General features: G+C 46.7%; 1 protein-coding gene across 2 annotated transcripts; it reads left to right on the top strand.

The window, feature by feature from the left end:
* Positions 1-17,918: 17,918 nt before the first annotated feature.
* On the top strand, positions 17,919-95,447 carry GABRQ (gamma-aminobutyric acid type A receptor subunit theta). Of its 2 annotated transcripts, none has more exons than XM_054839325.1 (9): positions 17,919-18,863; positions 22,918-23,006; positions 45,780-45,847; positions 69,328-69,548; positions 84,701-84,783; positions 88,911-89,048; positions 90,683-90,835; positions 93,577-93,821; positions 94,328-95,447. In XM_054839325.1, the coding sequence occupies exons 1-9, from the start codon at positions 18,784-18,786 to the stop codon at positions 94,703-94,705; spliced, it is 1,455 nt and encodes a 484-aa protein (XP_054695300.1). In that variant the 5' UTR covers positions 17,919-18,783; the 3' UTR covers positions 94,706-95,447. The 2 variants fall into 2 exon arrangements, with proteins under 2 accessions (XP_054695300.1, XP_054695299.1); XM_054839324.1 differs by having other exon boundaries at positions 17,920-18,863; positions 93,577-93,833.
* The last annotated feature ends 48,149 nt before the right edge of the window (positions 95,448-143,596 follow it).

Below are 143,596 nucleotides of genomic sequence, written 5' to 3' on the forward strand. Positions count from 1 at the left end.
TGCTTAGGAGCAGGAACTGGCTCCTGCTCTGCCCAGTTTGGAAGCATTGCAAGAGAAATTGCAGTGTAGGGGGCTCAACTGATACCTTTTTTGGAGCGAGTCCAGAGGAAGGCCATGAAGATGATCAGAAGGCTGGAGCATCTCTCATATGAAGACAGGCCTGGACCAATCTGCAGTCCTGGCCAGGGAGAAACCAGAAGCAGATTGAAACATCCCCTTGGCATGCCTAGACAAAAAGCGGCAGAATATTTAGCCTGACATTCGCCAAAACTGTGTGAAACTGTGTGGTGTGTCACGCTGTCCCAAATTACGTCCATGAGGCTAACACATGCCTGCCTGCTGCAAGTGCATGGACAAACCCCTTTGGGTTGGGAGATCACCTCCAGGGTGGGAACAGAGACTGTTGCAGTTGCCATTTGCACGGGGAGTCCTGGTGTCTTCTCCACCATCTCAGAGATCCTGTGTGGGAGCAGTGAAGGTTTTGGCCGTGCAGACAGACCTTCATTTTTAACCCCTCTACCTCTTCACTTCTCTTTGTTCCTTAGGGAACACTCTGCATGATTTCTAATAGTGAATAAGAATTACCTAATGCTTGAAAAGCCCAGGATCTTGAGCCGTTTTTAAAAAAATGTAATTCAGAGTCATCCTCTCCATCCTGTAATGGGGAGTGTAAAGCAAGCAGTCCAGAGTAGTGATGAGATTCATGGGATGTCATGGCACAAACAGAGCCTGGGTCTCCTGCTTGCATGGCAGATCCTGGTCCACTGCCCGGCTTTGCTTCCCCAGGGAGAGATGTTGGGAAGAAAATGGGGGGATATCAAGAAGAAAAGTGGTTAAACCCTCTCTCTCCCCTCTCCCTGACAGCCAGGGTACAAATGATGCCGTTTTCCTCCCACCACAATAACATCGTTATTCAACTTGGCAGCACAAGGTGGAGTGAGTGAGTGAGAGAGGGAGAGTGCATGCCGTTGGTATTTTTTAAATCTATCAAACATTTCTCCGTTATCTCAATTGCAAACTCCTGCCCGGCCATCCCTGCTGCAGCATCCCACGTTGCCATGCCAACAGAGGCTGTCATCCCCTGTGTTGTGAGGGAATGCACGGCTTTCTTGGGGGCCGCAGGCTGGAGACAGAGGGATGTGCAAGTGCCAGACTGATGCTTACCCCCAGCCAGGGCATCTTTTGGCAATTTTTCCCCAGAGCTTCCACTGCTGGGAGATGATTTACCCTGCATCAGCCCCTTTAGAGGTCATCGTCAGTGCTTGACTTAATCAGGACATCTTGGCATGAAAAACAGCCTTCTCCTGACCCCTGCGCTTCCACTGTGAATTAAATATAAAAAAGCAAACAGTTCTTCCACTCCCCGCGATGCCTCGGTGCCTTCCAGCCATTGCTGCAACTGCAGGGGAGCATTGCAGGGCTGGAGGGAGCTTATGGGTCAGGCCAGGCTGCAGGGCCTCTCCCTGCTTATTTCTGTACTCTCCTCTGTGGGAGCAGAAGCACCACAGAGCCAGGCTGCCCAGCCTTGTGCCAGCATGGTTTCTTTTAGAGCATGTTTAAGCCACCAGCTTCCCAGGGAGATGTCCTGCAGGGCTAGTCAAGAAACAAAGTTTGATGAGCTTTGCTTCTTTCCGCTGGGGTGAAGATGCTTGTGGAAGAGTTGTGGATGTAAATGTGAGTGCCACCACCAGGAGATAACGGCTTTCCCCCAAGATGTTGGTTGACTCCAAGGACAGGGAAGGAATGGATCTGCTTGCTGGTCCCAAGCTCACACAAGGCCGTCCTCCCTTCTGTCCCTGGTGGGGGGGAAATTGTCAGCATGGCGATGTGGGGAAGGGCCACAAGGCTTGTGCTGGAAAAGAAAGCAATGCCACACCAACTAGCACTTACTTGAGACTGGGAAAACAAGAATCCCCTTGGACCACGAGTGTCCCTTGCTTTGCCTGCTGGTTACAAGGTGTGGATAGCTTGCAGTGTGAGGGGAGGTTGGACTAGATGATCTCCAGAGCTCCCTTGCAACCAGTGTTTCTATGATTAAATCTCTGGGCATCACCAATTTGTTGGTTCAGTTTTCTCTGCAGAACTGGGCAGCTGTTGCTGGGACAACTGTAATGTTGGTGGTCTGAAAAACACATTCACAGCCAGAAGCTGGGACAGTGTGCTGGGAAGCAGGCTGGGAAGCTGCTGCTTCTCCTGGGAGGCTGCTGGCTGAGGCACCCTGGGTGCAGGTTCCCTGCGGACACTGGCATCCAGCTCTTTGCTCCAGAGCTTGCTTCTGGAGGCTGTCCCCTATGGTTATGTCTAGAAAGTGCTTTGTCCTCTCCAACTGTGGAAGAAAAGTGGCCCCTGCTCTGGGTAACAGAGACTGGAAGAAGGGGATAGCAGAAATATAGGTCACCTCACTTCACTGTGGGTAGTGCCATGCTGTGTCCTCCTTTGAAGTGGACCCAAGAAGATGTGAAGTTCTGGATTTAGCTTGAGCTGTGGGTTATTTGGGCTTTGCAGTACACTTCCACTGGGGCCCCCAGGAAAGGCAACAGTGGAATTTGCTTTTATTCAATTAAAGAAGCGAAATAAAATGCATCACTGATATCTGTGAGTCCAATATGGCTAGCTGCTGGCTTTGAAAAATCATGACCAGCCAAATGTGAGACCACACTATGCCTATTTTTTAACCAGGCCTCAGGTCAACTCCTATAGCCTTTTTAGGGCAAGAAACTCCAAAGAAAGCAAAGAGAAAGATTAAGTTTCCAGGAACTGGGTGTTCAGGGTCAAATGGCAGCCTGTGGGAGTGTGGCAGAGGCCAGCAAGACCCCATTGTCAGCACCTACCACTGACCCAGCCAGAGTTTGCTGGGTCCCAGGACAGCACAGCCCAGAGGTCCTGCTTGCCTGGGCTGCTGCCCCTTCCTGCAAGCCTCTGCATGCACATCCTACAAGAAGGCCAAGCACTGTGGCCATTCCTATTTCCCATTCATAAAGGAAATGGCTTTTCCCTCCTGGAGGAGGTTTGTACCGAGCAGCATTGTAGGAATGCTTTATACTTTCCCTTCCAGTTGCTTTGTTCTCTTGCCTCCCTGCCATTTCCTTGGAAAAGTTAATTTTCCCTGTGGACTTTCTTTAGATGGAAACATTTCCCCTCAATGGATTTGGTGAGGACAGAAAACATAATTTTGGAACCTGAATGGAAATAATTTGAAGAATTATTTCTTCTTCATGAAGAAAAAATGGGCATGCACTGAGAAATCTTGCACCCCTATACCCATACCTTGGTTCACAGTACATATGAGATATGGCCTAAATTTATGTCAATAGCTTTCCTAAAGCTCCAGCGCTAGCTTCAACTCACTATCTACTTCCTTCTGCAGCAACTGGCACCAGCATAAAGCAAATGTAACATGCTACTAAAGTGTTATGTCTTTGCACCTGCTTTAGGCTGGTGCTAACTGCAGCAGGAGGTGTTGGCTGGTGGCAAATCAGATGTTTCACCTATTGCTTCAATTATAGATAGCTCTGCCTGAGAAAAAGGCAGTGGAGTGAGAGGGACAGCAGCCCAGCACGTGGATGGCTGAGAAAGGATTCATAGCTCCTCTTCACCCTGCACAGGGAACATGCTGTAACCCTCCTCTCTGTCAAGTTTTCCGGGTATCACTCTTAAAAAAAAGTTCTTTTCCTTTCAAAGGTCAGGCTATGGCAAGGACAGATGAGGTTAGCAACACAGCTGACACATGCAAACTCAGTGTGACCAGTGCATGTCCTGGTCTCGCAGCTGCTTCACTCTGTGAGCACCAGCCCCAAGGAATGGTGCCTCCCTTTATGCTCTCAGGTGCTGTGCTGAACATTAATTTTTAAAGAGAAAGCAATAGATTAATTTTCTCAGAAAATATGGTACAAAATGGAAATGTTCTGCTGAGAGAGATTGATTTTTTTTCCTCAATACTCATGATAAAAGATTGTAATAGACTTTGTTCTGGTAAGTGTTGCAGTCCTTATCAGTTTATATTTAGTATTGCTTCATATTAGAAATGACAAGAAAGGTACAGCTAAGCCAAAAATTTATCCTGAATATCTGAGAAGCAGCTGTACTTAGAAAAAGTGTTTTTGCTCATCTTTCCAAACTGGGATAAATCACCTGCTGGATTTGGGATTTCCTGCCAGGTCGAAGTCCTGTTACAACACTGTTTTCAGTCAGGCTGGATTGAAAAGCAGCAAGATTGAAAGAACTAAGCTAAAAGGTTTATCTTAATTATTAAGACTCTAGAGCTGAGCATGGAGAAACCACAGCCTATTGCAACCCTACTACTTCCTCACTGTGTGAGCGTGAGCAAGATACCTTGTTTTATGTGTCCAGGGGCAATGTGAATGAATGCCTCCTCCTGAGGACACTGCGAGATAGCATGGTTACTCTATAAAATCAAAAGGAAAAGTCCGAGGGTGGCCAAAGGGATGGCTGATGTCCTTTTTTGCAACATGTTCTGTGCAGGGGCAGTCTTGTGTGGTGTCAGGGGGACTGATGCAGAGGGCTGAGCTCTCAGTCTTGTGCCTGATTAAGTGCTGAAAACGGGCTGAAATGCAAACAGAGGGAGGTGGGGAAACCTCATGTGTGGGATAAAACAGCACTCCAGAAAATTCCTTTGGGATGTCTGTGGCAGAAGTCTGCAGGCAGGACTCATGGTGCCATGTGCTAGGTAAGGGGGATTACAGACATCAGTTGGGGAGGGATCAGCAGTGGTGAATGAGCAACCCACCAACAGACCTAGAATTTCTTAGTGGGAAAGGACCCAGTGTCACTTCTGTCAGCATGGAGGCCTTTCCCACGGATCTTCTCCAAGGGCTGGCTGTACCCCCTCCCTGCCATTCCTCCCTGCCCCACAGCTCAGCTGCAGGCAGGGTCCCCTCTGGTCTGCATGTTGATGTGGGGAAAGGGATCCCCAAAAATTATTGTGGATGCAAATGGAAGGGCAGAGGTGCAGGGAGACCTGTGGCTTTGAGAGGCATTATCAAGACCAAAAGCATTTAGCATGAATGGAAACAAATTGCTTTCCTTGTCCATCTATCCCCTTCCTTCCTTCCTTCCTTCCTTCCTTCCTTCCTTCCTTCCTTCCTTCCTTGTTTTGTTTTGTTTTGTTTTGTTTTGTTTTGTTTTGTTTTGTTTTGTTTTGTTTTGTTTTGTTTTTTCCAAGCAGTTAAAGGCCAAGGAAATGAAGATTAGACTCACATCCTCTGTGCTGACCACACCTGACCCCTTAGCCCAAGTGTGGTCCCATTGGGACAGTTGAACTGGGAGTGGGATCCTTTCAGGGATTTGTCTGAAAGGTGGTGTTATTCCCAGTGTAGCCTTGTGTGGATTCTCATTGCTCAGAAAAATTCCCTTAGCCCAAATCAGTGCAATCAGCTGCAAAACTTGTCTGAAGTCTCCAGGGGTTGTGAGGGCAGCAGGGCTATGTGAATCCCTTACAGGTGAAGAAATGCTACTGGTGCTCAGAGGAAAACTGCATTTCTCTGCAGTTCTTTGGATCAAAGCTAGGACACATCTGAAGAGGGACAGCAGCTGTACCTGGGAGGTGACAGCCCTTGCAGCTCAGTGAGTGCCCAGATGTCTTCCCTGGGCTCCCCTTCCCTCTCTTCCTCTCTGACTTCTCTCTTTTCCCCTACCCTCAGTTAGAGTTTCATCTTCCTCTTGCTTATTCTTATGTTTTTCTGTCTGTACTTTTGCTCCAATACATGTCTCTCTCTGCTGGAGTATGCCTCCCTTCCCTCTGTTACGTGCACACACACAGGCACCGTGACTGGAGATGCTCCTCTCCAGCAAAGCCCTGAAGAAGACTTGCCCTGTGCTCCATCATTCCCAGCCTGTTGCCAGGCAACACAGCATCACATGGATTTCACTCCCAAGCTCCAAAATAAACTGTATATACAGGAGATTTTCCTCCTGTTCCTCTGTATTGGGTTTGCGTGGCAAGGTTTTGGTAGCGGGGGGGGGCTACAGGGGTGGCTTCTGTGAGAAGCTGCTAGAAGCTTCCCCTGTGTCTGATAGAGCCAATGCCAGCCGGCTCCAAGATGGACCCGCTGCTGGCCAAGGCCAAGCCAATCAGTGCCTCTGTGATAACATATTTAAGAAGGCAAACGAAACAGTTAGAGCTTTTGCAGCTGGAGAGAGGAGTGAGAAGATGTAAGAAACTCTGCAGACACCAAGGGCAGTGAAGAAGGAGGGGGAGGAGGAGCTCCAGGTGCCAGAGCAGAGATCCCCCTGCAGCCCGTGGTGAAGACCATGGTGAGGCAGGCTGTCCCCCTGCAGCCCATGGAGGAAGGATGAGGGGGTGTAGAGATTCCACCTGTAGCCCGTGGAGGACCCCACGCTGGAGCAGGTGGAGGCACCTGAAGGAGGCTGTGATCCCGTGGGAAGCCCACCCTGGAGCAAGTTCCTGGTAGGACCTGTGGATCCATGAAGAGAGGAGCCCACGCCAGGGCAGGTTTGCTGGCAGGACTTGTGACCCTGTGGGGGACCCCACACTGGAGCAGTTTGCTCCTGAAGGTCTGCACCCCATGGAAGAGACCACACTGGAGCAGTTCGTGAAGGACTGTAGCCCGTGGCAGGGACTCGCGTTGGAGCAGTTCGTGAAGAACTGTTTCCTGTGAGAGGGACTCCATGCTGGATCAGGGGAACGATGAGAGGAGTCCTCCCCCTGAGGATGAAGAAGCAGCAGAAACAACATGTGATGAACTGACCGTAACCCCCATTCCCCGACCCCTGTCCCGCTGAGGGGGGAGGAGGTTGAAGCTGGGAGTGAAGTTGAGCCCGGGAAGATGGGAGGGGTGGGGGGAGGTGTTTTGAGTTGATTTTATTTCTCATTCCTCTACTCTGTTTTGCTTGGTAATAAATTAGATGAATTCCCTCTCTAAGTTCGGTCTGTTTTGTTCGTGACGATAATTAGTGAATGATCTCTCCCTGTCCTTATTTCGACCCACAAGCTTTTCGTTACACTTTTTCTCCCCTGTCTAGTGAAGGAGGGGAGTGATAGAGCGGCTCTGGTGGGCACCTGACCCCCAGCCAGGGTCAACCCACCACATCCTCCAAAGAGGGACCTTGTGGACGTGGGACTGGCAGGTCTGAGGGAGTGAGGGGTCTCCAGCAGTAACTGGCTTTGCTGGGCTGCTGCTCTGCCTGGAGCAGGAAAGCTGGGACAGTGGGGTGGTAAAGGCAGAGAGGAGACATGTGTAACTCCTTCTGGGACCAGCCCTGGTTTCCTTGTCCCACCCTGTGCGGCTTGCTCATACTTGACGTCTATCTCCCACGCTAGAGTCACAAGGGATGGACAGCAAGACTTCTGCCAACCTGCAGGACCAGTGCTGTGTTTTCTTTTACACTGGTTCAGATCAAGGCAGTTTATTACCAGTGTAAAAGGGAACACAGAGCCCATCTCAGTTGTTTTCTCTTCCAAGGCAGAGGCATACTTAACACACAACTCCTCCCTTTACCTTCCCATCTGCCAGTTTTGCACCTGGGAAGCCCCACACTGAGTTTTGTTTGAAGGCAGCAGTTCCCTGCAGGCACAGCCGCACGGGCGGCTGGAAGCCAGACACTTGGGAGTGATAGGAAACACTGGCATGATCCTTGTCTCCAACAGGGATTTGTGTAACAGGTGCCCCACCCACAGTCTGCACAGGACTGGCAGTCTGCAGGCTTTAATTTGGTAATCTGCATACTTACACGCGAGTTTTGTTTTCACATCTGCAAAGTGAATGCTAAAATGACTCCAGAAGTGGAGGCATGACCCGAGCTTACTTGTTGTCAGCAGGCTGATGGACTGTCAGACCTATTTCAGGAGCAAGACACGTCTCACTGTCTTCCATCCTATAATGTACAAATTGCATTTCATGACAGACGTATAACACTGCTGAGAGCAAATTTTGGCAAAATTATCACCCTTCTCAGGTTGTAAAAGTCACTCAGCTCTCAGCCACCTGTTTGAGAGCTGTCAGCCAAAGCCCCTTGCAACCACTGCAGTGGTTAAACACCATGGGAAAGCACACATGAATATTATCTCATGTAAAATGCTGAGTTAACGAGGAGTACACATCATGTTCCCAGTGAGAATGTATTGCAAATACCTTGTCCCAAGCAGGAGGAATCCTAGAGGAAGCACACCTTTCCCAAATCAGCATATGCCTTCAGAAAGTACATTTCAGATGTGTCCTCCTGCATTTGCACACTAAAAACTGCACTCAGTATACTGTCTCCATCACAGAAACAAGCCTGTTAGTTGTCTTAGGTGTCCGGTCAAAACTAAGAGAGACCAAATCTGGGAAGTCAGACACCTCCCAACTGGGAAAGGGGCACTTGCACTACCAGTGGGGACCTCTTGATCCCGCACATAATTAAGGTGGTTGTGTTCTGCTCCAGGGAAGCAACTGAGCAGAGTGACTTCCTGGCATGGTGTGACACTGGAAAGCTGTACTCAAGGAAGGCAACAGTGGTGCAAATCTCTTTGGAGGGAACAGTCATTGGGATTGGTGCCACCTGACACCAAGGGAGTTTTTCCACCCAGTTTTGCACTCTCCACATGAATAATAACCCCTTCCCAGTCTCTGTAGCCCAGAACAAAATCGAAGCCTTCCCCAGGACACAGACCTGGCACCTGTCTGTCCTCCCTTACTGAAGTATTTTGTACATCTGATCGCCAGAAGTGTCAACTTTTCATTCTGAGTCAGAACTATGTATTAAAAACCTCTCTGAAATTATCAGTGAGCTGAAATATCCCAGTGACTGAAAGAACCAAAGAGCTAACCTTTGCCCTTTTGACTGCACAAGTCTATCATGTTTGGGGCTGCGAAGCTCTTGCAATGTAGCGTTGCTCTGGCTGCACTTTCCTGTGTTCTTGGTCCCTCACAGAGCTGCCTCCTGGCTCTTGATTTAAACCATCAGCTCGAGGAAAACTTCCCTTTCTTACTGTCTTTTTTCCCCCGTTAATCTCAAATGTCATCTTACAAAGGTCCAGGATTTTTTAATCTTCTGCAAAGAGAATATTCTAATAGTTAAAAAGGAGGCAGGAGTTTTAGAGAACTGAAATTGTGCATTGTAGGCAGGTAATTAAGCTAGTATCTTCCTCAATTTCCCACCTGAAAAATAAAAACAGGAATTTGTGATGAACAAAGGAGTAGGGTCTTGGAAACTCTGAATGCAATTTTATGTTGTCTCTTCCAGCTCAGCTCAGAGTAGAAAGCCCAGACGGGCACCTTGATGTGTGTGACATCAGTGCCCTTTACTGGTGTCGCAGCCTAAGGACTTCATGCATTTGCCTGTCTCTGCAGCTCACACGTCTTTGGATGCTGCCTTCAGCAATGTGCTTACTCAGGCACCTTCTATGTGCTCCCCCATGATGTCATCACTTGACATTGCTCTCCACCCATGACATCACTGGCCATCTTTCCCTGCCATTGTCCAGAATGTGACTCTGCCTGGGTGACCCCTACAAACCCCTCTGCATGGCCTCTCCTGTGCAAGGGGCTCTAGTTGCAAGCAAGCCCCGAGCTGGTGACGCAACCAGCTCCTGCTGAGCAGGAAACGGCGAGAGCCCTAGCTATCTCCAACCACCAGGGCATTGCCTGTGGAGGACACCACCATGAGCTTTGTCATGGGATAAAACACAGATGAGGACTCACTCTCCTATGTGCCTGGGACATGGGAGACCTGGGCTTGACCTCCCTGAGGCTAATGGGGGAATTGCACACACGTGCCCCATGGTATGCAGGACCGATCTCTTTTATCACATTTGCTGTGACCCCTCAGTGCAGGTAGCAGATGCTGCAGGGCTTTGGGAGGAGACAGCTCTAGGTGGCACCTGCTCTGGGAACACATTGTCCCCATGGCCAACAGGGACCAGCAACAGGATTTCTCAGCAACTCCTCCCTCCTGGGTGATGGCATTGAGCCCTGGCCCTCCTCAGAGCAAGGGAGCTGCGGGGACAGAGAGAGAAAGAGGAGCTGAAACCATCCACACCTCCATGTGGTGGTCAGGAGTGGAATTTTTTACCTAGATCCTTGCAGTCCATTTCACTGCTCCTTCCAGCACTTTTGGTTGGATCTCCATGACTCAAACCAGGTGCCTGAGGACTGGAGGAAAGCCAATGTCACTCCAGTCTGCAAAAAGGGCAGGAAGGAGGACTCAGGAAACTACAGGCCGGTCAGCCTCACCTCCATTCCTGGAAAGGTGCTGGAACAGCTCATTCTGGGCAGTCATCTCTAAGCATGTGGAGAAAAGAAGGTTGTCAGGAGTGGTCAGCATGGATTCATCAAGGGGAAAGCATGCCTGACCAATCTGATAGCCTTCTATGATGGCATGACTGGCTGAGTGGATGAGGGGAGAGCAGTAGATGTTTTCTACCTCAACTTCAGCAAGGCTTTTGACACCGTCTCCCATAGCATCCCCATAGGTAAGCTTAGGAAGTGTGGGTTAGATGAGTGGGCAGTGAGGTGGATTGAGAACTGGCTGAATGGTAGGGCTCAGAGGGTTGTGATAAGCGGCGCAGAGTCTAGTTGGAGGCCTGTAGCTAGTGGTGTGCCCCAGGGGTCAGCCCTGGGTCCGGTCTTGTTCAACATATTCATCAATGACCTGGACGAGGGGACAGAGTGTACCCTCAGCAAGTTTGCTGACGATACAAAACTGGGAGGAGTGGCTGCACGCCAGAAGGCTGCGCTGCCATTCAGCGAGACCTGGACAGGCTGGAGAGTTGGGTGGAGAAGAACCAAACGAAATTCAACAACAAAGGCAAGTGTCAGGTCCTGCACCTAGGGAGGAATAAGCCCATGCACCAGTGCAGGTTAGGGGCTGACCTGCTGGGAAGCAGCTCTGCAGAGAAGGTCCTGGGAGTCCTGGTGGGCAAGTTATCCATGAGCCGGCAATGTGCCAAGAAGGCCAATGGTATCCTGGGGTGCATTAAGAAGAGTGTGGCCGGCAGGTTGAGGGAGGTTATCCTCCCCGCCTTCTCTGCCCTGGTGAAGCCACATCTGGAGTACTGTGTCCAGTTCTGGGCTCCCCAGGTCAAGACAGACAGGGAACTACTGGAGAGAGTCCAGCAAAGGGCTACAAGGATGATCAGGGGACTGGAGCATCTCTCGTATGAGGGAAGGCTGAGAGATCTGGGTCTGTTTAGCCTGGAGAAGACTGAGACACGATACTGTCCAACCTGCTCTAGGTGATCCTGTTTTAGCTGGGGAGTTGGACTAGATAATCTCCAGAGGTGTCTTGCAACCTCTACCATTCTGTGATTCTGTGTGAGAAGGGATCTCATCAATGCTTATAAATATCTAAATGGTGGATGCCAAGAGGATGGGGCCAGACTCTTTTCAGTGGTGCCCAGCGACAGAACAAGGGGCAGTGGGCACAAACTGGAACACAGGATGTTCCATCTGAACATGAGGAAAAACTTCTTTACTTTGAGGATGACCGAGCACTGGAACAGGCTGCCCAGAGAGGTTGTGGAATCTCCATCTCTGGAGATACTCAAAACCCGCCTGGATGCGATCCTGTGCAACCTGCTCTAGGTGATTCTGCTTTAGCAGGCGGGTTGGACTCGATGATCTCCAGAGGTTCCTTCCAACCCCTACCATTCTGTGATTATGTGATTCTGTGATTCTTTGATTCAGAAGGAGGCTTCTCTTGTCGTGTAAATGGGAAGGAGCATCCCTAGGAGCAGGAGGTGCTACACCCTCTGAAATGGGGATGTCTCATGAGAGACATGGGCCCAACAGACACACTCTGTGTCAGAGCAGATCTCCATCGTTAACAATAATGAGCAGGGAGGCATTTTTTGGCACTTCTTAACTGTCTGCAGGGGCTGAAGGGCCTTTTCCTTGCCTTGGGCCCTTCACGCTGCCAGTCATAATATGATCGGAAATGCCAGTCCCAAAGGGCATTGCTGCCGCTCCTAACCACCATCGTGAAAATGTGAAGAGAAAATAAACTTGAGGCATTTTATGTGCTAAACCTGAGCAGGCCTTTGCCACAAATCAGGAGTTTGTTTTTAGAGCCCCGAGGTGAGATTTGCGAGCGGGATAAGTCGATGACATGCCACTGCAGTAAGCAGGGCCAGGCAGGCTGACACCACAGAGGGAGCTGGCCGTGATCTTCGTGGCAGTCAGTAGCCAGGGGACATACAGCCATACGTGCATTCATGAGATGACTAAGGCCCTACATCCCTCAACACGCATGCAGCAATGAATTCACGCCTCCTGGGATACCACAGCTCTGCTGTGTGTCAGCCCTAAGGCTGCCCTGCAGACCTGACTCACCTGCCTTCTCCATCACAAGCCTTCTGGTATGGCTGGAGCAGATTGTCCCTGTGCCACAGGCTCAGCATGGTGTCGACTGTTGCCCTGCAGGTTGTCTGTGCATGGCATAAGAAGGTTGTGGCATGGGGAGACTGGCATGCATAGGACTGTTCTTTCATTGTAGATGTGTGTCCTGGTTTCGGCTGGGATCAAGTTAATTTTCTTTCTAGTAGCAGGTATAGTGCTATGTTTTGGGTTTAATATGAGAATAATGTTGATGTTTTTAGTTGTTGCTGGGTAGTTCTTGTGTCTACACTAAGTCAAGGACCTTTCAGCTTCTCACACCCTGCCGGGTGCACAAGAAGCTGGGAGAGCACAGCCAGGACAGCTGACCCAGGCTGGCCAAAGGGATATTGCCTACCATATAACGTCATGCTCTGTATACAACTGGGGAAGCTAGCTGGGAGGCAGAATCGCAGATTGGGAACAGACTGGGCATTGGGTTTTTTTTTTCCACAGGTGGTGAGCAATTGCATTTGTACATCACTTTATTACTATTACTATTACTATGATCTTCCTTTATTATCCTATTAAACTGTCTTTATCTCAACCCATGAGGTTTTTTTCATTCTCCTCCCACTCCCACTGGGGAAGGGGAGGAGTGAGCGAGCAGCTGCATGGTGCTTAGTTACCAGCTTGGGTTAAACCACGACAATGTGGGAGCTAAACCTTCTTAACAACCACAGTTATCACAGCACTTCTGCACTCTTATAATCAAAGGACCTTCACTTGGCTGTACCATTTTTCAAGTGAAGGAAAGCCCAAACTAGACTGTGTCTGCAGCCTCATAAGCTAAAAGACAGGCTGGAATGGAAGCTGATGCATGAACCCATCTCCACTGACAATCTTTTCTCCCTTCCCTCCACACTTTCCGTGATACAGTTAGAGATTTGAGCACAGAGGAGATACACGACTGCATGCAAAACTCTGCTCACCAGTTCAACCATTCACAGTTCCTAAAAATGGTCAACTTCTTACCACTTACTCTGGAGAAGTCTGCACTATCTTGCAAAGTGATGAAGGATCTTTAGCTCAGCAGAGATGAGGAACCCTGTATATACACTGTGTCTTTGGGTTATTTCCTCAGGAATTTATAACATCTAGCATATGGTATGTCCAAGCAGGGGGGCTCCTGGGTTTATACATTGGGAGTGATTTGTGAGTTAGAGGACACAGAGTTGCTGAAATGACAGTCCCAGCTGTCCAAGCAGTTGCTGGTAGCTGTCAGCCCCACCAGTACATGGGGATGGTGACTTGTGCTCTTCTCTTGCCAATGCCTGAGGGTGATTAGGTGGCCCCGTAATTGCTGATGGAGCATTTGTCCTGCACGATAGCTTGAGGGAAAAACCTTTCCTCCTGGAACCTAGAGCTGGAATTGCAAAGGCTTTCTGGCTTGGTGAGTTCAGTTCTGGACATAGCTGCAGCAGGAGACAGAAGCTGTGTGCTACACCAGATGGGAAAGCTTCCCTTGCCTCTGCCCTTCTCTATTGCCACCTCATGAGGTACACTTCACTTACGTTCAGGGTGTTTTCCACCTTCCACACAGGAATGCTGGCTTTAAGCCTGAATATTTTCTCCCTTCCAGTAGGACATTTTATTAAACTTCTGGTTTAGTGCCTGGTTTGTTTTACTCTCTTTCTTCTCTCTTTCTCTTTCTCCTCTCCTGTCCTTTTTCTGCTTTAGAAGAACAACCATTTTCTGCTGGGAGTTGTTGGCTTGACAGAAGAGCCAGACATCCTGCCAGTGGGAAGAGAGGACAAGGAAGAGTTTCCACCTTGATGGCAAGCCCTTGGCAGCAATTATGTGATAATAGTGATGGCACAGGAAAGAGCTCCTTGTTCCCTCCTGCTGCAAGAGGGACACATGACACCTCCTCAGGGCAGGAGGTGACGCAGCTAAGTGGTACTAGTGGACCTGTATTTTGGATGCTCTCTAGTGCTAGTTCTAATTATGGTATTTTCTAATGTTGGATTCATTCCATTGAAATATCTACCCAGAATCCATTGCTGAATGAATCTGCATGCTTGTAGAGGAGGTCTTAAGCGTACTTTGGTGCTGACAAAGCCCAGCCTCCCTCTCTTTCCCTGTTTTTGCTAAAAGGTAGAGACAATATGATTCACTGCTTTACTCATGCAAACCCCTCAGGACAGCACTGATCCTTCTTTCCCATGCTATGAACCCAAAGATGGAGGTAGCACATAGATGAAGACCCAGCAAATGCTCAGCTGTTAGACATTGTGGAGAAAAAAAAAAAGGAAAAAAGGGAAAAACAAAAAAAAAGGAAAAAAAGGAAAAAAGGAAAAAAGGCTTAAGGTGGCTGTAGACCATAAGCCATGATATGTAGAGGCTTTTGGCACAACACTGTCACACTGACTGCAACTTAGAGTCAGTGGTGGCCACAGGATAAGAAGGGAGGTCAGGGTGTGGAGTTTGCAGCAGAGCAACAGGTAAGAGAGGAGTGAAAATAAATGATTTAATACTGGAGGACAGCAAATGGCCACAAACGCAATCCTTCGTGGCCTCTTCAGGGTGATTACAGCCATGGCATGTCATCTCCAGCAGCCTCTCACAGCTCTTTTCAGACTCAGAATATGAACTTTAGAAAAACCCATTGCTAGGCTTACAGTGGAGAGCAGACAGCCACCCAGCAGGGGATGGAGACCCAGCATTTGGGATTCTGGGAGGGGTTCAAGGATGCCCATCTTCCAGAGGGCAAGAAACAAACACCTCAGTGAGCATCATCACGTATCAATGTGCATCAGCCTTAATGAAACTCAGCAGAAATGGGTGACTAATTCCAAAGCAGTCCTTTATTCATAAACATGGCTTCGGGTAGATTATTCAAGAGCACACAACAGCTTCTTTGAATGCATTCACTGCTAAGCAATCGGCTTTCCACAGTTTCCCGTTGTGGCTGAGTGGCCAGATAATTCATGTGACACGGTTTCTGCTCCCAACTGGGTGAACTTGCAAGCACAAATGTCACCATTTGTGAGCATAATTTTCCCTCTTCATGTATACCTCTGACATTTGCTTTCCACTTACCTTTTTGCCAGTAACATGCAATCATAGCTGGTGAGAGAGAGCAATGCTAAGGGGCCAGAAAAGGGAGGAGAGAAAGGGCCCAGGAAGGGCCCAGAGCCTTGGCAGAGACAAATGGTTCTCATGTCCCCAAGAGCTCCTCCCTGGTACCCAGCAGCTTAATTCAGAACAAGTGCTTGAGAAACACACTGCTGTCGGGAGACCTGTGCGCTGGCAGCAGTGGATGAGGTAAATACCGAACCTGTACAATAGCTGGCGCCAGAGAGGTACTGGGGCAGCTCATCCCAGGCTTAGGGCTTCCAGTGATATATGCGCATATGGGGAGATCTCACAGGACCCTGGCATATCTGTGCCATGGCTGGCTGTGCCCTGCACTGTGGAGCCAGGCACACCAGGTGAGGCACAAGTGACCACACAGGAGACAAACTGCCTTGTGGAAATGGTGGGACCAGCCGCTTTTCAAGTTGGGAAAAAGCACAGCCCAGATCTGCTGGGCTGGTTTCTCTTCTTCAGCAGGCACACAGGGAGACCCTGTTGCTTTGGCCCATCTCCCCATAGCCCTTTAGCAAAGGTGAACCTCTCAGCCACAGGAATCAGGGAACCACAAGCTTCTGGGGGAGTTGACAAAGCGTGTATTGCTCATGACACCAGGGCATGTTGAAGCTAGGGCACATCCTGAGGGCATACACCCTCGGCACCGCAGTCAGCCCAGTGCTGAGAGCCTAGGCGGACAGGCAGCAGTTGCTTTGGGCTACGATGCAGCTGAATAGCACCAGCTACAGCTGGATGTCATGGTCGAGTCCCTGCATCTGTGGGAGGCCACAGTGAATGGTCTGCAGTGAAAGCCTGTGGGTAGCGTGCTGCATCCCAGCCCCTGGCTCTGTATGCAAAGACATATTTGCGGGCATGTGACAAGTGCCACTTATCTGCTTTGGCCTGAGAGAAAACACAGTGGCAAATCACTGCTCTGAGCTTAACTCATGGAGGTCTGGAGGAGCAGGGGTGGTGTGGGCTCTAAACCAAGCAGAGATCATTTTCCACCAACCTCAGCAGCAGCAGATTTTTCCCCTCCTGTTCTAGCACAGCCTCATCGTAGATGCAAAACCTTCCTGGAGCCCTCCTTTTCTCCACAAGCCTCGCATGCTGGCTAGCCCCAGGACCTCCCTGCTGTGACAGGAGCTTCAGGGGAGATGGACTGAGCTGTGACACTAGGACAGTGCATCACACAACCCAGCTTTTCCTTGTTTTAATGTCTCTGCATCACCACAGCTCAGCCTGGCCTGCATCAGGGAAGCTCTTCAAAATGGTCACTCTCCATCTCCCTTTTTGGGAAAAGGAGATGCAGAGTACATGATCTGTGGTGTGCCTCTGATGAGGAAACCACAAAGAGCCATGCCAAGTGCGAGGGAAAGAAGCATTATGAACCCCAGAGCCAAGGATTTGCCCAGTTGGGGCTGGGGCAGATCTCCCTGTAGGGAAGGGCAGGACGAGGGTGCTGCCTGGCGGCCACTGTGCATTGCCCCATGCCTCTTCAGAGGCATTTTGGACCTCGTCCTGTCCAGCTGCAGTGACACATCTGCTCTGCCCTCTTGGCCCAGAGGGCTTTGGAGACCATCTACGCACAGGTGTCAGCCAGCACCAGGGGAGGGGAGACTTACCTGCTCAGAGGATCTGCTCTGAGCTGCCAGGCAGCTACAGAGGAGACAAGATCCGTGATGGTCCTGGTGTGAGAGGTAGGACATTTCCTCCTTGAGCCATGGCTTCTGCTCTGCATTCAAAGTGCTGCTGGATCTCTTCTTTTTCCTAGGAAAAATCCTCCATGGAAATACATTACTGCATGCCTGATGCAGGGATGTAGAGCTCCTTAATTATATTACTTTTTTAAGATAAAAATCAGAAACTGATGCAAAGGAGATTGTGGCTGTGAAGATTTCAATGGCTGTTATGATTTCAGCAGGCAAAGCCACAGTACCAGAAGCTGATCCTCAGCAGTATTTCTGGAAGTTCAGGCCCCCTTTTCCCACAAACTGTATTGTACCCATAACACAGCACCATCCAGGGAAAGCTGAGCTTCCCAGCTGAGCTGGGATTCCCTGGCCTGGGGAAGTCTCCAGTCTCACCAGAGGCTTCAGATCTTCCACAGTGCACCAGGAGGAGGCCACCAGGCCACTCTGCCCCATAGCATGGAGAGAGTCTCAGGAAATCACCTTCTTTTTTATCTCTGTGGCTGAAGGAAACAACTCAGCCTTTGCTGATCACACTATTTCAGGAAACCACAGCACCCATCAGAGTTTGCAGCTGAGCCACTCTTGTCTAGGCGCATCCCCCCACTTGCCAAAATGCCATCACCTTTCCCATCCTCTCCCCTGCTCCCATCTCACTGGGAAAAAAAGGGAAAAAATCCCCTCTGCAAGCCAGCAGGGGTTAATGTTTTCAGCCATGACGTCAGGATCCCAATTCGTCTGGAGAGTCCCCCTCCCCATCCACAGACTCCCTCTCTCCTCCCCTCCTCTTGTGACTTTGCAATGAGCAGCAAAACTCCACAGGAGCTGCGGCAACAGCACTAGGGAGACATCCAGTCCTCCCTCGGAGAGCAGCTCTTTCCACAGACAGGGATTTATTTATTTCTACACATGCATATATGTATTTATTTATTTACTGGGTTGCATTTGTTTTTCCTTTTTTTAACCCTTTTAGAAAAGCCCCAAACCTTTTAAGTGATGAGCCTGAGATTTTCCTAAAATAAAATAACTGCACAGTGGGGTTGGATTGCTTCCTCTTCCCCCTTGGAAAATAAAGAGGGAAGGGGGAGCAAGTAGGTAAAATCCAGAATAAAATCATATTGCTAGATAACTCACACCTCCCCCCTCTCACACACACACACACACACACACACACACTCTCTTTCTCCTCCTCCTCTTCTCTGAAGGTGGGTAGCAGGAGCCATGCAACATCTGCAGAACCGGATGGCAGAAGAGCAGGAGGAAAAATAATCCAAGTGGAGTGCTCAGGGGACACTGAGTTCTTTTTTTCTTTTTCTTTTTTTATTTTTTCTGCTTCTCCTTCTTCTGCATACCTGTGAGATTCAATCTCACATTTTGCTGAGCCCATTTTGGGGCATTTTATTTTTCTTTCTCTTGGGATTTTCTCCATTGCCAGAGGATGTCTCTTGTTGAGAGGATGCTGAAAGGAAGAAGAAACGAATTCTTTGACTGGCACTGAAGGGGGGGGGGGATATTTTTCCCCCACATTTTTTAGGTTTTTCGTTATTCTTTTTCTCTAGAAAATCATTAACTGGGGGGGGTTGGTTTCTTTTTCCCTCCCCCCCTTTTTTTGGAGAGGGATTTCAGAAGATCCATCCTTCTTTCCCCTCCCCTCCAAAGATTTTTTTTCATCCTTCGTCTTTGTGGAAATGTGGACATTTCAGGCAGACAGATTGAGTGGAATTGTCTCTGCTTTAGCAGCTCTTTGTCTCGCCTGCTGTGCGCAAAGGTAAGGATTGCCATCCCAGGCTGCAGGGACAGGGGGGCTGATACAGGATTTGTTTGTTTTGTTGGGGTTTTCTCCATTGATCTGTATGTGGGAAAGGGGAGGGGGTTCTTTCCCCAAATTGCTTCCCCTGCTGCCTGCTGTTGTTATTTCCCAGTCAGTGTCATTTTAGGGGGAGGAGGGATGCTCATACATGAGATGTGGAGCAGGCTCTGCAGACGGAGCCCACCTCGCAGCCCACTTGCAGCGAGTCGTTCGTGTCGTGTGTCCCTCCCCCCCTTCTCCCCCCCGTACACGACCTGGGGGAAAATGACAAAATGAAGCGTTTTTCTGGGAAACATGGTGTCCGTAGGAGCCGATGGAGTGCATGGCACCGAGCTGTGTGCATATGCACCCCGGCACAGGGCTGCCTTGGCCATGCCTGTGTCTGCACACACACAGTACACATGCAGCCACATTCACATCCAAGTGTGCTGTGCCTGTACCAAAGCCCTGGCTCTGCGGTGTACGGGAGGCAATGCCTCTGTCTGTGCCTCCATGCAGATTTATGGCATGCAACATAATCATCTGTGGTTGCGATCCGTTCAGATACATCCCTGCATGTGCGCATTCATCCATGCCCGTTTGGGTGCACATACATGTGTATCACAACACACCTACAGAGCACAGCACGCTTTACCTGCTCTGCATGGAGCCATGTAAATGTTTGCACGAATACCCTGCATACTCAAGCTGCAGCTACTCCTGGTATATACGTTGAGCACTCTGAGTGATTTAAACAACCAGAAATGCAGGCACCCATCCAGCCTGGACAAGGTGTACAGAGCACACCTGTTTGCTCCAACACAGGTGTTTATCCACTGCCTTCACACACAGGAGTAGCACTGCCTACTCCTCCTCATCCTCCCTTGTCACTTATGTGGGCAGGTGGGTTTGTACCTCTGCGCTGACGGTGTCCATGAAGTCTGCTGGGGAGGGAGCTGTGGCATTTCCTTGCTCAGCCATGCACACTGAGCAGTGCATTTCCAACGCACACATTCAGGTCCCTGCACAGGCTTGCAGATCAGTATATACAAAGATTTATCTTCCCATAGTTATACACATGCACATGCGCAGATTCATGCCCACCTTACCCACACCATTCATGCATGGTTCCACTGTGTATGGACACATACACAGGCTTGCTTAGAGGCAATGTCCAAGCACATGTGTAAAGAGCAATGCCCGTATCAAAAGCCTTTGCTCCAATGTGTCCTTGCGTGTGTGTTTATATCTGCTTATGTCCAGGACTGATATTCACCTATAGTCTGCATGTATATCTGTGCACACCTTGGAGACAAAACACTCTCCCATGTGCACATGCTTTCAGCTACTCCCACACATACCAGCCAGCAGCACAGTGCACATATATGTAGATGTTTGGTTGCAAGTGTACGCATATGTGCAAAGCACATGCACGCCCACACAGAGGCAGGGACACAGTATTCAAAAATTCAGTTCACAAGCTAGATGTATGTGCTCCCTAAATGGATGGAGACCCACATTTGCCAGGAATAGCACTTACATGCAGCTGCTCGCGCACAGCTGGGCAAATGCACAACTTGCCTGTTCAGCAGGAGGGACGTCACTTTTGGGATCAAAAGGAGCACTAAGATGCAAAAGACCTTGTCCTTGATCATCATGCCAGTTTATGCCCTCACTGGGTCAACTTGTAGCTGATGAGGAGGAAAGAACCCTTGTATCCCTCTTCCCACTCTGCCCCTTTCTGCAGGGCCCCTGACACATTGGTTACTGTCTCTGCCTCAATTTCCTTGGCTATATTATGGAGGTAACACTGCCTTCTGAGTTTATGTCCTGCATGAAGCTAAACAGAAGTGTCTAAATCCCTTGAAAAATACATAGTGTCTCTATTATGAATATGGAAATCTATGTACCTAGGAATGACTGTCTAGAGATGAAAAAACGCTGGTGCACACTGTCAATCCCCAGTGAGCATATACACATAAGCACGTTGCAAAATGTCACACACTTGCATAGAAATCCACAGGTGTAAGCGGACCTTGCAAGCCTAGACACAGTGTTGTGAAAATGTCCACCTGTACGCACCTCTCTGACCTTTTTCCAGCTATTAAAGCAATGCAATGGAGAGCTGTACCCCTCTAAGGTGCATGCTCAGGCATGCAGCTCAGACACTTACCCCCCCTGCCCCCAGCACAAGTGCTGAACGGGTTGTCCATGTACCAAAGCTGTGCCTGGGAAGTGTGCTGTCTCACATTTGCACATCCCTATTCAGTTAAGAAATCCCTGCACACACACAGCCTGTGTATCCAGAGCCTTAACATGTGCCCAGACTCCCCAGTGGTCCCACATGCTTCCACCCACACCTGTATGGAGAGGCTGGGCATCTGGGAACCTAGTCTTAGGCACCACAAATACCTGTTTCTGTGCTCCTGCACAAATTGTGTCAACAGTCCAGTGTTTTGTCATTACCTGATGGAGCAAGATCTGTACCCACAGTCACCTCCACACAGACTTGGATGTGGTCACACACATGCACACACATTTGTGCACTTTTCACAGCTGTACCCTTGAGCTCCAGCGCTTTCATGTATCTGTGTGTCTGCACAGTCAGGGAGTCTGTACATCCTCCATACAGTCAGGAGGGAGTGTGCATGTGTGTGTGTGCGTAGACACACGGACATTTCAGTGCAAACCCAGGTGCCTAGTGAGGCACAGGGCAGGATGGCAGAGGTAGTGCTATGGTGCAGCTTTGCAGCTTGACTTGAATGGATGTGGGAGGTGGTGTTGACAGGAAGACATGCTGTTGTGGTGGGTGACTGCAAAGAGCAGCAGTTGTCACCGACAGGGTCTCTATTCTCATGCAAAGCAAGGGATGAGGGTGGCACAGAGGCTGGGTATTCAGGCAGAAAACCTATATACCCTGTAGCACTGAATAGGTTCAATATTTTTAGCATCTTCTGCTTTCTGGTTTCCCACCTTCAGTTTTTCTTTGGCTTTTGGTCTGTTTTTAGAGGGAGCTCCCTTCTTGCTGAAATGGCTGGAGGAGCTGGATCAGTGTTAGGGAGGACAGCTGCCCCTGCTGTGTGCAAGTCAGAGGGTCAGGAGGGAAAGGATCACTGCTCTGGCACACAGAGGGAAAGATGGACTCTCCTTCCCTGTCTCTGTCTCTTGATTTGCTTTGCTAAGAAGTCATGGTGATGCTGAGTGACAGAAAATGAATTTTTACATGCCAAAGATCAGCCATATGTTGAGGCCATAGGACAAAAGGAACATTGTTTTCTCCTTTACTTCAATAGTATGAAGAAATACCTGGGTGCACAGAGAAGCAGAGGTTGCACTGGGGTGTGTGACAGTGCAGGGTGCCTGCTGGGGGGGAACTTGTGTAGTGGGGACCTCAGGGCACAATAAGTCCGTGCTGTGCGGTGTGAGACCAGAAGCAAGTGCCCAGCGTGGCAAGGGAAGGGGAGTGACCCATGCAAGAGAGAGGCTGCAGCCACCCCATGCAAGACTTGGTGGAATAGAAAGGACAATTTCTGCCTCTGTGTGTGTGTGTGCACCCATCTATGGGCAGGGCACAGTGAGGCACCCCAAATGTGCAGGTTGGTGGCCAGGGAGAGAGTGGAGAGTGCGTGTAGTGAGTGGTGCCCACGTTGAAGGGTGCGCCAGCCTGGTGGGACTGCTGGGATGCAGGCACACACCAGGTGGGAGTGTGGGGGGGATGGAGGTTGGGGTACCCAGGAGTCAGGGTGAACCGCAGAAAAGGAGCCAAAATACCTGCTGAGACTCCCGTCCCACCCCCAGGACGGCTTAGGAGCCCTGGCAGCCCTGTGGCACTTGTGTGCAGGTCGGGGGCCAAGACCTGTAACAGGGGCAGCAAATACGAGTGAGAAAGGAAACAGGGAGGCTGTGCCTGCAGTCAGGGTGTCTGTAGCACACACAGGTGCCGTGGGGCACGAGGGACGCTGCAGCAGTGCTGTCTGGCCAGGACCCCTCCCGGCACATGGGATGACAAGGACTCTCTTCTTTTGTCTTTCAGCCCATCCACTGGGAATATTTCTGTGGTGAAAGAGATTGTGGACAAACTGCTGAAGGGCTATGATGTCCGCCTCAGGCCTGACTTTGGAGGTATGGTGATGGCTGGTCACGGGGAGCAGAGCACGGGGGCTGTTGTGTGTCTGTGCTGCCAGCCTTGCCGCTTGTGGCATGCACTGGCCTCGTGAAACACTCCCATCTGACGTCTCCTATCCTTGGCTGTTTGCTAGCCCTCTTCTCCTTGCCTTCTCCCTCACATTTCTTTCTTGCCTCCTGGCTTCCATCCTCCTCTCACCGGCTCCTCTCCTTCTGCTGTCACCTATTTCTGCAGACAGTTGGGTTGTCCATGGTGTGATATTTCTGGGGATGTTTTGCTGGGACAGAGACACTCTGCTTTTCCTCTACTCCAAACTTTCCTCCATCACAGACAACAGGTCACCTCTCCTCCACTTCTGTTTCCAATGCCAGATATTTTAGCTCTTTTCCCTGCAGAGGGTTGGGGTGATCATTGGCAGGGCTGTTGTTTGGTCTGCCAGGCTGCCCCTTCAGAAACAATATGGGATAAAATATTCCCTGGGAAGGTGGTGGCCTGGCTGCTGTTCAGTAGGAGATGCAAGGATATGCAATTCTTCTCTTGTGTCCTGTGAGTAAAAAGGAGAATGGGAAGGACCTTCTCTTTGTTGTCCTGGTGGAGATGAAATATCAAATAATCCTTGGGTACTGTCATACTCCAGGGTACAGTTGAGGTCCATTTGTTGGGGAGGAGCAGGCGGTGGAGAACCACAGCCGACTACACAGGGAGAGGGATTTGGTGGCCTTCTGCCTTCAGCCTGCTGAACTTGGCTGTTTTCAGTCTTTTCTGGGCAATGCTATTTCCTCCTCAAGAGGAGATGTGTGGGATTGGGGGATCTTCAGCCTGCAGGAAGACAGGAACCACAACATGATGTCCTTCTCCAGATGACTGCTGGGAAGCAGATTCACACTTGTGCTCTTGAGAGGGAGACATGCTAGGGCCAATTCCGTGGTGATACAAGGGAGGAGTTTTTTTTCCCAAAAGGTCTGATCCAGAGTTCCTTGAAGCTGGGGGTGGAGGAATATCCCCACTCATTTCATCAGGTTTTTGAAGTCACCCCAGTGTATTCCAGTTTCCCATGACCCCATGAACAAACCTGTCTCTCCTTGAAACCTCTGTTTTCCCTGCACCTCACCCAAACCTGCCCCCATCCACTCTTACCCTTCAGCAGAGACTGCCTTCCCTCCCTCCCCACGCATACCGTCCCCACCTCCCTCACAACCATGCTCTACCCCAGGGTGGAGCAGGGGCTTTCAGGTGGCAGCACCAAGTGCTGCTGGACTCGGGCCTCAGGGAGAGCTGTGGGGTGGGGAAGATAGTGCTCAGGGGCATCTGGGACGTCACTTCAGTGCTGTGGGGAAGCACTTCAGAGGGACTTGCATCAATCTGCAAGGAAACAGGTTCCCCCTCTCCCTTCTGTCCTTTGAACATGGGATATGGTTGGATCTGATTTAAAGGCTCTGTCTGGGAAACATTAAATGTCCCTATTAGCTGACCAGCCCCAATCACAGCAATTGGTGCAGTCACATTTTATGAGGGGGAGAACTGCAGAGATGACATAAAAACTGCAAGAAAACCATCTTGTAAGCCATTGAGATGATTATGATACAGTAAAACAGTAGGTGATCTGGCTCCGCAAAGGCACAGAGCAGAGGGGTGCAATGGGGAGCCGTGGGGGTGGAGGTCCAGCAGCTCAGGTCCATTTCACAACCTGCGTCCTCTGACGCCAGATCCCCAGGGCATCCAGCTGCCCCCCCAGGACACAGACCACCCCTTCCTTCAACCTGAGCAAGGCAGGACAGGGCTCAGTGCAGGCAGTGCTGCTGACCCTGCCAGGTCTGTGCGGTGCATGGGCTGGGCTCAGCAGGCGCTGCGTCCTTCCTGACTGTAAAATGGATGGTTTTGGGCAACCGTTGCATTTTATTTATTTTTTACTCTGAATTCCCAAAGTACAAACTGCATTTTCCCTCACTCAAGCAGAGAAATAGAGAGACAAGGATAACCCTGTTTCCTGCACTCATCTTACTGTTGCCTTTCACCCTTTCTTGTTCTTTCCTTTGCTAGTGAGTGCAAAGTCCTGGCTGGCAGCACCAGTGACTGCGCCTTCAGTGCTTGGTGTGCAGGGATGCCCTAACTCTCAGCATGTCTGGGCCCCTCCTCCTGAGGATAAGCTTATCTGGACAAAATTGCCCCTGCAGCATTTACAATTGAGGGAAGGGTGGGCTGAGAGGTGAGTCTGAAAGCTGGAGATCATTAGCATTACAAGCCCAGGGGAAAGGGGTGGAAGATTCCTTGCTCCACTGCTGTCTCCAGAGCTCACCAGTTCTCTGAGATTTTGGGCCAAATCCATTGCTGGGAGAAATCCAGTGGGATCATGCCAGGATGTGTTTAACCCTTTGTGGCTTCTAGTTCATTCACAGCCCTGCTGTGGAGAGGGTGAAGTTTACCCCAGTAAATTGCGTGCAGCTGGAAAAGGCACACTTTGGACAAAGCTCTGGAAGCTCTGTGTATGCAGACCTGCTATCTCTAAGGGACACATGGGACTGGACTGAACCCCAGTCCCAGCACCCTGAAGACTGGTCTGTTCTCCAGGACACTCCCCTCCTTGTGCTCCACCTGGACCATCCTGCCACCCCTCGGCTGCCTTTCAGCTGGGGGTAAGCCATCTTTGCTAGGGGAGGCGATCACTCTTCACCCACTTATTCTCTTGCCCTGGGAAGACCAGTCAGGGTGAGCTGTGAATGGCCAAGACAGCATCTCAGAGGAGTGACAGGACCTGCTTGAAGCTGTGTGCCCTGGAGGAATGGCATGGGGCTGTCTCAGGGCTGGGCCAGAAGTGACCGATGGGTCTGGCTGGACAGGCAGCTGCCTGCAGGAGGAGTGGAGAGAACTGGAGCAAAGCAGCTACCACTTAGATGCCTGTGAGCCAGGCTGAACTGCTCCAGAGAGCACCTCTACAAGCCAGAGCCCTCGGCCCTCTGCAGCTCAAGGGTAGGGGCACTGGGGGCAGGAAGGTGAGAGTAGCTGGTGCTGGGCACCCCAGAGGTGTGGGCAGGGAAAGGTCCTTCTCAGACAGATTTCCATGTGAGAAATACAACCCACAAAAGCAGTGAACCAGGCTGCCCTCCCTTCTTCCCTTCTCTGCTCTTTCCCTGCTTGCTTTCCCCGTATTTTCCTTTTTTTTCAGGAGTGTTGTTTCCTTCTTCTATCCTCAGTGCCTGGTGGCAATCACCCCTGCACTGTCCCCACCTGCTCAGCCCTGCAGGCAGGGTGCCACCTCCACATCCTGGGGCATCTCCTCCATGCACCTATGGTTGCTGCCTGCAGATCAGGAGGGATCTGGGAAGCTTTGAATGTAGAGGTACTGGAAGAGCCTGTTCCTGTGTATCATTTATGCTCCTTGCCATGGCAAGGCAGATCTTGCATCTCACAACCTTTCTAACAGAGCCAGTGCTTCCACAACACAGCAGCCCTAGGCTGCTGAACCTCATTCCAGCACACCTACCATCCCGGGAACGTGGTGCTTCAATGGCTCCAAATGCAACTTACTGGTGCCCAGTCCTCTTTTTTTTTTGAGAGAGAAAGAGAACTCCGACTAATGCCAAAAGGAGGACAGGCCTGCTGGGGATTGCAGTTCACTTTTTAATTTTGAGATGCCTCGTTAGCTCTGGGCCGAGCTGAGTGGCTGAGAAACGTCAGACACTCGCTCTCCTCCCCTCTCCCCCACCCCCTTGGAAACCCATTAGGCCGATGAGCAGGTCGGCTCTCAGGGGTGATGCTGTGGCAATGAGTATGACATGCTCATCTGGGGAGCCAGACTGAATGGGGGGACACACAGGAGAAAGGGGGAAGGTTAGAGCCATGTGGAGGGGATAGAAAAATCTGGGATCAAGTCCTCCAGAAATCCATTCTGGCTCAGTGGGGGTAGCCCAAGGGGGTCAAGCACCAGGTGAGGTGGAGGGGCTGACATTGAAGGGCCAGCAGGTTCATCAGTCCTTGGGGTAGAGGTGATAAACCCTTCCAGCCTGGGAAGCTCTGGACAGTCCCCTCTTACTTCTCAGACACAGTTCCCCAAGCCCTAGAGTAGCACACCATGTTGGAGAGATGTGGGACAGTGCAGGGTAGGACATGTAGGGACCACAAAGCCCAATTTTCATGGGCTGAGCAAGGAGATGTCTTGGGACTGAAAGGGCAGGGGGTCATTGCAAAGCAGGTCTGAGGGGTTTGGCCAGGATTGTGGTAGGGATCGGGAACAGCCTTGGAGGAAGGATTTACAGGATAGGAGGAAGATCCAGCTAGGGCTTTTTGTCTGCTGAAGAGGGAGATCTCTGTCCTGGTACTGCAAGATCAACAATGACACAGAGCAAGGTCTTTTGGCAGAGTATGCTGGGGAGCCTGCTCAGCTCTGGGGGAGCAGGGCAGCGTATCTCACAGGGAGATCAAATTGCAGGTGGGTGTCACCCAGTTGGCCCTGGCCTGGGGGATGAACAGTATGGGGGGCAATATTTGGTGGGTATATTGCAAGCACAATAATTACACCACAGTAAGGCAAGCCGGATGCTCACCATTTAGGACTGGATGAGCAGGGGATGCTGCAGATCAGGTCTGGGAAGCATTGCAGGGCCACGGGTGGGGGAGAGAGGGAGCTTTCAGAGCAGCACCCTGGATCTTGTAAGTGCTCTTAAGTACTCACTTGCAGAAGCATTAGTTCCATAGGAGGAAAAAAAAAAGAAAGCAAATGAAGACTGTATTGCTCCAGGGTAGAGAAGGCAATGAAGGAATAGCAGGAGGATCCCACTTGGGCTCAGTGACTCAGCTGCTCTCTGTTGGTGCAACATTTCCAGCCCAAAACTTTGCAAGAGTTTCAAGCAGATGGCTCTGCTTCCCAGGAGTGGATGAAAAGGGGACCCAGCATCATTTACAGAGCTTGTTAGGCAAAAGGAAGGTGAGGGCATTCTCTGCTCATTGCCCCCAGCCCACCTAGAGTGCAGGATTCCTAGTGTTTCTCCTGAGTGGTGTGCACAATGTCTGAAAATGCCTGGTGAAAAACGAATGACCAGGAAGCCCTCAGAATTACACAGTAAATCCTATGTTTTCATGCCAGTGGATCCAGCAGCTTTCCCTTGGATTGAAATGAGCCTGAGTCCTGCTCCTCATCTGCCATGAACATGGCTTCTCAGTTCTCGTCACCCTTGCCCAGTCCCACCCCTCACCTTTGACACCCAAATCCCTCTTTAGCTGCAATATCTTGGCCTCTTTCCTTTCTTTCCCCTGCCCCTCCTGTCCTCAGCCCCTCTCTGCTCATCACACTTGCACCCTCTTGGGGACCCAGCCTACCCCCATGTCTTGCTTGTTCCCCAGAATTTCTTCTTCAAAGGCCACTCCAAATTCAGTGGACCTGGGGATGAAATCCTCATATCTTCCCTGCATAACAGCATCACTTGAAACCCAGAATTGTAAAAATAAATGATTGCTGATGCATAAAGTCTTGCAGTGAAGCATCATCAGTAGTTCAGGGCTCCGAAACTGGCGGGGCTGCCAGGCTGAGCAGCTGCATTGGCTGGCACAAATGCGGCAGGAGACAGAGAGGGGCCAGAGCCCCAGCCCACCAGCCCTGTGTGGCTGGGAAACAGCTGGTCTTAGTGGTCCTGCACAGGAAGGAATGGGAATTTGGTTTCTTATGTAGTCAAGGCTGGTGGTATTGCACATTGTTAAGGCTTCCTGAAAATGTCCCTGTTTTCCACTGCATATAAGGTTCAGTCACAGTGGTTGTGTTTTTTTCCATGCAGCTAGCTTGCTTTAAGTTTTTGAAGGGGAGGGGAGAAATTTTAGGCAAAATGATTCAGAAGTTTCTGAGAACAAGCTGAGGCATGTATGTGCTGCGTTTTTCCTCACCTAAAGTGTTATGGGGTGAAACTGGCAGCACCTCCAGCAGAGCTGGCTCAGGTGCATGTGTAGCAGGTGGGTGCCCTGTGCTGCCAGCTACCCAGCTGGCAAAAGTGGCATGGCCCCACCACCTCTGGTGCAGCATCCCAGAGTGGCGGTGCTGCTGCAGGAGGGCCTGGGTGTGGGGCTGGGAAGGGGGCAGCCTGGCAGGGGTTGGGCGCTGGTCCTGGGCTGCCTGTCCTGTGCGCAGCAGGAGCTAAAAACCTGCCTTTCTAGGGCTTAGTCCTCAGCTCTGCAGCTCTCTTCCCCTCCACTTCCATGGCAAAAATGTTTAAATCTCTGAGCAGCCAGATTTAATTTTCCCTATGGTTCTGAGATGCCTTGAGCCAACTCTTTTGCATGCTTTGGGGCCAGGCATTGAGACTTAGCAGGAAGGCACTTCTCCCACCAGGGTCATCTCCAGGAGAAATTGCCCGAAGCTGGACACAGGGTTAACCTGAAATGCTGCACTTCACAGAGCCTTGCTGCAGCAGGAAATAGCATCCTTCCTTCCCTATACCCCAGCAGGGCAGAGGAGCAGCTCTGGATTTGAAAGCAGAAGGGTGAATATGGATGAGTTTGGGGAAAGGAGTAAGTTGAGGAAGGAGAGGTAGGAGCTGTCTGGAGAAGTTTGCAAACCCCAGTGTTACCCAGGGCCAAAGAAAAGGTGGATATGCCACCAGGGCTGCCAGTAGTCCTACTTTCCTTCCTGAGAAAAGGGTTTTAAGAAAAGGATGTTCTTGGTCAGTAAAACTGGCTGCAGCTGTGCAGCCCTCACTTCCTCCTCCATTTACGTGACTTCTGGCTCCAGACCATGGGTCACATCCTCTTTAGGGCTAATCCAGAAGGAAGATGACAACCTCCTGCTGTTGTGTCTTACTTCATTAACTGAAGTGGCAGGAAATGAAAGGATCCAGTCCTTCTTGGGACATATGTGGATGTTAACACATTGCCACATGATGGAATTTCTATTTTTTTTCACTTTGCTCTTTTTATAGGAAATACATGCTGTGAAAAGGACTTTGAGGCTGTAAAGTCAGACACTCAGGACTTCAGAAAAGCCAGAATTGGGCTTTCTCCCTGGATCTATATTTGGTCCCCTTGTGAAAGTGCATCAGGAGGCAAGGTCCAACAGTTGCTTCCTCCTGAACACCTCTACAGAGCACACAAGAGATGCCATTTACACCCGGAGCTGATCTTTCTTGTTCCCTTCATTCAAGATGGGTGCAGCCTGGGAGCATGACAGTGGGGACTAGCTGAGGTGGTCAAGGCGGGTGATTAGGACAGGTTGAGCCAGACTGAGATGCATGTCTGATGCAAAGTCCAGGACTGAGCAGGCAAAGACCATCTTGGACTCATGCTTTCTTGACTGCTCTGTATTCATACCTGCTTACAATACAGAATTAGTTGTTTTTATAATTGTTGTCAAGCACACAAGTACAGCATGAACATGTTCACACCTCCCCTCTGAGGAGTCAAAAGTATCCCCTGCTGTGGGGTGCCCAGCCAAAACACCTGATTTTCCAGAATACTTAGCAGCATTGTAGTCAGCAAACTGCATGTTTAAAGCAGAGCTCCTATTGGTTTCAGCCACAGCTGTGAGTGCTCAGCCCCAGTGCCCCAGGAGAGAGACATGCAGAGCTCATGAAAACCCATGAGGTTTAGGTGACTTGTGTAGGAAGGAGCATGTAGGAACCCCCGTGACACATCCAGTCCTGGAGAACAGGACTCAGCTACACAAACATCTTCTTTTCTTTCCTGGAGGCCCTCACTCACTGCATGGCTATCAGCTTCTTCAGCAAATCAGGCAGGGATCCCACTGTCAGCACTATCCTCCGGTATATAATCCTGCATCATCATCATAGCAAATCCATCCTCTATCGAACAAGGAAAAAGACTCCGTGGACTGTTTAATTAAGAACTGGCTTTGTAACATCTATTCAGCAGTGGGCATCCTTCCACCTAACTTTCATCCATTTTGTTTTCTCACGCATTTTTTTTTGAATGCAATAATATTTTAGAATATTAGACCAGTCCCTTCATCCCATGTGACAGAGCCTGCGAACTTCTTGCTGCGTGCGAACATGTTTGTGCGTTCATCTATGCCCTTACAAGACCCTTATTATCCTCCTTCAGATACAGGAAGCTCTGACAGAGAGTGGTGGAGGGAGTTTTGGGTGGTATGATAAAGAGAGCAATGAAGATGGGTTCCCCAGTGTCTCAGCCCAGAAACTTGGGTTTCTGAGCAATCTGTGTGCCTGCCCTAGAGCTGTTATTGGGTACCAAGCATTGTTTTCTGGATTCGGTATACGGCGGAGGACATGAAGTCTTGCTGTCACCTATTAAGCCAGTACACTTTCACAGGAACTGGAGGAGATGTTGATTCTTATATTTGTGCCAAAGTCCATGCTGGATAACTGCATCCAGTTGCCCTCCTCTTTCCTTTTCGCCCTTGGTTGGTGCAGTCTTTCCCTGCAGCTCTGCTCAGCACCTGACACATCTGCTTTCCAGCGCTGCTGGAGCTAGTCCACGGTAGTGCACCGTGGCTAGCGAGGGATCGTGCACTGTGGCTAGCAAACGTCTCTGAGATATCTCTCAAAAAGAAAGATGTAATCATCATTTTAAGAAAGCATTTATGAATTTTGCCTCTTTTTTTAGTTTGATTTTTTTATGACCAAATACAATGCATTCAAGTTATTGATTAGTAGAATAATTCCAACACTTCCTAATTAATTAACTGATTAAAAGCAGATTGTTGTTTATAGCCAGTCTGGAGGATGTTTGCCACCTCACCTGGACCCATCTTCCTCCTTGACTAACATCTACATAACACTTACCATTTCTGGGATTATTCCTGCCAGTAAACTTGCCTTCAAGGGACTGTCACTGAAAGCAAAATGTAAAAGGAGTGTAAAACCCATTAGTACAAGTTCCTTTGATTACTCAAAATATATTCCCACAGCCCTAGAGCTGTTCATCAGAGCAGCTTTCCATCTCTGCATTGTTCATTTCCTAAGACTCCAAATATCCCAGTTAGGCAGAAAAACATTTTAAACCCACATAGCACAAAATACAAAAGCCGAGGAATATGCTGTAGTTTTACTGCTACATGAAAGACAGACTGTCTGTGCATGTCACTTTTCTCACCTATGTCTGGCTTAAAGAAAAAAAGTTGGAGGCTACTAAAGTGTCAGGGTGAACTGATGTAAAATGGTTCTTCAACGGTAGTGACAGCATTTGGTGCGGAAGTCTGTAAGATCCTTTCTTGTGGATAGCCCTTGGTGGGGTTTGTTAAGTGTCTATTTATATCTTGATATTTCATGTGAAATGTCATGCACTTGTTAAAACATTACAAGAAACATGGACAAGACAAATGATGTGCTTAATGATGGTATAAAGACCATTAAAGGAATTCACATCACATATGTGAGAAAGAGAAATGTTGGACAGTGGAGCCCTATAGCATGAACATATCAGTCAGATAAACAGGTATTCCGGAGATCCAGTGATTGATCCTGTTCCCATTAAATGGAAAGAAACAGGGCTCTTCTCACTCAGCCCTTCCTCCCAGGCTGTAAGAGCGCCACTGTTTGCTCTGAGTATGAATTTCAGGCTGGTTTCGGGAACACTGTTCATGCAGTTCCTATAGGCTATTCTTCTGGTTTTGGCATTTATCCTTGGTTCTGTGTCAGACCTAAAAACTCTTTTTCTTCTCTGATCTCTCTGAAGGGGAGAGGGGGCCCCTTCCTTTTTCTCCTGCTCTTTGCAGTCCTGCAGGAATAGTGCTGTTAAGTAATTGTGAACTTAGAGATGTCTGTGTTTGTGACAGGGGTGAGATTCAGTCAAACCTACCATGGCTTGAATTTCCCTCCCCAGAGCTCAGGACCTCTTATTTCGAGTCTGGGATGGCTCTGAGTACAGTTATAGTTGGAAAAGAGATCTATAAAAATTACATCTTGTTGTTCCATATTTATTCTCCCTCAGTGGTTTCCATGTCAAATTTGCTCAGTTTACCAGTCAAAACAAGATATTTCTACCTGCCAGCTCTGCCAGCTCAGCCTGGGCTCTGGAAATCAAGCTGTGCTCTCTCTGCTCTGGACATCATCACCAGCCAAAAAGAATTCTCGAATCAGGGCTGAGCTGGATGTGATTTTGATTATGCATGAATATAATTTGTTCTCAGGTAGTATTACAGGCTCTATGTGACAGATAGCAGCGAGGCTCCTGTGCAGTACAAACATTGACTAACAAATCCTCCCCACTACCTGTGGATGACAGGCCACCGCTAGGTCAATTTTACATCTAGGGGACACCAAGAGGGGCAGCTTGTTGGGGATGACACAGAAAACCTGTGGCAGTGTAAGGAATAGCTCTGGGAAGTTCTGCTTCCTGCTATCACTCCTTATTCATGAGCACCTTCAGTGCTCTGGTTCACTGCTTGGCCACCAAACCGTGACCTTTCCTTCGACTGCGGTAGCCTGTGAAATCCCCAAAAGGAACATGCAGGTGGGCCCACTTCTTGCTGCAGAGAAATGGTATAGCCATAGGAAAGGCTCTCACATGCAATGGACATTAATTTTCTTCACAAATAGTTCCCCTTCTGGATGGAGATGGACGGCATTCCTCACTGTCCTTTTCAGAAAAACTCAAATTTTGAAAATTTGATCATTGGCTGAATATTTCAAAAAATTATATGTGGCAGACAATATATTCACTGTGTATGATCATGTCATATAGTAGAAAAAGTGGGAAGGGTGCCCTGGCTATTGCACTAGTTCCAACCTTCACTCTTCTTGTGCTTCTGTAATGAATCTCACCATGGCCTGTCAGCAAGAAGGGATACCAGAGACTTCCCTGTCCTAGAGTGAGATTCTGCTCTCTGAGTTTGCAGGGTTATTTCAGCCACTAAAAGCTGTGGTAGGCTTTTATTTACTACACAGATCAACCCCTACCAAGAGCAGTGACCCAGAAGCAGTACGTCTTACTTGGTTCCTATGACAGTTTACCATCCCGTGCTTGCATTTGGGACCAAGGCTCGTCAGTCAGCTGAGATGTGAGAACACCAAACTGCCCCTTCCTCTTCCACAGGTCGTAATGGCAGCAGTGCGAAAGAACCAGGATGGGTTTTCTGATCAAGATATCTTTCCAAACACATCTCCTCAGCTACTAGGCAGCTTCTTGGTGTTGTTGCTCTTCTCTTATGTATTGGCCACAGTGGGACAATCCAGCTGCAGGCTTCTTTCTTTTAAGAACATTGCATTAGCGAGACCACTGCAGATGACTCCTCCAGGTTGGGGGAGACTTGTGCCATGGGAAAGGCTGGGTTCAGGGGCTGCTCCAGGCAGTTCAACAGGTAATGCATAAAGAAGGGGGCTCCCTATTGCAGGCGGCAAAGCTCTGGATGTAACATCAGAGGCTGTCACACCAGGAGAGGAGGTTATGAGTTGGGGCTTACTGGTGGGACATTGTCACCTGGAGAAGGAAACCTCCTTCAGATGGGGAGAAGGTCTGCAGGAAAGCCCAGTCTGCTGGCCTCTGGGGAAGGGTCTCAGCCTGGTAGGAAATTTTTGAAAGTGAGGGAGAGGGTAAGCTATGAGCTGAATTTTTCTTCTTATCCTCCTTTCATAGCAAAAATAGAACATTCATCAGAAGTTCCTCTACATGTTTTTCTTCCCTATTGCACACTAGCTCCGTGCTAGTATTTGAAGCTAGAGAAAAAAAATTGATGAGTACTCAAGTTAATAATGTGTGATTATTATGTTGATGAATTGCTGGAGATGTAAAAGCTCTGCAAGATTCGCTCATCCATGCATCCTGAGTGAAAACAATTATTTTGGTGAACAAATGGCAGTTAGTTCTAGTTAGTTCTATCTCTCAATAAGAGGTGCTGGGGTAAAAGGCAACATGGCAATATTTGTCGTGCTGAATTTCCAGGACACTTTTGCAAATTGATCATTACTGAAATGATGGAAACACCAGCACAGGGGTCAATCTTTCAAAAGTGACCAACTTACAAACTTGAATTCTTCTTCCTACAAAACTCTTGCAATTCTGAGTCATCACTGAATTTTTCTAAGATTTTCTCTGTCTTGAGACTGTGGAGAAAAAGCAGAATAACCTGAACAAGGCACATGCAAGAGACTGAGAAGCTGGGAGATGAAAACATATAATCCCATGTATAACATTTGGAAAGGGGGAGGCTTGTTTGTGTGTGTGCTTTGCTTCTCATGATTTCTAACTTAGACTCATTATTTTAATGTGAATGTCATGCTATTTTCAGGCCTGACTCACTCCTTTTTTTCTATACTTGCACTGTAAATTGTCCTGACTGTTACTGAGCATAAGCCTTGGGAACCATGCGACCCCAAAGCTCTACCTCCGAGCTCAGCCAAAGGGCCATGTGCCCTTCATAGGGTAGGGAAAGAACCAGGTGCACAGTATGGGGAGGTGGTGGTGGGAGGCTTCTGAAGTCAGCATTAACAAAAGACCTAATAACAGGCTCTATCCGGAAGGATAAGGTGGGCACCAAGAAAGGGCTGTATCTCCACAAAGGACTTGACAGAACTAACAAGACTGGAGTCACCTTCTCTCCCTTGGAGACCCCAGTCATTGACTTTGAGCTGTTGGAGGATGAAGGACCATGTCCAGCACCATCAAAAAATCATCTCATGGATGTATGGCAAAGGGGCCACAGCAGGGCTATCCCCTGATGCTCCTGAATGTCCCATCCCCCATTTCAATATTTGTGCAAGTTTGGCATATCCTGACCTGGCCACGTGTTTCTCTTCTTTTTTCCCCACATGCTGTGCATGTCCAACTGCATTCAATCCAGAAGTCAGATGCTATGGTATCCCTTAAAGACAAGAGTCCATAAACAGTGATGAGCAGGTGTGACTGACTCATTAAAAATTGAAAACAAGGGGCAAAAAAGGAAAACACCTTCTTGCTGTCACTTTGATAAAAATGACAAGTCCAGATATTTTGTTGTTGTTACAAATATTTCCAAGAGAGAGTAATGGATTTGATATGAACAGAGAAGCTTGTGTTAACCCATTTAAATTAATTTGGTTCGGCTCATTTTCAGCTAAGGGGATTAGATGGCTCAGGATTTGGTAATGTGTGAGAGTGTTTTCCCAGACAGGTCACATACTCAAGTACAGGCCAGATCTGCAGCTGTTTGGGGGATGATATTTCTAGTGCACATAAGAGAGAGGCTTCTCTATGTACCAGACATTTATTGGTAACATGTCAAAAAAACCCAGCACTGAAAAGATGGGTCAGGCCTTTTGTGCCCTGCATGGGCAGATGAGAAGTGAGAGAGACTGATGGGCAACCTGGGAGAAATTTCCACAGCTACGAGCTGGAATGCAGGAAAAATTGCTAAATGGCCTCACCTGTGTGCCACCCTGGCTGCCCCACCTGAGGGGGGTGGAAGGAGGGAGGGAGCTGGGGGGTTGGATCCTGTGTTAGTCCCCATCATCCAGCAAGCTCTGGGATGGGATGTCCTACATACAGCATCACCCCTGGTACTGGGAGCTGTTTGGCTGTGGGTAGGAGGACAGTGCTCTGGTTTCCCAGGTAGTTAGCTGCCTTCCTCTCTCCTGGGCTGCTGCAAGGAGTGTAGTGGTGCTTTGGTGGTCCTTGCACTAGGGATTCAGCCCTAATCCTGCTTAAAAATATATGTGTGTTTGTGGACCTTGTAGTACTGGAGCTTGTGCAGGAATCCAACATTTTGGGTTGTAAAGAATGTTTTCCAGGCTGAGAGGGAGCCCTGGGAGGGGGTCTGCTCTGAGAATAACCTGGTGAGCTGGAGACGAGGCAGGAGCAGGCAGTTGCCTGCATTGAGGCTTGTGGTAAGTGTGGTCTGGTGGAAAGCTGTAGGTGCATGATTAAATACCCTACTTCCTTTTGCACATTTACCTGTAGGGTTCAAACTACTTAGTGTTTGTGTGCAATCCTTTCTGAAGATGTGCCTTCTCAAAAAGCAGGGCAATAGGTGGTGGGATAGGAAATGAGGAGCAGCAGAGTGCCAAAGGCTTCTGAGCCTGCCTGAGCTGAGGGAGCAGTGGCTCTGGGAGTGTAGACAAGCGCCTAGGCTGGCTGTGAGGAGATGGAGCAACCATGAGCTCTGAGTAAAAGCAAAAGGGTTGGTCTACTGCTGAGTCCCCCACAGCTTTCCAGGCAGGCAGAACTGTGCCCCATGGCTGCACTGGTAGGGCCCACAGGGGAGATGCGCTTGCCTGCCAGGATCCTGATAGAGGTAGGAGGGAAGTCTTCTCAGGTGGAGAAATGTGGGGGTGGCTGATCAGTGTGGGTCTGATGCTTCACGTTGCTGCTGGGGAAAAAAATGCCTGGCTTGTGTTGATCTGCTGTCAGTCTACAATATATGCTTGCTTGGGAAGCCCTGTTGCCCTCCTGCTACTACTCTTGGTGGAGAGTACTTGGGATGCTCGGTGTCTCTGCTTTTCCCAGGGTTAGCTCAGTGTAACTGCAGGGAAATGCAATGTCTCATAGTGCCTGGCTCTGCAGAGAGGGATGTAAAACCAGAACACAATGTGTGCCCTGCAGACTGCAAAGCCACAGAGCGGATCTGTGTGGGTACCCTGTAGGACACCAGGAGGAATGTCCTTGGAAGGAGAGGGCAGATGACCAATCCTTGCTCTATCAGCACAGTGCACCAGGAGGTCAGGGCATTGTCTTTGTCTCCTGATGGTCAGATCTGGATCTGCCTTCTGCAACCACCCCGCTCCGACAAAGAAATTGATGGCTGTGGCAGCCTTGCAAAGTAAACTGGCTGTTGTTTGAGCTGGGTCTTGCCTACTGCAAGGGACGGATGGTAGTTGGAAATTGGTCCTCTTGGTAAAGTTGCTCTTAAAGAGTTGATTGCTTGGGACCCACTGGTGGTGCCAGGCTGATAATGATCAGGTCTGGTAAGGTGATGCAGTTGTGTATGTCTGTAAATGAGAGCAAATATGCAGTTTGACAACCTGGGAGATAATTTTTCCCTCACTTTTCTGTAACCTTACCAAGTGTGCATCACCCAGACAAGAGATACGCATACTGAAGACTTTCGAAGACTATCTTCACCACTGAGGATGAAACTGCTTTAAAAATCTGTCTCCTGAATATTGACCTAGGCATCTCCAAAAACCAGATGGAGTTCTGAGTAGTCAGTGATTTTTCTTAATGCTGAAAGCCCTGTGTGTGTATACAGGTGCTTTGCTGAACTGAATCTACCAGCAGTACAGATGCTGTAAGGGTTGCTGTCTACTCTCTTGTTCAATTTTTAAGCCTGTACATTTGAGATCTTCTTTTTATTCAACTTGGGTAGCTGTCTACCAACATCTTTTAAAATCAACCTTGATTTAGCTTCCTCTGTAATCCTCCAATACCTCTGGGACAACCTTTACACTGTTTTTGCAGCCAGTTGATTGTTCTCTCTCACTTCAAAATTTCCATGGGATATTTGCAATATCCCACTCTAATACCTACTAATCCATTAAAAATACCCATGAGATAGATTAGGTAATCCACTGTGCCTCACAGATTGTGCTCCTTAGCTCTCTGCTTTCCCTAGAATAGTCACAGAATGAGTGCTACATCTGCATTGGGAAAGCATTGTTCCTCCAAAAGGATCCCTCAGCACTGGCTCACAAGCAGGCACTGCTTGCTTGAGAAAATGCTCTGTATCTATTCAGATCTACAGGGACGGCTTCATTTGACAACATGCTGGAAATGTGGCTGCCGTTATCAAGGTTAATCTGCACATTTGCAAAGAGCATCACAAGATAGCAGTACTTGAGTGGTCAGTTCTGCCTGCTCTGCAAGTGTTGTGTCTTGGCTCCTTGCTGAAGAATTGGCCTCATTGCTTGCTTGGAGGAAAGCCTGTCTCTTAGTGATGCCCTTGATTTGTTTAGTGTTTGAATATTCCAAAAGCCTGCTCATGAGCTATGCTATGGTTGTACCCTCCCTTAGATGTTCCATGAAACACATGTACTGTCCTCGATATCACCATCTTGGTGAGAGCTTGCTCTAATGTTTCATTTCTCTTGGGAAGTCCCTAATATTGCCCCTTCTTAAATAAAAAGTGCAAACTCAGGCATCTGACCGGATGAAGTGAAAAGCCAGGCTGCCAGGAGACCAGAGTGGTACAGGCTGGAAATCCTCATTAGCCTCCTTGCCCAGGATGACACTGTGTCTGGTCTGATGTGGATGGAGGGAAAGCCTAGCAAGGTTAGGCACAATCTTGTTTTGCACATAGGCTCAGCAGCTTAAAAAGTGCCAAGCACTCCCTAAAGTATGGCAAAATGCAGGAAACCTGTCAGGCAGAAGCAACTGTTTTCTCTCAGACCTACTTGGACACAAGCTGCAATCTCCATGAGAATTAGTGGTGGTAGATACACCTGTTGCTGCAGAATAATGAATCCATGAGGAAGTAGCAGGCATTGACACCCCAGATCTTCTGGAGACCAGGACCCTGTCATTCACCTCCAAAATACCATGCTTGCTTCATGTGGAGGAGATTCCTCAGCAGCAGCAAGTCCCTCATACTCCCTGTTCCCCCACAGACAAGAAGGCAATGTCATATTTGCTGACTTGCCATGAGACCATCTCTCTTTCTAGTAATGTATAACAGTGGCCAAAAGCATAATGTCACAGTATGCTTTGCTCTTCTAAATCCAATGGATATCATGGAGTGACCTGCTAAGTGTAGGGGGAGACCTTTCCTATCGGCCTCTGAATGTGTTTGATGTTCCTGGCTATTATGCTGAGCCTGGCAAGTTTAGTATGCAGCATCAGCTGAGGGTGGGGGATAGGTCATGGAAATAAGAGTAAAAAAAAAAAAAAGTTAAAAAGGGTTGGAGAGCATTTAATGGGTATTTAAACCTAGATTTTGTTGGAAAAGTTTAAGCAGGTTCTTAAGAGACCCTGCTGAACTCAGTGCCTCTAGATGTCACCGCAAATCAGAGATGCTGGATGAAAGTGGTTCCCAAAACATTCCTGCTTTCATGATACGTGGTCAACTTTTCTCACTCCTTAAGCAATGTTAACACTTACTGAGTTTGTGCTTGATGCTGTACCTAAGCTAAAAAAACCCCAAAGGAACAGGAAAATTAGTGTTGGGAAACTTCTTTGTGATTTGGCTTGTGTAGCCTGCTGGGATGGCATCTTTTAGACATTCTCCTATTAACTGCTGTAGCAGAGCCTCAGTCTTGAGATCTGTGAGCACGGATATTATGCAGACAGCAATTTGTGAACTCCTCTTACAATCCTCCTATGTGGTGAAAACCCAAGAGCACTTTCATTCTCCCTGTCCTGGGGTGTAAGTATCAACTCCTCTACAGTGAATATGTGTGTCCTGACAGTAGACTGGCCTCTGAGTTATCTTTTGGGTGGGTTTAAAAGACTATGGCCTGGGACTAATTAGTCCATCAGCTGAAAGTCTTTCAAGGGTGTCTGTTTTGGGAGGGACAGAGTGGGATTTCTTAAGAGATCATATACGGTTGCATCCAGGCAGCAGCTCCTCAGCTAGTGACAAGCCTCATGCTGAATGTGCCGTCTTCTGCACCTCTGATTACCTGGGAGCTCTTGCCTCCTAAATAACCATGTATATGAGCCCTTGTATAACCAACCCATTGCTGCATCTAGCAGTGATGTAGGTTGTGGTTTTAAGCTGTAAACATAAAGCCAAGGTGCCCTGAGATTCAGTGCTGTGAACAAAGCAGAGGCAGTGGCTTGGGCAAAACATTTTCTGCAGAAAGAGCTAGTAGATAGTGAATAGTGCTCCCTTGTTCAGGCAAGTGGGGATAAGACTGAAGGAAGTAGTCCTGGGAGTGAAATTACAGTCTGTGTGCTGGTTATGCCTTTGGCAAGCCTGAGAATATCCCAACTGCTGATCCTATTTGGTGTGGGGTTCATTGTAAATGCAAGTAAGGCACTGCAGTTCTGTAGCTACGTATATCAGCAAACTTTGCCATCGTCATGCCTGCCTCTATCACCCTGCATTTGCAGAAACAGTTCTGCCAACCTGAGCAGAGCAAACTTGTCTGGGACTTGCTGTTCCTGGGCTCTGCTGCCACTGCTGTCCTCCAGCTTCTGGAGCGCTGGGGATGAGGAGTAGTGTTTTGCATGGACAGAATCTTATTCCTGAGGGTATTTACCATTGCAGGGTAAGGCACAGACCTGTACTATATGTAGATTTAGTGGCTGAAGCCTCTTAATTTTCTCTGGTTGGCTTTGTTTACTCAGCAGAAGACCTTAAAGCAGCTTTCCTGCTGCTGCAGGGATCTCAGAGACTGGTGATGCCACAGGCAGGGTGCATGCAGGGAACACTGGGGCTCATGCACAAGCTGTCTTGAATAATCTTTCCTCTTGTCCAAAAGAGACAGTGCCGTACTCCCTTTTCCTGCATGCGTGATGCACTCTAATGGCAAGAGCTAGGCTGCCCCTTTAACATCTCTAACCTCCTACACAAAGCGAGCAGCTCCCAGGATGGGTGCAGTGGGTTTGGAGAGGCTTCTGTGGTTTTATGAGAATGCTGTGGGAGGTTGCTTTTTCTTTTCTCTGTGCTGGTGACATTTGCTTCAGTGGCTGGTTTCTAGATACCATGCTTTAAAATAGAGATGTAGACAAAGTGGCAAAAGGCCAGAGGAGAGCAGCACTAATTGTCAGAGCATTTGAAAACATGACCTCTGAGGAGAGGTTGAAGAAATCAGGTGCATTTAATCTAGGCAAGACAGTATTCAGGGAGGAGGGAGAGGGATGTCATGGTTTCTCAGTACATAAAAGCTGTTAAGGAAGGATGATCGATTTATTCTTTCACTGTCATTGGGGGGAAATGATGGGACAAAATTACATTTACACTGCAGAGAAGGCAGGAAGATATTGTCCAAGGGAGCTGTGGAATTTCTGACACTAGTGGTTTAAAGAAACTCTGGTCTGCTTCATGAAAGATATGGGCTGTGCAACCCCTCAAGATCCCTGTTAGTGCCTTTGTTCCTGTAGTTTAGGCTAAAGGGTAGGTTTGAGGCTGATGCCTGTCCCTTAGCAACTGCAAGCCTTGGATCTGCCAGCCTTGCCAAGTTCATGTGGTCAGAAATGCATGAACCAGACTCCTTAAAGCATTGGCTGTAGTTCATAAAAATGGTGTGGCTTCAGTGGATGATAAAGTAAGCTCTGTTTATCTGCCCACTGTTTTTGACTCTTTTCAGCTGTGTCCGTGTTGTAGTTGGAGATCTGGTGGCAGAGAAACCCAAGCTTGCTTTAGTCTAACTTTCTTGGGCAGGATTGAAGAGACAGCAGCTTGGACGTTAGTACAGGGCAGTTGCACAAGTAAGCACGCACTGTCTGGAGACCTATTACAATGAATTTTGTGCTATTGTCTTCACTGCTCTCTGCAGCTGAGATACTAGGCTGAGATCTGGAAGAGATGTCCTGATCCAGGCTACCATCACCTCTGGCTGTAGTGCAGGCAGACATGGGCTTGGAAACATGGCCTTTCCTCTGCAGTCATGCCATAGGAATTTCTTATGTTGCAACATGGCTCTAGGTTCTGGGGCTCTTAAGCAGTATAAAATAAAATGTGAAAGTAAGAACTGGTTACTGGGAAAATATTGCAGATTAGCACAACTTGTTCTCTACTTTGACTGTTTTTATATTTGACAAGTATCGCTTGCAGAAAAAGGACAGGTTTTATTATAACTCTTTTGTCTGCTTCCAACTTCCCAAGCACACTTTTCACAGGCATCAAACTACTTTCAGGACAAGATGTTGGTGATTTGACCCATGGTGGTGAGAAATGGGGATGCGTGAGGGTGCTGTTCACTAGTGAAAGTGGCAGAATTTCTCACACTCCCTCACTTGTGATCTTGCCTACAAATCTTTTCTAGGCATAAGCCTTTTCTTTAAGGGGAGGTCTAGTTTTTTGCACACATTGGCAAGGCACCGATAAAAGCATAGACCTTTAATATCAAGTTTGCTTCTTTTGCCTTGTCTCAGATCTCCAAATGCAGAGTTCTGCCTTTTTGGACAACTTTACAGATGATGTTATCTCATATGTTAAATACCCTGCTTTTGTATGCCTCTTGCCTGAAGCTGTTAACATTGGCAGAATTGATGCCCTTTGCTTATTTTGTGTACTACTGAATGTTGGACACCAGTCAGTCTGGTTTTTTTGTTGGGCTGCAGTAAGAGGTAGGGCATGCTTTTTCTGTTGGCTGTATATGCTTTTGCATGCCTGTCCTGAGGAGACTGTAAGCCAGTTTTCCCAGCAGGGATGGAGAAGGTGAAATGGCTTCCCTGTGATCAAGCTAAAAGTAGGTCCAGTAAATGCAGGACTTTGCACACCTTCATCTTTAGAGTGTTTGTGTGACAATCACACGCTTCTGCCTGTAGATTGATGGGCATGCACCCCAGGGGTTGCAAGTAGGCAGCGGAGCCTCCCTTTTGCCATGATAGATGGGGTGTAGAGGTCTTGGCAGTGCCCAGAGTGGCCAAGAGGAGCATTGCTGACTGCGCATGGGAGCTGGGTGCAGCTGAGCCTAGACTGACGGGGAGCAGTGTGGCTGATCTCCACTCCAGTGTTCGTCTTGGAGCTGGAAGTCAGGAGGTCTGGATCTTATCCACAGCTCTGACACTGAGTCACTGCATGACCTCAGACGCTCAGATACCATGGTGATGAGCACAGCACAAATGTCTAGACAGATAGATTAGATTGGATAGACTCTGTATTTGACAAATATTTGTATATCACCACTGTCAGTGCTCCCCTGCTATAACCACCCAGCCTGCTGGTTTCAGTGGGTCTCCTGTGCAGCAGGGGGGAAGAACCAATTTTTGCACTGAGGAAGGAGGGAACACATAACCGGTGACACAAGTACCTGTGGTGACAGACTGGAAGCAAAGCAGGCAGTAGGGCAGCTCTTGGAGGAAACAATACTGCATGGCAGAAAGGCTCAGGAGTCAGGAGCTGGCTTCTCCCCAGCTCTGCTGCAGCCCTGCGCATGGCCCCGTCTTTCCTCCTGTAACCAATTAGTCTGTAAGATCCTCAGGGCAGCAGTGACTTCCTCCTCCTGCTATGGTTTCTATCACAAGGCCTTGATTTCAGAAAAAAAGACAAACTACCAAAGAGAGACTTTCTTAAAAGCTTTCCTGTGCCACTGTCAGCCTCTGGCACGAGGGAGGATGCAGGAGAATCTCTCCCCAGAGTGACTCTTGGTTATTTTCCCACCTGGTTCCCTTGTGAAAGATGATTGTAGCAGTACAGCAAAGATGTAGCTAGGAACGTGCCTGGTTAGGGATTTTCAGAGGCTCTGCAAGGTCTCCTGAGCAGCCCTGCCTCTGGCACCCCTGACAGCAAGCCAGGAGTGCTGGAGAAGAGCACTGCCTCTTTAAGGAGATTTGCATAGCAGGGCCTAATTACAGTTGTTGATTCTGATGTTTTCAGTGTTGTTCATATTCCATTAAAGGATAATGCTGCTTAATTTGCAGCAGAGGGTCTTGGTTAACAGTATACCCAATCACAAGACAGCCCTAATGACACTACTTCCTTACTTCTGGTAACACATAATTAAAAAATCACTTCATTTCCAGTTGTGCGGTTCTCCCCTCTCCCCCAGTCTCCTAATTACTTTCGAAGCCATTTCATGATTATCTGTAAATATTTCAGTGCTTAGATCTACTAATGAGTCCATGGAAGAGTTAATACCTTGAGTGGCATTACTGCGTGCCATTCCCTTTCTAGTACTGTATTGCAAGGAATCATTTTCCACTTTGCACGTGTGAGAAGAGGGGCTTTGATTGCAGTGGGGTTGGGTTTGTGCTCTGGCTGTGGGGATGGCAGGAGAGGGGTAGCACTCACAAACCCCATCTCTAGCTACAGGAGTTTGTTTTACTGGTTTTGATAGTGGATGTGTACCTCTTTGTAAATTGTTTTAAATCCCACTTGAAAGGGCTGTCCTGTTGCCTGGCTGTAGGAGCTGCTAGTCAGAGGGGCTTAGGTAGAGCTGGGTATGAGACTAGATCTAGCTGGGATGCCCACACATCTGGAAGAATTGGCTGAAATGGCTGGTGTCTGCCCTGACTCTACAGGTTTGTGGGTAATACAGCTCTTGCTGCACATTGGCAAGTGAGGGCAATAAGTCTGGCTGTGACTGCCCTTGCGTGGTGTTTCTTCACAACCATGCTGCAGTCAGTGCTCACTGGGTAAGGGAATATCTGGATTTCCCAGCAAACCTGTGCACAGATGGCTACCATGGCTCCATGGCTGCAGGCACGAGAATGTGGCCTGATGCCCATAGTAAAATGGGGAATCTGTTCTCTAATCCAAGTGCTGCTCTGCTCTGAAAATGTTGCTTTCTCACTTCACAGATCTGGTTCCTGTAGTTGTGTGGTATCTTGGGTATTGAAATTCACTTGGGGTTTTCAGACTGAGCACTCAATGCAGACAGAGTGATGGAGGAGTGAGCTGGAGTATCTTTCCTGCCCATGTGTTGCATGGGCTTGATTACTATGTTCTTTGTATGGTCAATCAGTAACACCTTATGCAAGCCCACTGGGAGTCTATTGATGGTCTCTGAAGGCATTATTTGGAATAACCGGAGATAATTGTATAACTAGGGGGTAATTAACTTCCAGGAATTAAAGAATCAAGCTTAGGCTGCACTACTCATAGGGGTGAGCCTGTAAGGCTGGGAGTTAGAGAAATCTACTCTTCTCTAATCGTTTAAGCACGTGACGTGGAAATCCTTGATACTTGGGGAATGTGAGGCTGCTTCAAATCATACCCATGAATTTCTAGGCAATTCTTCAATAGTAGATAAGGGAGGAGGGCTTGAATATGGTCCTTACACAGTCCATTTGTGTTTCAGGTAACCCTGTCACAGTGGGAATGAGCATCCATATCTCCAGCATTGACCAGATCTCTGAAGTCAACATGGTAAGTCTGGAAATAAAAAAAATAAAATAAAAAAAATCATAATAAACTGTTGAGATGTGCTTCCGTGACAATGGCTTCTTGGAGCCACCTGAGGTGCACTTCTGAAAAGCAAAGTAATCACACCTCTGCTTCCTTCACCTCCTACTACAGATCTTCCCTGCAGCTGGGAAGTTGTTGGAGGAAGAGTGACATTTGTCTGGTAATGAAGAGGTATTTTTTTTCTTCTGCTTTGGACACAGAATTTTGAGGGGTGATGAGAACTCTGACTTAAGACAGGATTCTTCCTCACTAGAGCATAAGGAATTCAAGGATGATCCCTCCATGTGTAGTGTGATGAAAAAGAAAACCAAATGCTTAACTGGGCCGTAGGAAATGAGGAGGTTTTTTTTCAAATTTGTTTCTCGATATACTGTTTTCATTCTGAGCTTTCCTCCTTCCACTCACTGAGTGGCCTGTGTCACTGGGACTGCCTGTCAGTTGTCCCCAGAGCCTCAGCCCAGCCCTAGGCTGAAACAATCCTGAACTCACTGAAACAACACTTGCAAGGCAGGACTGGCATGTGGGACCTCTGTGATACACACCTACCCCTGCTGGTGGTACTTGTGGCTGGACATGCTGAAGGACTGTAGTTCACTTCCTAATGTGGGGGAAATTCTAGTAGGGTTAGTGAGTGTCAATACCAGCACACTGAAGTATCTCTGGTATTATCTGAACGTGTGGACGGAGGATCTCTGCTAGCATCTCTGGAGCTGGTGGCATCTTATTCAGAGTAGATTCTCATCCTTTATACTTCTGTGTTGGTTCCACAGCCACCTCTCTGAGCCATTAATGCTTATGCCTTAAAAGAGTAGATGCAAATTGTATTTTTGAGTTGACACAAAGACAGTGGTGGCTTTACAGTCAGCCTGTGCCTGCCAAGAAGAAAAACAGTCAGTGGCTTTTCATATTTGCTCATGGTAATTTGACATTTCTTTGGAGATCTGTAGTGGAAAGGGAGGCATCTAATGGAGATCTGGTTTTGGGTGGCGCTGATAGGCTGGGGCTTTTCATACCACTGAGAAGAAATAATATATCTGCTCAGATAGCAATGGTTCGTTAATCATTTGTGGTCATGGTTTGGGTACACATCCTATCTGTCTCCCAGAAGCCCTTAGCACCCAGTAGAGGACATGGATTACACTGATGATTGCCTAACCTTGCCTTCCTCCATTCTACCCAGAGTTTTTTCCTCCAAACTCCTCTCCTTTCCAAAAGGCTGAAGGGAGTGGAAGACTGGTGGGGACCTCCTGGCAGCAGCCATCCTGTTCCTTGGCTCCTGACCCATGCAGGAGAATCCTAGGCCAGTTTAGAGCTCTTGCTATTCAAGTCAATTAAAACCTTGCTCTCCCAATGCTCCTGTCCTATTTATCTGTTTCTGGACTCTTCTGCCCTGTTTCTCTGGCTCACCAGCTATTTTGCTGTTGCATAGTGGGGAGGATGGGAGGCAAGACTATCTGACTGGTCATTTTGGTTTCCAAACTGCTTGAAAATCCTGAATGCACATGTTTATACGACCCAGGTTGAAGGGCCAACCACGAATGTTCAGGTTCTCATATGGAACAGTTTCTTTTGCAGACTCTCTGCTATCATTCCACTATTACCGTAATTATCTGCATGGCATGTTACACCTCAGTCTAGTAACAGTGACACTGGACAGTGTATAGAGTTGGAAGTTCAGGTACAGACCTATGGCCCCATTGCATTGGGTAGCTGTGCTTGAGGTTAGGCTCAACTTAGAAGAGCCAGACGGCTTAACCTAGTTCCATCTATCTTGCCTGTCTAGGCAGAGCTCAACTTTGAGTCATCTCCTCCCCCGGTCTCAACTTGGACCTGAATTTTCCTATGTGGTGAACCAGCTGTCACCTTCCTTGCTAGAGCCAGCATGAACAATTTGGAGTCTGGACCTGTAGCTTAAGACCCTAGCTTGCACAAACGTAACTGGGAGCAAGTGAAGGATTTGATTCACATCTTACCTGTACCTGAGAAGACAGCTGAGCACTGCAGAGTCTGGTTCAGGATTAACCTCCTGCTAGAGGTCTGTCCATGGACTATAAAGGCTGATCAAGTGCTTTGTGAGTAGCTGTGGCTAGGCATGCTGTGTCCTAGGCTAGTAGCCATTCTCTAAGCAACATTTTTCAACCCTTGCCACGTGAATGCAATGCTCTCCCACCTCCAGTAAACATCTTCTTTCCTCTGCCACAGGACAGCCCCCCTGTATGCTTGGGTCTGGGGAGAAACAGCAACCACAATATCTCTGTGGGGTGCATTGGAGAGCACGTTTCCTGGCATGGACCTTCATCCACATGCTGCTCTGGATCTTGCAGAATTTGGACAGCACTATTGATGAACATTGAGTGTTTTGATGGTTGTGGCATGGCTGTAACCAGTCTGGGCACCAGGCACTGTCCATGCCATGCTCCTGTTGATACTGTGAAGGCATGTACCTTCTGGCCTTTTGATTATCCCTCCTGGCTCTCTGTTTGACTTGACAAGCATAATCTCCTGCGCATCCTTCCTAAATATGTTGGGGTGGGGGCAGAATGGGGGACAAGGTGGCGATATGAGCGAACCTACTCAAGATCAAGATCTATAAGCACCATAGTGAGGCAGCTTAAAAAAGGGGTTAAAAAATCAGAATCATCTTAAAGAGCAAAAATTTAGGGAGCAGAAGAGTTGTCATGTGATGTAAGTTTCCAGGCTGAAGGGATTTTATGTGCATCATTCTTCTGTGTGACAGATGCCCCAGGGAAAGGGTTGTATGCTACCCCTGCTCTGGACATGGACACTGGCAAGAAAAATAGGGCGTTTTTTGGCATCATGTGTGATTGGGAAAGCGACTGTACCATGAATAAATTAAAGGCACACAACTGAAGCTGTGTTGTCATGGCAACCAAATAGCTTCTATTGTTCCACAAGGAGTGTTATTACTTACTACCCCTTGTAGGATAATTAATTAATCCTCAGACATACTTTCAGGAACAATGGCCCTGGTGCTGGGGAGGCTGAGGAGAGCCCCTAGGTCTCCCATGCCTTTCCCTGGGTCTCTTGGTGTCTGCTGCCTATGTGATGGCAGGGAACAAGTGCTATCAGTGACTAGCCATTGAGTGATTCAAAAAGGTGTTTTCAACGGGAGTCCTGCTGGATGCAGTGCTGTGGAGGAATACAGCTCCACCCATGATCTAAGGACCACTCCTTGCCTTCAGTCCTGTGGGAACTGTATTCCTAAAATGACGATGTGGTGACATTTTCAATCCTGGAGGATACAGGGCTCTCTGCAAAGGCAACACAGCTACGTCTTTATGGTGGAAGTTCCCAGGCACTGATATACAGAATGCTTTGCAGCTGCCTGTACATGCTATGTGTTTCCTGATGCCTTGATATACAAAGTCAATGCATCTCCACCTCCTTGAGGGCCATGCCCAGATGCTGTGCCATGGTACAGCTCAGAAGATGGACTCATGCCAGGATGCAGGACGTTCATAGGTACAGTCCTGGCTTTGTAATGATCTCTCAATGATGAGGGACCAAAACTACAGTCCTTATTTAAAAAAAAAAAAAAAAGGCACCTTATTGGTCATTGCAGCTGCTGCCTGTGTGTGGGCAACCATATTTTCAAGCTCGCTTGCTAGAGTAATGCTTTATTACTGTGTACTCCTCTTAGCCCTGCTAAGCAACGCTGAGCTGCAGCCTCTGTTCTTGTCAGTGATTAGAAGGATTATTTTCTGAGCGAAGATCAGTGACATCAATTGAAATGCCTGAGAAAGGTTGCCAGAGGCCAGGCCAAATAGGTACTGGGGAGGGCACATTTGACTGGCAGACCCTCTGGGAAGTCCTGATCCATGAAGATGAAAGGCCTAGCTGGAGTCTGTTCATATCCTATACAAATTTGCAAGTTGGGTGTTTAAAGGCAGGCTGAAAGGAGAAATGTCTTCGTAATGATGTTCAGTAGCTCAGACGATCTGCAAAGAGTGGAAGGATGGTATCTCCTAGTTCTCATTAAAGGAAATGGGCTAGATAAGTTATCTGGTAAATGCCATTTTGCTACAGGTGGTTGAATTGCAGTAAACATGGAACAACATGCAGGTATATATAGATGTGTGTTGGTGTATAGTAATACTTGGACAGTGCTATTTTCAGACCTCTTAGTATGGTGCCCAAGTTGCTGAGCAGTCTAGCAATACTTCTGACCCCGGCGAATGAACAGCACTGGCAGCATGGAGCTCAAGTCACTCTGCAGCTGAAGCAGCATGCAGGTTTCTGTCCTTGTGGTACATGGCCTGAATGCTGCCCAAAGTCACTATCAGCTTAATGGTGTGGTTCAACCAATCTGCTCTGATGGATCCAGTTCTGATGGTATCCAGTACTGATGGCTTCAGAAGGAGCTGGAAGTCTTCTCCCACTCTTGCATGTCCTTTCAACAGACAGCTGAGGACTAGCATGTTCAGGGTATATTGTACTTGCTGCAAGGTGGGACTAGAGGCTAATATTTCCAACTGTAGCCTTCTCTCTCTAGGTAATCTTTGCAGACATATTTTTCTAGTACCAGACAATTCAGACTCCCTTCAAGCATTAATGACCTATTTCAATGCGGAAAACAAGAAGTTTTGTATGCATTCGAAATAAGGAATGGTTACCCTTCATAACGCTTCAATTTTCCTGCCCTGTGATCTGTGCAGTTCTAAACCTGCTTCCTCCTGTGTATCTGCACACCGTAGACAGCTTGGAGCATCCAGCCGTTATAGTTGTGATTTCTTTGTGGCTCCTATAATTTATTCATCCCAAGATGCTCTCCTACATCTGCAATAACATTGTTTCAGTTTGTTATAGCACTAGCTTTAAAGTTTTATAAACCTAGTGACGAGTTGAAAAGTTACAAGAGGATTGTTGTAGAGGGCTGGTGTAAGAAACAAGGCTTCCAAATAGAAATGTTTGCAGGACTATTGTGTTAAAGGAACGATGCCTGTGGGATTGGCAATACCTTTTGCTGGGGGACAGGCTGCAGTGCAGGTAGGTTAGAGTTTGGTGCAGGATGCTTGGCAAAGCTGACCTTGATGCTTTGATTCATTGCCTCCTGCTCCCTACTCCTGTATCACCTATTGTCACACTGCTGGCATACTACACTGGATCTCTTGGGGGTTATGGAAGGAAGCACTATGTCTGTTATTTCCCAACTTCCCCAAGCTTGCTTGAAAAACACTCTGTCTTGTTTGGCAAAGACATTTTTCCTGTTCAAGAGAGATGTAAAGCATGTCCCAAGACAGCGATAAGCTGCAAGGGTTATAAATTGGCTTTTAACCCGAAAGAAAGTGGATCAGGTTGTGTGTGAGGTTGTTCTTGACCAGGACAGTTCTTCCTACAACCTGTTATGACATCATTAGTGAGGCATCACTCTTCTCACTATGTCAAATTTTCCGTCTATTAGGCATGTTTGAAATAGCCTTTGTAGAGGAATCTGTCCTGATCAGGCTTTGCAGCTCTGTTTACACCAGAACATGAATATGCATTGACTAGTTGAATCTCAATCTCAGTGTAACCCATGCACTGTAATATATGTGCTTGACTGCTGTATGCTGGGCATAGCTGATGAAAGAAAGCAGTGTGGATGGCTAGGCTCTATACAAGAGGCTTTCTTTGGTACACAACACATCAGCCTCTTAGGCTGTACGTTCTGGTCAGAGCTCTTGACCTTTGGGCTCTTTCAGCAAAGGGGAAGGTAGGAAAATGTATATCCATGCGGGATTGCTGCTCTGGATGCATGATGTCCAATCCATTCTCAAACTGTTCTGCCAGTCAAATTGTGTATGCAAAACCCTGGTTTCTTTGGGGCTGTGGCAGCTTTGGCAGTAGCCTTTGTGGACTGTCAGCAGACCCTCTGTATGCCGGCAATAATGGACAGAAACAACTTTGCTGCAATATGCCCCTGAAGAGGATTTTCCATTGATATAGATGTCTTGAGCTTTAAAAAACAAGATTTTTAAGTTGAGGTTTCTACTACTATACTGTACCTTATACTACCATATATTCTCTTCAAATATATCAGCATTTTTTTTATTCTTAACTGAAAGTGTTGCATTTTGTTGCCATCTCTTTTCAATGGAGAAATGACCTACAGATATTTCCCACTCAGTCTATTCTATATCCCTGGGTATCCAAAGGTTTAAAAAACCAAAGGTTAAAGCATTTAAATCCTACAGTCAGAGGTTTCTGGAGTTATATGCTATGAGATACAAGTATGACATGACACTCCAGTGCTGTAAATGTTTCCCTGCAGCCTCCAGCCCTGTGACACTGGTATCTAAACTAAGTATGTGTGTATACATTACATCTTGGTATTTAAGGCTGGTGAATATTAAAGACTGCCAAAATATGGTAAAACTAAGCAGCAGCTTTGGTGCTGAACTAATGATGTTGTGCTGCAATGGCACTGCAGGGGCTGTAGTCCTGTTGGATTGCTGTAGGCTTCTGGGATGGTAGTGTTGCAGGTAGTAGAGGATGCTGTGGGGATCCTGGGTGCTGGAGAAGGACCAGATTCTACCAGTGTGGCATGATAAGAATGGTACAGCTCTGACTTAGGGCGAGATATCCCCAGGCTCTGTGCTGGCATGGACAGATAGGGGTTATGTGCTTTTTTCACACAATAGGGGCTTCTGTGCGCTGTGATTTAAATTAAGGTATTGCAATCATGCAGCTGAGATGGCAAGTGTCTTTGCCTTCCTCTGCCAATGATTGCTTCAGTACAACTTAAGTCATGCAGCTTGAAAATAGTGAAAATCTTCACGTCCTGGTGTGCAGGGCTTCATTCAATGCATTGGATGGCTGTTTGCTTGGGAATCAAGCATCGGCAGTTCTGTACATGTGAAACAGCGTTTTCCTGAAGGGGAGAGTTACCAGGGTATGCAAAGGGCAGTCCTGCACAATGGTTGTGTGCAGTCTCCTGTGCACACTGCCATCAGTTACATATAGTCACCGTGGTGGCCTTCTCACTTCTCTGCTTCTCCAGCAATAGGAAGTAGCTTGTGCATAAACATACAACCACTCGGCTAGCTGAAGGAAAGCAACATCATCTTGATGCTTTTTCCTTCTGCTAGAGGGATGTTTAGAGAAATAAAAGATGGTTGTAGCAGGGTAGAGAGTAACCTCCAAACTACTCTAAACATAAAAGCTTTGAACTGGTCTTTGCAGGCAGGAGATACAACTGCCTGCTCTGTGTCTCATCTAGATAGGTGGTAAGAGTAGAAATCTACTGACTCCTAGAAACATCTTTGCAACAAAGCAGATGTCAGGGACCCATCTTATCTGCCATTGCTAGATTTGAGTTTACTTTGTCTATCCTTGCAGTGGTGACATCCTGTGACTATTGAGGCTCTGGGTGACTTTCACCAGCACTGATACAGTCTAAAAAGTTAAGAATCAGATATGGATATCTTCTCACAGCACATTATGCTTTTCTTTAACAGAAAGCCCACTGATTGTGCTGAAAAATCCCTTGAACTAAGGAAGTGCATGAGGACAAATAAAGCATCTGGCCTCAGGGGGGCTCTGCATTTGATGGTAGGGGACCAGTGGATGCTCAAGTTTAAACAAATGGTGGTCCCCTTTCTACCTGACAGACAGATCCTTCCACAAGAGGGTGGGGTTCTTGCACAAAATATTTAAGAATAAAGTAAACTTGTGAAGGGGCTTGAAGTACTCCCTGTTCATTGGTTCTGAAATTGGTTGCAAAGAGATTGTCCTGACTTAAAAACTAGAAAATAGGTCAATGTGACTCATATGTCAATATTTACTGCATTTATGGCAATTGATAGAAGGGAAAAATCTTATCTGTCTTCCATAATATTTCACAGATTATCCCATTCCCATGACAAAATTCTCCCTATGCCCTTGGTCCTGGTGTTGCTGGACTGCAGAGACAGCCCAGTAAATTCATCACATCTTAGAGTCAAGTTGCTGTGTAACAACCCAAAGATCACCATACAGTCTCTTCAAATGCCATGGCCAGCTGAAAGCTAAGATCTGCACAAAGCACCAGGAATTCCTTCTGAGAGGTCTCAAAGACTTACTGTAGCAAAGAGCGGCCAGGTAAAGCAGCAGTCCTGCCAGGCCCCTACTACTGTTCTGCCTGCAGGTGTCCTCATGTGAGAGGGGACAGCTTTATCACTTCCCCTACAAAGGGGTCTCCTTTGCTTGTGCTGAAGGGCTCTGATGTTTTGAACATTAATGATGTTCTTGAATTAAACATTTTTGTTGGCTGAAGTGCATGATTTTGCCATGTACATAGATCAGTAGACGGTGAACTGTGGAAATCTTGCTGAAACAAGCTCTCATTTGAAGAAAGACTGTGAACTGCTGGACTAGAGAATGGCACTCTGCCCCTGAGGCTTTCTGTTCTACTATGCTTGTTTCTTCCCAGGAATTTTGTAGCATTTACATGATATTTGAATGGAAGAGTCTGAAGAAAGCTCTTTGTCTGCATAACTGGAAATTCTTGGTTATGGAAAGCTGTTGGGTAGACTGGTTGATTCCTAGCCTAGACCTTGGGTTTTGCAGCATGAATAAAATGTGGTGGCAATGCTTGTTGCAAGCGATTCCCCTCTGTGTGTCTTTTCATGATGCTGTTATCCCTAAGGAGCAGCTCGGCAAGTCCTCCAGTATGACAAGTTCAAGCCTCAGGAGGGCTGAGTCAGCCCTGCTCCAGTACTGAGAAACAGAGTTCACATGTTTTTCTCGCTAGGCAATTTCCCAAATGAGAACATTTCTGTGCTCTTACTGAAGAGGTTGACTTTGCGTTTTGTAGGTGACTCCACCCAACACCAAGGAGAAGTCATGTTGGAGAGGATGAGAGTCCATGGCTATGTAGTTTGCAGCACGCTTTCAGCTAAACAGTGCTATGTATTGCAGTACTCCATCTGTTCCTTTATCAGCCAAGTTATCTTTAGATCTGAACATGTCAGTGTTGTATGGTGGTGGTATGAACCACTTCAGCTTGCACCCCAGCATTCCTGTAGTAGTTAGAATTGCTACTGCAGAAAACTTTGGCCAGGGTGAAAATGTCTTTTTTTTTTTTTCCCCTGCTTAAGTTTTTATTCAGTTTTTTACACAGGCAGAATTCCCACAGCCTTTATATATATTTATTTATATATATATATAAAAAAGCTGTCTGTATTTGAGAGAAATGTTCCAAACTGCCACCTGTTTCAATAGCATTGCTGCAGCATTTGAGAGGATTACTGCAGAATGCTAAAGTATCTTTCCACAAGTGAAAACTTCATCTGGTTTAATTGAAAACCAAATTAGATCTTGAGAATCTGACCTTCTGACATCCTGTCATATATACGTTTAAAGCATCTAGCAATAGAGAGTGTATGTGCGCAAGAGTGCCAGCACCTCAATATAGAACCTACATCCAAATATGAGTGCGTGCGTGTCGTGTTGCTATTTGAATATGTAAATAAATGGGGCTATATATAGCTCTATATGTTATGTACATGTTAAGTGAAGGTGGCAGATATGACAGCTGAATAGCTTTGCTGTTTCTGAATGCTGGTAGAGGCTCCCTACATCTCTTGTGCTTGCTCCTACCCCTCTCAGCTTTTCTGCTATCACATTTTTCAGGCCTCTGGAGAAGATCGTGTGTGGGGACAGGAGCTGTTAATATTCTGAGTCTGTGCTGAGTTGCTAGGCTACAGAGAAAAATGAACAATCAAGGAAAAGGGATAGTAAAAGGAAGAGGATCTGCTGAGCTGTTTGGAGATCCAGAAAGGTCCTCTAGTCAGACAGAAGGGATCATTTTTGGGGAGGGAGGGGTGTGCGTGCATGTGGAATGAAATGTGGGTAGTTCCTGCTGCCCTGACACAAGCAGAGTCTCAGGCCAGCTCCAGCCAGAAAGATGGCAGAGGAGGGAGTAAAAGGCAAGATCCACTGGCCCCTTCCACATCACTGCTTGCAAGGTGCGCACAACTGGCATCCTACTATCTGTGCCAGGGTGCAGTGGGTCACCACACTGGAGTATGTCTTTTTATACATCCTTTGTCCCCTCTTTGCAGGGTGCACTGAGCTCCTGCCTGAGGCTCTAGCAAAGAGGGAAGCAAACCCAAACTGTACTCACTGTTTACAGGTTAGACCTCATCTCCCTTTTCCACTGCAGCAACCTGCTACCAGAGTATCTCCTTTACCTTCAGTGACACTTCGGGGGAAGGCAGCCTGTGGCTTGTATCTCCCTGTCCATTCCCTTTGATGCATTCCGAGGTCACAGACACACAAAGTATTGACCTTTTTATCCATCAAGAATTTGCAGCTAAGGTTCAAGGGGGCTTGAGGCTTTACAATACACAACTTCCTGTCTGAACTTAGTTTTCCTGAGTTGCAGTCAAATTTCTGAACACAAAGCCTCCTCCTTTTCAGCTGTTCCCTCCATAAATGACTGTCAAGTATTTAGCTGTACAGGCTGTAAGCCATCAGACCTACCAGGTGCCTTGTGCTTCACTCTTCTGGAAGGATGGCTTTGCCCTGTGCTCCTGTTCCTGTCTACAAGATTTCTGTTCCCTCTCAATATTACTGGCTGTATCAGAACCCTCAGAAAAATTAAACAGTGCCTTTGGGTATTTTTATTATCTGGATACTTTATTTACCAAGATCACAACATGGGCTCCCTGCCAATAACTTTCAGCCAGCTCTGCAAATAGAGCTCCTTGGCTCCAGGACTGTTGGTCCTGGTACTGCAGAGAGCATTCACTCAGCATGGACAGAGACTGCAGCTTGTTCTCCACCATCCAGTTGGCTGTGAAGTCGAAGTCTGCTTGCTTGTGGACCTCCACAGTCTGCTGAAATCTCCTTTTTCTTCATGCGTCCTGTAATAAGCTTGACTTGTTCAGCAGAATCAGGAGTGTTTCATACAGCTGCATTTTGAATGCTATTGTCAGTTAACTAAACTGCACCCATCCATCAGGTTTATGATCCTGCAGCCAAGACTTGGATTGCTAAAGTGGAAGAATGATAGTATGGGCCATATCGTGTGCACTGCTGCTGGTGTCAGCCTGGACTGGTTCCCTTGGCTTTACCCTGGCATAACCAAGGGCAGACTAACCCATGGATGGAGGCAGAGTTAGACTAAATCCATGATGATACACTGTCTGGTCAGTACCCTTGACAGTAAAAATTATTTCCTAGAACAGACCAGTTGATACTTCTGTACTTTTTGGTTGTTCCAGCATGACTATACAGTGCTCTGTTCACACCATAGTTGAGAGAGTTAATTGCTAACCCTTTTCTCTAATGATAGCTCAATCTTACCGAGTTTATCAATGTAGAGGCCAAAAATGCAACTATGCAGAATATTCATACATAGAAGCTGTCACCCCAGATATAGAACTGGGTCTCTGTGTGCAGAGGTCTTCAGGTTTTCAGGTGCAATAGTTTGCATCCAGTTTGCTTGGGCTTGTTGAAAAGTAGCCCTTGTTTTTCAAACCACAAGGCTGCCATCCTCTACCCTTAGGAGATTGCCCTTGACCTAACTGAACCCTATTGCCAGAAATATGTTCTGCTCTTCTGCATTTCACCATTTTATCTGCTTACTCCCAGTTATCCTTCCTACATGATCAAACTCTGATTTCTACAGGAAATGAAGACTATTCTAACCTTTTGGTCAAGCCAATCTGTGCCAGCCTAGTTGAGGCGATTGTTCTGCCCAGGACATGTTAGTTATCTTACATTATTTAAAGGATTTGTTTGCCTCTGGCTGCCTCCTGGGAAAAGATATCTTTGTGGCAGTTTTTGGAAACTGGAATATCAAACCTTCCTTCTCTAAGGTAAAACAGTGTCATTAAAGCACTGTGTGCCTTGATATTGTAGCTGAGTCTCATGGTTTCAGTGCTCAGAGCTGTATATACAGCATTTTATTCTGCCATGTAAAGTAGTAATAGTGCTTCATTCATAACATAATTTCCTACCTATGCAGGCCCAAACTGCATTGGTGGTCTTGACTGCAACAGGGAATTAGAAGCTCTATTTATTTTTTTTCCCAGGGAAAGTAATTTCTGTTCATTACACACTTAGCACTTCCCTAGAGATGTGGGGATCCCAAACTGCAGCATGGAGGCAAGTTAGTATCAGTGTCTTATTTTTATAGATAAGAAAAAATGAGGCATAGGTGAAAGTGCGCAAAGTCTCCCACAGACTTAGCATGGAGTGAGCTGAAATTGATACCCAGAGGTGTTTTCTAAAGTACCTAATTCCAATGGGCTACTAAACGCCTTAACTGCTTTAATTCCACATTCCTCCAGCTTTTTTCCCCCCATAATCTCTACTAGTCAGTGTCTATGTTGAGGGCTGCAGAACCTCTCCTGCTTGGGTAGAGTCTGACCGGATTGGTATCTGGTAAAACTCTTGGCAAGGTGAAGAGGATGTTTCATTTTAAATATAAGAAAAAAGGTACAGAAGAGTGAAGCGTTCTGGGAATGCTTTGGAGAAATTACATTTTTCTATTACCAGGTTGCTCCTGCTAGAAAGCCTATTCAGTTTTAATCACTTGAAGTGAGCAGCTCTCAGCAAGCAAGAGGTAAGAAAGCCACTACAAGGTGACAATTCTCTGAGGAAACATGCAGAGGCTGTGAAGCCCATTTGAAAAGGTTTAGGAAGCATCAATGGTCTTCCAGCATCACCTTTCCCTTGGCATAATCCACTTTTCTTCCCCCATCCTTCTGAGGGCTTTAGAAACTGATATCTTCACTAGTCACTGTTCAAATGTCTCACTCAAATTTAATTTAATCTAATAGACTAGTTGTTGCATGTTTAATTAACTACGAAGTGATTATTAAAAACATTTTTGAGCTTTAATAGCTGTATATTAGATATGTCCATATGTGTATGCAGGAGGGCACTGGCAACTCATACTGTAAGGCAGTAAGGGTAGAATCATAGAACGGTTTGGGTTGGAAGAGACCTTAAAGATCACCTAGTTCCAGCCCCCCCCCGCCAGGGGCAGGGACACCCTCCATTGGATCAGGTTGCCCAAAGCCCCATCCAACCTGGCCTTGAACACTTCCAGGGATGGGGCATCCACAGCTTTTCTGGGGAACCTGTTCCAGTGCCTCACCACCCTCATAATGAAGAATTTTTTTCTTTATATCTAATCTAAATCTATCCACCCTCAGCTTAAAGCTATTCCCCCTTGTCCTATCACTCCATGCCCTTGTAAACAGTCCCTCTCCAGCTTTCCTGTAGGGCCCTTCAGGTACTGGAAGGCTGCTATAAGGTCTCCCTGGAGGCTTCTCCTCTCCAGGCTGAACAACCCCAACTCTCTCAGCCTGTCCTCACAGGAGAGGTGCTCCAGCCTTCTGATCATCTTCATGGCCTCCTCTGGTCTCACTCCAACAGCCCCATGTCCTTCTTATGCTGGGGACCCCAGAGCTGAACACGGTGCTGCAGGTGGAGTCTCACAAGAGTGGAGTACAGGGGGAGGATCACCTCCCTCGACCTGCTGCTCACACTTCTTTCAGTGCAGCCCAGGATATGGTTGGCTTTCTGGGCTGTGAGTAGTGCACATTGTTGTGTCATGTTGATCTTCTCATCAGCCAACAACCCCAAGTCCTTCTCCTCAGGGCTGCACTCAACCCATTCTCTGCCCAGCCTGTATTTGTGCTTGGGATTGCCCTGACCTACATGCAGGATCTTGCACTTGGCCTTATTGAACTTCATGTCAAACTCTCAAGCCTGTCAAGGTCCCTCTGGATGGCATCCCTTCCCTCCAGTGTGAGGTGGGATACAGGCACCAGCACTGTCCCATGGCTTGTAGGTGTGCAGAAGGCAGTTGTGTGGCATACCAGATTAGTGCCAGCAAACAGTGGAAAGTAAAGATGGCCTTTCTGAAAGCATCATCTTTTCCTGTCATGGGTCAGCAGAAGCCTATGGCAGCATAATCTGTTGTAAATTACCAAGTACTTAAAACCAGAAATCTTGTTGTAATATAAGCATGCCCTCGGACTACCTTTCCCAGCTATGCAATCCATGATCACAACACTTCTCTGAGACTTCACAGAGATAGTGCATTAACGCTTGTATCTCTGACACTGTGGTAGTGGGTGACCTTGTGCATACCTAGAGAGGGGTTAAAGGAATCAACAAAAGGGCCTAAGTTAAGATTTTGCCTTAAGTAAATATGGTAAGAAAGAGAAGGGATTTGGGAAGGTTTGGTGAAGCCATTTGGAGACATCTGATGCACTAGCAGAACACAGATGTAAGCATTAAGCCTTTAAGGATTTCCATGAAGGGGAAGAACCCATATTACCTGCGCGATCCTGGGAAAGACTTCACTTGGGAAAATATACATCGTACTTCTCATAGAGGGCATGTCAGCTTGCTGCCTTTCTTGCACTATCTCAAGCCAGTGACTCAGCTGACTTGCCACCTTCCTGGAAGAAATTACTCAGTTGAGGACTTGCTGCCTGAGCTTCCTCCTTGTATAATTGAGCGCCTTACCTGTTTTTAGCTCTCCTGGTACTACAATGAGTCCCTACCAGTTCCCAGTCCATCTATCAGTGAGAAGATAGCGTAAGCACCATCCTTTTGACTTTCTGCCTGAAAACTGGTCAAATTCATGCATCATCTTTTTCTGAACTTAATGTATGGCCTTGCTTCTCTGGCCTTAGTTGGTTGCCTGGACAAAGCATGCTCTTCTGTGCTTGTTTGGCATAAGAAGGTGTGGGAACCAAAAATTAGTTTGACCATTTCTCATTAAGGGGTTCTTCTCTGGCAAAGATAATTTTGCAAGTTTGATGAGGTTTGGAGTAACAACTAGCCAGTGATGCAGAAACGGGAAGGTCAAATAATGCTGGTTTTTGGGGTAGAATGGACTCTGGGTTTTGCCCAGCTACTAATTCATGGGGAACTGAGTGAGGAGACCAGACTGGCAGAAATGGTATGCAGTAGCTCACAGATTTTATGGCTTAAGAATAGAAACTGCCTGACATTGTTTTCTAAGAGCTTGCCTGAGGAAGATGTCATGCTGCAGGTGCCGATTTTGGGATTGCTGCCTGTAACACTGAACAAAGTTGATGTTCTGCATGTGCTCCTAGAGCAGGTGATACACATCCCTGTGCCCATCAGTTCTGGCTTTCTCCTCTTGACCTCTGCTTCCAGCATGACTGGGGCTGTTAAGCAGGTGACATATGGTGCTGCCTCCTGCTAGGACAGGGCATTGATATACAGGCTCAGAAGTCTGAAAGCCTTGTCATGGGCCCTTTTGGCTTAGGACCCAGCTAGGTATACCTTCTATCTGACACTTGCAGGACCAGCACCCATCAGGGTTCTGCAGGGATAGGGCATGGCAGGAGAGAAATAGGGCAACAAAGAGACACTTTACTTGCACACCCCTAATTGTTGAGGATATAGCTGATATCTGTCCTAGTTTCTGGACATGCATTCAGCAATTAAACACATGCAAATTACTACAAAAGTAGATCACATTAGTGAAGGGAACATCTCCATGCAAAGTACTTCTCAGGTCTTAAAGAAAATGAGCTCAAGAGCACAAAGACCTGCAGTACAGAAGGGCATAGAGCATATCCTAGAAGCCAACATATTCCTGTCCCTTTGCATTACTGGCAGAGAGACTGCAGGTGGAAGGTGCTCTTCCTGATCCCCAAGCCAGTGCTGACATCTGGTTATTCAAAAATAGGGGAAGTGGAAAGAGATTGAGGCTTTCTCACTTGCTAAGCTGAAACAGGGAGAAAAGCAGTATCTAAAATAGTTGTCACTTTATGTATAACAGTTTTCAGGCAGAACTTCAGACTTGTAAACTGGGCACTGACTTGCACCAAAAGAGAGAAATGAAAAGCAGCACTTTGGCAGAATGCTCTCCCCATGAAAAGTACAGTAAGTATAAGAGTTGCTGCCTCCTATCCTCAGCAAAGGTGAGAGTCTGAACAGACTTTGTGCTGGTTTAGAGCTGGAAAGACTGCTATCAGGTATTTACTTATGTCAGATTAACTGGTTTTCATTAGTTCTGGGACCCAATGATTTATCTGTGTGGAAATGGACAATCCCTTACGAGGGCAAAGTAGTTTTCTTAAATGAGCTTGCTAAGGAAGAACTGTGGCTGTTTTGCTCTGTCCTTCATGTATTCTCCTGTGCATTTTACACGGTTCCAATTCTTTGCAACTGATTGCAGGCACATCCTGTCTCCTCCTCTTAAAAATAATTCCTCTTATTTCCCCTACCCCCTCCTTAAAATGAAACATACTTGAGGACTACTTTGTCCTTTAATTTCTTTCCCAAGAATGACAGGAACAGGAGATGGTGTTTAATCATCAAAGAAGTTGAAGCCAACAAACTGTTCATTAGTCTCTGGCAGTGGCAGCTTGGTTTTTACTAAGTCAGATGTTCCATTTTTCTCCCTCTTTCTGGAGCATCTTGGCTTTCCTAATGTCCTTTTGTGATCTTGGACAAGGATACCATATGTCATTTGCTTCTATGGGGAAGGACTTTTATTTGGTCACTTCTCCAAAAGATGGTGCTTTATCAAAGTCAGGGTGGAGAGGAAATGGGGGAAAAAAGTAAAGTGGCATAGCTAGTGCTAGAGGCAAGTTGCAAAACCTCCTTTATCCCTCATGCCCAAAGTCATGCAGCAGCAGCAGATCAGTGTGCATTCTCCCCTGCAGAACAGTTATTGCTTCCAGTACCTTACAAGTGCTTAGTAAAACACAACCTCCACTAGCAGCCTGGAATAGTCACCTTCACTTTGAAAGCCCCTCTGAAAGGTATCCAAGTCATTTGTCATCCACAAAAATGGACTAGGCACAGGAGACATCCATGTTGCCAGAAATACTGTATTCTGAGCAAAGATTTGACCCTTTCACATACATTTTTTCCTTCCATTTCTAGTCCTGGCTTCTGAGTCTAGTGTAGCTCCCAATGAGCGTGCACACTTCTGCCTCTGGACAGGTTTAGTACTGGGGACTCCCTAGGTCACAGCACAAAGGAAAATGATCTGACCCAACCTGCCAAAGATCCACGCCTCCCAGGAGCTGTGCTGAGGGTTTATGAAGCAGCCTGCCTGGGAAGGATGCTTCTGGTGAATTTCTGCTGGAAGATGGAGCTTCTGCCTTGCAGCAGGAGACTCTGTGTCCTTGGGCTATTCCTTCCTGTTAGTCCCTTCCTTTTATGACTTGGACTGTATTTTTCACATTAATGCCTAGACATTCCAAAATACTGTTAAGCTCATGACTTCATGCTTTTGTAACAGCAAATTCCACAGGCTCTGTAGAAAGTTATTTCCATTACTTTGACTTCAGTCTGTTCTCATGCAACAGTTCATTGCAGAACATCAGAAACCGTCATCATATGGCTCTGTTCCTTGTTTAATTCATGCAACAGTTTTACCCCCACTTCCCCCTTGCCTGCAGCCTTGCTGCTTCCTGCCTCTATCAGAGACTTTCTACTACTTTTGAGAGTGCATGTAGTTATTTGTGTACTGCTCAGTAACCCTTAAGTATCTAAAAGGGTGTGGGACCCTCTAAGCTTGAGTAGCATAGGGTTATGATTATTTACTGACTTAATGCAAGCATTACACGGAATCAGAAAAGAGTGAGACTGATTTGTACTTGTTTTAAAGTGATGTAAATACAGTGAAGAGCTAAACTGTGGAACTCACTACCACAAGACTGCAGATGCCAAAGGCTGAATATTCTGAGAGACAAGACAAACACTCAGAAGAGAAACTGAGTATCTTCAATTAAGAAGGTACCAGCTCTGGCTCAGGAGATCCTTAAGCCTCAAATAGCTGGAGAATTAAATATCACAACAGAGACCCTGTTTTGCTTATATTCCTCCCTGCTACTCTATTTACTGTTACTGAAGACAGCATACTAATGTATAAAGACTTTTGGTCTGACACAGTACAACTGTGTCTCCAAAATCAGCACAAGCACACTTGTAAGAATACCACTTGGGACATATACCATGTTTGTATTCTGCATGCTGACATGAGACTGCACAGGAGAAGGGCAGCTCTTTCTGGGAAGAGGGGCTTCTTAATTTTGGACCTTCCTCTCACTGCAGCAAGCAGAAAGGGACACATGATGCTATCCTCCAAAGGGCATCCTTGAGCCTAGGGACTCTAACAGTGTGTCACTATGTGCAAAGGAGGAGTGCCTTATGTGGCTTTCCAGTTAAAGACTGAAGCTGCTCTCCGCAGAGTGCTACCCGTGTTACTCAGGTGCCTTAACTGGTCCTGCCCAACCCCTTGCTGTTCTTTGATCTGTACACAAGTTCAAGTTCCCACCCTGAACTGACTCCTTGAAATGTCATGTCCCTTGGTGGTCTGGACACATCCCTGCACACTGTTCAATGCATGTGGCTGGCCCACAAGCAACTGGCCAAATGCCCCTGTCCTCACCTGAGTTATGGTGGCTTCAGATAGTATCTGCTACCCCCAAGTGCTCCAGCTTCCTCCTACCCTCTGATTTGTCAGTGCTTCAGTGGCAACCAACCTGTGCTCACAGCACCAGGAGTGACCCACTCTCCTGCATTAGTCCCCTTTCCTGGACCCACATGTCTTCTGATTGACTTGGCCTCCTTAAACTTTGCCTTCCTCTGCACAAGTGGGATTGTTCCAATTAGGCTCAGATCTGGCATCTTCTTCCTGGGACACATCTGCTCCAAGAGGTAGCTTTGGTCTCTTATGACAGTGGGCTCATTTCTGCTCCCAGACTGCACAGAGCCAGCACAAGTGGGGAAGGGTCCAGTGTGAGTCTGGTTTGCTTTCCAAGAAGTGAGCATTGTACTCCCAAAGGGGGTCTGAGATGGAGGTGGAGGGTCTCATATGGTAGATGCTAATAAAGGTGTTTGTAATATGAGCCAGTGGAAATTAATTCTTGCATTCATACTAATGGTGCCACCTTATTTCCCTTCTTGCTGTGCTCCAGCTCCTGTTCCCTTAGACTTATCTACCCTGTCCTCTGAAAAACTGGGGAATCCCTGTTGCCTCTGGGGTTCTGCAGAAAATAGCTTCCTCCATCCATGCCCCTCTTGTGTTAACATTTCAGCCTTTCACTGTTCAGTCCTCTTACATCACCTTTGGTTTGGGGTCTCTGCTGAGTTTCAGGAAAGGCTGTAATTATTAGTCTCCTTCTCTTGTCCAGAGATGGATGCTAGTAGCCCTGTCCTCAGTAAGCGGTAGGATGCACTGTCATTTCAGCAGGTGAGGCCCCCAAGTAAGCTCCTCTTTCTGGGGCTTTTGTGGGCCTCTAAGTGAGCTGCCCTCCCTTCTTGCAGGGAGGCACCACTGAAACACGAGTGTCTGCTGGCTCTACATGTTGCTCTCACCTCTGTTTTGTGTGCGTCACACACAGAAAAAAGGAGGAGAGAAAAAGAGAGCAAAGACTTTGCAAAACCTGGGAACGGGGGAGGCAAGGTGGGGCTGACAGCTCACAAGGAGCTGCTCTGCAGAGCAAATTGAATGGAGGCATGGGGTGTGGGGGGTGTCCCACAGTTTTCTAGCAGGCTCAGGTTCCATCTAGGCTTCGTGAGGGGCTGAAGGGGAGCTGTGGTGCTGAGTGTGGTCCTGCACACAGCTGGGCCATGAGGTCTGCCTTGCAAGGCAGAGAGGGCAGCGCAGGAGTACTGCAGTAAATAAAAGGGCTGGAAGCAGCATTGGAGCTGTGCAGCTTGTGAGCTACTGGGTACCTGACTTCTGGGACAAACCAAGGGATCTGGCCACTGCTGGACTAGCAGAGATGGAACAGCTCTTTTGGCATAAGGGGCATGTGATTTATAGGTCAGTGAGACTCGGCAGGGCTCATCTGGGTCTGACACAGGCTTTCTCCTTTCCAGCGCTATTGACTGCAGCATTTCAGCTTCCTGCAGTGGGATGCTTGTCAGGGTAGGTACAGGCTGACATGGCCAGCTAAACTACAGTAGCAAAGCCTAGCTAGAGAAGGTTTGCAGGTATCTTTGGACAACTTGCTTTTCTTGGGAGTGGAAAACAGAGGACCAGGTGGAGGTAGGTAATTTCTGGTCGTGGCCATGCTTCAGAAGCCCCCTTTCCCTTTTCCCAGCCTGTGCTTTTTAAAAACTGAAATCTAAGTTCACACTGAAAAATTGCCAAAGGTCTTTGCAGTGCAAGCTGCACAGACCTTCTGACAAGGAAGTGGTATCTCCCTTCCTCCACTCTTGCCTCTGCTTCCCCAGTAGCCACCAGACGAAGCAGGAGGTTGCACAGGGTGGCTTGGCACATGCATGGTCCTTGTATGTTGAATGGGTGGAAGAGCAGAAGGGTTGCATGGGCTCTAGGCGTGATTGATTTTGAAGCTCTTAATTAAGCCTGGTAAATGGGCCAACTTTCTATCTGCTGGTGATGCTGGGAAACCCAGCTTGTGGTATATCTGTGGCATCGGTAGGCTTGTGAATGTCACTGGTTACGGGGAGGTTTGGGAAAGCCTCGTAGTAGCCCAATGACAGATAAAATCCTACAACAAAGGGATTGTTGTTCAAGACTTGGAGGAAAATCAGGGTCATTATTTCTGATTCCTGAACTTATGAACCACTGCATGCATTGGCTCTGTCTGGCCATTCTGCTTCTGCAGAACGATGTCACCCTTGGTCATTATTTTATGTCCCTCTGAAAGGAAGGCTATGATTAAGATCTCATCGGCTCTGGAGCCTGGCCAGATGGTGATGCTAGGGTGTCATGTGGGTACTTCATAACTGCCTGACCAGACTATGGGGTACAGAGGGGAAGACAAGCTCACTGCTTTCTCTCCTGCGTACTGGTCCCTCCCACTTGCTGTAGTGGGCTTCCTCAGCCTCCTGGTCTATGCCTTGCCCTCTTCCAGGGACCTGGAGGCAGAGCATCCCTCTTCCCCATGGCTTGGTGCTATACCCATCGGTGTGTCAGCAGCACCTGTCCCCCCAGAGAGGACCAATCTCTGTGGTGTGGACACTTGTCCTGCTCTTTTCCTTCTGCCCAGAAATCCTGTCCACTGTTCAACAGTGTGATGGGGTAGGGAGAGCAGGAGAATGAGAAGTGGAGCACAGGAATCAGCAGAGAGAGGAGCTGAGAGAAACCTCAGGCACTAGATGAACCATGATTATCAAGTGCTCCAGACTTCCATGACGCTGCCTAAAGAAATCTATTGTGCCAAGAAGCCCAGGAATATTGCAGAACAGAGCTCAGCCTAGGGCTGGGCTGGCTGTTGTTCCCCAGAAAGGTCTCTGCACCTGAAGAACATCATCAGCCTGATGGGTAGGGTGTAGGCTTTTATTTCTGCACCCTTCTGAGTTTGTTCCCATCAATCCTGGAAATACAGATGTGTTTAGAAGGTATATCTCTTAGGTGCTAAAGACTGTTCAGTTTGTAAGCAGCTTGCTCTTTCTGACTTCTGGAGATCAGTGCCACCTCTTGTCTGCTGCTGCTTGAAGGCGGGTAGGAGCCTGCAATGACAGCAGGGTGGCCTGGTTAGGGGTGAGCTGTTGCAGGGCTCTGTCAAGGATTAGGAAAATGCAGGTCAGTGAAGCAGCTTGCCAAGATGTGCAGGTGGAGTTCTCAAAGGAGGAGAATGGAAATGATGCCTCTGTAGCCGAGTTTCCTACAGGCAGAGGAAGAGTCTCTTACCAAGGAGGATAAGAGGCTCCAGGACCTCAGGCGCTCTGCTCCTCTGTGCTCTTACTGCAATGCAGGTCCAAACACCCTGGGAGGGGTATCGGAGAGAATGTTTTCCTTTGCAAGGTCTTGACCAAAAAGAAAATGTTTGTGCCCCCTGCGAGATGGACTGCGAGGCTTCTGAGGCAGGAGTTTAGCAGTCCCTTAAAAAGCAAAGCAAAACAGTTTCTTGGCCAGAAAGCTGTCACTGTGTTTTTATTCTTTTCAATATAACACAGAAAGTGACAGATATAGCTTTTTTATCCAGTCTACACCACAGATTTACTCTGTGACCTTTCAGATATGCATGTGGGTCTAGATTTCTGATTCATAGTTAGATACCTGAAAGCTTGCATAACCATAATGTAGGATTATTTGAGCTTGTTTTCAGAAGTGCTAATCAAACCTGGCTTCAAGTGAAGTCAGTGGGAGAAGACAGGCAGGCAGGATGCCTCTGTGCTCAGCCCAGATGTTAGTGCATCCACAAGTTCCTCACCAGCCCCTTGCACAGAGCTGGAATTTGCGGAGCAGAAACGCCCGTCATGCAAATCTGTGTGGTCAGGAGGATTCCTGTGACACTGTAGGTATCTGTTTGGGAAGAGACAATGTGTCTCTGGCCTCACCTGTTCTAGATCATTTGCATACATTTTTGAAAATACTTTTTATTTAGGGACTTGTGAAAAATTACTGACTTCTGTAAGGCCACTGTCAGCAAGACTTGTGCCCACTTCCTAATCAACATCCTGCTATTTTAATGCTAGCTGGTTTCCCCACCAAAATCTTGGCTCCTAGCCTATTTAAGATCTGTGGTGAGAAAGTTTTCTGTCATTGGTGTGTACAAGACCCCTTCCTGTACTACTCGTTTACCTGAGAAGAAATAATTGTTCTTCTAGTATGGTGCCACAGTACTGTGTCTCTGAACAAGCTGATCTGGGGCTTCTGGATTTCCCCTGTATGTGCTGTTACTGTCCGGCAACTAGTATGGCTTCTGCAGAGCTGCAGCTGTCGGCCACCAAACAGCTTTCCCTGCCCTCTATAAAATTCTTGTCCTAGCAGCAGTTTGAAGTGTCAACTTTTTACTATTGAACAGGAGAGGAGCAGGAGATAGGTACAGTATTGTGCTAGCTGGGCATGGTTAGGGAACTGCTCCTTTACCAGTGGATCATGCTCCACTGGTAACAGATTTCCTCCACATATGTCCCTTCCTGAGAATCGCAACAAACTCCCAACTTATCTCATATAACAAGGCAAGTGCTAACAGCTTGTGATGGCTGGCCTGGGTTGACTTTGAAACCTTGTCCTCAAGGTGAGATTCTCCGTGTGCCCTTGGGAATATTTTGAGTTTCTGCTCGAAATAAAATTGGCTTTTACCAACTGCGTGGTAACAAGCAGTGGCTGAGCGTGACTGCATTGTGTCAAGACACCTTTATGTGACTTAATTGGGAGATCAGTCCTTGAGGTCTTTGGCATAGTGTAGCCCACTGTCGGTTGACCTCCTTTAGTGCTATTGTAGTCATAACTACTACTGGTTTTGCAGCCAAACTCTCAGCAGGCTGGGACAACATGAGTGGGATGCAGTTTTGTTTGACTGGAGTCATGTAATGTCTTATTCTCCCCTACAAAGCTCAGGCTCGTTTCCATTTTCCTGGAACAAAGCACAGTCCTCCCAACTGGTGGAGGTGTGGACACAAACATTTTGGTGCCAAGGAATCTGGAGACCCACCAAAGGTCTTGGAAGCGGCAGTAGTGAAGGGACTGACTTACATCCCTACCCTGGAGCCAGGCTGATGTTTGCATGTTTCTCTCCCAGGACTACACCATCACCATGTACTTCCAGCAGAGCTGGCGGGACAAACGCCTGGCGTATAATGACCTTCCTCTCAACCTGACCCTGGACAACCGGGTAGCTGACCAGTTGTGGCTGCCTGACACCTATTTCTTGAATGACAAGAAGTCCTTTCTGCACGGGGTGACAGTGAAGAATCGCATGATTCGGCTCCATCCTGATGGAACTGTCCTGTATGGCCTGAGGTAAGTCTAAGGGGAATCTTTGTTGGTTGGGTCGAGAATGAAATCTTATCTAAACTTCCTCCATTTCCAAATATATTCTGGTAAGGCGAGGACCCAAAAGATGCTCAAGTGTTGCACACTTATAAATATCTATTCTTTCTCCAAGCTGGAAATGGTTGTTTCCTTCAGGTCTCCAAAGTTTCCTGTGCTGCTATAGATGAATATTGGAGATGAGAATAGTCTGCTCTGAGCATTTCAGGTTACTGTCATTCATGTTGCATAACACTTCCATTTGAAACACTCATTTTCAGTTGCTTATAATTTTCTGCAAGTTTGGCCTATGGAGATGAGACTTTGTTACTCTTGTATCTAAGGCTGAATTTCTGTAACATTTGAGTCAAATAACTTTAGTCATATCTGAGATGAGATAGGAGACATGTTTTTATACAGTTAAAAAAATGTCTCTTTACCAGACCTATTCCGAAGACTGAGTCTTGAAAGTTGATACCTAGTAGGGGAATGGTCCTCAGCGGGGAGGCTTTTTGTGGTGTCTGGAATAAATTAACGTAGGCAAGTCCACAGTCTTTGATGGTGCTGTGCTTGTGTGTGGTGGAGGTGGCAAAGATTGGCCTTGTTGTATTATCTGGATATGCCACCATATGTAAAAAAGTTAAATGGAGGGGGCAGAGGACTAAAAAGGGGAGTTATAAAAGGTTAAAAGGGCAGCTATAGGTAAGACTGGTTTTGGATGCTGTGGCTGAAATCTAGGCAATGATTTTCCCAACTCTGTATTTGTCTGCTTTTTGAGCTTCTCTCTCTCTCTCTCCCCCCCCCCCCGCCCCCCGCCAAATTCACAGCTGGCTTTTTAGACCTGCCTCCACATTCACAAATGATTGCAATAGCAGCTCTGGGCTTACGTCCCAGTGCAGAAAAGGGGGAGGAAAGACCTTTCTCCTTCAAAGAGGGTACACCCACCCTTCCCATTTACAGTATCAGCTCCTCTGCTGCTTCATGTTTTGTGGCAAAGTCTGACTTGTTATGATTTTTTTCCTCCTCTCTAAGTAGAAGTGCTGTTTTGGGGACGGTAGGGCTGGGTGTAGGCATAGCAAAGTAGGAGGCTGCCCAGGGCATCATCCTGCCAGGGCAGCAAGGTGGCTGTGTCCTGTGCTTTCCCTATGGTAGAGCCTTGGGAAGCCAAAGGAGGAGCAGTCACTGCTGGTGCAGAGGGACACGCTGCAGTATGTGTGGTGATTTATGTACTACTTTTTCCTTCCAATCAGTGGATACCTTTTGCTCTGGGCCCAGAGACAATAAAAAGTGCAACAAACCCAATTCTGTGACTCTGTCCCAGTTCTGCCTCTCCCTTCCCAGGACATGTCTACCTTGGGCCAGTGATGTTGTTTGGCTGATACTGCCAGGGAGCCCTGAGTCAGCTTTACTGATCCACCAGAAAGACTGCAGCTTTCCCACAGCTGACTACCCCAAATTTCATCATTGTGTTAAAACAAGAGTGAAGGCTAGGCAAGAAGAAGCTTTGTCTTAGGGTAGGTAGGCGCATTAATTCAGCCTGTTGGGAAGAAGGGGGCAAAGAGTACTGTTAAGCTTAGGCTGCTCTTTGCTGCTGAGACAGTCCACCTGAACGTAGATCTGCCTCCCCCCAGGCTGGTGGGAAATCTTTGCACACACCCATACAGCAAAAGCAGCAGAAATGCTAGTATATTTTTATCAGCTGCCATTTAGTCAGTTCACATAATGAGCAGTGTGAACCCTGCACCACAGGTAACAGGCTGTGGAAGTCCTTGGAGGGTTTGCGTTTGAGCTGGCTCGGGCTGGGACACTGTGCAAGCACCTCTTGCGCTGTCCCTTCTCTTCCCCTCCCGCGGGGAAGGGAGCTCAGCTCCCTTGCATGACCTGTGTAAACGGGTGAGATGAGAAAAATTGCATCCAGGCCAAAAGAAAGAAAATGACAGCTGTTTGCCCCTATTATTTCCAGGGCCACAGTAAGAGCTGCCTGTGTTGTTTTAATTTTTGGCTGTTTTTCCTGGAAGCTGCTCTCTTGCCCCTGGAGAAAAAGGCAATTGCAAAAACAAAACACTGAGAAATTGCAGCTCCTGTTCCTGAACTGTGCCTCAGGTCAGGATGGCTGGCTGTTACTATCGGAAAGCACTGGGGTTTTGGGGGACAAGCCAGGTGCCCTGAATACTTGAAGACCCTCTAGCTTTATTCATAGTGGTATAAACAATGATTTCTTTAGGGCTTCTTTCTGTACTGGCTCCTGCACCTGCAATTTTGCTGACAACAGAAGTATGAGGTCTGGTTTTGCAGGTGCAAATAACTGTGATCCTGTTCAAAAATACATAGCCAAGTGCACAGCAGGTGTAAGCAAGAAAATAGTCATTGCATATTCACCTGTGTACCCTTTATCTTTGTAAAAATGCACCTATGCTTGTCCTGCAAACAGGGAGAAAAGTGCAGGTCCTCCCTGGAGTTTGAAGCCTGTTCTTGTCTTTTCCTGCATTTTTCGGATGCATAAAATGAAGTTGCCCTGATGGAAGAAAGCCAAAGGACGCGATTTCTGTTTCTTCCCTTTGCTTGCTTGTTTGTTTTTTCCCTGAGCAAGATACCACAGCTCTGCTCCTTCTCCTGCTACCTTCTCACCAGTCACTTCCCCCTCCTTTGAGCTGATCCTGTAGCAAAGTGACTCAATCATGCTATTTGTGGCACAACAGTCATTTTTCTTTCCAGCAGTCTCTGATGTCAGAGACTGGGGAGAATGACACCCTGGCAGGCCCCTGTCTTCAGCAAGTGTTCAAGCGACTGACAGGATCAAGCTCAAGTGCTGGATCAGACCTCAAGGTCCGAGTTAGCTCCCATGGAAGTCAATGGGTACTTTGTTTCTGACTTCAGTGAGAACAACATCAGGCTTCAGATAACTTGTTTGCATGAGTAAACGAAGCCTTTCATTCCTCCACTCTGCTCCATTGTGAAAGTTGTGTGTCAGAAAAGCATATGCTTGTTTTTGGTAGAAGTAGCAAATTAGTGGATGAAGGGAGTGCAGCAGATGTAATATAGCTACACCTTAGGAAAGTGTTCGATACAAAAGCTTACTCCAAAATTAATTCCCACTGGGCTTGGATTAAAAGCTGGTTGCCACATCTCCAACAAAAGGAATGCATAAACAGCAGTGAGTGGTGCTGGGGTGGCGGTCCTGGGCTGCTGTGGGGCTGGAGCTGGGTCTTGTGCTCTCTACCACCTTTCCCAACAAGGTAGCAGATGGCATAATTCCCAAAAGGCCAAATAGGAGCCTGGAGCCCAGATCCAGCCCAGAGGGCACTCTTATCTCTGCAAACATGACGTGGCACAGGAAGATGCAAACCGGCAGAGGTGACAGGCTTTTTAGGAGGTATGACCTGGCACATGATACTGCCTGAGCTTGCCTGGTCCTCAGACACCTTGCAGGAGTTAAAAGTGCCTGTGAAGCATAGCAGAGCTGTTCACCTGTGGCATGCAGCAGGAAAGTGCTAAAATGATGTGGAAAGCCTGCAATATGAAGGGAGGCTTAAAGCAGCTACCCACAAAGCAATCAGCTGTTGGGTAGTGGATAGAGACTGATAAAATAGTGAGGAAGAGCTGGATAGCGCTGGCTGAATTCAATATATTTTCCCTTCTAATGGCTTTTTTGTCAGAAATTGCATTGGTTTCATCAAATTTTAAACAAAAAATTAGGGAGAAATTTTTCATTTAAGGAAAAAGCATTTCAGAGAACTCCTAATTTTATGTAGAGAATTTTTCACCTATGTCAATATTTCCCTCACTATTTCAAGCTTCTTTATTAACACTACTGATGTCTGAGTAACATAGAGAATCATCAAAGGTTTTCTTTGGACCTCCAAAGACTGTCTAGTCCACCCCTGCCACAATCATAGAATCATAGAACCATAGAATGGTTTGGGTTGGAAGGGACCTTAAAGATAATCTAGTTCCAACCCCCCTGCTGCAGGCAGGGACACCCTCCACTAGACCACGTTGCCCAAAGCCTCATCCAACCTGGCCTTGAACACTTCCAGGGATGGGGCATCCACAGCTTCTCTGGGGAATCTGTTCCAGTGCCTCACCACTCTAACAGTAAAGAATTTCTTTCTAACATCTAATCTAAATCGACCCTCCTTCAGCTTAAACCCATTCCCCCTTGTCCTGTCACTACACTCCCTCATAAACAGTCCCTCACCGTCTTTCCTGTAGGTCCCCTTCAGGTACTGGAAAGCTGCAATTAGATCTCCCCGGAGCCTTCTTTTCTCCAGGCTGAACAATCCCAACTCTCTCAGCCTGTCCTCATAGGAGAGGTGCTCCAGCCCTCTGATCAGCTTCGTGGCCCTCCTCTGGACTCGCTCCAACGTCTCTCCTGTACTGGGGATGCCAGAGCTGGACGCAGTACTCCAGGTGGGGTCTCACAAGAGCGGAGAAGAGGGGCAGGATCACCTCCCTCGACCTGCTGGTTGTGCTGCTTTTGACACAGCCCAGGACACGGTTGGCTTTCTGGGCTGCAAGCGCACACTGCCGGCTCATGTTGAGCTTCCCATCAATCAATACCCCCAAGTCCTTCTCCTCGGGGCTGCTTTCAATCCATTCCTTGCCCAGCCTGTAGTTGTGCTTGGGATTGCGCCAACCCATGTGCAGGACCTTGCACTTGGCCTTGTTGAACTTCATGCAGTTCGCACGGGCCCACCTCTCCAGCCTGTCCAGGTCCCTCTGGATGGCATCCCTTCCCTCCAGCGTGTCGACCACACCACACAGCTTGGTGTCATCAGCAAACTTGCTGAGGGTGCACTCGATCCCACTGTCCATGTCGCCGACAAAGATGTTAAACAGTGCCGGTCCCAGTACCAAACCCTGAGGAACACCACTCGTCACTGTTCTCCACTTGGACATTGAGCCGTTGACCACAACTCTTTGAGTGCGACCATCCAGCCAATTCCTTATCCACCACGTGGTCCATCCATCGAATCCATGTCTCTCCAATTTAGAGACAAGGATGTCATGTGGGACAGTGTCAAATGCCTTGCACAAGTCCAGGTAGATGACGTCAGTTGCCCTTCCCTTATCCACTGATGCTGTAACCCCATTGTAGAAGGCCACCAAGTTTGTCAGGCACGATTTGCCCTTAGTGAAGCCGTGTTGGCTGTCACCAATCACTTCCTTATTTTCCACGTGCCTGAGCATAGTCTCCAGGAGGGTCTGCTCCATAATCTTGCCAGGCACAGAGGTGAGACTGACCGGCCTGTAGTTCCCTGGGTCTTCCTTTTTACCCTCCTGAAAAATGGGGGTTATGTTCCCCCTCTTCCAGTTGGCGGGAACTTCGCCAGACTGCCAGGACTTCTCAAATATGACGGCGAGTGGCCTGGCCACTTCATCTGCCAGTTCCCTCAAGACCCGTGGATGCAACTCATCAGGTCCCATGGACTTGTGCACTTTCAGGTTCCTTAGATATTCTCGAACCTGATCTTCTCCTGCAGTGGGCGGTTCTGCATTCTCCCAGTCACTGCCTTCAATAAGATTTACATTATCACACATACAAGCAATACATTATGGCCTGAGATTTTTATTTCCTTTTCTAGACCACGTAGCATCCATTTGCTAGTGAAAGAAGCAGACACTTGTCAAATGCTGATGTCATCAGTATATTGCTATCTGTTTTCAAAGACCTAAAAACTGTAACAATGCTGAAATTCTCATATGGCAATTTGAAATCATATTTGAAACCAGCCTTTAAAACATCCTTCAGGGAAATCTTGAAGCTATCTGATTTCATTCTAAATAGGGACAAACCTGGATTCCAGCAAAACAGGTGCTTCAAGGAGCCCAGACCGCATCCCTGAGCTTGTGGGGGGAGCAGGCAGGCTGGGATGCTGGGAAGCAGGCGTGAAGCTGGGTGGACAGCAAGCGAGATGCAACGCCTGGCTGGTGAGGAGCCCAGGCAATGTAAACTGAGCAACTGAAAAACTGCAGAGGAATTTGATGACGGAGACTAAATCTTGTGTGGAGAGAATGAGGGATCTCCTCCTGCGAAGGTGGTAGTGGTGGTGGGAAGCGTGTGCATGCGTGTTGTGGTTTTTTTTAATCCTGTCCATGATAGGCACTGCAATGAGGTGTGTTCTAGGCAGTTTGGACGCATGCAAAGGTGCCAAGGCATAGCAGGGCTCTGAGCCCAGTGAGTGCTCTCCTGGGGAAGCATACCCTTGCTGTCCTCATCAGTGTAAATACCTGTTCACTGTTTAAAGCAGGGAGGAAAGAATTGTTGTACTTGAAACAACTAAAAATTTTCAAACTGAGAGAAGCTGGGTGCATCTACTTTGGCAGCACTTAATTTCTGCTTTTCACATGGTAAGTTCCCATCAGTCAGATGCTCCCTGAAAGGTAGTGGCTCCTGGGGGCTGTCAGCCCTCGCATTGAAGCAAGCTACTGCTGACCTGCTTGTGGACCAGACCTTGTTCCTGGGCAAGGCAGCAGCTAGAGCACCACTTCTAGCTCACCTTACATAGGTGCAGGTTAACAGATATATGTCAAGCATCCCACCCACTCACTCATCCAACACCAGGTACGCTGTCAGAGCCCCCCATGCCAGCCTGGTGTACAGTGCCTCCAGGGCTGCCCTGCCTGCTCCCCACGGCTGGGGCTCTGCTGGAGCTCATCTTGAGGACTTCTTCATAGCTCCCGTCTCCAACCTGACTCTTGATCAGGACCCAGCCCTGTCTGTATTACATTCCCCAGGTCCCAGACTGTGGTTCTTGGGTTCTCCAGCGCGTAGAAAGGTTTCTCCTGCTCCTGTCTCACTTGAAGCCTGCTGTTTGCAGCCATGTTCTTGTTATCTCCATGGGTGTTATTTGATTTTCTGCAGAGAAGATGGCCTGATGGGTTAAGACTGAGGAGTTTCTTCTGTACTGAGACCACTGAGAAATTTTCTTGTTCCATCTCACAGTCCAGAAGGGAAGAAATCTGTGATTTTTGCTTCCCCTTCCCTCCCTGAGAGAGATTTCTCTGGAAATGTGAGAGATGATTCAGGCTCTACCCTGTCTCTATAGCTCTGCCTGCTCCCTCCGCAGGTTAGGCAAAGGCAACAGAAATCTCTACTTTGGCAGCTTGGGTGAAAAGAATTGGGCTTATGTCCATCCAGCTGGCCCTTGGAGCTAATCCTGCAGCTTTGTACCACTCCCACCACAGAGCTCTGCTTTGGGCCAGCTCCTTAGCACAAAGATGTGGGGGTGGGAGAAGGTTTTGTTGCAGGTGGGTGAGGAGAAATGAGAATTTAATTACGAGTTCAGCTCCCCAGTTGAGGTTAAGGACAGATCCCCTTCTGCATTTTTGCCTCCTAGGATCGGGATGAGGGACTTAGCTGGAAACACTAGAAGGAAGTTTAATAATATGGAATTTCAGAATAATCTTTGAAGCTGTGGAAGAAATTGGATCTCACTAAAACAGAATAAAGCAGCAAGCCAGAGCTGCTTCTCCATCCTTAATGTTGCAAGAATAGAGGCAAGCATCATCAGGGCCTAGCTGAAATTGCTGCCTGTGCTACACTTCCTTGTTTTTTAGCAAAAATGGAGGTCAAGGAGTCTACACAAACAGCTGATTCCCACTGTTTCCTCACAGATCACTGAAACAGCTTGTGTGCCCTGAACCCCCAGCTCACCCTGGCAGTACCTCTTAGTCTTCCTGCTTATCCTGTCCTAGCCACCAGTCTGAGCCCATCCCTGGACCCTGTCTATTCTTTGTCAAATCCCACAGGTTTAAGTCATGGGTTACTGTTTTCTTAATTCAACTTCATCCCAGCCTGACGCTGTTGAAGCAAGAGACCTCCTGTTCCATTAAGTGCAGGTCATTGTTGTCTGAAGCAACCCTAACAAATTAATTCTTTTTAAATGTGTTCCACTAGGGTCTCTCTTGTCCCCAAATCCAGTTGAACAACTTGCCAGATGCATGGTGCATTTGGAATAGAATAAAGAGGCAGAAAAGCAAAACATTACAGCCAATGCAACTTTGCTTTGTACTCTCCCGGGGTGGAAAAATGGTTGATTTAGATGACTGGTACCCTGAGTACTAGTTTAGAAGAGCTTTTTTTTCCTATCATCCCCCATCTGAGTGCAGCGCACAGTGTTATTTATCAAGGATGCCTATGCAAGCACAGATGCTTTTGGAAACAGAGTGACCTTAGCAGTATTGTGCCAAGGCTTATGGAGTCAGTTTTAGGCAAACAGACACAAGGGGAAAATATTGCATATCCTTGCCTTGCTCTTGGTTCTAACATGACCTCCAGGAGTTTGCAAAGATCAGACCGTGTTAAAAGAATGGCAAAATTCCCCACGGGTTTATAAATCCCTCCAGGCCCTTTGAAGTTTGTCCTTACTGCCAGGCAGAAGGTGACATTTGCCAGCATGTTTTTTTTGACTGACTTTGAGAATGTACAGAGTAAAAATTCAATTTTATTTTTTCCCATGTTCAGCAAAACAGCAATTTTGCCTCCCTCTCTCCTCTTAGTAGAATTCCCTTATGAGTCTAACTTGCCCCATGGGGCGAGCCTGCACAAATCCTGCAAAACCTGAGCTGCTTCCATCCATTCCCCTCATTGCTGCAAACTGTTGTGAGCTTTGGGACTCTGTATACCAGGGGGACAGGAGCATCTTCAGCTTCTCAGGAGATATGAAATCCAAAAAGTTGCAACCAGCAGCTTGAAATAATGTTCATCTTTTGCTGTGAGAGTGTTTGTGTTAGTCCTTGCATAATGACACTTAATTCATAACTGCAAAATAAGGTAAGTGCCTGAACTGCTGGCTCTGTTTCCCTTTGAATTAGGAAGGCAATGGTGGGGGTATTTGTGCTATACTCCTCCTATTCTCATCCATACTGAATTTTAGGCCACATTCTTTTGAAGCTGAAGGTATCAGGGAACATTCCTGAGCACTAGGCATCAGTGGCCTGCATAGTCAATGTTTCCTGGGTTTGGTCTGTGTCCACAGTTTCTTGGGCAGTTCCCAGTTAGAGCACAGCAGAGGCTTGTGACCATTCTCAACAGACATCCTGCATGCAGCCAGACCCATTTTTTGTGGATAAGAATTTAAGTGTTGACGAAGGCTGTTCTGTACCAATTGACACTGGCCCCAGAAAACAGTGCCAGGCATGTTTAGTTTGCTGGTATAAACACAGTTATGATGCGGACAGTGCAGTAGTTGGGGTTTTTTTGTAAGGATGAGCTTAAAGAGAAAGGGACCCCACTTGCTTTAGGAACACTTCAAAAGTAATAGTCTTTCCCTCTCTTCTACCCAGTCAGTCCTCCTTAGAGAATCTGGCCCTGCTCCTTTTGAAATCAGATGGTATTTTGGGGAAGTAATTTTTTGCCCCTTACACTTGTAGATGGTGAATTTGGTTTTCCCAACACAAGGGAGATGATCTAGAGGATGAATGGGTGGCTGAGGGCCTTCAGAGCTGAAGTTTGGTAGAGGGAGATCTGACTGGGGCAGGAGCTGAAAGGGCAGCTACCTTGGAGGTGGCCAGCAACAGCACAAGGAGGAGATGGAAAGAAGACATTCAACTGCAGCAGGTTTTAATGGCAGGTCGGAGCTCTTTTCTGCTCTATGTCTGTGAACTTACACAATCATTCTAAATAAGACAGAAGAAGCCATTAATAAGTAAACAGTGATGAGGAGGATCAGAGAGGTAATAAAATGGCTGGTGGTGTTCATGTCAGATAACTGAAATATTTGTGAAGGACACTGTTGGGGCAAGTCCAGAGGAGGCCATGAAGATGATCAGAAGGCTGGAGCAACTCTCCTGTGAGGACAGGCTGAGAGAGTTGGGGTTGTTCAGCCTGGAGAGGAGAAGCCTCCAGGGAGACCTTATAGCAGCCTTCCAGTACCTGAAGGGCCCTACAGGAAAGCTGGAGAAGGACTGTTTACAAGGGCATGGAGTGATAGGACAAGGGGGAATGGCTTTAAGCTGAGGGTGGATAGATTTAGATTAGATATAAAGAAAAAAATTCTTCATTATGAGGGTGGTGAGGCACTGGAACAGGTTCCCCAGAAAAGCTGTGGATGCCCCATCCCTGGAAGTGTTCAAGGCCAGGTTGGATGGGGCTTTGGGCAACCTGGTCTAGTGGAGGGTGTCCCTGCCCATGGCAGGGGGTTAGAACTAGATGATCTTTAAGGTCCCTTTCAACCCAAACCATTCTATGATTCTATGACTGACGGTTTGCAGAAACTTAAGCATTCCCTTCTGAGCTATCGCTGTGGTGGGACAGTCCTCTGCTGCTGCCGGGTTCAGCTTGCACAGCAAGCAGCAGCGGAGGGACAGCAGGGTGAAGTTGCGTTATCCATTTGATGCCAGCATCTGCTTTGTCAATACTAGCTTCAGGTGGGCAGAGCTTTCCTCATTGTAATAAATAGAGACCTAGCACTCACCCTGTGTGACTTAGAACTTCGTGGCTGCTTTTCTAGAGATAGTGTCTACCTCTCCTGGGATTGAAGAATGCTCTCCAGAGTGAGGTATCCATGCTACTTTGACTTCTGCTTAGATCCACTGGGTGCTGGCAAAGAAGGGGGATCTCCATCAGCCCACAGCCAGAGCTGCTTGACATCTCACGAATGCATGTCCCTTTTTTACTCTTTTATTGAGACGTATGGTGGTTTCTCCACAGCCCTGTCTCCCCCCAGATGAACTATGTCTGCCTTCCAGCTGTGCAGTGAAGTAGCAGGGCAGTGAGGACTTGGCCGCTTGATAACACGACTGCCTACAGACCTCAGGAGAAATGATTAGGGCAAGGGCAGAAATGTCTTTTTTGTGGGGAAGGAGGTGTAAAGGCTGTGACACATGAGGGGGCTGACCCGGAGGCCCACGGGGTGGGCAGAAATTGAGGGAGGAAAGGAGAGCTGGAGAAGGAGGGGGGTGGGAGGGGTTGCCAGGCTGAGCGGCTAGAGGGAGCAGGACTGCTTCATTGAGCGTATCGTGCAAAGCGCAGGCGAGCCTCTCCTCTCCAATGGGCAGTGTCTCTGTGAATTGCCGTCAAAGCAGATGAAATTTCACACCACACAAATTTTTGAATTTAAAAGGGGAGGGAGGTGGGTAGAGAAGGGGGAGAGGAGGAGGGAGAGGGAAGAAGACGCAGCCTGGCCAGGCGCCAGCACCTCTTGCTAATGCCATAGGGAAGGTGGCATCCTTCCCCGGCATTCCCTTCAGCCCCCACACTCCCTGCTCCCTTTCACTTTGGTTGTGTATCCTGGAGGCAGCACGCTCTGTCTAGAACTGTTTACAGGGCGATGGTTTGTTCTCTGTCTCCTCATCTCCCTTCTCACAAAGTATCTACTCCTCTGCTTTCTGTCTTTTAACCTCTTGTTCTTCTCTAGCTCTTCTTCCCCAGGCTGCTTTATCCCTTGCTTCCCCTGATCCCTCTCCTCTGTTCCCTTACCCCAGTGGCCTCCTGTCCTGCACTATCTGGTCTCCAGTCTCTCATCTCCACTCCTACCTCCCCCATCAGTGCTTATGCCGTCATCACTCTTTGATCCTCTCCTCATTTTTCCACCTCTTACTTTCCTTCCACCTTTAGTGCCTGTTAACCCTGTTGAGACACCCAGGAGCTCCTTAGTGTCAATCCTCCCCATCTATCTCTCCACCCAGTCCTCCCCATGCTGCCTTCTGTGCCAAGCAAACACATCTCTTCACACAACAGCTCAGAGTGTATCAAGGTAATACATTTATACCCATGAACACGTGAGGCAGAGATTGGTCCTGTGGCCTTCTGGCCCAGAAATGGCATGTGCTGTGACCCCACAAGGTCTCTGCAGAGCCTAAGTTTTGCTCCCTTTGGCTGCAAGGAGTGAGTGGAGCCTCTCATCCCTTTGTGAGTCCCACCTGCCCATAGTACACAGCCACCAAAGGAGCTACAGAAATATCTTGTTGGCCTGTATAGGAGCAAGTGAATATTGAGTCAGTCCCAGAGGCCACAGGTGAACCTTTCACCAACAGTGGCAGGTGCTATGTAAAGCAATGACAGGGATGTGATGCCGTGGGTCACCCATGGACTAAAGCAGGGTATGGCAAAGGGAAGTTGGTGTCCAAGATGCTTTTTTGAGACCTGAAGTCTAAAGAATTAAATACCCCCTTCCTCTCTGGGATTTCACTTGCTTTATCTCAAGTAGGGCTGGTTTATCACAATTTGGGAAGACCAGAGGCAGGACCTGAGCTGAACCTAATGCCCCAGGCCAGCTGCCCCTTGCATCTTGTCATGCTTCGGGAACCCTACATCCAGGTGGTCCTGTGGTGCTGGTGTCCCTGGGCTTGCCAGGTGCACCTCACTGTGGGTATGGCACCACAGCTGAAATGCTCCAGATGAGCAGGTGGCTACAGCCCAGGACAGCTGCCCGTGGCTGTGCTACCTCTGCTCTGAAAACAGAACAAAGCCTTCACTCTATGTGGTCCCAATTCTCATCTGCCCGAGCAGCATTTCGGACCTGCAGCCAGCTGGGGTGTCTCTGGAGAATGCGGAACTATATGGTGTGGATACACCTGCCCTTTAATCATAAGGAAAGAGAAATTATCTGGCTTTTGAGGACAGATACCCTCTTAATCTTGTTTCTCTCCTTTCTGTTAAACCTGTCCTGAGGTTCTCTTCTTTTTGCATCAACAGGACTAAATTCTGCCCTGATGTAAATCTCTCCTGATAAAAATTGGAGTGATCTTGCAAAAATCATTGGAATGGCTCTGTATTTATGCCTGCTGTTAGTGTGAGCAGGATTTGGTGCATGGAGTGTGGTAGCCGTAGCTCACTGTGTCGTGCTCTGCATTTCCAACCAGCACTGCAGGTGATAAGCAAATCCTGTCAGGAGGTGAGAGGGTCTCTCTCAAACCAGAAAAGGCTTCCCCTGGATGTCCTTTGTGTGGCTAAGTTAGCCAGCCAGGCTGCAATTCTTGGATGGACACTGTGGAAAGGTTTTTTAGCCGACAGAGTCCCACATATGGGGTGGAAAATATTCATTTAATCCATTTTTGTATCTCACACTTTATGGAAAAGAGGAAAATGCATTCGTAACTGCCATTTCCCATGGGTGCAGTATAATATATACAGTATATTCCGTGTGCGGCATAGGGGGATGAGTCATACCCGTTCGTGACTCTTTGGTCTCAGTGCCTGGCTAGGATGGACTCTGCACCTGCCATTTTGGGCTTTCCTGGCAAGGTGCAGCTCCCCCCAGGTGTGCTTTGGATCTGCTCCTCCACTGTGGTGTCCTGTGCCCAGCTACCCTGGTCCAGGAAGATCAGGGTGGGAGAGGGATTGCATTTCCAGCAGCCCTCCTAGAGATGCCAAACTGAGAGGCTGCAAAAGCAATACATGCAATACCGAAGCCGTGGTGATAATTTTTAAGTGACTCCTGTCCTGTTATCCTTTTTCCCCTCTGAGCTTTCTCCTCCATTCCCTTCGCATTCCAGATAAAAGGGTTAAGAGCTCACTTGGGCCCCCTGCTCCGAGAGAGGGCAGTTGCAATGTTGTATCTAGACCCAGTGAGGATATATATAAATTCCCTCCGTCTCTTCGGTTCTATTTATAGCACGGCAGGCAGTGGCAAAGGCTCTCCTCAAGGCTTCATCTCCTACAAACAGTCTTCACAGACAGCAGAGAGATAAATTTAGCACACGAGATTTCTTAAAGAGCCAGCAGCTCTGCGGGGCTGCTTGCCTGCCCTGCTACAGCCCCTGCCCTGACACCCCAACCAAGGCAGCCCTCTCCCGTGGTTGCTTGCCCCCCCCGCCTCCTCCCCCTCCTTTCCAATTTTCTGTCCAGCTTCACCCATTCTCTCCCCCTTTCTGGTCTTTTTTTCTATCATTGAAGGTTTTTTCTTTTTTTTTTCCCTTCCTTTTTTTCTGGTTCCACATCTCCTCCTCTCTGCTTTCTTGTTTTTCTTTTTTTTCTCTCTTTTCTCTCTCCCAGGCCACAGGGCTCAGAAGATAAAGCTTTCTCATTAACAGTTCACTGGTTATGCCTACATAGTAAAAAAAAGTGTAGCTTGATTAATGCCTTCCAGATGGTTAATTGAAAAAGGTGGTAGTGGTGGGGGGAATTCATCGATCTCTCCCCCCTCTTCAGCACTCTGCACACATGCATCGCACAGGAAGAAAATGGCATTAAAGGGTGAGGGGAGCAATATATTTGAGAAATAGGGGCAGCCTGTTAACTCCAGGGTGGCGTTGCCGGGCTAGCAAGTTAGCTGTTGATTTGCTCTGTCCCTGTTTCATGCCCCCTTCCCTCATCTATCCCACCCCAAAATTCCACATCCCAGAGAACGATGCTCCTTCATGTACAACTTGTAACACACACAAACCCTTCCTGCACCCTCATGTGAACCCCACCATGGGCACCATGCCGCTCTGCTCCCACCTCATGCTCTGACACCACCAAAGCAACACCAACCCTCATTCTCTCCCCATATTTATTTTTCTGGGGGGTTGCACACACACCCCCATGTGTCTTTCATGAATCGTGATCATGCAATCATTTGCGCAAGAGTGGCTCTGTTACCAGAGCTGTCAGCCCACAGGAGCAGAAGGGCCCCGTCTGTGGGGTCTGGGCTTTCGGATTTGGCAGTGCCAAAGTGGGTGCAATGGAGGGGGCTTGGGTGGGTGGGGGGCTGCAAGTAGCATCATTGGGGCAATTCAGGAGGAAAAGGGGTGTGATAATGTGGTCAGCTATTCTCTACAGGTCACTGCCAATTTAATCAATGCATCTTCTGTTTTACAGACACTGTCGGTTGTCTGCCTCTTATAAGCTAACATGCCTCTCCTCTTCCCCCCTGCCCGTAGCTCTGCCTACTCCCTGTTTCTTTGTCTCTCTCAGGGGAGAGAACACAAATCCCTCCCCACCCCGTTAATAGAGATACTGCCTTGCTGACGTGAGTCATGAAGGATTTAAGCTGTGCAGTTGAGGGTGAGCCGCATTCAGCCCCCCGCCCTGCACACCTCCCACCACGGATCTCCCTGGTTTCCAGGGAAACGGCAGCCCCAAATGCTGCCTTTCACATCTGCCTTTCATTTCTCCTTTTTTTTTTTTTTTGGTAAGAAAAACCATACAACTGATTTTTTTTTTTTTGTAATATAAAACATATAACTGATATTTTTTTTCTCCCTTCCCCTTTCAGGATCACCACCACAGCTGCTTGCATGATGGATCTGCGGAGGTACCCCCTGGACCAGCAGAACTGCACGCTGGAGATCGAGAGCTGTGCGTATGCCTGGCGCCCACCCTCCACCACGCACTGCCACCCGATGCCACCTGCTGCAGCTGCAACTTCCCACTCATGGGATGCCTCCCAGGGGTGTTACCAGCCACCCCTCCTGGAGGATGTCCCCTGGGGCAGGACCAGGCTCCCTCATCCAAACTCCATCCTGAGGGGACCTCATGGGGAAGTACCCAGGAAAATGGAGCTTTAACAGCAGGCTGGGCATGAAAGTCCCTCTCACCCTCGGGAGAAGGGAAGCTTCCCTTAGCCCTAAGAAAGCCCTGGGAGCATGCCCTCACTTGTGGCTGTCCCTACTCTACATGAGAGGTGGGACCTGAGCCCTCCTGCAGACCCTCCCCACTTGTGTCTTCCCTTGACTCCTATGGAAAGCCTCTCCTGACCGCAGTGGTGGAGGAGGTCTGTCTCTCCCTCATAAAAATGCACCACAGTATTCCCGCAGGAGCGGTCCAGAGCAGCAGATCTCACAGTAATGATGATGCAGCTTCAGCGATGATTATCAGAGAATTGCTTTTTTCATAAAAGAGGTCCCACAGCATCCATAGTTGGAAGGTGCTGTGCTGCCTTACCAGCCCTGCCTGTGCCTGGGAGCCCCCTTCCTGCTTGCCACTCAGGTCGCTTGGGATGCACAGCCATCGCAGCACTTGGCGTGGTGGGTAATGGGATGTAAATTAGGTCCTGCTGGAGGCACTAATGACATGTCATTTCTGGCACTCCTTAGCATTTTGAGAATAGTTTATGGTACAACCAAGAAAACAGAAGGCAGAGAATTACCCACAGTTCCACATGTTGTGAGTTTGTTCTTAATGGGACATGTCGAGCCAATTTGTTAGTCGAAGCTACATTTCCTTACAATATTTCTAAGATCCACAGAGATGAAGAGATTCAATTGTTTCCTTCCTCAGAGCCTTTGTCTTTTACACACTTGCACATTCAAAATCCACAGGGCTCCATTTTGTTTGCTTCCAAGTCCACACAAAGCTGGAATAACAGTCCTTTTATGGCTGGCTTAAAAAACAAAGTATGTAAAAAACCTGCAAACCACCACAAGCTACCAAAATAGCCCTTTTGTGGTGCAGAGGTGCTGGGTTTGTAAAGCAGCAGCAGGCAGCTGGGGTCTTCTTCCCCACAGAAGCTTGGGGCACGTACCTACAGAAGATAAACCAGTGCTGGCACTGCCTGTTGATCCTATCCCTCCTTCCCAAAAACAGCCTTCACTGCATATACCCCTGCCTAGCTGTGCAGGATTCAACAAAAACTTGATGAGGCAGGCAGCAAACAGGCTGTTGATCTGATGTTTTAAGATGACATATCAATACTTCATGATATTTCAGGTTGAAATAACTTGTCTTTGTGAAAGTTCTTTTACTTTTTAAAAGTAAAATGGAAATTTGGTTTTCTTTTAAAGCTAGAAATCAAAGCGAAGCATTTATTTTTAGACTGAACAACCTTTCCCTTTAGAATCAGTTTTAAAAATGGCTTCCTGAAAAACATGTTTGATTTCATATTGCATAATGCCATAATAAAAAAAAAATACAAAAATTGGTACCAAATACCAGCAGGTCATAGAATAAATGGAATAGAGCTAGTTAACTGTGAGATCTCCTAAAATTAGTTACTGTAATTTGACATTTTCATTGCTGATCGGGAAGTAAATTTGAAGTCACTGCTGTTGAATATGTGGATGAAGATAGCAGTCTGTGTGGCTTGCTTGCTGCACATTTGAATACCTCCCAATCTGAATACATCCAGAATGCATTTGAATACAGCTAAATGTGGAGGTCTGTGCCTGGGTGTGGGAGCGCGGGCCAGGCTGCCAGACTGAGGGACTCGTAACCCACACAGGTGTCGACTGGGGAAAATGATGAAGGGATGGCAGCCCCGGACACCGCTGCTGGAGGTTTCATAGCAGGGCTCTGACAAAAAGGGCTGGAGCAAGCCTTGGTTATATAAACCAGGAGAGCCGTGAGTCAGAGCAGGGAATCGATTGGCCTCTGAATATGTTGCTGGTGAGATGAGGGAAGGGACTCTGTCTATATTTGGTTTCCAAAATTTAGAAAAGTTAAGAAATCAGAAGAGATTGAGAAAAGATGCTAAAAAGAAGTTCAAGGGCTAGAGCAGATGTTTTGCAGTGAGAAACCTCAATAGCTCAATCTAGTTTGTTTACTGCAAAGGAGGTAGAGAGGTGACTTGTTTACAGGCTGGGTGCACCTCTGCAGAGGGGGAGCGCAGGGTGGAAACAGCTTGGTAACCTCCTAGAAAAATTCAGAATAACCACCAGAGTCTCCATGTCTGAGCCAGATGAATTCAAATGTAAAATAGCATACAATGTTTTTAGCTGACAGAGTGTTTAAGCTGCTGAAGTCAACCACTGGGAGGAGTGGGGGACTTGGTTTCTTGCTGCTTTTCACACTTGCTCTTAGTGGTCTGTGAGAGATGCTGCAGCCAGATGGAAATATCTGTTTCTGTGCACAAAACTGGGGTACTCGAGGCAGTGCAACAGCCTGTGACACCCCAATTTCTGCAGCAGATGAGATGATAATGTAAGGGTCCTGAATCTCTGTGGGCTCATGGGTGTGGGTGCTTTACCACTTACTGCCTTGGGAGCAGGATCATGCCATGGGGGGAGGAGGTGGAGCCCTGGCTTAGCTGATTTATATCAGAAGCAGATCTGGCATGGCATTTGGAAGATTGTTATTATTTTTTAGCACCCCATGAATAAGCGCAGTAATGACTGAAAGTGCGGGATGTGGGCTTGGAGACTATACAGCCATCAAATAGTTCAGTTTGGGAAGAGACCTCAGGGTGTCTCTAGTCCAGCCCCCAGCTCAAAGCAGGGTCAGCTATGAGATCAGACTAGGTTGCTCAGCAATTTGTTCACTCAAGAGCTGCAGGATGACACCATGCTCAAAGGTTCAGCTCTGATCTGGGCTAACCCTTGTCCCCTAAGGCTAGGTAAAAGAATTTCTTCTCCATGGTTCATTCAACAGCTCTTCATTCCCCTGATCCCACTGATACACTGGTGCTGGTTTTGGTGGCAGCTCTCCCCAGTGGATACCCTTGCTGGGTATTGCTAGCCATCTGCCTCTCTACTGTGAGGGCTTATGGATAAGGCAGGCTGTTGTGCTGCAGTGCAGGTTGTGAATAAAAGCTGTCCATGGGCATAGGTAAAGTTCATGCTCTAAAGGAAGCCATGCACCATGCCATACCAAAGTCTGTACATATCTTACTGCTTCTTTGCACACGGAGGTGCTCCCATGCAGCTCTGCACTTTGCTTAGAATAGTAGGCCACCCCTTGTGCAGCAATAGCCACAGTGCTTCAAAACCCAGCTTGCCACAAGCAGCGTTAATTTTCAAGTGGAGATGAATCCTTGCCCCACAGGGGCAACAGGCAGGGCTGTGAACATCACACTGATGGGAGGGGAGCTGCATGATTTCATCCCCTGGGCCTCATTCCCTGTGTTACCAGCCTGACTCCCCTTCCTCTCTTCTCCCGTTACTGACTGCTCTTTTCAGCCAGCACTTGGTAAAAGCAGCCCTATCTCAGAGACTCTGTCCACTTCCCGGCTCCAAATTTTGACTGAGAGTACTTAGAAGAGGGGTGTGTGCTGATGCTCAAATTTCTTTTCAACTGCTGCTGTAAATCTTTTTCTTTCTGGGAATTTTTAATACTTAGATGCTCTGTTTACCTAGTCCCCATCAGAATGTATTGTGTGGTCTCCCCCTTCTGGTAAAAGGAGGCAGTTTTTAAAAACCAAAATGTCGTGTTTGGTGCATTTGACAGAGGCTTCTGATGCACAGGTCCCTGTCATGTCAGCCATGGAGATTACGTAGCGCAAGTCAAGGCATGATGGGACACTTCTTACCTTTTTCACCTGAATTCTAGATAGAAATGTGAGTTCTGACCAATTCTTTCCTCTTCTCCTGAGGACTGTACTTCCAAGCTCAGCTGAAGAAGAAAAGTATGTCAGCAGAGAGCGGCTATGCTTGCTAACTGGTGGTGTGGGCTTTCCTTTGGATCCTCTTCCCGATTGCCTTAGTGAAAATGGGGGTGTCATCTGCTTCAGCTTATCAGCTTAGTTCTCTCTCTGTGCTTCTTCATCTCTGCAGATGGTTACACGGTTGATGACATTGTCTTCTTCTGGCAAGGAAATGATTCTGCTGTCACAGGGATGGAGGTGCTAGAACTGCCCCAGTTCACCATAATCGAGCAGAGGCTGGTCAGCAGGGAAGTGGTCTTCACCACCGGTGAGTCTCTGCTGAAGAGATGTGATGGAATGTGCAAACCTTCTGCTGATCAACAGCTATGTGGTTGTTCCTCTGATTCAGATGCTGAGGTACTAACTTAGGATCTAGGCTTCAACTTAGGGTTCTGTTCCTTTGGAAAAGAGGCATCTTCTGTGTTCACCAAGTTTGGGGTTTTTTTGGCTGCTTCTCTTCAGACACTTATGGGATCTTTTTCTTTTTTTTTTCAGTTGTTTTCTTTTCTTAGTCAAAACACCAACTGAGCTCAAACCAGAACCTCTTTAGAAGGTTCTCAGCCTTTACCTTATTTTTATGTGTTTTGCAACTGGCTCTCGAAGCTAACGTAGGTGCAATAGTAAGCAGAGGAATATATCAGTTGAAAAGCAAGTGGTCTATGAAATGATGCAAACCCATCTGTACACAGCAACAGAAAGATCTGGAGAGAATACCTTGCACGATTCAGATACTGCCAGTTTGAAAGTTGGAGGGGTTTGGATTTTGGTTGCTGTCTTCACTTTGATCTGGCATAGAGTTCACTGCCAAAACAGCATGCCACACCCCTGTTAAATAGGACAATTTTTGAAATGCCATGAAATCACAGCCTGAGTCTATCAACGGTGGTGGCAGACAGTGATGTTGTTACAATAGTGCATTGGAGTCATGCTGGGAGCAGGGTCCCATTGCAATGGTAATCTAGAGATGCAAAATAAGAGGCAGTGTTCCTCAAAAAGATGTTCACAGTCTGAATAGGTAAGACCTTCAAAAAAAGACTGGTGAGATACTGTGTTCAAGCTACGCAAATGGCACATAATCATGAGAGAGCATAACCTTTTTCCCAGTCTGCCTCCTTGATCATTAAAGACTGTTGTTCTCTTGTTACTTTAGCTGCCAACCCATGATTACACCCCTATTTCAGGCTGCTGTGTTGCTTAAGGGACAGAAGTGGGAAGGAGGAATGACATGGACTTTATTTCACAGCAGTGAGAGAGGCCCTGCTTTGTCCATGTCAAAATGACCCTGCTACAGTGGAAGGACTGTAAAAGTACTTATTGTCATCACTATCCCCATTAGGTTTGCTAAAAGATCAGGACTAAGTTGCAACAACTTGGGGAAAAAAAAAAAGACCTACAGATTAACTAGCAGTACTCTATTTGCATATGAATTTGCCCAGTCTGACCATAACCCATTTTTAGAACAGCATGGAAAAAATATGATTCAGATCTTCATTGCTGTTTGGAGGAAAAGCTAGCACATGAAACATTGGAAAATCATCTCACTGCATCCAGATATAGAGTTAAAGTCTCCTGTGTAAACCTGTATCAAATTGGCACATGCCATAATAGCAATTTCAGCACTGAACAGACATTCTCCCATTACGTCTGATATAATAAAGTAACTTATGTAGACTTTCCTTTCTTCTTAATATTCTGAGCCAACTGATCAGACTCTGAAGAGCCCCCTTCCAAAAACTGGTCAGTCTGCAAGACCAAATAAAGAAAAAAAGAGAGATTTCTCATTATCCCCGCCTCTTGAGAACATTTTCCAAGTAAAATTTCAATTCTTAACCTAAGCTCTTACCATATAGACAGCCTTGCCCTCCTCTGAAATGACATCTCCCTTTAATATCTCATTGACAGGTTCATATCTGCGTTTATCCTTGAGTTTCCGGATTAAGAGGAACATTGGTTACTTCATCCTGCAGACTTACATGCCATCTATTCTCATCACCATCCTGTCCTGGGTCTCCTTCTGGATCAATTATGATGCTTCTGCTGCACGAGTGGCACTGGGTATGTACTTTTCCATTATGTGTTGAAGAAGGTGATTTTTTGAGGGAGATCAGCTAGGACAGCTGTAAGAAAGAAAATACTTTATTCTGTATGAGGTAGCAGCTAAGCAAGCCACATAGGTCTATCAATCAAACTTGTTGTCCCAAATGAAGGACATTTTTTTCTGAGAACAAACTTCAAATTTTCAGCCAGAAGAGCTATTTTTTTTTTGTTCAGAAGTATCAGTACTTCCCAAGCTTGAGTCTGTATTATTTGAATCAGTAAAAGTTCTACCACAAATTTCTGTGGGTGCAAGTTTAAACTCTATAACAAAAGCATAAATGGTCACAGCTTCTCAGACATGTAAGACTGACATGCCATGAGCCCACCAGTTCCTTCAGTCTGTTTTATACTTGTTTTCTTAAGAAAGGAAGTCTGGACACCTCTTGGTCGACAGGTGTGCCAGAACTGGTTAGTTGGATGATAAATGCTAAGGGTGGGTGGCCAAAGACTAGTAAGAATGGAAAAGATGAAAAAATAAAGGAAGTGGCATTATACATTTTCCTTATCGTTTAGGCCCCATACAGACACTTTTTATAGCTGAAGACCTTCATAACCAAGGAAAATGTGGGACAGTAGTTAAAAATCCAAGTTCTCCTTAAGCACATGCTCCCCTGAATAAGAATGTTTTCCTATAAGAGGAAAAGACTGAGGTCTTTTAAGCAACAGAAGGGAAGTGGGGGTGGGTTGCAGATGAGGATTTTGAAGAAGGAACAGGAGAAAGGGGTGGGATGGCTGGTGTATGAGAATGGGGCTATGCAACATGGTAGAAAGTTCAGAGGAAATAGGAGAGCCAAGGAGGGAGAAGGATTTCATCTGTGAGTGAGAAAAGGCTCAGAGGGGCAATGGGGCACAGGTAGAGGCTGGGTCTTAAAGAAAAGGTTGGGGGCTTAAATTAGCTCTAGGAGAAGACAGAGTTTGAGAAGTCTCAGAGGAGGGATGGTTTGTACAAAGATATAAAATAGATGATTTGGCTGTGCTTGCTTGGGGATGCTGGAGCAGGGAGTCAGGGAGGGAACAAGAAGAACACGGTAAATTAAAAAGGTAAGTTGTATTGACAAGAGCATAATCAGTGAGAGAAGAAAGACACCAGGGCAGACATTGCTGGCACAGTGAAAGTACAAGCAGAAGGGACACAGGATGCACAGCTGTTGAATTTTTGCTGACATCTGGATTCAGAGGAGAAGACAGAATAAAAACACTGTAGATCAGAACTGGAACAGCTCTCCCTAAACTGTTCCTGACAGGTCTCCATCTAACTTGTCCTTAAAAAGCTCCAAAGAAGGAGACTCCAGAGCCTCCTCTGGGCACTTCCAGATTTACCTGCTCGTACAATCAAAAAACTCTTCTTTGCCTCTGTCCTAACTCTCCATTGCAATTTGTCCAATTCTTAATGGAGATGTGCAGAACATTCTATTCCCTCTTTCTTTGTGCCAGATTTCTGGATATTTAGACTACTGTCTAAATATAGACAATATAATATATTGTATGTATATAAATATATCTCCCTTCTGTTTACTTTTCTGTGAACTGAAGACTATTAGTTCTTTAAATCTTTTATTAGGAATGACAGCAAAGATGTGATGAGGAGGAAGGTGGAAGGGGAAACAGGACAAGCAGAGGTCCAGGATGCAAAGAGAGGCTTGAGAGCTGTCACTGTAGAGGTAGGGCTGAAACCAGAAGAGCAAATTAAGGTCATGGAGGCTAAAAGAGCTGCCAACAGAGAGATGAGGAGGAGGGACACTAGAAGAAAAGATCAGCAAGGTAGTAAGAAAAGCAGGACAGCTGAACTAGAGAATTGGGAAAAGAAGACTAGGTTGAAAAGTCACTGTCCCCAAAAGAAGCATGAAGGCTTATTGCCATCTTTCTGAAGCTGGTAGAAGACTGTCAAAGAGACAGATCTGAGGCCACTCTGACAGTCCAGAGAAGGGAAGAGTCTGAGAAGAAACTAAAGAAGAGGATTGAAGCTGTGAGACAAATCATGGTACAATAGGCTCTTGGAGAATGAGTAGAAAGGAAAAAAAGTGTTCAATAAGACCAAGAAATGTTTAAGATGCAGAAAATATGAGTAGGCCTAAGAAAGAGACCATAAGAACTATGGGAGGAATGTGTACAGATGATAAATGAAGTAGTGAGTGGTAAAGCTGGTGAGAAGAAAGTGGTAATTGATGGGGCCAAGGGTGTAGACAGAAGCCTATGAGGCAGGCAGAAAAAGAGAGCACTGTGAAGAGGGAATCTCTTTACTCTTTCTCCTATTCATGGCATTGGAAAGACACAGTAAATTCTTGTCAAGGATACTGAGGCATTCAGTAGTGACCAGGGAAGCCTGATGAGTTCATGAAGTGGAAAAAAGAGAGGAGAAGAGGTTGAGAGACTGAGAGCAAAACTGCAAGTTTCCTACCACACTGAGGGAAAGAATGAAGATCAGGGAGGACTTAAAGAACCAAGGTGCAGAGGATGTTGATCCCCATCATCCTGATGATACTCCACTTTGACATTTTCTCCCACTGTTGGCGGCTGGTTTATTTTCTGCAGCAATTTGTACTGGGCAGATGGGCTTAGAATAATGACAATTTTCTTCCCAGTTGCACTGCTCCTGTCACTCCTGAGATTGTCCAGCTGGGAGGAGGGATGGGGAAACAGAGTGGCATTTCAGGAAACCATCCCACCTTGGTAACACAGCACCTACCCTCTCCTTACAGGGGTCACCACGGTACTCACAATGACTACCATCAACACCCATCTGCGGGAGACTCTCCCCAAGATCCCTTACGTCAAGGCTATTGATGTTTATCTCATGGGCTGCTTTGTCTTCGTGTTCCTGGCGCTCCTGGAGTATGCTTTTGTCAACTACATATTCTTTGGGCGAGGCCCCCGGCAGCAAAAGAAACAGAGTGAACGGATCAGCAAGGCCAACAATGAGCGCCACCGTTATGAGGAGAAGAGGGTGAGAGAGCAGGTTTGTCCCCTTCTTTCATTGTGGCAGGAGAATTCAGGCTCTCCACTGTTCATTCAGTCCTGAGTGAGCTGTGGAGCAGCCGTTCTCCTCATCACGAGAGATAAACTCCAGTTTGCCTGTCTGGTGATTACTGGAGATTTTTTTTTCTCCTTGATCATTTTGTCATCATTGTCAAGCCAGTCTCATCAGGACCATCCTCTTGCACAGGGCAGGTGGTCCCAAAAGTCCCCCTGTGGCTTTTGGTCCTACTGTGTTGGCAGAATCACAGTACCCTGCTCAAAAGTTTGCTGCAAGCACCTGTGGCTAGTCCTTCAACTCCAGCAACAATGGACAACATTTTCAAACGCAGAAGTTCAGGTTCAGAGCTCACAAATGACCCAATCAGCGGTATTGTTACACAGAAAGCAGTTAAAAGTCATCCCTAATGGTGTAGCCCTGTGTGCATTGTGCACAGGACATCCCTGCTACCTTTATCTCTGTCTTCCCTGTTCTAGGTTGACCCCTATGGTAACATCCTCCTCAGCACTCTGGAGATGAACAACGAGCTGCTGGCCACGGACATGATGAGCAGTGTTGGCGACTCTCGAAACTCTGTCATGTCCTTTGAAGGCTCAGGAATCCAGTTCCGCAAGCAGCTGGCCTCTCGGGATGGATTTGGTCACCACCCAACCCTGGACCGTCATGTCCCGCTGACCCACCATGCTGCGGCCCGCAACCGTGCCAACTGCCGTCTTCGCCGGCGGTCATCTAAGCTGAAGCTCAAAATCCCAGACCTGACAGATGTCAGCACCATTGACAAATGGTCACGAATCATTTTTCCAATCACTTTTGGATTCTTCAACCTTGTTTACTGGTTGTACTATGTAAATTGATGCCTGCAGCCTCCAAGAGAGATAGGGACAGACACTCAGACAATGACAACACAGGAGTGTTGTGGTCTTTTGGGTTTGGGTTTTACTCTTTACTATCATTATCATTTATTCTTTTGATTCATTAGATTTATTCTAAGCTTACTCTTCTCTTTTCAGCACATGTAGAACCACAGAATGTGTGTGGGGGTATGGGAGAGAAGGGTATATGGGAGGGGGTTTGGTTTCAGGGGGGGATGTGTTTGTCTCAATTTGGTTTCCTGCTGAAGGACTTAAACCATTTTAAAAAAAAAAAAAAGCCAAAAAGCAAAAAAAGAAAGAAAAAACCAGAAAAAATAACAAAAAAAAGAAAAAAAACCAAGAAAAATTTAAAAAAAGGGGGGAGGGACATTTAAAGAAATTGAGTCAAAAACTCTTGGGGTGGATAGGTTATCTTTGGCTGTGCTCACTAATGCGCTATCCTCACTTCCATTTCACTACTGAATTTCATCTTTCTCTTCTCGGTATTATTATATTTTTTTAATTTTTCCTCTGTCACTGCTCTTAACCTCTTCATGTTTATTCTTTCATAGATTCATGAGATGGTGAGGTTTCATTTTCATGCTATGAGATTTCTCTTTTCTTTTTCTCTCTCCCTCTCTTTTGCTTACAAGCCTAAAAGAATCTTTTAAACCAACAAATAAAAAGAATATTTATTTTGGAAGAGCTGGGAAGGGGGGAGGACAAGGCAATTATTTGGGAGGGAAGGGGCAATGTGGGGTTATGGGAGGGGGGAAGAGGGAGCTTATAAAAAACAAAGGCACATTTGCAAGTTGCCTTTTTCCACCTTCAGGAGTTTGCAAGCTGTTTTTCCTGTATGAATGTGTGTGTGTGGCACATCTGTGTGTGCGTGCGTGCATGTATGTAGATATGAGTGTGTGTGTGCAAGCATATTTTCTGGGGAGGGGAGCTGGGGAGGGGGGTTTTGTAATGTCTTTTGTAGAAAGAGAACACAGACGACATTTAACCGGCAATGTTTTGGGGAGAATAGCAGGGTTTTGTTTGCTCATTGCAACTTTGTGAGGTTGGAGGTCAGAGTCCCAGCTTTTATTAGAGAGACAGAGCTGGGGAGGTAGATTGTGCAAATATAGAATCATAGAATCACAGAATGGTTTGGGTTGGAAGGGACCTTAAAGATCATCTAGTTCCAACCCCCCCTCCCATGGGCAGGGACACCCTCCACTAGACCAGGTTGCCCAAAGCCCCATCCAGCCTGGCCTTGAACACTTCCAGGGATGGGGCATCCACAACTGCTCTCGGGAACCTGTTCCAGTGCCTCACCACCCTCATAGTGAAGAATTTTTTCTTTGTATCTAATCTAAATCTACCCTCCTTCAGCTTAAAGCTATTCCCCCTTGTCCTATCACTGCATGCCCTTGTAAACAGCCCTTCTCCAGTTTCCATATAGATACTTGCTGAGGAAAAAGACAGCCTTGGGGATCAGCAATGGGACAGTGCTGCTGTCCACTGCTGGCATCTGACCTCTAGCACACTAAGCTGATTCAGTCCTGGAAGGAGGGGTTGTTCGTAATCATTCCCACTCTGCATCTTTCTTACTGAGTTTGTGGAGAAAAGCAGTTGCAGGACTCTGAAAACTCAACCCTTCCCCCCCCTCTACTTGTTCCTTGTGCCAGACAAGGGACCTCACACTCCATCCCACTGAGTGACCATAGCCTAGAGCAAAGTGCAGGAAAGGGTGGATGTCATTTAACTCTGTTGTGCTTCAGGACAAAAAAATCTGGAAATGATAACTATCACCTTTCCTAAGAAGTTCAGAAGCAAATGGTGGGTTGGCACCCTCTGATCTGTACTGCTTCTATAAGGCCTTGCTTTATGTCTGTTAACACATGCAGAGTGTAGAGAAGAGCATCCTGTGTCCCTATTTGCAGAAGATGTAATTAAGGATCCAGTAGAGTTCATGGAGCATCATCCTGCTGGAAGACGATGGTCTTCAAAGACTGGGCAGGGTGAATATTGCAATGAAAATGCTGAGCTTGTCAGTGCTTATGGAAGCCCCTAAGTCTGTAGCAGCTTCCATCCACAGGCACTCCATTATAAAGGTACAGAAGAGTCACTTGGCCTTGGACAGCAAGGTCAACTTTTTCCAAAGCAGCCAGTGACTTTCAGGAAAATCCCTGAATTATTGACCACTTTGGCAATCACTGATGATTGATAATCTCCCGTATAATATTAATAAAAGCCATGAAAATAATAAATTCACAAGTGCAAAACTTTAACCCTAGGGACATTCTGCCATTCCTGGAGTAATGATGAGAACCTTGTTCTTATCTGATGGAGCTTTTTACATGCCAGACACACAGACACACACACCCTGCCTTGAATCCAACCATCACTTTATTTTCCTGTTAGCAATTCTCTTCCTTTTGCCTTGATTCCCATTGCTTGGGAGACCAGAGTGATCCTCTGAGACCAGGGAAACTCCTATTTTTCAGTTGACAGATGCATCTAATACATCTTTTTCTTCACTAATTTTATGTCTGTACAATGCTATAAAAATGTGAATCACTAGGCCTGACCTAGTAACACTGAAGTCATGGAAAGTTTTGCCTTGACTTGGATGAAGCAGGATCAGGGCTCATCAGAGTAATAAGTATTGTTATTTTTATATCAGTAATGTGTCTTATGCATTTTCTACTAATAGAATCCTAAGCATAGAAGTAGAGCATCCATCCTTCTCAATCGCCCTCAATCTCTGTCTCCCTCTGTCATATTCATGTATGCACACATTCGGTTCAGGCCTCCCTGTACTCACCAAGGTTTTAGCACAATTGTTAAATCAGGCTTAGATTCCCAGCTGCCCTGCAGAACAGCCTCTTGCTGGTTTCCACATTCAAGAGTGATGTTGTTGAAAATGGGTCTTCCCACTTTTATTGTAGTTTATGGTCTAGGTGGGTCTGTATAGGAATAAGAGTCTGAAGAGTGAATGGAGCTGGAGGATAGGGCTAGGGCTGGATGGGGTAGCTTTGTCTACCCAATATGCAGGAAGTTAAAGCTTGGCCAGTGGAGAAAGTTACGCTTTCTAGTGGGATTCTATTTGGAAATGGCTTTTAAATGTTTTAACGGAAGTCATAAAGTTGTGGTTTATGACATCAGCAGTATAAAGTAGGTGGATATATGCATGTCGGATGACTGCAGTTCCCAGATGGAGGCTGCCTATCAGCAAGTTTGGTTTTTAAGGGGAGTCTAACCAGCTGATTGATGATTAAATAAAATATCTAAACACTTACACTTTATATATGTGATTGCAACATAAAGGGTGGTCAGAATGATAGAAGGGAAAAAAGAAGCAGTTATAAGAAGCCCACTAAGATTGGAGGGAGAACAAATGGCCATGTGGTAAGAAATTAGGAAGATGAGTGAGATGGCTCTGAACTCCAGTAATTTGATAGTTGTAGTAAAAGCCTGACAGATATGTGGTAGAAGTTAGGCACCTGACAGCTCTCTGAGCTGGTCCCAAAGACTGGTAGGGGCGGTGACACGCAGATGATGCAAACCCACCTATGCTCTTTGCTGCTCAAGTGCTGAGGCCCACATGGAGTGGGGTTCTGACTGATGCCATCCAGCACACTGCGAGTACAGCCCAGGGTCTCCAGCAGCTGATCAGGCACAGGGGGGCTGTGCTTAATATTTAAGGCTTCAATCAGAGATTGAGCCCAAAGTTTCATAGTGACAATCCAAAAGCTTTCCAGGGAAAAAAACACTGCTCAGCTAGTTTCTTCACCTGCTGGGACTGGGAGCCAGACTCATTTGCTATTGCCTCAGTTCTCTGTTGGCTGGGTTCTCTTTCTTATCAGGAGTCATCCTAGTTTCTCTCTTTGAATGTTTCTGACCTAGTATTACCCAGTCAGTTTTACTTTATAAAGTCAGTCTTAGTATATCCAGACATCTGGACTATTTGGTCCTGCACAATAATCTTTGCCAAAGAGTGTGCGGTCTGGACTTTTCACAGTTCAGGAACTGCCTTATAATTTCTGGTGACGGGGCAGAATGCTGGAGAACAACTGAGTGTCCTGTGAGTCAGATGAGTAATAGAAAATGTGTTCCCATACAGGGGTGAGGGAAGAATGCTGAACGCCTTTAGAAATGCCCTCCTCCAGAACCGAGATGGCACCTCCATTTTTCCCTTCCATAGCTGTCTCTGTCCACCCCTAAGAAAGGCAACAAACCCATGTCTTGTTTTGAGGTCCAGTGATCCAGAAAGGAGATAGTGAAGAAAACCAGCATTTTAATCATACTCAAGGCTCAGAGGTTTCAAGCCATCACAAGCATGAGGAGAGGAAAGGCATGAACCTGTCATGCGGTGGGTACAGAGCTCGTGTTATTGGAAAGGTGGAGGAGATCTCCACGCTGCAGCTTGTGTGCCTGCTCCTGTCCAACTTTTCTTTGCAAAGGAAGAGCAGTGGGGAAAGAGGGAGGAAAGAGTGTGAGTGCTGTTCCAAAGTGGAGCTGCTTCTGACTTTTGTTGCAGTGCTACAGGAGGCAATTCTGATATGGGGCTTGATTTGCAGCTTGGGGCATGATTGCTTCTTGCTGGGTCATGTTTTTTAGCAGAGACTAACATGAGCATGAGGGACACTCCAGGCTGCCTGAGGAAGCTTGGCTGGGGAGAACGTTTTGCACCTTTCCCATGCATAACAGCCTAAGGCAGGCATGTGGAGGAGGAGAAGGAAGAGGAGAAATAGAAATGAAATCTCTCTCAGGATATACATGGCCAACGCAACTCTATCACTTCATTTTCTGATACTGTATAGTGTTGTCACTCAGGGACCTTTAGGAACTAGGACCTTGGGACTGTAATCTTACCTGTCCTCCTCCTATACTCCCCTTCAACTTGAGTACTGAGAACTGAAAAGAGAATGAGAGAAAGAGCAAAAGAGGAAAATAAGAGCCCTGGTAGCAAACCCCTGCTATTCCATGGGTGAAAATACAGCTTTGGTTACTAAGGTAAAAGGAAAATGTATACCTTTATATTCATGTCTTCAAGCATAAACCAGCCCATAGTGTATATAGCATAAGTTCACAGTGCATGAAACAAACAGGACTGTAGGTCTTAACTGGCATCCAGCTTTCTTGCATGCACATCTGACACCATGCCAGCAGCTTATGTCTTGCAAATAAGTAGGGAACCTGCCAAGGCTTGGCACTTCCTCTGTCCAATGGACAGCACATCCACTTCCCAGAAACAGAGCCATGCAGAGAACTGATCCGGCCAGTCCGTTTGACCAGATCTGCTCCAGAGACTCTGGCAGGAGGAGATAAGGGGTGGGGGAGGGAGGAGTTGGTTTTGTTTTCTTTTTTGTGGTGATGAGGAAGGGGTTTTAAATCTCTGAACTGTTATCAGACAGAAGAGAAACCTCTGGAGCTGCAGACCAAAGGACAGTGGCTTTAGGGAAGGTGGTTACTGAAATCCTAATTGAGAGGATGAAGAAGAAGTTGGTGGGAGAGAGCTGTAACTTCAGAAGCAGAGCAAATAGGAGAGAGGTAGTGAAAATATATGTGCAATACAATAGCTTTGAAGGGACTAGAGCACTGAAAACCAGGGACCTCCACTGAGCCAGACAGGCTGGGTGCAGCTGCAGGCAGCACTCAAGGAAACCCAGCCATGGCAGCAGTCCCCAGTGGGCAGAGACCGTGGTGTCTGAGAGATGGTGAGATCAGGAATGGAGAAAATAGAGAAAGACTCATGGTGCTCTACCATCAATATGAGCTCAGTCCCTTTAAGCAGGGACAATCATTTGCATCCGGACAATGTTGCAGGACCTGGGCTGGGATGCACAGCGGAGTGACTGCCATGCCAAGTTGGGGCAATGGCTGAGCTCTACCTTGGTGTCAGAGATCAGAGCCAACTGGGCAAGAAGTGCCATGTGGGTTACCAAATGCTTTCTTGGAGATGAGACTGGGCTTACCAAGCAGGGTGGGATGTCTTTACAGTAGACATGGAAATTGGGTCGGGGCATGGGTCGGGTGAGAGATGTGAAACTTATGTGTTGGAAGCAGGACCTAATGCAGATGCTGGGAGGGCGGGAGGAAGGGTGGGAGGGAGGGAAGTGGAGACCGGGTAGAAGAAGATGTATATAGTGTTGGGGCTTGGGTTTTATTTTTCATTTGTTTTTTGTTCAGTTTTGTTCTTTTTTTTTTTGAAAAAAAAAAATGTTTGATTTCTAATGTCTTGATGTAAACCAAATAAAAATGGTTCTGTACATTCAGAAGTAAAGAACAGCTGAAAGGTGACAAGTGTAATAAAGAAGCACTGTCCTCCAGGCTGATACTATAACACATTTCCCCAGACTTTTCCCACAGGGGTTGGAGGGCCAACCTGTGTCTGTGCCTGCACGGAGGCGCAGCCCTCCAGGATGGTGACCTTAGGGCTGACTCCCTGATCCACCTCGAAGCACAGTAAAGAAGAGGTGGGCAGTAAAGGTGGAAGTGATGTTATGTAAGTAACTTTTCAGTGTTTGACCCCACCACCCCTGAGGCCAATAGGAAGAGGCTGTATATTAGACCGTAATCTCTTGCACACATGGTCTCTTCCTGGAGAGCCAACCTGCACTATGCCTTACTGTATTTTGGGATGTAGTGAAGGGGCTGAAAATGATATCAGATATCACTTGCATACATGAAGTAATGCAAATGGAGTAAAAGCAGTATGAGCCTGAACTTTCTTTGAGAAGCTGTTGCTGCTGCTGCTGTTTTCTGCCCCGTGACTTAGTCTAATATGACAAGTGCTAGAAAATGCCCAGCTGCTCAGAAGAAGTACAAAGAAAACACTCCATGTGAAAAGATTTGTCTTAAGACACTTGTCTGTGGGTTCTTGGCTGTTTGTGAAGGATAGGTTTGGAAGAGAGTGGAAAGCAGGGATCTTCTGTTAAGCTTAGTTATCTGTTTTAGTGGCCATCGACCTTGCAGAGACAAATTCAAGTACAGAAGGCCAGAAGTACAAATGAGTGGGCTCAAGTGTAGGGCACTGGTTGAATTTGGACTGAGGGACACCTGGTTTCCATGCAGCTTCCAGTTTACAGAAATGAGTGATGGGGAATGCCAAGGATGATGATGGTAGTGGGTCTGAGACATATGGGTAACCCTCTGTGTTACAATCCATCTTTGTCTGGATTGGGAGGAGTGTCAACTGTAAAAAGCAATATGAGAAATTGCCTGTCTGTCTTATGTTTAGTGATTTGGAAAAGCAGAGGACAGTCTTGCCTCCATGGGGCAGAAGTGTGTCTTTTTTCTGCAGCTGGGCCAATGAATATTGTAATGTTTGTGTTACTGCAGTGAGGCTAAAAGAAACAAAAAAACCCTTCACATAGAAGGTAGACCAGAGGGAAGTCTCAATCCTCTTAGGAAAGGGCATTCTTTAGCAGAAAGGCTTCTCTCCACTGCAGCTGCCACTCCAGCTAGAGTGCATCAGTATAGTGCAGCCACGCAGTCCTGACTCAGCCATTTCTGCTGGTGAGCAGGCCAAGCAGGACTGGCGGGTAAGCAAGGACAGGTGTTTTGCAGACAAGACAAGGAGGAGTTGTGTGAGCATGAGCTCCTGCACCCCATTGTGCTCTAGATTAGAAAACCCTGGAGCAAAAATGTGGTCTCTTGCTTCAAGAAGCTTATGCTGTCATTATCCCACCTTAGAGACAATGGACCCAAACGATCCCAAACCTCCTCTTCTTGGCTCCTTGCTGTGGTCTGCCTGCTCCCATCCAAGATAGCCATAACTTGCAGTGCCACAGGCAGAAAGCACTTACAGAGTGGTGTTGAATATGTGTATGACAAAGTCGGGAGATGAGAGGTAGTAGACCCATTTATGATACAGGGATGCACATTTTATCATTTGCACAGGCTGAGCTTGGCATTTATACTGGCAGACTTTTCCCCCCGAAAGGATGAGACAGCACAGTGGTGAGTAATATTATTTTTTTGAAGAAGGTGATAATTTCTCCTCCAGTATGTGTTTTATACAGTAGATAGTATTGGTTTGCCTTCTGTAAAGGCTAATGCCTCCCAGCTCTCAGTGTTATACCAGCTGAATAATGTGGGGCAGCTCCAGAGTTAATTGCCATACTCAGTTACATGCTGGGTCCAGGTTTTATTTGGGGACCTTGCTGGGCATCCAGTGGACAGAGTGTCTGAGCAGGAGGGTCAAAGATCTTTTCCCTGACTTTCCCACCCCTCTGGACATGTCTTTGATCACAGTGTGCTTCTCTGGATATGCCATCATGTGGCTTATGCTGCCCAGATGCACAGATAGCCCTGGTGCTGCTGAGCCCAGTGGCGAGGGCTTGGGGACCAACAGGCTGGGAGAAGCCAGGCCAGCAAGGAAGGGAAATGTGATTGCCTTTGTTGTGATTCCAATGCCTCTTGGGGACTCAGACAAGGGGCAATGGCCTGTTTTTCAGCATCAGGAATGCCCTGTCACAGGTTAGCAGAGGCATTTCTCTCTGTGGCTGATCTCTTCTCTGCAGAGAAAGGAACCAGCACTCCCTCTTTGCTGACAGATGCTCTGTCCCACACTGAGACAGGCTTGCTCAGCCCCACTCAGTCCTTGAGCAGGTCCTCTTTATTTTTATGTGTAGGGGATAGTGCATTTAGTTGGTCTCTTATTTCTCATCACCATTCCCTGGCTGTGCCCAGGGCCATGGAGCCTGTGCTGCTGCAGCACCAAGCCTTGCCGAGGTAATGGCCATTCCCAACAAGACCAGAGGGTCTCAGTGGTGAGTGCAGGAGGCAAGCAGGTAACTCCTCACTGCAACGGTGGCTGTTGCACAATATCATGACATGTCAGGTGGGAGGCCAAAGAGGAGGCACAACCTCGTGAGAGAGCTGGCATTGGCATAGCTGGCAATGCTTAACCTTGTTTATTCAGAGGCAGTGGCCCACAGGACCTGAAGTTCTGGGGACCACTGTGCCACCTGCCTCAGGGAGGCATCAGGGGTGCTTTGAACAAGAATATATCTTTTGCTAGTGCAGCCTCCAGACTGTTGTTAGAGATCTTGCTAGCCTTGTGCCCCATGAATTTGGAGGTAGAGAGAACAGAGATGTGTCTTAGAGCCTCTCACAAGCAGAGACTGGGCAGAAATCCCTGAGTTTCAGCTCCTGCCAAGCCTAGATGATGATGAAGGAAGAGGTTAGTAAGGGAGGTGAGGTTGCCCCAACCTTCCCCTCTCCCATTTCATTTGCAGTGAAGCAAGAAGGGGATGGGTGAAGCAGAGAAACACAGTGGGATTAAACCCACACAGTGCCCCAGTCCAGCAAAGCCCAATCCCTTGCTCAACTCTGAACACAGGAGCAGTCCTGATGACTGCACATCTGCTCAAAATCATGCCTGGATCCCACAGCTTCACTGAGTTCAGGCCAATGTGCTTGGCAGACCAAAAGGGAAGATTCTTAGTGAGCAGCCCCCTAGAAAGGCTCAGCAGTTGCTACAGAGAAGAATTTTTAACATCTGGAGAGATGAATGAATAGCTAGGTGCTGGAGAAGAAAATGGAAAACCTGAGAATAAAGGTGAGCCTCAAGAGTTACCCAGAAACATCCCATCCATTGGCATGTACACATGACCCTGGTGGCAAGACCATTGTCTGGTCTGTGGTATTTATTCTTTCCATTGCCTGGCATGTCATAATATTGTGTCTTTGTGTGAAATCACATCCCCTTTCAGAAGAGAAACTGGATTCTGAAGGACCAATGCCCACTCACAATGTGCTCACTACAGGGATGTTATGCCAAGAGGTATGAAAGCAAACAAGATTAGACCTCTAAGGCATCCTTCCCAGGAAAATCTAAACCATTTATGCCAATGTATCATCGTCTCAAACTGCACCAATCCATCTTCCTCTCAGAGACGAAGAAGCAGCAATGTCTTCTCTAACTGGGGCATCTTATGTGGTCTGAAATTCAGACATGCAACTAACTGAACAATGAGAACAGGACAGAGGGATCAATGGCAATGGCAATGTATATCAAAGGGACTGCTGTGAACCATCTTAACATACTCTGAGTGGCTGTATTGCATCCTGTACAGTGTTACAAAAAAAAAAACAACAACCAAACCACAACACAACAAAAAAACCCCACAACAAAAAAACAACAACAAACCAGAATAAACCACACATTTTTATGATCTTTAATTTGCATTTTCCACGTGAAATAAGATCTTGATCCTTGTCTTTTTTCACAAAAGCAGATTCTGCTTTAACTAATGTAAAAAAAAAAAAAGGAAAGAAAAATAATGTTTCTAGCAAAGTGATTTAGATGTAGAAATTTTTGTTAGAAAAAATGGAAAAAAGAAAAAAAAGGGAAAACCAACAAAGAAATAAAATAAAATGACCTAAAGAGCCATCTTTGTCTACTCTAGAGGTGGGAAGGTGTGATTGGTGGGTGGCACTTTCTGCTCTCAGAGCCATCCTGTGTCAGTCGGAGAGGCACCAGAGCCCACTGCGCCGCAGGAGGGCTCCCAGGAAGAGCTTTCTCACCAGTTACTGCAGGTGCTTTCAAAAACTGTCTCCTTCATCTTCTTTTAGGGAGAGTGAACAGGAGGGCAGGGGCAGGGTGGGAAGGGGCAAGGACAGTTGCCTTGATTTCATTTTGGGGTTTTGTTTTGGGTAGTTTTGTTCCTGCAGTGACAGTTTTTGAAAGGTGATATGAACAAAAGTAAAAATAAACAGACTTGAAAATAGTTTACAATTTTGTACAAACTATTATAAATACTAACAACAAATGTTTTTAAAAATGGTCCATACCAGTGCCAAAATAATGTAATGTGTACATTAATTTATTATCTTTTTTTTTTTTTTGAAAAAAGGTGTTAAAACACAAACAAATATTTCTTTTTTTAACAAATGCTGTAATGGACATAAATGTACTTGAACGCTGTTAATTATTAATTGGTTAGGAATCTTTCTTGGGCTTTTGGATTTGGTTTTGGTTTTTTGTTGTTTTTTTTTCCTACCCAGAACAAAAGTAACACTTATAAAATACAGCCTTTAAAGGAGAAGCAGTCAACTTTTTCTCTGTTGGTTTGAATGTTCCTACATATTTCCATTTTCAAGGCACTGTCTTTAGGCCAAATCTGTATTACTGGCCTCTGAAAAGCAAATCAACCTTACCATCCAGAGTACTCAAACTTGCCCTTAACTTTAAACATAACTGTAGTGATGCCATTCGAAATATGTGTCCAAACGATTTTGCAAAGTTTTCTGCATGTCCAAGCGTTCTGCTGGGTTGAACCAAGAGCTGCGATATGCACAAGCACTATGACACTGCCTAGACCAGAGGGGAAAATTAGAATAAATCGCCAGTCTTATTTTTCCACCATAAGGTAACTTACCCTAACTTTGAGGAGCAAGGATCAGACATTACATTTTCAAAAGCTCTTGAGTCCTATTTCCACAAGCAAATAAAGTATTCAAACACTAGACTTTTTGTCATGCTAACCAAAAGTGGATTAGACAGGACCATTTTCAGAAATGACTGATGCACTTAGAGTAAGGCATCAAGGTATTTCATGTTAATAGGCTGTCTTAAGTTTCCAAATTTCTTTTTAAAAATTTAAAAGGCTTGGCCTTTTGAGGTCATCTAGAAGTTTTTTGGATGTGCAAATAAGACTGTCCAGACAGCTGTTGCAGTGAGTGTATTGAGCAGCCAGGGTGCTGCAGCATGTTGGCATCACTTGGTGAGGGGCTGTGGGGGGATGGGGGGATGCTGCTGGGGAAGTGGGATGCATGGTCAGCTGTGACCACAGGGAAAAGGAGGGAGCTGACTTTGAATTCCCACTTCCGTGTGGTGCAAAGAGATGTTACCACCCCAAAGTTCCTCACAGCTGCATTAGGTGTCCATGCTCCATCCGGGCTGCATTCCTCACAGCTTGGTCTGCTCCACACCTCTGTAGCTTTACGCTGTAAGCATACATCTAAGGATTAAAAATACAGGGAAAGTAAGTAGTGCAGAGATGCTGGTGGAATGCTGGAAGTCTGCTTGCCACTGATGGGACCATCCTTGCACCCTGAAGCAGAAAGATGCTGTCTCCCACACACTCAAGCAGGAAAACAGGAAAATTTATACTGCCCGATATGCTCCAGCTGGGCATTCGGGTATCTGTATCTCTTCTCAGATGGGACATATTGCCAGTGGGATCAGTGTGGGTGCTAGGATGAAAAATCAGGAAAAAAATTGTGCTAGGAACTACATTCAGCACTCAACACGTGAAATCAAGTCCTTATTCCCCTCTCCAACACCGACCAAAGCCACTGCCTGTTCAGCAAACCAACCGTATGATATTTGGCAGGTGATGGAGAAGGTTTCTTTTTTTGCCTTTGGATTTTTTTTCACTGAAGTTTATATATAATATAAATCCATTATGTTGCTTTCTTCAAAAATGCCAACGCAACTTTTAGCTCTTCTCTCCAGTCATTAGGACAGTTCTTGTCTTTAAGAGCCCCCAAACCCTGTTGAGCTGAGATGCTGCCCTTTCCTGGCACAGCCACAGTAGTGGGGAGGCCCTTGGGAGCATTGCTGCCCTCTCCTCTTGGACTCCCTTCCCACTGACCCCATATTTGCTTAAAGCTGAAGCTTTTCGAAACCTAACATGTGAGCTAGATGTCCAGTCCTGTTTTGGATGTCCAAACTCTTGAGGGTCTCAGCCTCACCAAAATCATAGATGAAAGCTAAAGAGGCTTTGCCCTGTAATAGAAACAGCAAAAGACAATGACTTGGTAGCTTTAAAAGAGAAATATCAAGTGCATAGTGTCTGCCATGTTTATGCTTAAATAATGGCAGAATAGAGCAGAGGAGAGCAGCACAACAGAAATCTTTTCAAGCTCTGATGGTGAGTTACAGTTCCTGCAAACCTGCCACTCCAGAGAGCTTCTGTGATGCACTTTTTCCTTCTGCCTTCATTTTATTAAAGATAACTGCGTGTATGTTTAGCTGCTGAAAAAAAACTCCTCATCTTGCTGTCTCATTTAATTTAAAGTGAGGTTTTAGCCCTGCTAATCTCACATTACCTTCCTGTTCTCTTCTGTTTAATATATTGTTCCCTGGGTTTCCATGGCAAGATCTCATACCGCAACAGGGAAAGAGCTTTAATGATTTGTTCTAGTCGTAGTTCAGGACAAAGTGCTAATAACCACTTCACAAGCATAGGCAATCTTCAGGGTTCACATCTGCCCAAGATAACTGCCCTCTGTCCTTTTATGAAGAATATTTTGTTTAGATTAGAATTTCAGCAATTTTTCTATATTAATCCACATCCTTAGTAAGCAGCACTGGTATATACCCAAACATCCTGGAAGCCCAGATAGGGTACATCTACACTGTTTGCAGCAACAAACACCCCATTAAATTGAATACCTGCCCACCACTGCTATGGGATACTGAAAAGACTTTTTGTTAATAACAGCAGGGATATTGTTATCATTAATGGTGCTAGTAAACTTATTGAATATTCAAATAATGACAGAGCTCCACATTTTCAAAAGCTCTTAAGTGATTAAAGCATCCAAGTTCCTCTGACTTTTCAATGGCTTGGGCATTTAAGTTGCATAATAGCAATATCCAAAGTGATATAAAAAGTTTGTAAAAATATTATAGCATGTTCAGATTGGTTTATTCTGGAAATCATATTGCTGATGGAAAGAAAAAAATCCTCAAGATCGGTTTCTATAACAGCATGCAAGAATATCAATACACTCCTTCCTAACTCTAATTGCAGGACATACCACTGCAGATCAACCTCCAAAAGTTTGGAAAGTAGCAACAAGGCAGAGTTTAGTGCATTGCTCTGCCAACTATCATGCATTAAAGTGAATATATAGCCTTTTAAATCTGAGAAAGAACAGAGATTCTAAAAGAAGAGTTGTTTTGGAAATTTCAAACTAATGTCTTTAAAGCATGTGAAATCTTCAGTGTCAAAAAGTTTTAATTTTTTGTTGATATATCTTCAGAGCATTTTGTGTCCAGGAATAAATTATGTTTTCACCTGTATTAACACAATTTTCATTGACTAATTTCAGGCAGGTAGAGGCAGGAGGGGAAATTCAGAAAAAGAAAAATTGAGAGCAAAACGGATACTAAAACTTAAATGAAATAAAGTATTTTATTTCAAGGCAGCTGAAAAGCATTTCATTTGAATCACCACAATTTCACTTTGTTTTTACAGTTTTTGAAAAAATGCAGATTTTTGAAGGAAAAAATAAGAACAAACATTTTACAGCCAGTTGTCTTGTGAAGTCTCATCTAATAGATTCTGTGCTGAAAAGCCCTTGTAAGTCGCTCTCTTCCTGGAGAGTAGGAGCTGAGCCGACTCAGCTGCAACCCAAACACGTGGTTTGAGGGAGCCTAGACATTTTGTGCTTGCTGTTTGATCATGCGGCTTTACCCCAGACGATACAGTTCTCCAAATGAGGGTGATGCTGAAGCAGCTGTCTAAATCGGGCACTGTGTCAACAGTTTAAATATTAACTGTTCCATGTGTTCTCACCAGCCCGTGGGAAATACAATATCAGCCAGAGGATTCAACCTTGAATCCTGCTCATGGACTTTTTCCCCCAAAGAGAGCTGTTCAGTCACGAACAGCCTGGAGATAGCGCACATTCCCTTCCAACAACCAGCTCTGTCACTCCATTTCTTACACTAAAAGGGCTATGTAGGAAGACAGGGCTTTTCCATGACTGCAGGGTCTGTTTAGGCAGGCTGCTGCAAACAGAAGGCAAAAGTAACTCAGCATCCCAGGACATGTCTGGTGAAGGGATGAAGGCTCCTTCTCCATGAAACTGAGGACCTAATGCCTCCAAAATATGTAGGTTTGAGGCCCTTGGCTACTTGGCCAAGAAAAAACAAACTATAAAACCTGCTTCCTACAAACCACCAGGAAGCTAGCATGCTTGGGGTCAAACAAGCCAGCAATGGATATTGCTGACTGTCGCGTGAAAGGGTACAAGTCTGATGTGTGGGTGAGGGAGGCCCTCCCGTTGAGTCACGAGGTTCAGAAAGGACTCCCTTGCTTTCTAAACTCCTTCTCAGAGAGGAGCCTAGGTGTGGCTAGGTCCAGTCTTAGTCCCAGACTTGGTCAACGGTTTATGTCTAAAGGATTATGTGTGTAGCCACATATCAGAGTCAACACTTGCCTGTCAGACCCCCACTAAGGACTTTCACTGAAACAATTTCACAAAGTTGAAAAGAAAAATAGGTAATTTATTGAGGCGACAGATATAAAAGTTCGGAATTGCCGTTGATAAATGCACTTACTGCAACCATTTTGAGCTCAAGTTAATAGTTCAGTGCTTTTGTTAATGACAGTTTCCCCGGGGTAACATCCAACATAATCGGAGGCGCAAATCTTACCAAAGAGGCGTCCCTGCTTGGGGAGGAGAGAGGTCCAGGCCCCTTGACCTGTCCGGATAGTTGGAGTTCTCGTCCTCAAAAAAGAGGATTCTAAATGCCAGATTTATACTTTTGGCGAGGTGGGACGAAGTCAGGTATTGTATGCCGACTGGCCTTTAACAAGGCTTGTTGTGCAGCTGATTGGGGCTGGGCGGGGGAAGTGGCAGAGAACAAAGATGTTCAGTACAGAGGAGCGGTGGTCTGTTTAGTTTTACCAAAGTAACGTCAAGCTGTGAAGGCTCCCCCTCACCCCAGGCATCAGTTGATTGAGTAGACCTGTCAGGCGCTGCATCTTGTTAAGATGAACAAATTGCTCATCTCCTGCCCCTGTTCAGGTCCAGTGCTTATCAGTGCAAGATAAGCAAGTTGCTCAATCCCTGCTCTCGCCCAAGCTGGACTCCCCCAGGGCCCCTTCTGCTGGCTCATAATGGCCCTGTATTCAGCACCAACAAGCCTGGACTAGTCCGGCATCCCACACTGACAAGCGTCATCTGCACCAGCTTTGGTTAAGGGGTTCGCTTAAGTTTTGATCTCATACTAAGCACAGTGCAGGAGTCTGTCCTTGCAATAATGAAGACACAAATATAGCAAGGTGTGCAGCTGGAAAAACAGTCTCCAGAGGAGTTCATGTTTAAAAATGTGATTTATATAAGCTATTATGGACAGTGGTTTTGTACGATCATCTCAGTTTTGGGACTCAAAATTCACCTCTGATAGCCTGTATGTTAAATATCACTCTCATTTGTGTTGTGTATTTACAGGTCAGGTCCTAAATCAGGATTTAGAAGAGCTCCCCGTGTCAAGGAAGGGTCTGACTTCAGCCTGTATCCACTATATGGAAAAAAGATCTACCCATCCCTTTCCCCTATACTTGCACTCATGTGACAACAGAAGAGTTCAGCTTTAGCACTCACACCACTTTCTTAGGAGATCTTTTCAGGTAAACTTGCAAGACCAATTAGAAAGTATATGTCACTGAAATAAAAAGCATTATCAACAGATACGGGAGATACGAGGCTGTGTTCTTCATGCTCCATGTCTAAAAATCTCTGCTGTACAAGCCCACAGGAAAGAACTCTCCCCATCCAGTAAGAGCCAACATTTTGGTGGCATGATACAGAGCTCACAGCAGTACTGTTTTGAGATGGCCCATCTACCATGTATCCGATCCCACAGGGTAGATCCATCCTCACCCACCCACATCCTCACACTGTATATTCTTTCACTCTGTGGGTTTATTGGTGAATGATGAGTACATTTTCAACTGGATTCATCTTTCAGTTGCTATGTAGAGACGCACCCTCCTCAGGGAGCTATGAAGATCGCAACAGGAGCTGCTGCCCAGTTTGTTAAAATACTGAGTTTAAAGGTTCAGACAGACCCTCTATTTAGGAGAGGGGCAGTAAGTCAGCACTCTGCTGAGCACCGCCGGTCACACTCCTGCTGGAGCAGGAACCGCTGTGGCATCTCACTTCTGCACCCAGACGTCATCATTGTCTGACAAAGACATCCCTCCCCTGCCGTGCACCTGCAGACAGAGCTGCTGGCAAGCCAGTTCTTCTGCTTAACATTGGATAACCAAGGAGGATACACAAATGCTATTACTTTTTCATGTTTCTATTTCTAGTCTCTGTTCCTTTTCCCAAAGTCAAGCTTTTTTTTTTTCTAAAGTTTGAGCAAAATTCATTCTGCCATTTTGAAGTCAGATGGGTGAAAATGAGCCAACTTTAAATCAGAGTTGCCAACAGGTTTAATTTAATTTGGTGAATTAATCATGAGCCTAGTTCTAAGTCCTTCTTCGAAAAAACAACAACATGTTCTTCGATTCATGGGAATATATCCAGGGCTGTGTTTGCATTTAAAAACGAAAAGTAAGTTTCTGTCATGGAGACAAGCTCTCATAAATGTGACTGCTGGAGCCTGTTATCAGAAGTTAAATTAAATGAATCTGTTATTAAATGTTTATTAATCAGGTAATAGGTTTCAACTCAAAATCAAGATTTTGGAGAAGTGAAAAGGCAAATAACTAATGATTATTGTATATTTGTGTATAACAGTATTTCTGTACAAGGCCCAAAATCTCCTGAGCTCCCTTCCCCTGCAACATACATATATATGTACACTCCCCACACCCTCACAGAAGAATTTAACGTTCTCATCTGGGATTCTCTTGCAACAGTGCTTCTGATCAGCTTTGCTGGACAGAGAAATAACCATAATTTATGCAGTGGAAGCAAGGGTGGCATAGAAGTACATGACTGCTCATATTTACATTTTTGTTGGGTAAAGTTTCCACCTAGCTTCAGGTTATGAAACAGCGATGATGATTCACACTACAGAAGCATGTGAATGCCCCAGGAGGTATGTAAGCAGAGCAAGAGGGAGCACCCAAGAATGGTATAAACAAGAAAACCTGAAATGTAGAGGTCAGGTCTCCAGAATCCCTGGTGCAGTACCCTATCCAATGGAGCATGGCAGAATCAGAGAGCATTTGTGGTCTTGATGCGGAATTTGCAAGGATTCCTGTTGCAGAGAAGAGCTTGCTCCCTCTCCAGTGATGGGTCATAAAGAGGAGGTAGGACTGTCCTGCCAAGCAGCTGACATTATTTACTGGTACAGCTCTCCAGCTGGAGTGGGAGGAAGGAGGCAGGATAAGGTATCTGCTGTGCAACTTAGGGAGAAACTCCTACAACCTATTACAACAATATGAGTGCAGCATTGGCGGAAGCTGTTGTGCACCCTGGGTCACCCTAATTGTATGAAAAGATTGTCCACAGAAGGGTGTCAGGAAGGATAAAACAGAAGAGAGTGTTTCACCCATCTTCTCACTGCCTACATATTTGCACACATGTTGACCTACTTGCCACTACACAAAGTTCCAAAGTCATGTTGACGTATTGGGATAGTGAAAAGCATCTTCTTCACAGACCTTAGAGGTGAGTGGACAGTGTTTTACAGAAGAGAATTCTTTCCCCGAAAGTGTCTTCAGATCACTACTTTGTCATCATTCCTTATGGCAAGGAGTAGGTCGATGTGTAGACAGGCAAAAGGAAGATGAAACTGCTCACCACTGAGGGAGTCTTTTGCAATTTCCCCTCAAACATGTGTGTAGTACCTTTTCATAAAGAAGGTCATTCACAGGAAAATCCCCTTACGTATGCAGCTCTTCAGAGCTTCCTAGGTGTTCCTATATGGCTCATAAATCATAGAGGCAGCTGTTACCATCAGCATTTTCCTTCTCCCTTGAAGTACTAGCAGCCACAGCAGCTGCTGAGTCTGAAGTTAATTTCACAAATTAACCTGAGAGTACCCCACAGTCCCAGGACAGCAACCCTACCTGCTCCATGCATCTTCCTGGGAGGGATAAAGCTTGCAGCCTCAGCACTTCTGTAAGCTTTCCAGGAAGAGGGAGAAAATCTTAGGAGGGGGAAACGTCAGCTGGTTAAGTGTTTCAGCCAGAAGGCAAATGGAGAAGGCAGGATGCATTATACAAAGGCAAAACACAGAGCAGAAATAAAAATGAGAGAGGAGAAAGGCTCCTAAGAACATGAATGAAACAAAGAAGGAGATGCATAGTTATCAGTTATACTTAGAAAAGGAAGAAACAAAGAGTAAGATTGAGCTGGAAGAACTTGATACCAGCAATAGCTAATCAGGTCACAGGGGCCAAGAGTCCCTTGGCAGGTTGAATACTTTTTTTGTTTAATGTGCTGTGAATTCGTCAGTACCATGGTGGACTCACACGCACACCAAGTTTGCCCATGAAAGTTGGTCTTTTCTCTCTTTTGTGTTTCTGGAGTGTGGAAGCTTCTTGTGAACCCAGCCTTAAATCTCCCCATTTCAGCTGTAGGGACTAAGCCATGCAGCTCATTCTTGTGCTCTGCCTTTTCTCCACTCCTTTTACCAACACACCTTCATTCCCACCAGACCTTGGCATAGGGGACATTAAAGCCAAAGAGAGAAAGGAAGAAGGGTGGCTTTCCTCTCTTTCCTTGGCAGGTATTTGAAGCTGCTGTGCTACTCCCGTGAGCTGCAGAAGGTGCAGGGCCTCTCTCCTGCAGCAGGCTGTGTGCTGGGTGCCAGCAAGCAAACCCACTAAGGCAAACCAAGTATCTGCAAGGGATGCACACCTGAGTCATGTTGTTTGCTATCCTGTGTCAGGGCTCTGCCTGCGCTGACAGGCTTTAATTAGTCTGAACAGCATCACCCAGGACCTAGTCCTGGTATGAGCTGTGCTGCTGGCGGGTCTGTGCTCAGCTCTGCCCTGGCTTGCTGGTGGGATTGGCATTGGATTTGTCTCTTCACCTCATGTTTGTTTCAGTTACTGGGCTGCCAGTTGATGTTATTGCTAGCCCTGCTCTGCTTGGGTACTGTGGGACTGTGATTGCCCTTGTCACAACTCATGGAGTAGCTCTGGTCTTGCTGCTTCCTGTCACTGGAGAAAATCTATTGGCATTTGGTAGCAGGGCTGCTGGGACAACTCCTCACTTTAAAAAGGTAAAATCTGAGACAGCCAAAACCCATCTGATGAAAGTTCTGTCCTCTGAGGCTGAGATGCAAGAGACCCTAAGCTCTAGGAGAAGGGGTGGGGTGAGAGAAGTTCTCTAAGGAAGTCCTGAAGTGTGCAAGAGACTTCTTGAAGTGTGTTAAATGTCTTCCATGGTGTCCAGTACTTCAGAGTTCAGGTTTGCACAGGGTGTTTCTTGATACTGAAACTATTGCGATCTGTTGTCTTCTTGCCCATGAAGTGGTGGAAAATGTGAAGACAGTGGACATTGCTACATGCCATGCATAACTCGTGCAGGTGCTGCACCTGGGTGGTCAGGGCCTGGAACAGCAGGCAAATGCACTTGCATTCATTGTAGATGAATGGTGAGCTCCAATAATTGATTTGGGTTACTGTCCCTAGAAACACAGCTACGTACAGCTATCCATTACCTACATGGGGTTTGTATTTCTCCTTTAGGGCTGATTAATTAAATGATTTATTTTTGTAGGTATGTAGCAAGAGGGAAGGAAGGTGGCCAAGAGAGATGAGCAAACAGTGGGCTCCCTTTGATAGCCAAAGAATGCCTGATTTCCTCACCCCAGCCATGCTCACAGTGGAGTCCTGTCCTCCTGCCTGACTGGGAGGTGAAGGATCAATATTCTTAAGTGTCTGGATTGCTCTTCAGTTCTCTGTAGACCAAACAGCTCTTTTTGGGGACCTTGGCAGAAAAGCTTGAGGAATTGTCTCCTGGATGTGGTTACTTCATAGTGTGCATGGTGGAAGTCCGCATGACTTGCTGTTCTGACTCCAGCTGGTCTGTGGAGTGAGAAATCTGGGCAGTAAACGTGATCTTTTCCTGACCATCTTGGGATTAACCCTGCTAAGTCCCTCATTTCACTCTGTGGGGCAGGGGTTGTGTGTGTGTGTGTGCGGGAGCTTTTCTTTTCTCTTTGGTCAGCAATCTCCTTTGGTCAGGACCTTCTCTATATAGTGCATGCAGTGATCTCATGATATTCCCACAGATGAGGAATTTCCCTGAACACACAGCCGAAAAGGCCTTACAGGCAGGCAATGGAATAGCAGATGGGGTATTGAGCCTGCCTGCTTCCTACCATTTCCTGACCCTTTCCTAGGCGCAAGGTCAAACCCACTCTCTATCTGCTGCTGGAGACACGCTCTGGGGATGCAGTTCATGGCCTCTACCTCCTGCAACAGTAAACGTTTCCTTACTCATGTAAACTGGAAAGCCATCAAAATGGGATGGGTGGAGCAGCCTGGTATGCCCTCCCCATGCCAGAGATGTGGGATCTGCTTCGTCAAACCCCTCTGGGCAGAGGAGGGATCTGAGTCTGCCCACATCCTGACTGTAACTGTTGAGCCTATGTTGGGATCAGGATCCTGCCCCAGTTCTGTATTGCTTCATTTCTTTTCTTCCTATGGGGCTAAATAAAAGAATTAAACCTTTTGTATGAGATTTCTAATTCGTTTAAAGCCATACACTATCTCCCACCCTTCTGTGAAAATTGCTTCTTTACTTTGACTACTAAAAATAGCATTTGTGTGAGCACAGCCCTACTTACAGGAGAAAATGAAAGTTTAGCATTGCCCACAGTTTTGGGCTTTGATATTCTTGAACACAATGTGCTAAACATAAAAAGTTTGACCCACCCCTTCTACAGGAAAGGGATATGTTTGAAGTTCATGTTTGACTATGCAAGACCTAATCCTGAGTGTGGTTGAGCACCTGCAGAACTGGAAGTGGCAGAGCCAAGGCGACGCTGTGCATCTGTTGTCCTATGGAGTGATGATGACAGGAACCTGCTTCTCCCTTGCTTGTTGGCATGAGCTGTGCTACACCCATCCCTCTGCATCCAGCTGCAGGACCTGAGACAGATGTGTTCTAGAGGAGAGCTAAGCCCTCACATCTTCTTACACTTTTGCTTCCAAGAATTGCTGTTAGGTAAAGAGCACTTAGATTAAAAGAACTGATTTCCCAAGTAGCAAAAAGCAAAGCAAACCCTTCTGTGAGCTCCGTACAACAGTCACAGCACATCATTGCTTCTAAGCTCAAAAGACCAAGTTGAGATTTCATGCTGGCTCCTGTGCTGAAGTAACAAGAATAATGATGACCAGAGAGGTCATGCAAACCTTTGGTCCTCTGGGTACTTCAACAACCAGTTCCTCATGAGTGGGGCCATGGTTACTCCAGAGCAACATCTTGTCATGAAGCAGTAGGGTCCCAGTCATTCTGCCCTTTAGATTCCACTTCAGAGGGAGTTTCCTATGTAATGTCACATTAGATTTACACCTCCTATCTGTTTTTCTACTGTCTTCTTTAATAAATGTGTTACAGGGCTCTGTACTAGTCTCATACAATTTTCCTTTTTCTTTTTCTTCTCTATGTCTGTCCCAGCTTTCTGTCAGGACCTTCAAAAAAGAATTGCCAGTCTCACAACTGAAGGTGTACACCTTGATCCTGCTCTGATATGTGATGTCCCCTGGCATCTTTAGGACTTGATGCAGGGACAATAATGCAAAAAGTCTGACCCAGCACGTGCAGCTCTAGTCTCTTCCTCTTCACACATCCCCTTCTGCACCATTTTGATATATATGCAATCCCCTGTGCATGTCCTTACACACACAGTGCTGCTTTGGTGATGTTGATTCAACTGGTGACAAACATCATCATTTTTGGTCTCCATCCTGATTTTACCTTAGCTGTTTGTAGCTGGAAGCACAGACAGACCTTAGCTGTCTGTAGCACATCAAATTCAAATAGACTCCCTGTGGTTAAAGGGGTTAACTGGTGGCACTGCATTGTGCAGGGGATGGGAAGAGTGGACTGGCCATCTCAGAAAATCCAACACTGTATCTATGCTGAATACTCAAAAGAGGAGCACCTTTTGGGGAAGACTGTGGAGACACTGCATCTTGAGAGTTATATTATTGGCCTATGTAACGACACATGATCTGGAGCTAAATCCCCAGGAAGTCTGAATCTGTGGCTTGGTTTGAGTCTGCTGTCTGAGGCTGTGCTGTGCACTCTGCTTTTCACAGAGGATCAAGATCTCTTCTTGGGTCTGCGTACTCCCTTTCTGATTTAATTTGGTCCTAATTAATTTTCACAGTAATAGGATGAGAGGCAGAATTGCAACAGAGGGAATTCTATTACATAAATGGAAAACATTTCCATGGGGAAGGCAGCTAGTCATCAAAACTCAGATCCAGGTGGGCTGTGGGGTCTCTGTACTTGGAGATACTCATTATTTGACTAGACAGACCTGAGGACCTAAGTTAACTTCAAAGGTGGTCATGCTTTGGGCAGGGGTTAGACCAGAGACCTGCAGAGTTCCCTTCCCATCCGAGTTGTTCTGGGATGTTGTGAACTCTATGTTGGCCCTTGCCTTGCTTTCACTTGCTCCTCACCGCACCCCACAAGCCTTCAGTGCTGGGGATGTCTGTGGCACCACAAGACCCAAGGGCGTGGTCCAGACTAGCGGAAAAAGCTTGATTATATAGACATGACTCTGGAATAGAATTCAGTGAAGCAAACTGATTTGGGTGGAGCAGAGTAAAAGTAAAGCACTGCCTTTATCAGCGGGCTGTGTCCAGAGGCAATGGAATTAAACTGGAAACATACACAAGTTTTGGGGTGGGGGGGTGACTTAATCAGCTGAAATTGGCTGTGAGGTTTGTCACTTCAGCTTTTCGTGTTTGGAGTGATTACAATTAAAATGCAAAGATCTGACTTCTTAAGTGTTCCATGCTAATTGGGGGATCAGTGTCCTTTGTTTTCCCTTTCTCCTCTAATTCATTTTAAGGCTTTGTTTCCAAAGTGCAGAAGGTGTGGAAGGCCCAAGAATTTGAAATGAGGGACAGAGGTGGGAAATACCAAATAAAAACTGTGTGGGCAGTTCCTCCAGATCTGAAGAGGGAGGGAAGCATGGGGCATTCCCTGCATAGGAAACAAATCTTTCCAAAGGGATGCAATAATCCTCCTTTCCTCTCCCTGGTTACTTTTTACGCTCTGGTCCAATGGCTCCAGGATTTCATTGAATGAGATGGGTTGGTCAAGAGTTCGCATGTTTTTGCAGCTAATGTATGGGCTGGGGTAAAGCACTGTTCCTCAGAGACAGCAGTCAGGGGCCTTTTTTCATCCATGGGTGCTTTTCAAGGATGAGGTCCCTGGTTTTTGGAGAGGGCAGCTGAAGACCTATCTCACCGGTCTTTTCATATACATTCATACAAGCAGCTAGCAGCCCATGGCTTGTGTTCATGAGGTAGATATAGGCAGCAATTAGCACACCAATATAGCTGCCCCAAATCAATATGATGCTTCTTGTGCCTGGAAGGGGGAAATCCCACTTGGCTTACCTGAGTGAACAGTGAAAGGGCACAATCTAAGGTCTATGACATGCAAGACAGCACAGAGTGGAGACTTCTTTATGCACAATGTGGTGTCTGTGGAAGAGTCTTGAATGTAATGTCACTGCAGTTGGTGATGGGGCCAGCCCACAAGTCCAGTCAGTGCATTTCTGCTCCTGATGCCAGCTCTACTTTAGGCCACACTTAAGCACCCAGCAGGGACCACGTCTGTGGTGGGGTAAGGACTGAGGGGCATTGAGGGACTAGTGTCACAAAAAGAATAGCGTCAAGTGCCGTTATGGGCAAATGCAGCTATTCCTACCCAAAACTTGCATTGTCAGCTCTGGTCTGCAGAGAGCTGTAGCCAGCAGTGATGGGGAGCTGGGAAAAATCACTGATATCTGCTGAATTAATCTTTTAGGCAGCAGAATGCTCCTTGGTAGCCTTCTGCTTGTGCCCATCACCACCCCTTGACATGGTGATAGGTTACCCCCTCCTTTTTGATGCAAAGCTGAGGCCCAGAGCACACCTGAAATCCAACAAGGTGACTCCAGCATGGCAGGGAGCAGAACTAGCAAAAGCCTTGATAACCATCATGCCAGACACAAGGAGTTTGCAGGGTGCAGTGAGGACCAGCAGAGCAAGAGCCGGGGATGCAGCAAGTCACAGGCTGCTCCACCAGCCTCTTGGGAGGGCAAACAGTCCTGGAGAGCCCCTTCTCAGAGGAGGTTTATAGTGCTCCTCTACAAACTTAACGACAAGCTCTGGAGGAGGGCAGGCGTTTCACATGCTTGGTAGCTCCATACCAGGAGGTAGCTGCAGCACTTAACAAATTAAATAAAAACCTGGGCTCCCTATTTTAAATTCCCCTTCCCTGGACAGGCTGCCCATGTGCTGTGGGGCTGGGGTGGATGACCGGGAAGTGTCCTTCTCCAGCTGGAGACCAGGGATGGCTCTGCAAGGGTTGAGAGGAGGTGGATCCCTCCTCAGAGATGTGCAGAGGAGAGTGAGCGAGGGGTGCACTGGGGCTGCACTGCCTGCGCCATGGCCAGGGCCTGTGGGAGTCCTCCGTCCCTAACGAGCCCTTTTCACATCCAGCCAAGCATGTCACCAGTGCGACCCTGTCCCCAGAGAAGGGGAGGGGGGGTCCTGGGGGCTCTGCCGCAGAGTACCCAGAGATGCAGCTCCTGCTCTCGCTCCAGTGGTCTCCAGAGATGGGCAGCTGTGTGTGAAACGTGTGCATCTTTTTTTCATGAATTCAGCAAGAATTACCACCGGGAAGGGAGGAAGGAGAAAGGAAAATATCTTCTGATCCGGAGGTTGGGCAGGGGGGGAAGCAGAGTTGTGGAGGGAGAGGAGAGACGGGGGGCAATTGAGGAAGCCTGTAGCTGTTAGAGCAGAGGTACTGTGAACCCACTGGCTGTTGTCTGTGATGGTTTTTCCTCCTCCATTGCCCATGCTTCTCCCTGTTTCCCCACAAGCAGAGCTTGCCTCACACATGGAATATGGGAGCTCACCACCCCGAATCCTGAGCTGAGTGTCAGCTGCGGCAGGGCATGGCTGTGTGCATGAAGCTTCCCTGGGTGGGCTGTGGTGTGCGTGCCTGGCGTGGCTGAACCACACATGGACCCTGTTCTAAACCAGGTGCAGCCATGTCTCTACCCACTACTCCTTCTTGGCTGGGTTTCTGCCTGTCAGCACATACTTCTCCTGCCCACATGCTGTGAGCTGGAGGCAGCCAGCACTGAGCACAGGTTGTTAATGCACCTCATACTGAAAGGAGGAGCAGTTGCCTCAGAGTCACATCATCATATTCCTGTTATTTTCCTTGCTTGGGGATGGTGGGAAACAAGTACTTTCATTTTCAGGAAGCGAGATGGGTGCTGGTGTCAGCCTTTCTATATTTTTCTGTCATTTAGCAGCTGGCACCCTGGGGTTTGAGGTACTCAACGAAGGTGCCATGCCACTCCAGCAGGGAGGGCAGGACCAGCTCTTCCCGTTAGTAGGGAGGATGGCCAAAACTCAGCTGCAGCTCTGGCACATGCACACTGAGGACTGGTAGTTGGTTTCAGATCTGGAAGCAGAACGCTTCCTTCATGGTACCTGAGCACTCAGGAAGCAGTGCAACAATGAATCAGATCCTAGTTTCTTCCTTGCTGCTGCTACTCAGCAGATCCTACCCTAATTCAGGCGTGGAGGCAGGCTGTGTGAGGCCAGGGAGAGGTTTTCTTCTGTTCCTACATAAGCTTCCCAAAAAGCTGGGAATTTGGCTTGAAACAAGAGCCAAAGTTTAAGATCCAAGTCCTGGGAGCAGGTTGCCCTCATTGAGAAGTCTGCAAGCCACCTCCTGTGCTTTTTCTTGCACTGAAGGTGTGACCCGAGCTGCAGGGTTGGCTACTGGACCCCAGACAGCTTCTCTGGAATTCTGTCACTGCTTTCCTCCCAGGACCTGCCAGTCCCTGCTGGCAGGCCCATAATCAAACAGTCATGCAGCAACTGCAAGCAGCATCCATATTTCCACTTGGGTGGGTGTCTCAGCTGCCTGTTCCCAGGACTGGCTCTCTGTGGGGGTGCAGGTGTGTTTGGGGTGGTGCTGCTGAACAGCGAGGCAGAGCAAGTGAGGAGAATTCGAGTAAGAACCACATGCAACATGGGGTGGGGGGGAGATGACATTACACACAGCTCTCACTTTCCTGTGTCCTCCAAAGCAGGAGGGAGATATTTAATGGAAATGTGCTGGATTGGTAGGGAAGGATTATTTTTTTTATGTTCCAAGTCAAACCACTGCAAAACCAGGTGTTGCTGAGGCAAGCTCTTAACTAAAGGGCACGAGGACTTTCAACCTGTCGACCTGAAGGGAAACTCGGAGACAAAGAGAAGCAAACCCTACTTGCCTAGAAGCCCTGGATTTTTCATTTTCCTCCCTTCAAACACCTAAGTGGAAGCACAAAAGGACACGTCAACACCATTACCAGGTCACCTGCTTGAGAGTAGCCTTGGGTAGCGAAGGGACTTTCCATAAGCCACAGGGAGAGTAGGCAACCAACCCAGGGCTGGGATCACATTGGGCTTTGTAGACATGTTTTCCCTTCAGAAAGAGCAAGAAAAATTCAACCACTTCCCCAGAGGCTTGTTTGTATTGAGACTCCTGTACTAATGCTAGTCCTGTTTTTTTGAGCGGCAAGGGGAAGGAAATAGTCTCCTTGCAGTAATATAACGTGGGAAGGCAGAAGGGCAGACATGGGATGAGAAGAAGACACTGGGATCACTTGTGGATTAGACCAATATACAGCTGGAATGTTCTACTGGATGTCCCCAAGCTCTGGAACACCAAGTACCTAAATATTCTTGTGAGGGAAACCTAATGTGCCAGCTCCTAAAGACCAATCTGAGAACACCCCAGCCTGCACAAATGCAGAGATAATTGCGTTCAGAGATGACACTTTTTGCAAAGTGGAAAGTGCCATTAATGTCTGCTTTCCCAGTTGCCACAGAGCGGAAGAGAGAGGGAGCCACTTGCCCCAAGATGAAGGTGAAACTGGAACTCCAGTTCCTGGCTCAGAGAATATCTTTTGGCCACAGCAGGCCCATGGGACTTCGCCTTGTGTGGGCTGGTTCCTTACTGTGAAAGTAATTGGGGCAGTAGGACAGGGTTGGCCTCTTGTATCTCACTGCTGTCCAGTGGGACATGCAACTTGAGCCACCAGCACTTGGTTGCATTTGGAAAAAAATTGGGAGCATCCTCAGTAGCCAAATGGTGCCTCTGTCATGAGGCTTGAACTCTGCTGTTCCTGGCACTGAGATGCTTCTGGAGCCAGGAGGGAGAACAGCCATTCACAGAAAAAGTCAGTTTTCTTGTTCTCCTGACAAATGAATTTAAATTGAACCAGAATTTTGAATGAAGCTGATAATAGCTGTGCTATTTTAATCCATCCGTGTCTCCCTTGCCTCAGCATCAGCACCGACGTCAAAGGCTCCTCAGCCAGGAAAGACCCTGGTCGGATCTCCTCAAAGCTGGCACTCTCAGCAGTGGCACAGGAGGATTACAATGTACAGACGGATGCAGCCCTGTGTCTGCTAATTGGCTCTGTTGCTCTGGATGTAGCACTGAATCCTCCGCAACTGAGCATAATAAATGTGAGGAAGTTTCCTCCTGCAACAACAAACCTCAAACCCATATAGCCTTAATAAATAAATAAGGTTCCATGTTCTGTTCACAGACGCCACTGTGGAAATCCAGAATAAATTCAGTGGATGTATTCCAAAGATACCAGTGTCAGGGAGAGCTGAATTTAGCCTGAATGGCATAGGAGGGAAATGGGATGCTTTTGCTCACTGCACTGAAGCATAAACATAATTTCCCTTGTGAAGCTTTATAGTGATTCTCTGAAATATAACAAAAGGAAGCTGTGGCTCCTCAGCATTGTTTCTTTCTTTAGTTGCCCTTTGCTGATCGTACCAGAAACAATATGTTACCTGCGTGTCTGAGGTGCAGTGTCACAGAGGAGCACGTCTTTGGGGTTGTTAAAGTCAAGCATGTCCCAGGTGGGCTCCCTGACGTCAGTGATGCCTGTCATGGTACAGGGAACAGGAGCTGAAAGGCCTACCATGACCCTGGCTGCAGTCCCTTCTGCCTAAATTTGAACCCCATCTCTGGTGATACTCGAGAAAAATCTCTTCTTTGCTATGAATTAGGGCAAAGCCCTCCTTGATGTTTGCATGAGGCAGATCAGCTGAGCACATGAAAATTGTGAGAAAGACAGAGATAATGTGGTTTTACTTTGTCAGCCTTTGTTTTTTCTTGTAACTTGCCTCATTCCAGTTCCAAGTTGATTTTTTTGAGATCAATTGTCTTTTCCCTTGTCCACCCCAAAATTTAGCAGAAGGTTGTGTAAAAAATAAAAAATTAAGTGAAAGGTTGCAAACAACAAAACTCCCCCCCCCCCCCAAAAAAAAAACCCCAAAAAACAATGCAAAAGAGTTTCTTCATAACCAACTTGATGTCAGCATCCATGGAAATGAAATATTTAGCCCAGGATTCGGTGCTTATCCTTCTGGTGTCAGCTCTAATCTGAGCTGCCACTTAAGAAAATGAACAAACAAACAAAAAATAGTCTAACCTTTTCCCTTATGATGATAGTTTCAAAGATGTAAATTCAAGACTTGGAATTCGTCATAATGAGTTTATCTGCATATACCAGATTGTTCGGGGGAACTTGTGATGTCCCACCATGGCTTCTGTGGCTCATCTGCACTGTTGTGCCTCTTCCCTCCCTACTCCCAGCTCCCTCTCCATGCGCTTATCACATTCCGAAATGTCAGTGCTGACACATGCCCCAGGGGAGCAGCAGCTTCAGGCCCTGTGTGGCACTAAGATTTTTGGCTTAGTTATTTTGTTATTTGCTATTACTGCTGCTTTAGCCCGGTGATGGATGGCACTCGGCTCTGGTGGGCACCAGGGCAAGGGAGCATGCCTGCAGAGAGGAAGGGGGCTTCACCTCTCCAGACCCAGGCCAGGTTGCCCTAACACAAACTTAATCCATCTTGTAGGGACTCTTTAAATTGACCTTTAAATAACCCCTAATGAGATTCTCTTGGGGGATTTGGCTTTGGTTTATTTTTGGCAGCAGTAACAACCAAAACCCAAATAATATTTTTAATTTTGGACACCCTAGGAGCCTTAACAAAGCCAAAAATATTTCTGAAAAGCAAGACAGTGGTGGTCTGCTTTTCCCATAAATGTCACAAAAATACTAACCCCAGGAGAAAAAAAAATTTTAATGCTAAAAGCAAATACATTTTCAGCCAAAATAGAAGTTGATGTAATAGATTTGACCTTTCTTGATGATCTTGCACGGTGCCAGTGCTTTTTTGCTAACACACTGCTAATCTGGGGCCTTACCACACCATAATTCAACCTTGCTGTTTCTCAGACATAACATATCCTCTGGCACGAGGTTGTGAGCCAAGCTGGGGTTGCAGAATAGCCCACCAGCTCCAGGGTTTGCCCAGCTTGGGGGAACCCTCTGTCTCTCTGCTGTTAGCAATGCTGAGGACACCTGACTAGTCTGGCTGGGGTCTGATGAGGGGTCCCCTTCAGGTGACCCCCAGGTTTCTATGCTTTAGGCACTGGTGATGGGGGCCATCCAGGCCAACCTCAACATAGGGCTGCCACCATCACTAGACACAGTCAGTGTGGCTTTGTCTTGTGAAAAACTGATGAAACAGCAGTGGTGATGGGAAGCCGAAGGAATAAGGTGCTTTTATTCCAGCTGAGAATCTTGCACTGATTATTTATGTCTTGGGGATAGATGGTTTGGTGTTTCCCCTGTTCTCCAGGGGATGGCTGGGCTCCTTATCTGAAGGGTGGTCTGGAGAGTATCTTCACCTTGGTCAAACAGGCCAGTTGTCCCCACCTCAGAAAAGTCATGGACTCCCTGGAGAGCTGCCGGCTCTCACCTTGTCCCTCTGCTGTGGTGTTGATCCTGGGAGTCAGCATGCTCTCTTTTCTTTTAATGACCACAGCAATGTTCTCATCGCAGATGAGCCTGCATGTGTTTAAAGCAGCAAAATGAAATTCCCCCTGACCTCCCTCCCCAGCCAAAAATGAAAAGTACAGCAAGGTTGGAGGTGAAATGGCACAGCTGGGTGTCCTGTGTGCTCACCTCACTGGAGGTGTGAGCCATCAGTCTCTTGTGGAGTTTCTCTGAAAAGTGTTCCTCCCCAGTCAGCCAAGCCCTGTCTTCCAGGGCTGCAGAGGGACAGGGTGCTGGTGGGCAGGGAGGAACTGGCAGGACGGTGGTGGCAAGGACAGAGAGGAGTGAGAACAAGAAGAGGGCTCAGAGGCTGCATGAGGACGATAGCAAGGAAAGGCACCAGAGCAATGGCCATGTAGCATTTTCATAAATGCACAGCAAGAAGCTCTCAGTCACCCAGCTTGCCAGAGGCATGTAGTGCTAAGGCTGGGCACTGCTCTGCAAAGCACAAAAGGCCTTTTCTCCCTGACCGCCACTGTGGCACAGCTCGTGGTGCCTGCTCTGCTCCCACCAGGAGTGGGAGATGACTGCCCCTATGTTGGGGTTGGACCAGGGGAGGTATGTAATGTCCCCAAGAGGGCAGCCCAGCACAGCAGTGGCTGCTGCAGAGTGGGTGATGTGCAGCTGCAAGCCTTTTGGAGCAAAGTGGTCTCTCTCCTTCACATTTGTGCAACACCAAGCATGTTTTGGATGTGTTTCATGGGTTTTTGGTGCTTCCCTAATGCTTTTCGTGGACCTTCAGGTGGGCAACAAGGCAAAAGTAGAGGGGTTCCCTGTAGCAAATGTGCTGTCTGGTCTTCCAATAGTTTTCTCCTCTGCTATTATAAGCCAAATCCAGGCTTTCCTGGATTTGGGAGCTTTGCTTTTAACCCACTTGTGGCTTTCTTTTTATCTTTGATCCCTGCCACTGGGTAAAACCCACAGAGCAAATGATGTCTGCCCTTCCTCATGTTTTATTATGAAGCTGAAATTTAGCCTTAGTTCACCGAGCGCTTTTGAACTAACCGAGGATGAGCCTCAGATCACAAGCCTCTGACTTTTTCATTTCCTCTGGGAGTCTAGATACAGGGTCCCTTAGGTATAGGAACATAGTCATGGCCTTACCTTACACAGTCCTTGCAGGAAGCCAGAGAGGAGTTGTGAGTGTCTTGGTGAATTTTTTTCCATTTTAGTAATCAAAGAACAATTCAGAAAAGCCAAAAGTAGATGTGGGACAGGGAAGGTATCAATAAATTATACATTAGGAAAAAAAAAATCCCTGTATAAATGTGCTCTAAACAAAAAGATCACTCTTTTTTCCATAAATTTATATCCACTCATACCTCAAAATACATGGTGTTTAAAAGATCATCAGGGAAATGAAACACAAAAATTACCAGGACAATGTTTCAGCAACTCAAATGTGCTTATTTGGATCATTTTAGAACTTATTTTTCCATTGGAAATTTTCATGCTCATTTAGGCTGAAAAAAAGCATGCAAAACATCAAACCCACACCTGAACTGGAAAAATTATTTCCCTCTGCTTTTGAACATCTCCTTTTCCAGGCTGTCAGCCACACACCCAGCTCTTAGCAAAGTCCCTTTGGGCACCAGCAGTCTGCCAGCAGCTCATTTCTGCAGTCCCAGGCCTGCAAAATGCTTCTGCTGTTCCCACAAAGGCCCGGTTTCTCAGTCGGGTGCCCCAAGAAGCATCTTGCTGATAAGCCACTGTTGGCTCCATGCACGCTGCTCCCCATGCCCCTGGTCTGCCTGCACCTGCCCATGGTGCTGAGCTCCTGCCATCCAAAGGCATGTGGTGCTGATGTCTGGCTTTGTGCCTTGCTTTCCACATCCCTCTCCAGCTATTAATGTAGTGTCACAGTTGTGGCCATGATGGGAGCTTGCAAAGCGCCTTGCAAAGCCAGCAGCACTGCTTTAGCCACCAAGCAGAAGATACTAGCGGATGCTCCTGGCACCCTTCTCCTGAGTCTGAATGACTTGGGGCTAGTCAGTATCTGAGTCTTGCTGACTAAGGGAGATAGTAGTGCAAAGGAGAGACACAGAGTGGCCATTCCCTTTCTTGGAGCTGGCTATGAAGCCCTGAGACTAGCAATGCTGTTACTGAGGAGCCGGAGATGCTTTTGGCACTGAAAGCTTGCACAAGGGATGCCAAGAAGAGAGTTTGTGCAGGTGTTTGTCTTGGCTTCAACTCCATGTTATGTAAAACTGATGCAACTTTTCTGTGCAGATGAAGCATCTCCTGGGTAGAAAGCATATATAAAAGATGAAGGTTTGGGACAGCATGAGGAACAGAAAGGGGAGGGTGGGGATCTCTGATTCAGCCCTCATCACTCTGGGAATTTCAGCAGCTAAAAAAAAGCTCCTGCATCTTGGGGCAAAGTTACTTGTAACGCCCCTCAGGAGCTGTAGTTGCAGCAGACATATGTGCCATTCTGAGCATTGGACCTCTCTCTCCCTTTAGATGTGTTACTCTTAATGCAAATCTCAGCTGCTCCTTCCCAGCCTCCTTGAGGAGAGCAAATAATTTTCTCACTCCCAGCTTTAATTACAGAGCAGAAGTGGAAGTCCACATTAGATTGAGCGCTGTTTAAGATGGACACCAGAGTAAGCCCTATCCATGTATTTCTGCTTCCTGTAAACAGATGAGAACCTGGACTGTTGCAAGAACATGGGCCAGATGAAATAGCTGGATGGGTCATTGCTTTCTGTGCGGAGAGCAAACCATCTCCGCGTAGCTCAGGTTCTGCCTGTACCAGTTATCTGAACTGGTAGCTGATTCGAGTGAACAATGCCAGTCTGGGTGCTCTCTGTTTGGGTTAAGAAGTCTTTATTTTAGAGGCAGGGGAGTTAATTGTAATGTTTTCCTCATGGACTCAGACTAAATTGCACTAGGAAATAAGGGCATTCTCACAGCATTTCCATAGGTCTAATGAAATGCACTTAAAAGCATAGGTTTAAAGCTCACCTAGGCATCTGTTGATTTTGCTTTTGGAGCTGGTTTAATTATATGGTTTGGAAAACAAGGTCTTCAGCATGTTTGATGCTCCTGTGAAAAAGTTACTCTTTGTCTAGTTATTTTGCTAGAATTATGCTGGTACAAACACTTCACTGAGAATATAGAAAAAAAGAACTGGAAAGGACCAAGGGAAATAATCTAGACCCGACCAAGCAGTCATCTACCCAAACCCCTCCAGAAGGTTTACATGAATATACTTGTCCTGCTGAGCTCAGTCTACTGAAGTCAGCCCTAAACAACACAGAGACAAGATGTCTCCAAGCTGCATTGGGTAGATGACTGTGGTGTGTCACTCATCTGAATTTGCTGGGGGCTCCCCAGCTCAGGTGCAGCCTACAGTGAACACCATGAACAAGTCCCACTGGTCCTTGCCTCCCCTGAGATTTTTGGACTCTGGTTTCAGCACTGACCAAAGCTCAGAAGCAGACATCCATGAACATATTAAGTAGTGGGCACGTGAAGAGAGCAAGTTAATTCAATTGTATTACAGCTGAGGTAGATTTAGATCTCTACAAAGTCTGGCACTGGTTCCAAAGTGTTCTCTTCAATCTTAAAAATGGCTTTGATATGTGCTGAGTACCGGAGAGGCTGTGATCAATTTGTTAGAATGAGTTTATTAAAGAAGAGAATTCCCGGAAGAAGAAATTGGGAATGTGGCACTTGTAATTATGTCTAACAATTGAGATTGATTCTGAAAACCTGAGCTTCCCCTCTCTCGCTTTGCTGCAGCTCTGGTGTTTTGCACAATAACTGCATCTCTGAGCTGTGCTGGTTGGTCTGCTTTTCTCCTCTGAGTGCTGGGTGATTCCTTCCTCTCCTCTCCCCACCATGCCATGAAGAATCACACACACACACACACCAAAAAAAAAAAAAAAGCCAAATTGTTGAAAAATTTCCATTTTGATGTAGACCCAACCTGTGTGCAAATTTGGGTCAAATTCCACAAACAGTTTCAGCCAAAAGCATGCAGGACATGTTGAAATATTTTTGGGTTGATATCAAACTGAAATGTTTTGAAATGGCCTTTTTTAAAATTTTGAAACTGATGTAAATTTTTTTTAGCCTAACATTAAAAAACAGACTAGACAACCTTCCTGTTGAAGGAACCACTTAGGCCTGACTTCAATGATCTTTACAGTCTTATTTTGTTTTGCCGAAATGGTCGACCAAAATTTCCTCAGATTGCTTTATGTTCAACCACTCACATGAAAAATAGTCTGTTCAATCTCCTGTAACTCATATGTCTCTTCCAGTTTCTTGGCTTCTCCCCTGGCTTTCCTCCTGCACGGTCTGTTTGCCTCCTTCCCCTATCCAGTTTGATGCCAGTCCTCACTAAACCCCCTCTGTTTGTGATACACTCCTTCCTCTCAAGGCTGTTCCTTGGTGGAGGGACATTTAATTGTTTGGCATAATTCCCTTATGATTCAGTGCCACACACATATGTACACATAATAGGAATTAATAATAGATGCTAATAATGCATAATTAATTCATGATAAGTGTCTGTTACAAAGTCAGCATCAGAAGTGGTATCACCACAGGGAAATTCCCCATCCGCCTCTCAGGCTCCTGATGAGGGGTTTGAAAAGACCCAATCTCAGGGTGCACCACTATGCCTCTCCAAATTACGGAGTGGCAGTCTGGGGGTAGGAGGAGACACTATCCCCATGTGCTTAGAGCAGAGGGAAGGACTGAAAACTTCAGTGCCAGGAGCTGGGTTACTCCCATATAGCACTGTGTGAAACTGCGCTGGGGACTAGTTCCTCCCTTTCCTGACCCAGGACAGGACATCAGATCAACACCAGCTGCTCTCCAAACTCCCACCACTGTCAGGGAAGACCTGGGCAGAGCCTTATCCCTCCTGTTTAATCGTGTTTGCCCGTGTGACCATCAGTCAGGTTGGCACTCGCGTATGACAGCTTTGATCTTCCCAACTGTGCTGCGGGAAGCCTGGCAGGACCAAAGTTGCCTGCTGAGGACCATTAAAGCCTGCTTGTTAATGTACCTGATGTCTGAGGCTCTTTGCACTGAGTCCAAGAGCCAGGATTAGGCTTGAAAATGAGCACAAGTGAGTTCCTACAGCCCCCAACGCCTGTGCTGCTGTCCAAGGAGCACCCACGCCTCTTCCACCTCTTCTGCTTTCCACTGAGCATTAGCAAGGCCACAGATGGTCTCTGGCTGAGACCAACCAGGAGGATGTGTGTGGTGGGGAAGGAGTCTCCAGCACAAATCTATTCCATCTTCCTGAGTGCCATTGCCTGTCCCCAGTTATGGGCAATATCTGTAGTACACAGGGTCTGCTTGTGTGGTAAGTATGGACACCATGTGTTCAGAAGAGTCCTCATTTGTTCCCTGACAACAAGGCAGAGCACTGCTTTGTCTAAGTGGACTGTAGGCATGGCTGAGACCATAATTTCGTGCCCCATCATCCCACACATCCTTGTCACACCTGTGGGGACAAGATATGCAATGCAACATAGATGGTCTTAGTTATGGCCCATAAAGGATCTCGGTCAGGCTCTGACCTCAGTCACAGGCATGTGGGACCCCAGCACCACCCACCACCAACTTCTGAAGGCAGCAGTCAGAGACTCTGACTCACGTCTTGGAGAAACCCTGCTCTCCCCATGTTTCCACTGCTGCAGCCAGGCTTGTGAGGATCAGGGATTATTAACAGCTTGTAATATCCTCACAACTGCAGCAGTGGTGCTAATGCTGAGCAACCATACAAAGTTTTGGCTGAGATGTTCAGCAGCTTCTCTGCTGTTCACTTTCCCCTGACCCTGCTTCCCACATGTCCCAATTTCTAGTTTGGCTGATGCCAAAACTAACTAGTCACTGCAATGCTGCTGGTCTCCATTACAGTTCCTTCTGCATTACACCTTCATGTTCAGCTCCACACTCCTCTCCACTTGTCATCACTGACAGTGAAGCAGCTACTGTCAGCCAAAGCCTTACTTAAGGGAAAAAAAGTTTAAATTGCTCCAAGAGGGACTCTTCTGAAGGCTGGCTGAAAGAAAGTGAGTTTCTTCAACCAAGTCTTCAAATACAGCAGTAACCAGGGAGCCCTTGCATGCTGCAAAGGGAGAGGCAGAAAGCGCAAGAAATCCCCTGCAAGGGGGACGGGGCTCTGAGTTATGCTGAGGACCTGCTCTGTGTGGGGCCACCCTCACCAGCAGGGATGGGGAGGGCTAGGAACAGAGCTGGGCTGTGAAGAGCCCTAGCTAATAGACCCAGGGGACCAGCACCTCACTTATGGAACTGCAAATACATGTCTTCCTGACCCAGCATGCATCCAACTTTGCAGGAGCATTTGTATCTTGCAGAGCATGGCTGCTCTCCCTTCCCTCGCTCACAGCACAACTAGCAAGAACTGACACTTCCTTCCCCTTATCTTCTGGGACACTTGCCCTCTCTTCAGACCCTGAGGCCACACTGCCTGGCAGAGCAGGACACATTTATCCCTTATAGTGTGCAGGCAGCCAGCTCCTGCCATGGTTTGTCCCCACCACCCAGGAGTCCTCTCCTGCCTGCTGCCCATTGCACAGGCCCTGCACCATCTGCAAAGGGATGGGAACACTTCTCCTGTGCCATTCTGCAAACCCAATGCAAAGGAGTTCTGCTGATCCCAGGGACACACTCCCATCCTCCTAAAGCCCGCAATACCACCAGTACAGCTCGCCTCCCACTTTCTTAAGTCAAGATTCATACACATAGTACAATCCTACCATGGGAAATTGCTCTCTTCCTAACCTTGGCACGTGCTGCCTCCAAACTCCCTGCCTCAATGTGATGTAGCATGGCACCAGTATGCAAAAGGTCAGCTTTCCATCATAAGCAATTCAAGGCATTTAAGCTGTATCAAGAGCAGAAAAAACTCATGATTCTGCACCACATAAAACCACAGTACAATTGCAAAAATGTGTTTGACAAATCCATCAAGTTACATCAACAGAGAGCCTGGTATTTCTGGATTTCTGCATGCACACTATTGAAAGCAGTAGGAGTTTGCCAGAGGCTTTCATCAGAGCTGAGCTGCACCCTGGAAATGCAGCTTTCCACAAGCTCATTGTATGCTCACAGTCAAGCACATAAGCTGTGTGGTCTTATCCTCTCCATCTTTCCAAGGTCAGTAGAAGGGCTGTGCACGGGACAGTAGAAAGTGCGGTTCATTGTTCTCCCCACCCACCAGGTGACTTATTTCTTTAATTTCTAGATTTGCCTGCTGCAAACAACCGTCACATCCTGGCTCGGCCTTTGCTGTTTATCCAGTAATAGTCTGAGCATGGGGGCAGGCTTTCTCCTTCCATCCTCCCTTTCCCATCTTGTCTACCCATGAAATCAAGCAGAAAAGGAAAGCCAAGGAAAGGAAAACCAAGCTGGGGGCAGAGGGTGACCACAGTGCCAGCAATACCCTCAACAGCCAGGACATAACCTCACCACATTGAACAAGGCAGACTACTGACAGTGAGAAGCTCTGGTGAGCTTGTGGACACCATCAGGCACGGGAAGATATTGCCCATGCAGCACTTCAGTCAGGAGTAGCTGAAAACAAAGCTAGAAACTGTGCCAGAGCTTAAGTATAGCTCTTAGAAACGTGGTTGATGGGTGGGGGTCCCAGATGAGGCTGGTCCAGGCAACTAAAGCCTATTGGTGCACACAGAGGCCTGAAAAAAAGATTTCATTTCCCTTTCTGGTGTAATATGTGCAATTTGTCCCTTATCAGACTAATTATCATGTACACTAGTCATTTTCCCAAGAGAGATAAATGGTACAGGAAAGATGCAGTGCCAAGGGAAGAGCAAGACTCTGACAGTGCCCCAGGTGGGGAAAGCCACACAGGCATTTGGGTGAAGCATGTCCTACGCCTCCCCACAAAACACTCCAGGAACCACTCAGTAAGGGGAAGGCTTGGTGAAATGGCTGTGAAGGAGGTAAATTGAGGTGTCCATGTCAGCCCTCCCCCAGAACATGACCTGTATTCCATGACGAAAGACCAAAGTCTTCAGTGGTCACCTGGCTGCCACCATGCCATCCTTGTCGCACAGAGATGACACCACCCCCAGCCCTAGCAACTGTGACTGCTGCAGTTTCTACAGCAGCTCTTCTTACTCTGGCAGCGAAATTAAACTGAGTACAAAGAGTGAAAGGCTGGCATCCAAGAACAAGGCACGGTTACAGTATGACATCTTTTCAAAAGCCCGCCTGGGGAGAGAGATGCTTCCTTCAGACAGAGCTGGGCTGGGGTAGTACAGATAGCTTTACTGGCTACAGAAACCTCAGAGTTTCTCTTTCCACCTCCCAGGATAAACTCAGCAACTGTTTTCAAATAAATATGTAGGAAAAGGGTAGCCTATTATATGGAGCTGAGTGAGAAGGAGACGTGAAGGCTTGACTGAACATAAAATTAAGCCTTGATGTTTGCTGCTGCTTCTCCCTGCCTGGTATCCAAATCTCTCCTTGGACAAAACTGGTTGTGCTGTCAGTCCTGCATTGGCCTCACTGGAAATGCTCCACTAGAGTCTCCCTTGGAGTTGTTGTAATCCAGAGTGTGTGGAAACAAAATTTTCCCTATGATGCTCATTTAGAGAGGCACTGAGGGACTTGTGGCCATCTGGCTGTGGATGATAGCAGGGCATATTTGTATGGGAGGTGTATGTGGGGAGAGGGTTAGTATCAGAACATCTTGATGCTCTTGACAAGAAAACACATTATTTTTCTTTAAGCAGTGCATTGCATGTGGTTCCCTTGTTTAAATCACTTGAGTATCATGTTGGATCATATCATACCCAAACTAATCTTCTGCATCTATCAATCCATCTGTTTGTGTTGAAGAATTCCCATAATGGGAACATGTCTTCAAATGTTTATTTAAAGTATTTGGCCTGGTTAAAGTCTTTATATAATATTCTGGGAAATTAAGAGTGTTGGCCTTGGTGCAGCTGTGCTGCAGATTGCAACAGTAAGTGAAGGGATGTATGCTGTTCTCAATCATGAAATGGTCAGATTGGCTGGAGTGAAAAGGAGGGTGGATTGCTTCTTAAGGATAGGAGATGGCAGATAGATAGCTTTCACATCTCACGAATTAGGAACTGTAAGGAGAAGGATCTTTGTTGCTAGGAGAACTATGTCCCAGTCCCCAAACAATTTTAATCCTGGGAGCAAGCAGCAGTAGGAGCTTTGTTTTATGATACCTACAATACTTCGTAGAGGAGCATCAAGCCCTGTCATGCTGCTGCATGAACAATGCTTTCTAAACAAGAGGTATACTTCTCCCTGACTTCCTGAAATCTTAAATTTGGTATTTGATTGCCCAGCCTCCGTGCTTATGGAATGCGTCATCTCAGAAGAACTGATGTTCACATACAACAGGGATTGCCCCTCACCCTATTTTTCACCACCCCTGTTCAGTCAGCCCTGTCTGCTACAGCTGTATTAGTTAGAGCTAAAAGGGCAAAGCCCATCAGGAGAGGGCTGCTTTGGGAGGAGGGTTGGGTTGGTGGTGGAGGATGAGTAGTATTTTGATGTAAGCTTTTAGGTAAGTGTTGGGATGTGCTGTGTTGCATTATTGGCTAGGGGCTGGGTGATGCAGGAGGGTTCAGTGTGAATGTGAGGGTCTGAAGATGTGGAGCTGCTCTAAAGCTCTCTGAAGTTGTTGAGTAGCTGATAAGGAAGAGGAGGAGCAAGAAAAATCAGAGAAGAAAAGGCAAAGTAAGGAGTGGCTTGGGAACAGAAAAGTTGGCTTTGGCTGTATATTAGGTCTGGAGCTCAGAGCTGGGGATGGTTTTAATTTTCCCCACCAGTGCTCAGGGACGGGTTACTGAGTGGATGCAGGGTGGTACCAACAGGTGATCTGCAAGCAGGGTGGTTGACAGACAGCTTGTTGCATGCCTGGGTACAGGATTTGACAAAGCAAGTTTTGAACTCTGCAGCGGAAGGTCAGACTTGGAGCTAAGTTTTGTGTGTGTCTGCACCTTCCCAGAGGTGCAAGGACATGCTGCAGCCTTGTGGGCTTATAATGCCTCTTTTCACAGAGGAAAACTGGATTTCCATGGTTGTGTGGGGCCAGACGTGGGAGGATGTCTGGCTGTTGCTGTGTTCACTGAGTACTAGCTCTGCCTGAGCCTGGCCTGAGAGTGCCTGGAGCTTGTGGTCTTTTCCCTCCTACAGAGTGATCTCTGCTGGTGTCAGTTTGATTATCTGATGGCCTGTTGACAGTTAATGATTGTCACAATTTAAAAAAAAAAAAGTTATTTACCAATTTTCTTTCCTGTGGAGCTGAAAATAATAGAAAATCAATCTAAACTACATAGCAATAAGAAAACAAATAAATTATCCAAGATGACCAAATTAAGCTGCTCACAGAACTCAAAGTGGTTCTGTTCAGTTGCAGCCATGGGACTCCAAAATAATTATTGCTAGCTGCCAAGTGTGCAATAGGTTGGGACTTTTGTGGGGGAGAGTTGGTTCTTCAGTGAGGGCTGGGAAGTAAAGACAGTCTATGCAGTGGAAAACATGAAGTTAACTGCTGGTATCACATAAGTTTAACAGTACTTGGTGTTTGCTTTTTTTACTGTTCAAAAGAAGTACACAAATAACAGCAGTGATATGAATGGTACTTTCTAAGGTGAAATGCAGAAAACAAATTCAGAGTGTGAATAAGGTTGCCTGGTAATGATGTGGAGAGTCTGTTTTCTCATAGTAAAAGGCTGTGTGGGGCAGTGGGGAACCTACAGAAATACTAGAACAAAAACATCATCTTTTAGGAACGAAAGCAAAAGAAAGGTGAGAACAGGAATCAGAGTTGTTGATTTTTTAAGGGTTTTTTTGCTGGCTGTGTCACTTGCAAGACCCACTAGATAGTATGTATTTTAATTTTTCTGCCTTTAATGAGGTATTCCTGGAACGCGATGTTCTGGTGTTAAAGATTAAGCTGAGATGCAACAGGAGGGAAGAGCAAGGCTGCAGCACCGTGGCAATAGATTAGTAGGATAGAGGTTTCTGATCATAGAAAAATGTTCTCCTTTATTTAGAGAGTGGTGTATCTGGAATAGCTACTGTATTGGACTGTCATCTCTGAAGGAAGGCTCCTAGAAAGGAAGAAGCACAGGTAAAGAGAAGGGAGGAGAGAGGCAGTGCAAGCTCTTATGAGGAGAAAGTTGCAGACAGAGCAAGAAACAAGGCTGCAGTCCCAAGGGGATGCATTTGTGCCAGTGCTGAGCTTGGGGAGATGAGTTTTGTAGATGTCAACAGACAAAAGCTTTGGAGCACGGATTGTACTTTCTTACCTAAAATGCAACAGCAATCAGCATTTTGACTCTGATTTGCTCAGGTATTTTTTTGCTTTATCCTCACACACACTTGACTGACTTACTGGTGAGGTTAGACACCCCCCCCCTGGATTGTGTGCTCGGTGCAGGCTTAGAGCCGGGTCCCTGATCCCATCAAATGCTGGTCACCATCTCTGCTGTACAGCAGCCACCAGCCTGGGTGCAGCTTTGCAAGATGTGTAAGTACAGTATCTTGTTTCAGTGGCCTGTCCAGGCATTGATTGACTTTGCACGCTTGTGATGCAGCTGGCTGAAAGTTCACCCAAGGCTGGGGGATTCTTGGATTTTGTGAGCAGCTGGAGGCTCCCTGTTAGCCTTAAACCAGCCATTGGGGTCCCTCAAGTTGGCAAAGCAGTTGGGAGGGAAGCTGGGAATAGCTGCTAGTCCCATTCTACTTCTGGGATCATTGGAGGGGTGAATTACAACTGACACAACTGCCTGTGGTAAGAGTAGGAGGTTGAAGTTGATCTTTAAGGAAAAACTACAGGGAAAGCTGTACAAGCTGAAATATGGAACCTTTATTTGACCATCTACAACTACTCCTAAACTTCTACACGTTTTCTCCTCCAGCAAAAACTAAGACATGTCTCTCCTCTCACTGTAGCTTTGGCTTTTTTGGCTATTACCCACATCCTTTTTTTAAATGAAAGAAAAATTTGCCTAGATTTAGTAACACCAGTGATTTCTTTTTCTAAAGACACAGCTTGAAGAATTGAGGCAAATTTGCTGGTTAACTTCAGCTGAGAAAAGGAAAGAAAATGTTGAAATGCTTCCCTTGGAAAACAACGTATCTAAACACCTGGACACTTCAGCGTGAAGTGGAATTTTTCATTTTAAAATTGTCTTTTTTCTTTTTTCTTTTATTTTTTGAAGTCGTTAAGTAACTCAAAGAAAAATTGAGTTATCGGGTGGGAATACTACCCTGAGTGAGCACCACTACTGCAAACTGCCTGTCCTGATACTGGGAAGATGCCCAGTTTTCTCCCTTTTTGATAAATGCAGGTCACTCCTGGCTTTTAATTTTTATAGACCTCACAGTGGAGGGGAAACTGCTTTTGGAAAGCCTCTACCACTTTCCTTTGACAGCAGAGCTCCTGCAGTTTGAGGCTGGTTTTAATGTGTAATTAAGCAGAGCAAGAAAGGGTCCTCTGCAGCCACAGTGATGTTCCCTTGAATGTGGAGTACACTTAAAACAGGATTAGCCAGCAAGCTGATTTAGAGGATGGAGTTAGACAATGCAATCCTCATAAATCAACCTTTGCATAAGGAAAAGTAGCTTGAGGAAGAAGGGGCTGAGGGCAGACCTGCTGCCTGGCTGGTAACATGAGGCCAGTCCTCACCTGATATCCTGGGCTCACCTGAAGGAAAAACAAGCAGGTTGAATGGGGATGCACAAGCCTAGTAACCTGGGAGGTTCCTTTTGCAAGGAGTAAAAAGAGAGACAAGGACCTGGTGAGGCCCATGGGATGAGTGAGCAGATGCAGGTGGGGCTGTGGGTTGGGGTGTAGGGGGATGTTAGTGGAGAAGGACTTTGAACAGACATTGTAATGCAGCACACCAATGCCTGGACACCCCACTGCTGCAACTTGGAGTCACTTGCTGTCTTGCCAAGTGAGATTTTCATGTGTGCATTTTAAAGAGTTATATCCCACCTCTCTGGATATGCTGTGGCCTTCCCTGGTTGGGATCAGTCATGTTCCCTGGTCTTTCAGACAGCAGACCCTATACTCCTGAGAGCTTGTCCCCTCCCCAACATGACACAGAGATGAAACGAAGCCTTTCCTGGAAAGAAGAGCTTTCAGACAGGTGGGATAAAATGAAAGAGTATGTTTATCCAGAAATCAGATTATAATTCCAGGAGGCTAGATGGAGGGAGGAGGGAGGAAGGAGGCAGTGCATGGAATTTGAAATGAGAATTAAAGGAATAATTAAGGGTTCTACCACTGAACAATGCCAGTGAACTGGCTGGGAATAAATCAGATTGCACTTGAAGGAAGTGACCTGGAAATATATTACTGACTGTCCCTTAGCCAAACCTCATCACCATAGGGCATCATTGAATGGAGGGTGAGGTAACCCTGGTCAGAGCTGGGGAGGGCTCAGTCAGGGAGCAAAACCTGCTGGGCAGGGGCTTGGGAGCCTCTAAGGTAGTCTTTCCTCCAGACCACGGAAATCTCTGCTCGAGTAGCCCTTGTTGGTACAATTTTGCTTCTTGAAAATGCACACAAAATCTTTTATTAAAAACCCTGCAGATGAGTTAACAGCTGGGAGAAGCTGGAATATGATTAATGTCTCGTGAATTAACCCTGGAGGTATTTTATGGAAATAAGATTTACAACACTATTACACGCAGTCCTGAATGTGGTTTACATTTTTAAATGAGGAGAATGAATGTTTCTCTCTGCTCTGCTCCCTTCTCCCTTGGGCCCTTGCAGAGGTACAGGAAGATGATCCTGGCTGATTTGGGATGGGAGGTTTTGGCATGGGGGGAGGTATTGGACTGTGCAGTTAATTGAATGATTTTACTGGCCCCAGCACTTTATCAAGCAAGGAATCAAAATGTGTCCTGACATGGAGGACGCAATTACAAGTCATTAACAGAGAAATTATAGATGCTAGGATGGAAAGAAGGGATCTATCAGGGTGCTTTGTCCATCTTCTCTCTGCCAATGTAGGATTGCTCCTGACAGCATATGGTTCAGTGCTTCTGGAATAATTTAGCTCCTGACACCTTCCGAGCAGTGTGGTGCTTCCAGCAGTCCCATTTATTTCAGTGTTTTAAATGTTCTGCCTAAGATTTTCCTTCCAGACTACTCGAGACTTGCTAGAGGGAGATGGTAATCTGTGGAAGCGGCAGTGGTGGAGCCCCTGCCTGTGTACGTGCCCTGTACTGAGGAGGATGCTCTGTGCAGACCTTCCTTAGGAGGAAAGGCAAGTGCCCATTTTTGGAAGGCCCATGCAGTGGGACCATGGTATGCTGGGTTTGCCTCGCTACAAAAAATATAATGAATGACCCTATTTGGCAATAGCAAAACTCTCTCATTCCTTATGCATGTCATCTTGCATCTGAAGAGAAGATGGGCTCCAGAAGCTGTGTGATCACCTTGTATAACACATACCAAGTGTGTTCTCTCCTAGTGTATGCAGGAAAGATTAGAAATGGGCAGCTGAAGCTCTCAGTCTGGTGGTTCTGCTAAAGTCAGGCCAAAAGATATATGAAGGAAGGAAAAATCCCAGGAATGGGCTACAGAGGATCACTGAAGAGCAATGAATTCCACACTCCCATCACCAGAACTGACCACAAGAGATGAGACCAAACTAGTTCAGGTAACCACAGGATAATAAACCTGATGAAAATATAAGAGATGGTCTTGAGAAGAAAAGGTGACAAAGCAGGTTCATCCACTTGGTTGTCTCTACTAACTCAGTGTTTTGTTGGTGACTAGATGGTGAAAGAAGAGCTCTGTACTGGCTTTGAGCTCATACTGGTTTTGAGGCTGGTTTTGTACCCAAAATCAAGTAATTTTCCGTGAGTACCTAGTGTTTTAAAAAGCTCTGTTTGGTGGGGACTGTTTTGCTAGAACATCCTGTCATCCATAGGCATCCTCAAGCTTGGCAGCGAGCCTGTCTGCTGAAAGTCTGGCTCTGTCCCAGACTAACTCAGATGATCTTGGACCCCAAAATGATGCCACCCCATTAAAGGGTCCAGTCAGACTTGCTTCGATGTCTGGTATGATATCTGCTCCAGGCAAGCTGAAAGCTACAATTATTCACTGGTTTACTGAATACTTTTCAGTAGATTAAGCAATCTGAGAGAAATTGGGAGCCTTGTGAACAGAAAGTGGAGGTGGCATATCTCCCCTTTACCCTAAATGCAAGGAGGAGTGGGATATCTGAGCCACAACCAGGCTAGAAGGGACTAACAAGACGCAAAGCCCAGCAGTCCCTCCCAGTCATTTCTGTGACATGTCCAGGAAAAACTTGGTTTCCTCCCTGAACTGCAGTTCAGGAAGCCCAGCTCAGTTGGGAGCAGTACATAAAGCATGGATAGCTTCTGGGAAGGTGGATGTCTGCATGAATATGGAGCAAAGACTTGCCTAAAACTCCTGTATAGTATGTAGCCAGGGCCCTACAGGGAACTATAACATGGGTTAGCTCTGTCCTGCACCCACGCCAGCTGGACCCGCTGGCAGGTACCACATGCAATGTGCTTTTCTAGCACAGCTGAAGAGGCCAGCTGCTGCAAGTTGTTGTGGTTAGGAGGTAAAGTCAGTCTGCTGAACTTTGAAGGGACAAGTGGCTTTCTTCTGGGCTTACAGGCATAGAGGGGCTGTGGTGTAGTGTTGGGAAACTCCTGTGGCTGCAATTGGCAGAAATGTTAATGCCAAGTCAGTTTTATTATTTTAGTTTTTATTACCATCTAGTGGCAGGCCTTGGGAACTGAAGTCTTAAATCAGGCTTAAAACTATCGCAGAAGATTGCATGATATAATCTCATAGACCGTTGCTCTCCCTTTATTTTTATGCCCTCACTAATTTTATCTTTCAGTTGGATTTATGTTTCCATGAATTGTTGGCTTCCCACAAATTCAGTTCTGAATCTCCATGTGAAAAGGGTTACATATACTTGGTTTACAATCCATGGCTCCCTCAGTGTTTCAGTGTCTTGCAAAGTGTAGCCGGGAGACAGCAAACAAATCCTAGAAAATGAATACTCTATAAATTAACTGGAAACTAATTTAGGATAGATTGATGAGAGGGAGCTGATCAGGGGCTCTGAATATGCTAAGCCATCAAGGTCTTGACATCAAGTTTTAAGGTCATCTTGCTCAGCACTTGAGGGCTGCTGAGATGCATCAGGAGGGTTTGTAATGGTGTTGCCATGTCTAGACTAGCAGGTGTTTTGGGTGAACAGGTCCCATCCCTGAAGGGATTGCCTGGTAGAGAGATGAAAACCTGCCAGGGACAAGCGGGAGTTGCACAGGGCACAGGAATGCTCTATTTTGACCTTACTGCAGACTCTGTACTGCTGTAAGTGAAAGAGCACTGAATCTGCAATTAGCAAAGCTAATATTAAAGTGTAACAGATAAGTAAATGCACTGAACTTTGTTTTCTAACCTGACTGCCAATCTAGGTATGTACCTAAGCATTTCGAAGGCGCAAGTCTCCTTTGTGTGTTTTTCTTAAAACAAAACCCTCTGGATTAAAATAATTCTGCCCTCAAATACCATATGCCTTTGGACAGATCACAAGCAAACTTGCTATACTGTCACTAACATGAAGTTCATAAATCTGTAATCTGAAATTTAAATCTTCCAAGAATCTCTATCTGAAACAACATGAAAGTCACCAGGCAGAGATTTGCTCTTCTACCACAGAGATAAATAACCCTACAGATGTATTTTTATAAACTCTCCACTATCTTCTGTAGCTCGCTGCAGTTCTCTTGAAGAAATTATTCCAGGCAGAAGGACTGTGTTTATGCTGCTTGTCCTACAGTACTGAAAAGGAGTGGTTATTACTGTATTTTCAAAATAATTATAATCTCATTCTTTAATTGTTTGAGATCAAAGACTGTCGGCTTCAGAAATGTTCACTAGAGACCATTCACTCCTCTTGTTCTGGAGATATTTTTCTCATGGCTATGTGGATCCCATTTGGGGATTTCCTGGTTTACATGCAAGAGGTACATCTGGGGCTGAACACTCTTCTCATCAGCACGGGACCCCATACAGCTAACAATGCCATAGCTGGCTTAGTTGTCCACCAAAAAAAAAGTGCTGATTGGTGCAATGTAGTTTGATTTATTTATCAGACTATTTTATTAATGGCTAATTGCATCATAGCAACTAGAAGCAAGAAACTGTGCAATAAGTGGCTGGTCCATGACTTACGACTTTGTGCTCTTACAAAAGGCTCCCAGGCAAACAAGGCTGGAAAAGGAGTCGGAGATACCTTGGCAGCCTCAACCGTTTAAAAAAAAATTTAAAAACCCAAGATAGGGGAGAATATGATGATATGATGATCAGATAGCAAAAGACATAGTCTTGTTGCTAAATATACTGTGGTAGAATAGTTAATCTGTCCTTAACCATAGATATGAAAGGGTGATTCAAACTCAAAAGCAAAAAAAGCTGGAAATTACTGATACCAGCCATTGACAAAATGGTTTTAAAAGGAAAAAAAAAAAATCTATCTTAGATACCAGGCCTCATCTGACTCTGACTTTTGCTATTTCTTGTGTTGCAGCACAGCTCTCTGACTCCACACTGAAGAAATGCGCTTGCTGCGTGCAGGAGTTTTTCCATGACGAGCATCAAGGTTTGCTCCTGAGCTCCATTTTTTTTGCATTTCTGTAATGCTCTGCTTGGCTCAGGGTTACTGGCTATACTGGGTGATCTGGAATTGCATTACCTGAATTTCAGAAAAAGTAAGGAGATGAATGAAGGGGGGGCTGAGGCAGGCAGAGGGGAGTCCTTGCACATTTCTTTAAAGAGAGGCATTTAATAAAGCAATTGGAGGAAACCTTTTGTCCCACATAATTTGAGATTTATAAGGCAAACTGGTTTACTTGCAGTCACACATGAAGAAGCAGTCTTCCTACTTTCCAAAATTCACCATTTAATGGTTTCTTTTGGAGCATTTAAGCAAAGCTACCACTTCTGAGCTGAGGAAATAGGAGGAAGTGAATGGGGATAGAAAAGATAAGGTGCTTCAGTGTTGGTT

This window comes from Grus americana, chromosome 12 (genome assembly GCF_028858705.1).
Source record: "Grus americana isolate bGruAme1 chromosome 12, bGruAme1.mat, whole genome shotgun sequence".
NCBI lineage: Eukaryota > Metazoa > Chordata > Aves > Gruiformes > Gruidae > Grus > Grus americana.

Excerpts from the sequence above, each read along its gene's own strand:
- GABRQ (XM_054839324.1), top strand. The coding sequence starts at position 18,784 with ATGTGGACATTTCAGGCAGACAGATTGAGTGGAATTGTCTCTGCTTTA. Across the intron at positions 69,549-84,700 it reads ACTGTCCTGTATGGCCTGAG|GATCACCACCACAGCTGCTT; the intron begins GTAAGTCTAAGG and ends TTCCCCTTTCAG. Across the intron at positions 84,784-88,910 it reads CACGCTGGAGATCGAGAGCT|ATGGTTACACGGTTGATGAC; the intron begins GTGCGTATGCCT and ends TCATCTCTGCAG.